This window comes from Pezoporus flaviventris, unplaced genomic scaffold, assembly GCF_033815535.1.
Source record: "Pezoporus flaviventris isolate CSIRO_AGI_PZ_B2104156 unplaced genomic scaffold, CSIRO_AGI_Pfla_v1 ptg000072l, whole genome shotgun sequence".
NCBI lineage: Eukaryota > Metazoa > Chordata > Aves > Psittaciformes > Psittacidae > Pezoporus > Pezoporus flaviventris.
Window position 1 is genome coordinate 144,040 of NW_026892620.1, and position 144,179 is coordinate 288,218.

The 144,179-nt window shown below is 41.3% G+C and overlaps 3 protein-coding genes and 1 long non-coding RNA gene across 8 annotated transcripts; 1 reads left to right on the top strand and 3 right to left on the bottom strand.

Annotated features, from left to right (window-relative positions):
- Window positions 1-9,454: 9,454 nt before the first annotated feature.
- TGFBRAP1 (transforming growth factor beta receptor associated protein 1) lies at window positions 9,455-41,820 on the bottom strand. Of its 2 annotated transcripts, none has more exons than XM_061472624.1 (12): window positions 41,673-41,820; window positions 38,162-38,863; window positions 30,367-30,561; window positions 29,226-29,380; window positions 24,357-24,439; window positions 19,898-20,239; window positions 18,488-18,545; window positions 17,054-17,197; window positions 15,302-15,448; window positions 13,595-13,754; window positions 11,561-11,994; window positions 9,455-10,409 (listed from the first exon to the last, which is right to left on the bottom strand). In XM_061472624.1, the coding sequence occupies exons 2-12, from the start codon at window positions 38,844-38,846 to the stop codon at window positions 10,221-10,223; spliced, it is 2,592 nt and encodes an 863-aa protein (XP_061328608.1). In that variant the 5' UTR covers window positions 38,847-38,863; window positions 41,673-41,820; the 3' UTR covers window positions 9,455-10,220. The 2 variants fall into 2 exon arrangements, with proteins under 2 accessions (XP_061328608.1, XP_061328609.1); XM_061472625.1 differs by lacking the exon at window positions 41,673-41,820 and adding an exon at window positions 41,559-41,636.
- A 1,574-nt stretch (window positions 41,821-43,394) lies between these two features.
- CUNH2orf49 (chromosome unknown C2orf49 homolog) lies at window positions 43,395-55,017 on the top strand. 2 transcript variants are annotated; one of them, XM_061472627.1, is made up of 4 exons: window positions 43,395-43,726; window positions 45,432-45,598; window positions 49,974-50,346; window positions 50,921-52,737. In XM_061472627.1, the coding sequence occupies exons 1-4, from the start codon at window positions 43,433-43,435 to the stop codon at window positions 50,933-50,935; spliced, it is 849 nt and encodes a 282-aa protein (XP_061328611.1). In that variant the 5' UTR covers window positions 43,395-43,432; the 3' UTR covers window positions 50,936-52,737. The 2 variants fall into 2 exon arrangements, with proteins under 2 accessions (XP_061328611.1, XP_061328610.1); XM_061472626.1 differs by lacking the exon at window positions 50,921-52,737 and adding an exon at window positions 53,786-55,017 and having other exon boundaries at window positions 43,400-43,726.
- Window positions 55,018-57,014: 1,997 nt separating this feature from the next.
- On the bottom strand, window positions 57,015-97,938 carry FHL2 (four and a half LIM domains 2). 2 transcript variants are annotated; one of them, XM_061472628.1, is made up of 6 exons: window positions 97,778-97,938; window positions 71,603-71,782; window positions 64,484-64,658; window positions 61,127-61,296; window positions 59,328-59,514; window positions 57,015-57,882 (listed from the first exon to the last, which is right to left on the bottom strand). In XM_061472628.1, exons 2-6 carry the CDS (start codon window positions 71,756-71,758, stop codon window positions 57,731-57,733), a joined length of 840 nt encoding a protein of 279 aa, XP_061328612.1. In that variant the 5' UTR covers window positions 71,759-71,782; window positions 97,778-97,938; the 3' UTR covers window positions 57,015-57,730. The 2 variants fall into 2 exon arrangements, with proteins under 2 accessions (XP_061328612.1, XP_061328613.1); XM_061472629.1 differs by lacking the exon at window positions 97,778-97,938 and adding an exon at window positions 82,427-82,588.
- Window positions 97,939-125,749: 27,811 nt separating this feature from the next.
- On the bottom strand, window positions 125,750-134,979 carry LOC133279205 (uncharacterized). Of its 2 annotated transcripts, none has more exons than XR_009746806.1 (3): window positions 134,877-134,979; window positions 129,850-129,983; window positions 125,750-125,929 (listed from the first exon to the last, which is right to left on the bottom strand). It is a non-coding gene; the product is annotated as an uncharacterized LOC133279205 (long non-coding RNA). The 2 variants fall into 2 exon arrangements; XR_009746807.1 differs by lacking the exon at window positions 125,750-125,929 and adding an exon at window positions 127,248-127,323.
- Window positions 134,980-144,179: the final 9,200 nt, after the last annotated feature.

Below are 144,179 nucleotides of genomic sequence, written 5' to 3' on the forward strand. Positions count from 1 at the left end.
CCAGGTCCACTTATGTTTTCTTTCTCAGCTTCAGTGACTGCAGAGATGCAATAGCCATTACATGTGGCGGATGCCATGCATTTTCAAGGTGTTAAAACTGTCCTATAATGACTTTCCCACCCCAGTTTTGTTTTGCTGGGGCATGTGTTGGGTTCATAAGGTATTGTGAATACAGATAGCCTTATCCTTGCCTGTGTAGAAGCTCATAAGAACTGCCAGAATCTCCACCCCATTCTCCAGAACAAATACAGCACTAGCTGCCTAACAGCCTCTCACAAAGCCCAGGGGCTTGTGAGTGATGACCCTCATCATCTCTCAGAGAGTTGGGGTGGTACCCTGGCTGGCTAACACTGCACCCCACATCAGGTCAAGTCTCAGTCACATTCTGAAAAACTAGAAGCATTTTGGTCAGTAATTGGCTGTACAGGCCTAAATCCCAAACTTATCCAAAGTAAATGCAGCAAGCTGCCTTAAACCGCTAACCTCAGCGTAAAGACAACATAGATTGGTTTGGGTTGGAAGAGACACACAAAGCTCGTCTAGTTCCAATGCCCCTGCCATGGGCAGGGACACCTTCTATTACCAGGTTATTCAAAGCCCCATCCCATATCCTTATTTTCACGCTCATCATGACCCTGCCAATTTTGCAAGAAGGAAACAAAAAGGTCAGTGACGAAGTGAAGCTGTCATGTCAGTGCTCACAAGGCTGGCTAGCACTCCTTTGCCTACCATTTTCAACACTGCAGTCATGTGTAGTTTTCCACAGACACATGTCTAGCTGTAATCGACTGAGTTTTGTCTCTTATCATATGCTTCTCCCTTTTAAGCACAGCATTTCCTATAGGAACTGTGCCTAGTGCCTGTTTCCAATCACTGTTTCAGTGGTCTTTCCTGGTAGCAGGCGATGCACTGAGCTACTGTAGGCAATGGTGCTACCTGGTGCCCACAGGGGAGGGCTACTGGGGCTGGCAGGTACCAGGTATTGCCTTTGCTGCTGTGCTGCCAGACTAGCACCCTGCTTCCTCCCTAGCCTCAGCAGATGTGCATGATTAATGGATTATTTACCTTTTGCTGCCTGATTATTATCTTTTCTGCATCTAACCTTTTCACTTTTACAAATTTATTTTGACTTTGAAATTCTGGGGATTCCACATATAACCTTTATGTTTATTGGTGAAGCAGCTATTACGAGCCTGTTTTTCTCCCTTTCTAATTCTAGAGTTTAATTATATTTTTCCTTCTGCCTTTTGGTACAGGTGCAGTAATTAAATGGCATTAAGTCTGCTTCACGATCATTAAGTAGGCTCGTTATTGTCCTTTTTGTATATATTTGAAGTTGTGAATAAGTCAGCTCTCTAATGAATCTGCCGACTAAAACTTCGACATGCCACTGAGAGTGATGCTATGGTTGCACAAAGAAATGTCTTGAGCTGGGTTTAGTCCCTGATCCTTTCCAGCAACCATCCGAGAGAGGCTGGATGGAAAAGAGATCCACTGCATTTGACACTGCAGAATAAGATTTGCAGGTGGAATAAGCTGAGGAGGAGAGCAGCAGGACAGATTTCGTTTGACTCTTAAGGGGACCTTACCAAATCCCCAGGGCACATGAGGGCGCCTTCAGCCATAAAGGTTTTAAGAGCTTGGTGGCCACTGGAGGATACTTGCATCACCTCCCCCCCCCCCCCCGTCTTTCCTCTTCTTTCACCTTGGCCTTTGTTCCTTTCCCCATTCTGCCAGCCCCCTCCAGAATTGTCTCTGATTTTTTAATGCCATTTCTGTAATATGCCTGCTAAAGCACATTGTACTGATTCCTTCCTTAAGTTTTCTAGTGGATACTGACCTGGTTTTGGCTGGGACAGAGTTATTTTTCTTCCTAGTAGCTGACAGTGATTTAGAGTGTGAACAATGTGGATTTAGTGTAGGAACAGTGCTGATAACACACCCATGTTTTAGTTGTTGTTAAGTAGTGCTTAACTCGATCAAGGACTTTTCAATCTCATGCTTTGCCAGTGAGGAGGGGCACAGGAAGCTGAGAGGAAGCAGAGACAGGACACCTGACCTGAACTAGACAAAAGGGTATTCCATACCACAGCACGTTATGCTCAGCATATAAATTGGGCAGAATCACCGGGAAGGGCAGATCACTGCTCAGGTCGGGCTGGATATTGGTCAGTGGGTACTGAGCGATTGTATTGTGCAGCACTTGAGGTTCTTGGGTTTTATTTCTTTTTGTTGTCTCAGTTTTCATTAGAATCATTATTATATTATGTTTTATTTAGGTTATTAAACTGTTCTTATCTCAACTCATGTTTTTTTTACCTTTCTTTTCCCATCCTCCTCCCCATTCCACCTGGGGCTTGGGGGCAGTGAGCAAGCAGCTGAGTGGTACTGAGTAGTCAGCAAGAGCACCTCCACCATTGTTTCACTGGTAAATAATTACAGTATTTGAGGAGAAATAAGGTCCTGTTCTACCTCGGGTACAGTCATCTTCCCTCAGATATTACAAGGAACAGGAAAAAAAGCATTCCCAGTGCTCCCACAGCAGGTGCACAGTTGTGCAAAGCAACAGCAGGTAATGATGCATAAAATGAGCGTATCAAAGTTGCTAGGTGCTTTTTTGTTATGGTTTCCATTGCTGGGACTACCTGGAAAAGACATTTTATAAGTTTTCTGTGATGGGTCTGACCCTACACTGCAGGTAGCACACAATGCTTAGGTACCGTGTTATACCAGACTTAAAGTATCTAGGTAAGACATGAAAAAACATAGACAATGCTTATCTTTTCCTCCAGCTCCCACACCTTACCTCCACCACAGATGAAGGTCAGTCTGATGAAACTGAGCAACTCACAGCCTGCAAAATTTGTTGCCCAAAACTGGCCTGCACTTCACCTGCAAAATATTAGGTTAAAAAAACATAAAACAAAATAAAGGTTTTCTTCTCCAGGACAATGCCATGAAATGAACAGAACTGCCCAAACAGGTTGGGCAGCTTTAGCGTTTTGATGTTAGGCTGGTGATATGAAAGGAATGAGAAAGTTCAGCTCTAGTTGTCACCTCTATTACTGAACATTACTGGCTATTCTGTCTGCCAGAATCTGCAGGGTTTTAGACTAGATCCAGAGGGCCTTGGACATAAGAAATGAGGATCGGCCCAGCTCTCAACACAGTTGCCAAATATCTATTGTGCTCTGGTTTGGGGTATTGTAGATGAGGAAGAATGACAATGAAGTTAAAGATATCTCCCAAATATTCCTGCAAAAACAGTTCAGCAAGTAAGCACTGTCAGTCCTCAACTGCTTGCAAACCTTTAAAGCATTCTCCCTGCTCAACTCCTGAGCTTTTTCCATTTTAAAATTGTTCTAGCCCATTATTTCCTGAAGCCCGATTTTTGCATTCAGAGCCCTCTTGATGCTTTTCAGAGTATTTGCTTTGAAAAAGGCCTTGGCAGATCTTTTTTGGCTGCCTTTGAATTCTGTCATTGCATTGCTTCAATCAAGAAAGTCTTTCCACTGGGAGGAAGGTTATCAGCACAAGTGATTATATGTACAAAACACTACACACACTTGTAAGTGACTTGATATCAGGCTGATGGGAAAACCCAAAGTGTAGGGTATGGAGGTATCATTCATGAATAGCAGCTTAACAAGAGACTTCTTCATTCCTCTGGGATTGAGATTTCTTTAGTCTGTAGTTTTTAGTGTTGACCATCACATTTCTGTGGCCATTCAGTATTACAGAATGAGCAACTGCTGACAGAAACACTCCTGGCATGCCAACTGGAGTATCTAGCGGGGAGGTACTGAGAAGCTGCTATTCAGAACAAGAGGCTTTTGGGAAGGTTCTGAAGGAGGAACACTAAACCTGCTTGACAAATCAGTGTGTCACAACAGGCCACAGAGACACTTTGAAGTAAGACATGACAAGTTAAAACCTAAAGATGAATGAAATGAACACAGAAATGAAAACCTTTCTGCTTTGCAAATATAAATCCCCAGTGCATAACATTATCTAAAAAAGCAGATTCAAATCCACCCTGTGCTCCTCCCTCCCCAACTGCTTGTGGTTAAAGCAGAAAACCCCATACTTCTATCAAACTCTGTCAGCTTTCTGGCATGAACCTGCAGAGTAACCTTGTATATTACAGGGACTAAAAGGACTGAGTCATCTTTGCATGCAGTGTGAGACTTTCAGACAGATATAAAGAACTTGCATTTATTTGAATATACTTTACCAAGTCAGAGAAGCACCAAACAGACACTCTTGAAACTGTCATCAGTAAGTTGTTACTTTACAGAAATTCCCTGTTTATTCAGTCCTTCTGTAATAGCTGAGAAAAAACCAAACAATTTTTCCAAGACAGATGCATGTTTTTGCCCAGTCTTGTGGATGCTTAAGCAATACATTCCTGTGGCAAAGAGCTGACCTGAAGACACTGGGACCCTTCCCAATCTGATTTCAAGCTTGTCAGCACTGTCCAAAACAAGACAACTAACCTGACACAGGCTGACCCTGCTTCAAGTTGGGCTTGGACAATGCTGCCTCTGGAGAACCCAGCCAGCCTAAGTTCTTCTAAGGAAGGATTTCTAACACACATTGGGATGGTCATGTCCTACTCAATGCAAGTACCACATTGACAAAGGCAGTATCTTCAGGGGGTTATTGGCAATTACAGGCAATGGTAATGTTGCTCGTGACAGCTACTGGATTTTTAGGCACTATTAGTATCAGCCTTGTTACCTACTGAAAACCCACTGTGCTCAGCTATCGGCTTTCTGTTGGCAACCCTGGCCTCTTTGACCCTATGCTGTGCTGCAGCTATGGCTGCTGTAATGAAATGGACCTTCAGGGCTCATTCCTGCCAAAACTCAGCTATGCCTTATTATTTGTCTTGGAAGGGGCTGCCATCTGGATGATTAGCATAGACCATTTTCTAACCACTGTTTAGAGGCAAAAATAACTGAAATCCCACAGTGCCAAAGCCACAACTGTTGAGTTGGTTTTTTTTTTCTTCCTTCTCTTTTTAATAGTTTGTGTTGCCTTTCCTCCACCGACTGCATGGATGGCTGGAGAAATGCAAACCAGGGCTCTCCAAGGCTGTATGTCCTGCTGGCTGAGCAAAGGAAGTGATGCTTGTTACAGTAATGTTTTTCATTCTTAGCATCATGCTGCACTACAAGCTTTGCATCCCTAACACCCTTTGTAAGTGTCCTGAGCACCCCCAAATATGCCCACAGCCTTTTCTTCAGCCAAAGAAACAAACTTGACCTGGTAGGGCTGCAGAAACCTTGCCAAGTGAACATAGACCCGAAATTCAAACAAGAGCTCTTCACTATAGCTCCCACTCTGTTGGATTTTTATCCTGCCAGCTCCTCAGGTACGCAGTGCACAACCTACCTTTGGCATCCAGGAGATGACCACAGCATTGGTAATGCTTATGATGCTTTTACTTCTTTCAGGTACCAGCCCATGCTCCCAGATCAACACCAGCCCCGTTTCGCAGTTTTCCCCTCAAAATGTTTTAGTACTTCTGTTTGCATTGCTCCAGGATGTCCACGCACCCATCACTAATTAGACCTCTCATGTAACGGTCTGCTTTAATCAAGAGCGGATTGCTTCAGCTGCAACAGAGGCAGATCAAGACCTTTCACATTTGTAACACAGCTGCTGTAAATCTGTAAAACCCCAGATTTGGTCAAGGAAGAGGTAAAACAAAGCAAGACTTCTTCCCCTAAGTAAAATTCCTTAGTTCTTAAGCACACCTGTTTATCTGCATTAACATCCTGCACTTGCTTAATTCAGCCTTTCCATCTCACCACCTCTGTCAGTTACCCAAAGGAATCCTCTAATTACCACTGAAGAATCTTTCTCATTCACTTGGCCATGCACATCCCAGGGTTTATACACCTAGGAATGAATGACAGAAAAATAATTAAAAGATTTTTTTATTAAAAATCAGCATATTTATACATCTGTACATTCCACATACTGCTGCATATGTTCACCAACATAACCACCAAGTCAGAAAGCATTAACGGTAAAAATTTCCATCTGAACAAATTTACTGCAGGGGAACTTCAGTTTTGCAATCAATCAGACATTACAGAATGTCATTAACTTCTTTTCCCTTTAAAAGTAGCAGCACATTTAATTATCAGTGTTCACAAGGCATAAGCCCGAAGTGTTTTACAGCAAGAGAAAAATTAATTAGTAAATACAGGCAAGAGAAGAGCTCACAATGGAAATGCATTCACTGCTGCCTATTATAAACAGCAGGATGGTAATAAAACACTTAGAGCTGAACGGAGACTGTAGCAAATGGGGAAGAACAATAGAATAAAAGGTTACTTCTTGACACAATAGTATAAAATAAAGTATTTTTTTAATGTCATTCAGGATAAGAGTCCTGCAAAGTACAGGCATTGTTATAAAAGATTCAGCAGTCAGAATAATGCTTGTGTGTTCAAACACATAATGAAGGTCTGGAAGAACATATGTATACTCCATCCTACCATCACCTTTCCACAGTTGACATCAGTAGGGTTTCATGTAGTTTATGTAATAAAGCAACATTTTATTGAAGACAGATGCACTCAGGGGTCCATCCAGAAGATTTAAACCCATGCCACTTACATGCTCAAAGAGTGACATTTATTAGGTAACAAAGGTTGGGAAGTTTTTGGAAACTGGTGAGCCACCATGGTAAGGGCTGCCTGAAGAAGTCGGTTCAGAGGCTGCTGTGGTGCTCTCTGTATAACAAAACCCAATTGCTTATTTTCTCCGCATTTTGAGTATTCTGGGCAACTTTTTCTCATTAATAATTTTTTTTTTTTTGATTTAGAGAGTGGGAAAACTGCAAACAATGACATATACACAGCACAGGTAATTTTTATGTAAGGAAGTGTGGAAATATGAAAAGGATTTAACAAGTGCTTTTTGTATGTAGCAGCAACTGTAATGGAGAATGCTAAAAAAGTCAGAGCTGCAGTAGTTCTGTAATTAGAGGTTACATGTTAAGCAAACATTCCTTAATATCTGCAAAAGCATCTGTGTGAGACTAACCTCATTTATCATGTCCTGAATCACAGACACTGTCACATTAAAACAAAAAACAATCTGCACTACTGTTTTGTTTTTCACACTTTTGAAGTTGGAGGAGCCTCTTACGGGGAGCAAAAAAATTTAAATGTGAGAGATGAATTACAAACACAAATAATTTAGCAAGAGCTAAATTAAGAAGAAATTGTCAGAATTCTCCTCTCTCTAAAGGCAGGTTTAAGACACCACATTGCCAAAATGGAAAGAAAAAGATTGCATCATGTTGGAACTCCCAGAACCCATTTAATTTCCAAACTAGAAGGGCGGTGAAAGAAAGATTCCTCTTTCCTGACGCCTCCTCTATGTATACAGTCAGCAATTAATAACTGAACTCATTCCCTCCTTGCTGCTGCAGCCATACAAAGAACTTAACCACAGTAGCAATGCTGTCCCAGGACTTCAGGTACATACAAAGAGAAAAGAGCAAACTGACCGCGCCTAAATGAAAGGAGGAATGAACTCAGGTTCCCCAATATGAGGTTCTCCTACCCAAAAGGCATGTTGTAATTGTTCTACCTAAGGAAATTTGAATGCAGACCTTTCATGAATGTCCTGGTGATAAAGTACAGCATACCATGTGCCACTCTGATGAAGGCCGATTATCTCTTCTGGTCAAGTATCATCCCAATTCCTCAAGTGCTGTATGCACGCTTGGAAGAGCATCTTCCATCTGCCACCATCCTGCTGAGCTCTTTGCTCTACCTCAGGCTCACATGTGGGCTTTATCTTTTTGTTACCATAGGACTTCCGTATTAATTCATCCAAATGAGTTCTAGTATGAAATGTAACAAAGAAATGGGTAACAATGCATGTATCAAATGTCAATGTTTTTCCAGTCCATATTTCTGGTGGGCTAAAAGAATTAAATCCTCCAACTTTATCACCCTTTTGGTCATCTATGATTGCAAGTATGCTACCTTGCATTACTGTGATTTCTGTATGTTTTGTACGTACAATTATTGTTACTGCAGGATTTTAGCCAAAGTACAAATCTGAAAAGTGTTGAATATTAATAAAAAACTGTCTAATCTTTTACAGACATACCTTTTCATGCAACAACAATTACAATGTTATGATGTGGCCTGGAATAGTATGATCTCTATTCCTATTCTATATTCTCTATTCTATCTCCAGTTGACAAGACTAAGTTCATCACTACCTAGTGGCTAGAATTAGTCTTACTCATGAAGAGCAGTCTTTGGCTTAGTACCTCCTTATTAGACAGGAGAAGAGCAGACTGAGGATGCATGCAGCAAAAGAAAGCATTTCTACTGTATGCTATTGCACACAAAAGGCTTATCATATCTTTGTAAAAACACTTCCTATCAGGATTTTGAGGACAGGGGACTACAAATTTGTCATCATTGCCCACTGTACACACAATGTTTGAAAGCCATGAATACAAGATACAGAAGAATTTGCTCATACAAGTGCCACAGAAGAATTTGTCTTTTTTGAAGGTGCATTTCACCAAACATTTCTTACACATCTTAGCAGAAAGCACTAATACTCCTTACTTGGATTTTATGTAATTTTTTAAAACCCAACACAACAAGTACACTTTTCTAATTTCAAACTCAGTAAAGAGAACGATCCAAAGGTCTTTTGCTTCAACAGAGAAGTGGATATTTTTTTTCCCTTAGATGCAGTCTGGTTGCCTCTTCCTGGAGGCAGCATTATGTTTACACAGCTGTTTCATAAGCCAACCTTTCTGTAACAGGAGACCTCTTCCAAAACTGCATCTAGAAGTTCTCATTTTGCTGAAAGTCTCCACTCTGATTTGGAAAGCTGAAACAGGGAGCAACTGTACTAACTCAACTGCATGCTAGTCAGTAACCTTGGTATTTATTAGAGCCTTGCATGATTAAAATAAATGCTTTGACTTTGAAATACTTTTATTTAAAGTCACCATTTTTTAACCTCTCTTGTGGGAAGCTGCTTCTTTTAAACTGATTGCTTTAAAATGGTTATATAGCAAAGTCAATACTTATCAGGGAAGTTAAAGTGGTTTTGTTGTTATTTGAAAAACTTCTGTTTACAGGATGTTTTGCAGAATATAAGATATCCAGTACCTCTGTAATAAACCTTTGTAGATTTCTTCCCAATTATACTTTCTTTCCATTATTCTGATTGCAAAAAGTCATCCGCAAGTTATAAAAACCTGTTCTTGTGGAGTTCCCGTCTGCCTAAGTTATGTTATAGCCAACATTTAACACGTAACCTGTACACTTAACGATCAGGCACATCTTTAGCCTCAAAAGAAACTCTAGAATGATATAAGATCAATTTATTCAACTGTATGTACAGTATATTTGCATATTAATAAATAAATCAATATTAAAGTTAAGGTCTCTTCCCCCATATAAAAGTGACTACAATCTGACCAGATCATCTGAACTCTTTTTATCTTCCAAGCACAGCTGTGTGACTGAGGCTATTAGTTTCCATGTCAGTTTTTTTTTTTTTTTTTACAGTAACTGTAGGAGTAGAAACCTAATGGACCGGTGCTTACATTTAAATCCTATATAGCAGAGGAGAGAGGGGAAGTACTGAAAAGTGCATCAAAAGTCAACGATTTGTAGAGCAAAAATCAAGTTCATAATGTGATCCTGGGGAAGAGAATTCAGCCCAAAAGAGGACATGCTGCAGCAAATGTTATAACCAATGCACATTTTTGTCTTGATAGTAAGCTGCATGATGCCAGTCTTGTCACATAATGTTCCACGAATCCCAACTCCAATAGATGCCATCTCCACCTCTACAAACTTATTAACACCACATTCAGTGCAAAGTGACATTTCTTAAAATAACTGCCTTGTCTCCATAACATTCACCATTATTGTGAAGAGAAGGCTCATTTTCTTTAACTGTTTATTACTATATACAGAAGAGCCTACATATGCACCTCTCCATTTCTGGTAGTGAATTTACTTCTATCTACATTCATTAGAAATTAAAAAAGATAAGTGGTGATATTTCATATTTACTGCAAATTTTCCCATTAACCCAAAGACCCGGTGTTCGTCTTGATTTACACTTAAAAGTAGCTGCACTTTGCTCTTTTTTCCAACCCACTTTCAATGGGGCATAAGTCCTGGGAACCACTGGGACCAGAACATATTTCAAGTCTGATTGCTGGAGCTGGAAGAGTGATGAGTCATGTTTGAATTCAGATGTCTGTTTGCAGCACAGTGTGTGTGCACCATACTCCCATTTGGGTATCTTACAAAGACAGGCTCGCAGAAAGTATTTTGGCACACCTGACAGACGTTTTTGTCCGAAAGAAGAATTGGAGTTCCTCTTTGTTTAACCTAAGAAGAGGGAAAAAACATCCAAACATGAGTCTAACAAGAAAGAAAGGGAAATTATAAAGGTATGTAGTTTCATCTGTACCAAATGGTCAAACAGGTCAATGATAAAGGTCATATGAAAAAACAGCTTGAACTATTTAACTTGAATTCAGTTTCCACATTCATATTAATTCATTTACATGCTTCCTCTTATGTACTTTTTTTTTTTTTTACTTTCCCCTTGTTTTTCTTCTCTGTTTAATAAAGAAAAGCACTCACACATTTAATGCAACTGCAAACCTGAGGCAGCTTCCTAAACAAAGTCACAGGACAGCTCCACACAAACTCAGCACTGATGCACTTTTATTTGAGACAGATTCTGCTGGATATACCATTGTTAAAACTAAATGGATTTAAGAATCTGCTGGGAGCTTTAAACAACGCAGTTCTAGCTAGGAATAGAAGAACGTTTCATAAGTGAATTCCTCACTAACAAAAGCTACCAACAAGTAGCTGAGTAAATTTTGTTGCAAGTTCTTACATGTCTCAATCCTAGTGAAAAAATACTAACTCACATTTGTTAAAGTTTCTGCAAGAACTTTGTTAATCTATAAATCCCAGATTCACTTTCATTCAGCCCAGAAGTTCACCAAAGCTCTTCCTATTTCAAGGCGCCACCTTCCATTTTGTTTTACAGAGAAAGCATAAAATTAAATCTGAATGTAGTAGTCATGGTAAAAAAAGTTAATAAATGCAATAAGCATATTTGCCAAGGACACAAAGACAGCTTTGGCCTAATTCATAGAATCGCAGAATCAACTAGGTTGGAAAAGACCTTTAAGTTCAAGTCCAACCATTACCCCAGGCGTGCCAAGTCCTCTACTAAACCATGTCACTGAGGACCACATCTTCATGTTTTCTGAATGCTAACAGGGCTAGCGATTTCACCATTTCCCTAGGCAGCCTGCTCCAACACCTGATCACCATCTCGATGAAGACTTTTTTCCTAATATCCAGTCTAAACCTCCCCTGGTGCAGCTTGAGGCCATTACCTCTTGTACTGCCACTTCTTATGTGGGAGAAGAGACCAACCACCACCTCAAATTCTTCAAACTCCTTTTGTCATTATCACATATCAAAGGACTTAACTATAAAGCTTCTAAGCAACCTACCTTCTCATATTTGTATATTAAGTTTTCAGCTTGTGCTAATCCAAGTGCAGCCTGAGTCATTCTTTTTGTATGAATGCTTTGCCTCACTGCTCCAGCCAAGAATGGGGAGAGGAGCTGCACTGACCAGCTGTCAGGCACCACCTGCAAAACTAGACTCGCATCAAATTCAGCAGCGTGGTTATTCAGGAGGTCCACAGCAGCCATGACTAGTGCACAATCCGAAGTGCCTAGATTTAGATACACTGACAGCAACATATGGAAAAGCCTCCGTCTATACTGCATGTCTCTGTTCTCAGAGTTCCATATACAGTATTCTTCAGCAGCATGGTAGTCCTTTAACTCGTGGACAAGGATATGCAAAGCCTTCTCGTGTTCTTCTAGTTTTCCATATAAAATTGCACTTTCCATATGAAGGTCTGTGCCTTGGATTTTGTCTGTTAAATGAGAAACAAGGCAATATTTACTCAGTGGAGTAGACAACTACTCCCTCTCACAGTCAGTGCAACCAAGCTCACAGACAAAACTCCTGCTATTTTTGCAGGGGTGCTGGCAGCTATATAGGGAATAGATTTTTATAAGCACAAAAATGCCTAGATGTATGGAAACATCCCACACAAAAGAGCAACACAAAAATATAGGAAAAAGAGATTACTAAGTAACAGTTGTAAAACCAATGCCACTCATATCTTTTGAAGTCTAGCATGCACATTTCTGCACATACTGCTACCAAGTATGATAAACTAAGATGAAGCCCCAAACTTTTTAATCCCTGCTTTGTGCATTATAGAAAACAACAAAAAAGTTTGAAGTCCACAGAAGACAAAGGTCAAATAGTACCTTGCTTTAAGAAAAGCACACAACAAACCCTTAATCCAGTCTGACAGTTCAAAGGTGAACTGTCAGCAACAGGCAGGGGGAATGGCAAGTTCATCTCGCATTTCAAGAGAAATTAGAAAATTCTCTACTTACAGTAAAGGTGATAAAGATTTGGCATAGGCATCTATAAAAAGTATGGAAATAAAATGTTTCTCTCCCAAAAATATTTTGGTTATCAAGAAGGAACAAAGTAGTGTGCACTGATCTCACCTTCGTGTAAGATAAGAATTGTCATGTAAGAAATCCTGTGTTTTGGAGTACATGTATTTCAAGAGTATAATCCATGTTGTAACTCTTGCCCTTAAAAATCTGGTTAACAATTAAAAGTTGAAAAAGAGCAAAAGTTTCAATGATGCTGTTATATTGGTACATTATCTGTCACTGGACTGGATGCTGACTGGAAAGGCAAGGGGACATTACACATTGGTAAATTATTTCAGTTGTTACTCAGCTATTTTTATTTCCACATCCACTGGATTTTTCCATGACATTTTGGAGAAACATTTCAGATCTTTCAGTACAATAACAAGTCATTTCTCTTTCATCCACTGTTGCAGTAGATGAAACCTTAAAAATTAGGCATTATAAGCACTGGCCAAGGAAAAAAAATAGCCCAATTGTTTCTGGCCTTATACCAACAGTAAAGCATATGTTGCATTTTTGACTCAAGAAGATGCTCATGTTTTTGTTTGGCATGAACCCCACCTTCTGGGGTGAGAGTGGGTTATGGACAATAAACAAATCCTTGGTAATCAGATTTATCAAAGCTTTGTTTCAGTTCACCGAGACAGGCTGCTTGACTACATTTTTAAGTCCTCCATTTGCAAAAGACTGTCACAAGTTACATGCTTGTCATGGAAAAGAAACTGACTATAAATTAAGAAAATTGTATGAAGATATTTTTTCTAGCTAGTCATGGCATTCTGTCTTTGGTGCAGTGACAAACTTATCATTATACCTCATGAATTGTGGGAGACCAAACACAACACTAACAGATACAGTTTCTGAATTAGCTTGTGTCTGTTAGAGCTGGTAGGCCTATCAACCCAGTACACCTAGATATCCCAGATCTTTTAGCTTTCTATCCTTATGAGGACTTAATTTTGTTTCCTGCTAGAACTGCCACAGAGCATTTACAATAGACAACATGCATCTTACCCAAAATAAAGTGAATTCTATAAAGATCAGATTTCTGAAGAAGACTGCGTAGTTTAAGCAGCAGTTCAGTTGCTTCTGTACAATTATCTGTGGTCACAGATTTTAGCTGAAGTATTGCCTCCAAGTACAAGACAGCTAGATGAGTATGGTACTTTTCCTTCTACAGATGAAAAGAACTTGTTAGCTTAGTTTAAAAAGACAATCCCTTCTCTCCACCAGTAACAGTGATGAATATTTACATAATTATATAGAAAAAATATTTTAAATTATTTAGAGTTACTCAAAGTCTTTTGTTCATGCAGATAGACAACTTACTCAGCCCAGCTTCACAAGATACATTATACCTATAGTATGGGATTCTCTATTTCACTAATACAGCTATTTTCAAAATGTAGGTATAGAGTATCTTATTCCTAACCCCTCTCTTCACCTTCAAGAAACAAGCTCTATAAGTAGCTTTTCTTGTCCCAAAATTATTTCCTTTCAAAAGTTCACCTAATGAAAGTAAATACAGTAAAGCAGATCTCTCTCCTATAAATACAAGTATGACCTCCGCTGTGGCTCCTCCTTTTGTTTCCCTTGTAAAATGAATAACTTTGATGTAATTAATTCTTCCTCATATTCAGGTATGCTCTTTGCCCTTTTCAATTTCTAGTATAATAACTGAGAAAGCCAGCAGAAGCATACAAGCACTTTGAAGGTACAACGCTTTTTGTGTTATTCACTCCCCAATATTCATCAAAACAAGTTATGATTTGACTGTTTGAAACATTCTCACTAAAGCATTCATAATAAAACTAGGACTTTCTAAAGACCAAATCAATTTATAACTCAGCCTTTACCAGCAGGCAAATTTAATTATAAAACATTTTTATGAAAAATATTCTACAAAGAACTGTGTATGTTTGACTCAAAAAGTTTGATTAAAAAAATTCATGACATGGCAAACTAGTACATTCATCCACCATGTCACAAACCTTGACGTATTCGCATTAGCAACAGAAGGGAACCATTGATCTAGCATGGGTATTTAAAAAATGTAAATTAGTGAACTGGTCATCAGTTCTGCTGAGTTCTTTAAATGTTAATTTCCTTGCTTTATTTGCAGTAACTTCCCCAGTGTTTAAAATGTTCCACAGGCAAGCACCAAAGTGTTTGGCTGCATCTGTATGGTAGAATACACTGTCATTTATGACTTGTTAACACATCTTTTGACATTCAAAATCTAGAGCGGTTTGGAATTCTACAATGAGAGGCGCATGGTTTAATTCTATCACTAATTGCTCAAACTTCTCCAGAAGGACAGAATAAAACATACCTAGTAGTAAATGACTTAATTAGCAAGTTTAGTGTATTGCTGCCATAGTGCAATAGGATCATTTTTCCATGGTCTTACCAGATGGAGGTTTGAGCCTCATTGGTGAAAAAGTATGCAGTAATCAGATATTAAAAAATAAAACCCAAATCCAAACCTCTGAGGGGAAGAAAGCAACTATATTGCCATCACAAGAGATGAAAAGTTAAAAATAATGCAGATATCTGCTTCTCATCTACTTTAATCTTAAAGCCAATCCTACCCTACTCTGAGTGCATCCCAAAGCCTTCAAATTATGCTTATTGCTTCTAGACTATGGCTTTTTATCAGAATTGTTCATCAGTCTGCATTCTGAATCTTATGCCTACTTTAAGTATTCTTGTAGGACTCACCTCTATTTTCCTTTCCAATACCAGATACTCTAGATATTTAACACGTGCTTTAGGATATTTGTTAAGGCAACTGATGATATCATCTGGATTAATGCTGTTTTTCTCCTGTTCTTCCAAAGGCCTTTTAGTGAAAATCTGTACACCAACCTAGAAAGAATCGCATTTAGTAGCAACCACTTTATTACATTTTTAAAAAAAATACTTACTTAATCACACTAAAAAATACTTATTTAATCACACTAACAGATTGTTTAGCACATTATTCAGGAAGATAAACACCACAACACCCTACCCAACACAATACCACCAAGATTACATTAATAGGACCGTAACATGATCTTACTCCTATCTCCACTACCCCAATTCATAGTCTATACATTATCCAGCTATAAACCCTGTGTTGGGTACAAAAAGTACTGAACAGATCTGCATAACAGCAGAACGAGAGACTTCGGCCTTTGCAACAAGAAAGTGCAAGTCAGACACCAGAATGCTTACAGCCTTATTAAATGTGATGATATACACAGAGCAAGAGACTTCTATTATGACCATAACAAAAGTTCAGAAACTCGTCATTGCATGTAATAACCGAGCTTTAAATTAAAACAAATCAGGTTGTGACAAGTTCCAGCTGCACAGGTTGTTTGATACAGCAACAGACATCCCATTTAACAGCATACCATACTAATGGATGCGACAAAGCAACTTTTGTAATTCTGGTGGATTAAATTAACTCTTGTAGCAATGAGGTCTCATTCATGTTGAATGAAGGCTATTTATTCCACATCCCAGCGTACAGACACATGACCTGTCCCTGGAATCCTTTAAAAAAAAAAAAGCCAGCAGCAACAGTTAACCTATTAAGCAATTTTCTTTCCCCACCCCCCCCAATCTTTTTTTAAGATCTGAAAATTATTTTGCCTAATATGAAAAAAAAAAAGAAAACATAGACTCATAAAATAGTTAGGGTTGGAAAGGACCTTAACATCATCTAGTTCCAACCCCCCTGCCATGGGCAGGGACACCTCACACTAAACCATATTACCCAAGGCTCTGTCCAATCTGGCCTTGAACACTGCCAGGGATAGTGCATTCGCAACTTCCCCGGGCAACCCATTCCAGTGCCTCACCACCCTTACAGTAAAGGACTTCCTCATATCGAGTGTAAACTTCCCCTGTTTAAGTTTTAACCCGTTACCCCTTTGTCCTGTCACTACAGTCCCTAATGAAGAGTCCCTAGCCAGCAACCTTGTAGGCCCCTTTCAGACACTGGAAGGCTGCTATGAAGTCTCCATGCAGCCTTCTCTTCTCCAGCCTGAACAACCCCAACTTTCTCAGCCTGTCTTCATACGGGAGGTGCTCCAGTCCCCTGATCATCCTCGTGGCCCTCCTCTGGACTTGTTCCAACAGTTCCAAGTCCTTTTTATGGTGAGGACACCAGAACTGTACACAATACTCCAGGTGAGGTCTCACAAGAGCATAGTAGAGGCATGCTGTAGCTGTCTTTGTACAGAATCACCTAAACTTTGTTTTCAAGAAAAAAAAGGCAATTATCACTAGCAATTGTTAAGAGAGAGACTTAAAAGAATTGAAAAACCTGTAAGTTTTCTTCTGTTGATCACTAGCTAACTGGCATTAAATAGTCCACAAAAATGGTCCAAATAGCTATCAAGATGGAACGATGTTACTGGACACCCAAACAGCACTGCAGAGAAATACTGATATTCTGTGAGAAGTACGCTAATTACAAACCTCTTCATTTTTCTGTAAAACCCATTCAAAGTATTTCCACACTAGATCTTGGTCTGAGCAGAACGTAAGGAAGTCTACTATATATTCATAGAGATCTGAACGTGTAGAGTCTTCAATGTCTCCATCAACTATTTTCACCCATAACTGCAACAAAAACACACACAGATTAAAGTGATTAAAACATGTACAAGTTCTTCCAACTCAAAATTTAAGTAAGCTACTACAAAATTTAGTATTATCTACTGGTACCTGTGGAATTAGAGCTCCTAGGAACACCAATTGTAAAGGTCCTTGCTGGTCATGAAATTTATGCCATTACAGGCTTCTTTTGCACCTGCCATATTCAACTAATTTGGACCCTGTATCATGTAGGTTCTCATTCTAAATGACTGACCAAATACTTTGTGGAGGTACGCTAACCACAAAGAAATCTTTTGGTAAAAGTTATTTTCTCCAGTGGTATACTTCTCGTGCATTCTATGCATGCAAGATTAAAAGCAAATGACACAAACAATTGAGAAGAAAACCTGATATTGTGCTCTCCTTTCATTTTGACTCAAGAGCTTTAACTACCCTGTGAGACTGTTTTTATATACATTGTAATTGGAATTAAAAGATGCCACATCTAGTGGACCAGTTCAGCAATAAACCTTGTTCCTTGAAACAAAGGAAAATATCTTGCACATCATGAAGATCCTCACTAGTTTTCTGCTCAGGAAATTACTACTTACAGAACTGACTTGAATGCATTTGACAGTGTTACTGTGATTAATGTACTCAAAAAGCCACACAGTAAGGCAAACTACTTAAGGTATTGGATATGGTCTGAGACATTCATGCTATTTATTGATCAATAATACATACATTTTTCTGGATAAAGTTTTCCATACAGGAAAAACAAAAATGTTTCGTTTGTAGCTTACAGACCACTGCGAGTCTCAGTGACACCAGAAGGGGGTGTCCTGAAAAGGATTAATAACCCTCCTGAAACCCACAGATCTTTCAGAATGTGCTCACTGTCCATCATCAAATAAGGAAACTCTGCTGCCAGTGAGATTACAATACTGCTTTGCTGTGTGCATACAGACTAATCAGCACAGGATATGTTGCACAAGTCGCTCAAACACCTTTTTACATGATCTTTTGATTATTTTAGCGCTTCCGTCAGTCTTTTAAGAGTACAGACATATGTTGTGGTATGCACAATTTAACAAAAGCATACAAGCATCTAAATAGCTGTCATCTTCATTAAGATCTTCAGGTTTTTCACATCTAGCATACTAAATTATTCAAGGAAGTCTTAGCATAAATTTCTCATATATACACATCACTACCTTTCAACCAGATAAATTAGCACCTCAGATTTTTATCATCTCGGAGGTAAACTGGCATTTTGGAATGTTTTACAGATGACACTAAAAGCTTTATTCTAACCTGAAGTGCTGTAGCATCCTGACCATTGTAGTGATACAGGAGACCAAGTGCAAAATACCTGCATATAAAGAAAAAAAAAATATTAAAAGCACTAGATCTTTCCTACCAACTTCATTATGGCTTGAGTAGGACAGAACACAACACATAATTGCTTGCAGTGACATACACACAGCCATGTCTATACTGCAGCAAGTGTCTGTAGGCTCTTTGTCAGAATCAAAGGAGAGAAGTTCTGTCCTGGAAATGTAGCAGTGTCTTCTCCTGTCTCTAAGGCACTTTCTAGTTAATAGTTCTAACTTAAAAAAATGTATCAAATTAGAGCTGGCTTCCATGCCATTCTTTGAATTTTATATACAGATTTAACACAGTTCCAAATAATAAATATTCCTCCAATAATTAATAAGGTGTCATTAAATCAATTTTTTATGATGCTTTTACTTAAAAAAATTTTACTAACAGAAGCATTGTTTCTTTACTGCAGCATGAAATCAAGTAAGGCAAGGAAGAGCTTTGTACAGTGCCATTACAGAGAGGTTTTGTGTACTGTAATAAAAAAAATACCCGAACATCTGTAACAGCTGTTTTCATGGAACAATGTTCTACCCTTTACATTTCCAGAAGTTTGCCATGCAAGCCAAAGGTACTAACAGAATTTAACAAAACATCTGAAATAAATGAAACTACCTTAAATCTAACAACAATTAAAGACTCTGCCTCACCACTGTAGTTGCTACTCTTGTACCACAGTTCAAAAAGATTAAAGAAACTTTAATTTAAAGACAGAGAAACTGCCTATGACTGGAGTTTGTATTTCACACATTTACTATCTAGTCTTTCCTGCTTAATGACAGTCAATTCTCCACCTGCTGGCATTTCCAATTTGAAGTCATGTGTAGTCATCTTAAACAACTTCCTTGTGGCGAAGCAGTGGGAGCAGAGAAAGTATGCAATTCAAAAGATCTCCTTCTCTGAATAAGCAACTACAATTTTAAAGCTGCTAGCTGGTTAACAGCTTCCACCTAAGGTAATGCATGCTTTAAGGCATCACTTCATTCTGTCCGAGTACCACTACCACATCAATTCAACTCTTATATCACCACAAGGGCAAACAAATATTCCCCCCCCCCCCAAATTTCTAACAGTCCTTTATGTTTGTGTTGGACACAGAAACTTTCAGGGTGAACTTTATATTTAGCAGCATAAGACAGAACGCATTTCCTTTACCTCACACTGTCAATTCATACCTTTTCACCAGCATTTCAAATGCTGGTAAGTCAGACCAAGTTGATCTTTTGAACCTGAAAGCACAGAAATTACAAGGATCTGAACACACTGCTCTAGAAGCCAACTGCATTTAAGACAATATTCCCTCTGGTGTCAAAGGTGCAATACTCAAAAAAATCCACTCACTTTTTGTGTTTTTCCAGCCAGGCAGCACTATCTGTTAAAAGACAAAAGTTCTCCGAAACTAGCAGATCCAGCAGGCTTTCATGATTTGCCTCCGCATATAGCTTGAGTAGAGCTGTGTCAATATCTTCCTTGTAGCCATTTGCCACCTCAGTACTGCGGACTTCATTCAAATAACTCATGAGGAACCGTTTGCATTTTGTCATCTTCTCCTGGTCCCCTTGTGTCAGCTGGTTTAGGTCCGCATACTCATGCAGAGGGGGATGAGACCGTATAAATGAAGAGGAAGTAGGCAACAGGAAGGGGTAGAGAGAGATCAGCTCCCGGACATCAAGCTGGCCGCTTCTGCAATTACAGTGTCAAACTAGATGAAGCAAAAAGAAAGAAAAAGTATACATAGGCACAAAAAAATAACATACTGGGAATATGTGCTCACATATGCTTAGAGTCAGGACACTAACAGGCTGTCAGTTTCTAAAGTTAGTGCCTTCTATGCTGGAGAAAATATATTCAGAATAAATCTGGATTTCTTTTTTCTATTTCTATACAAACTTGTTTATTATTGTTTCTCCTCCACTAGACATTGAAAGCTCTGAGAATTAGGAGATGGGCCAGTGATTTGCTTTTGGCATCCCACAGCTGTTCTGTGACATATACAAAAATCAGCTGAACAGCCTTAGTGCAGTTCCTAGGACTGTCCTAGACTTCATCCATACACTATGGGAGCTAGTCTTCTGATGGAGGGAAGAAAAAAAATGCAGAGTGAACCCTTTCAGGGAAGCCACAAAGACTGTGCAAGTGTAATTCCGTAGAGAACATCAGCTTCCTGTAGAAAACTAAAGCTTTCAGAACACCTTTTTGCATGATGAAAACCTTTTCCCCAACCCTGAAATGTACCAAATTCTTCTGTCTCATTTCTTAAGGAGTTTCTGAAAATGAACCATGGATGCTTATTATGCATCCACCTAACCAGTAAGTAGTAGCCTACTGTACAGGCATTGGTCTTGGGCATCCATCTATGTCAAATACTATGGATTGGCTTTTCCACTTCAGATGTGAAGGGGATCTATAATTCATTCAGGAGAAAACTGTAACAGATATGTTACATGAAACATTTTTCTTTCAGCCTAGATAAATTTCTCAAGCATTTTTCTGTCATGTGACAGAAGAGTAAAATAGGAAGATTTTCCACACATGGCAAAACTGCCCAATTTTCTCAGCTAGAATGACTCTTCTTCCCAGGCCTTGCTTTAGAAGAACAGCAGGAAATCAGGATTTGTATTTTATTTCACTGTCACAGTCAGTATTCAGAATTCATCTTTAAAGATGAGCATTCCTGAAATGCAGGAGATATTGTTGTGAAAAAAATCAAAATGAACTAACAGTTTTCTGGTTGGTTACTATCTTGTTGCAAATATCACTTCTAAAAAATAGTTCGAATCTATCCCGTGATCAACAACCTCAACATGATTTTCCCTTCACAACCTTAATTGGAAAGAATTAAAAAAAAAAACCAAACAAATTATAACCATGGAAGCAGATGAAGCAGCAGATTTCTGCAGGCAATAAAGTGTGAATGACCTTCACATGCAGACTCACCCCTTCCCTGCTGTTATAAACTAATTAAAGCAGTGGGACATGCCCAGAGTTGTTCACTTTCTGCCAAAGAGAGAGTTCCAAAACCACCCAGGAAATATCGACTAGTAGGAAGCACTACAATGGCAACACTTACTTACAACTTTTTAAAAAGTAAATAAATACTGTTTTTTGGCTACAAAAATCTGTAACAAGAGAATTAAATTCTGGGAGACAGCAACAGCAGGTTTTAAAGCAGCAAGTAACCTGTTCCAGCACCTAGGGACTGCAAAGCATGGGGGACAGCAACACAGGCAACAGAGGACCACAACAGAGAAGTTATGAACATAGGAAGCCTTCCTGTGAGAAGAGGTTTAAATAGTAAGCTTTTCTGATTCCTACACAGAGCTCCTACTGCCTAAAAACCACCTCTACACTAGAAAGGCCACCCTCTAACCAAGAGTAAAGTGTTCATGTCTAATTATGATGGAACTCAAAAGTAGATGAGGACTTTTTTTTTTGGTTTTAGGGGGAAGAAGAACCAAGAAGTAGCAAGTTCTGTTAATGGCATGACCTGATGGTTCAAAGACCATTTGGGCTTTCGATACGAACTTGTTACAGTAATCTAACTACACCTTTGGCTAGTTCAACTGCTTATGAAAGTTTAAGGCCTGAGGACCACCAGATAAAATATATTAATAAGAGATATTACAGTAGAAAAACAACCCTAAAGAAAGATTATTTTTTACCTCCCTCCAAGATTCTTCACTGAACATCAACAGGCTACTCAAAATTAATGCAGAAGCAAGGAATCTTGGTAAATCCACAGAAATTCAAGTATAAACAATAATTCCCTTACTGCCTATGATGTCTAGTATTTGGAGATGGCCTAAGCTTGTGATAGAGAATCTGACCATGGAGACAGATGAAGAAATACACCAGCAGACAAGCAGAGGCGTTTGCATAGATTGCCATTATCTTTCCCGTTTTTTGTCTGAGCATCAGTAAGTCTAGAACAAACAAGATCGTTTGAGTGTGTATCAGGGCATAACCAGATATTACTTGAACTGGGTGCATTCACCAGGGCTGAATATCTGGAAACTTTGAATCCATAAGGAGTTTTTCAAAGTCACCAAAATACTTTGAATAGTTTATGTACAGCTGACCAGAAGAAAAGCACAGAAAACTTGTATTTGCTTCCTCCCCCCTAGAAGACTTCAGCAATTCACGAACAGTTGCTCTGTTTTGGAGTTGCAGCCATTAGAGGAAAGGAACATTCTGGAATGCTGACTCTGCTTCAAAATTCATGCCTGGACAGAACATTTTCTTGTGAAGCATGCTTCTTTCTATAGAGAACCTCTCACAGTTCTGTTCCTTGAAGGTCATTTGTCAGATGGACTGCTAGCTGGATGGAGGCTGCATAACTGATCTTGGCTCCTTCTACAAGGAGCTGGAGCTCTATACAGGATACATTTCCCCCTTTCGCTGCTTTTAAAAGATCCTCAGCTGCTACCAGCAGATGGGGCCCCCAGATTAGACCCCACAGGGAATTATTGCCAATCAGGGTGGAATAAAGTGATAGGAAAAACCGTTTGCTAGCCATAGTCAAGACAGCTGCAGAGCAAAACGAGTTTGGCCACCTATGATGGAAGATACATTATAGCCAGTACAACCTTGACAAGTTATTTTACCAAAGCTGGCCACATTGAGAAAAATGAACAAAAGTGCACTGGAAATCCCTATGGAAAGGCTTTATGGCAATGCTGTAAAGGATTCCTAACTATGTTCAGCTTGTAGTTCAGATACACAACACAGCAGCGATTCAGTCTAGTGTCTGGAAGATTACAAAAAGGAAGAAGACGGCAAGTTGCTCACTACTGCCAAAAATTACAAGGTGATGCAGAAAGTGGTTGTGGCCAAAACAGATTGCCAATAAATGCTGCTCATGCCTGTCCTGTCATTCCCTAATCTTCACTCAGTGTACACTGCCCATTCAGGCCCAGCGTCTCCCATTATCCTGGTGAGCAGGAGGCAAAATGGCAAAGTGCCTCATCAATAGTAACATTTCTCAAACCTTTAATTTCCCCGATACATTTCCGTAAACTCAAGGACACCTTTTTCCTACACTGTACAAACTTAAAATGTACAGCAAATAGTCTAGCCTTAATCCTATTCCATAGACTAAACTGATTTAAAATGAATTTCAGCAGATAACAAGGAGAGTTATTTCATGTGGTCGGCATGGATTACACTAACTCTGCACAGCACCCTATCACAGAATGGGGCGCAGCTAGCAAAAATGAAATTATCAGGTAAAATAAAGATAACTGAGTACCATTTTTTGAATGAAAGCGGAGAACCAAGGTCAATTTGTAAATAAAGTGACTGCTGAAACAGCTAAATCAAGAGGGTTAGTACACACTTCAAGAGCAAATGGAAAGGGCCTAGCAGAACAAGTATTAAATTCAGTATCAGCATCCTCAAAAAAAAAAAAAAGTAACTCTGTCAATAATATTTAAATTGCAGCCAATATTTAATATTTAGATTTCTTTTCCTAAAGGGGAAAAAAAAAAAAAGAACCAATCAATGTTCATGCTGTAAATCACAGCAGAGGCTCAATAATAAAGCCTTGAACTTCATGGGCATAAAGTAAAAAAAACTTTGCTACTGTATGTAGTATACCCCCCCCCAAAAAAAAAAAAGTTGCATCAACTCTTCAGTTATAAAACTAACTCAATGTTACTCTGTTCTTACGCCTAAAAAAAAACATTTTATCATAGTGAACTCATAACTGCATCATAAAACATTCAAGCAACTAAATTTTTAAATCTAAGAACATTAACTCCTTATTTAAAGAAGATAAATAAATTTCTTGTCAAACAATTACCTGAAGAGTTCTTTTGCTTCAAGGAACTGAAGCTGTGCAAACTGTATAAAACCTGCTTGCTGCAGGATTCGTTTGTACATTACCTATGAAAAAGAAGGGAGAGGGAAAAGGTTTATTATTTTTGTAATGAGTTATTTATGTAGTGCTAGTCACTACTTCAAAAACTACCTGCCAAAACCACTGAACATACAATCTTCAAACACACCTGTCAAGTTACATGCAAAATAAAACCTTGATCCTCTACATTTTAAATTGTATGTACCTGAATATGCTGAATCTGCTGCCCAGACTCAATTTCATACACAACTGTGAACACAACACTGATACCAAGCTCTTACTAAAAGCAAAGTCAACAAATTACAAGTTCAAGTTTTCTTATTCAAATAATCACTTATTTGACACCAGATTGACTTGCCTCAAGTTTTGGCTTGTTGCATTTGCAAACACTGAAGCCTATAGTCATCCTTAAGGTCCCCATGATTCAGCAGGCACAAAAAATAAAATTAACTGAAAGATGGTCCCTCTTGACAACAGAGAGCCAACTTCCTTCCCATCTCATTTCAGCAGCAACTGAATCACAGCCTTGCTAGTGATTCTCATAGTCTCATCCCCAGCTGATTACCATATTTCTGACTTTCTTACTTTTGATTTTTCCTCTTTTTTTAAGTAAAAATATTTCCAGGTAAGTTCAACTTCTCCAATGTGCAGTACGTTATGCACTGTACATAAAAATAAGGTTAAAAAGAGGAGCTCAAGTAAAACATACAAAAAAACTCTCTTATGAAGTTTTACTGTTAAGGTCATGCCTAGACGGAAAAAAGTTTACAAGAAGTTCACAAAACTACTTTAAACGCTAGGTATTTATTTAGTCTGAATGGTCCATTAGTTAAATGAAACCCTCATACCCAGAATATTTCCAGTGGCAAAGTAGAACTACTAAAAGCAAGGAACCCGAAGTGTGCTCTGCAAAGTATCCACTATTTGTGACAACACTGATACTTTGCAAATACACCTAGCTCCCTTCACATGCTTCAGTTTTCCCCTTCAACTTTCTCATGAATATACAGCTTTCTAATGTTTAACAGCATACATGAATTCTGTTACTAAAAACAGACCCCCTTTTCAAACACCCAGAGAACTGCAATAAATTAGCAATGCATTCCAGGCAGGCATTGCTGAACAGTCTCAGGCAGGGTAAACTGATACTCTAATTGGCAATTTTTCACCTTGATTAAAGATTATGGATTTACCAAAAGAAAAAGCTTGCCTTAAACCCACTTAGTTTGTGCATGTTTTACTATCCTTTACCAGCAGTTTGTCTTAAGGAAATACTTAATATTGACCATTAGCAAGCCATTAAAACCTACTGATTTGTAAGGCTTTGGGACTTTTCTTGTCCCCCAGTGTGGGGGAGTGAAGGCGAAACTGGGAAAAGTTACCTGGCACACCCTTTCAGACAAACATAATATAAAAATAAATGAATAACACTAAAGACATCTTTATATTAATGTTACTATCCCTTACATCCAAGTATACTAAAGCTAAAAGGGAATTTAATTCCAGTTATAAAGTAAAACTACCTCAGGTGATTAATTAACAAAGTATCCAAAATACTTTGGCTATACGACTGTGTTATTACATCAGTAAACAGTAATCTGTGAATGGATGAACACCTGTCTGGTCACATTCTTAAGGATGATGGTAAAGGATTTCAGTCTGCAACTATCTGTATCTTATGGCACCAAAAGAACTTCAAAACCTGGCATTAGATTTTCCCTTTCAACACAGGGAGGGTTGAAGTACAAATATTTCTCACCTTGCTAACCACTACCAAAGTAGAAATTTTATTTTATTTTTTAACTCTGCAATTAGGACCACTAATATTTACATATTTAGTAAATTACGACATTGGAATGAAGTTTGAATTGATCTAACACACTGTAAATAATGCTTTAATTGTAGAGCTTAGTTTGTACAGCAGCTAGAAGATAAAAAGAGCTTGTTGATACTATAAGCCCAATGAATCTGTTTCAAATTTGAACTGATTAAGTGGCATTCATCTGCATTTAAATGTTGCCATATCTTCATGAATCCCTTAAAGCCACACAACAACAACAACAAACCCACTATAATGTTCATAGACACTTTCTCAACATTTTAAAGATGCACTGATGGGATAAGGAGTAAACAGGTTCATTTTTAGCCAACAAGATAAACACTAGACATTAAGATGTCCTATGGTAAAGACTGTGGAAGTAACAGACCAGACTGCCTGTGAAAAAGTCAATATTCTCTCTCTCAGAGGTTTTTAAAAATGGGCTAAACCTATATGCCAACCACACACAGTTAACTGTTGTACACGAAAGAAAAAACATCCTGAGTTATTCCACACTTGTTTGCCAGAATAGCTCAATAGGCTTATTTTTTAAAACTACTAAGTTACACCCAGTGAAAATTCAACACATTGTTTATTCACCTAATATTTTTGAAGAACCACCATAGGACTTGAAGTGCTTTATGAAAAATCTATATTGTTGACTGAATTCACATTAAAAAAAATAGCTACAAAACCATTAAATAAGATTTATATTAATTTGTATCTGAAAAAACACTAGAGAACAGGAAGATGACTACTGAAGCTATAATAGCTATAGTGAAGCCTTTCTAGCCTTTCAACTGCTAGAAAAAAAAAAACAAACTAAAATGGTCAGAATTGCCAATTAGATTGCCAAAAAATTTTTCTAGAAAGACACTTTGTCTTCTGGTCACTTTTGGGTGCTGTTAATGTTTTTTGAAACTAAAAAGAAATAAGGGAAAAAAAAAAGATACCTATGCAAGATGTGTGTCAATCTAACCAAGGTCTTCACTACCATCAACCATGATTTCTGCAAACTTCAGCTGTCCTGAAAAATTAATAAGCAGTATTCAGTCAGTTCATGGTAGCATGGTAGAAAAGCCTTTGTATTCTTCTACCAAAAATGATATCCAGCAAAGCCATCTCCTTGCAACACTTTTGGTTAGCCTTTTTTTACCTAGCAGTAATTCCCAATGCTCAAAGTAATTTTCATTTAACATTGCAGAGATAAATTTGCAGTCTGCAGGTACCACTGGTTAAATAACATATTGGAGGTCCTACTGCATGATCTGCTTCTTTCCAGTAACTAAATGTTGGCTGTACAAACAATTCTGAGAGTACAATACTTCACTGTTTCAGTCCCACTATCATTCTGCATTACCACCAAATATATCTATATATTTATGCTGATATAAAGAGAAGGAGCAAGCCCCATGTGCATGTATGCAATGATAATGCAGTATTGAACTGCAAAAAAAAGAAAACCCAGGTTGTTCCAGAGTCTCTCTTAGGAGTTAGAAAGAAGTGACTATGTGATCAGTGAAAGCATACTAAAGAAATGTTGCAAAAGACACATGTATGGCATGTAATTGGGTTGAACTCCATCAGATTTATATTATGTGAGACTACAGTAAATAAAAGTCTGATGTGCTTGTAACTAACCTGTAATGACAGCATTGAGTATCAGAGGCCAGCTCAACGTGTCACTTTCAACTAGATAAGCTCTGAAAAATTGGACTAATATCTCAACAATTAAGCCAAGCTGAGTCAATTTAATATGAGTCAGTGGGAGACTCAATTTAAGCTGGTTAATCTCAGTTTACAAATACAGACTAGAACAGGCTACTATTTTGCTTGCAAGTACTATGTTTTCTGTTTTTCAGCTGTTGCACTGACTCAAAGCAATTGAACACCCTTAAAAGTATATTAAGTTAGCAAGAACATTTAATATTCTTGGAAACAGTAATTTAAGGTAGACGGACGTTGTGCCCGTAAGACACATATGAACATAAAGTAAATTATCAGACAGAAAAACCCTAAACGCAAGCAAATTGAAGAGGAATGAGATTTTACGTCACATATTTTAGATAATGAACTGCAGTTCAACCTGTGGTAAAACACAAAAAGACATCTCCTACACTAAATCTACATAAACTGGAAAAAAATAATGGGAGAATTACAGGTCATCATACATAGAAGACATTGATTAGAACATGCATTCTGTCCTCACAGCAAGATTTATTTCTTTAAACAGATGTATATGAAAAGTTGGAAGTGAAGATGCAAACCAAAACATGCTGGAAACTGAATTCTGCATTTGCCTAAATACTTTTAAGCTTCCAGTACTTCCGGGTAGCTGGGTACTTCTTTGCAAAAGGATGGGAACATCTTTCTCACCAAACTTTTTACTTCCAGCAGCCTACCCAGCTGTTCATTCACCAAACAAGTTAAGGATAAAAATGAAAGCTGACACAAATTTAATGTAATGACTACCTTTCAAGGGCTTGACCAAAATTTAAATGACAAGGAATGAGAATCTTCTTGACATTAAAAATAAAAAAAATCCTTACAGACTGAATAATTTTGAACCACTACAGTTCTACAATCACCGCAGTTACGTTCCTAACTTTACATCTTCCTAAACAAACTGAAAACAGATACTATTTCAATGGTAACAAAATGCTCCAACAACTGAACTTAGTATGAGAGAAGCACCACATGGGATTTTCTATTACTAGTTTTTCAGTTTTGTTCTAAACTGTTTTCAAGTTACACACATAAAAAAAAAAAACAAACAACACCAGCAGAACTGCACCGAACTCTGCCAATGTCATAGCCTTTACAAGCACTACCCAATTCAGCAGCATGTCTATTTCATCAGGCTGAAACCATAAAAGGTATTAGATTTCTCTTCTATGTAAATTCCTCCTCCACCTTCTCTGGTCACTTGACCATCATATACATGGTCCCTCTATGAGAATTATGTTTTCATGAAAATTAAAGGAAGGACAGACCTGAAATTTCTCTTTTGGAATATTCCTTCGAGCTCCTTTTGCTAGAACAAGGGCTTCTTCCACTCTGTGGCTGGCTAGAAGATCCTGAATCTGTTTTTCCAAAGGTAGCGGCACCAAGATATACACTCCCTTATTAGTACCAACAATCACCTTTCCTGGGCAGAGAAAATGGACATATTCAGTTTACATTCTTGACAGAAGCCCTCTTCCCCACCCCTGCTTTCAGAAATAACCTTTAAGATTTACTAAGATACAAAAACCAGAATGGTGCTAAAGTTCCAAAAGCTCATCTCTTGCTATCGTATTTACCAGATAGTATAGTTTACCTGTAAACTGCACCTCAGAAATACAGAGATAATGGTAAATTTATTTATTTACAGATGATATTCCACTCTGAGTAAATGAAAGTGGCTATAATCTCTCATGATGAACTAAGCTGTAAAAACTACCGCTGAAGCTACTGCCCAGATTCCACAGCACAGAGACTTTTCACTGCCAGATATTCCACAGGCTTACATTATAAAATTGTAAGCTGTATGTCAAAGGTAGCAAGTAACATACATTTCATAGTGCTAGAGCTTGTAGCTCTCCTAGAAAAAAAAACAGAAACGGAATGTATTAAGAGTCCTTAATTGAAGAACAGATCAAAAGAAATGTTTGTGTTTTTTCTTTAACAATTCTTTATGAAATGACCCATTTTAAGCCTCTTACACAGGTATTTTAGAAAGGAGTACAGAACTCTTTTAGGAGTTAGGTTAGACCTTTGTCAGGACAGCCAATGGACAGATACCTGTAGCTCACAGTTGTTGATTCATAAATTAACATTGCTCCTTGGAAAGAGATAATCAAGCTATATGAAGAAGCTCTAACCCCCCAGACTCCTACCCAACAATTAACTTGACAATCAGAGCACATTTAATGAGCATACGTTTTGTTAGAAGCATGAAATTTTGGATGACTAAAGTTTTCCTATCATAATCTGCAGGAATCTAATCAGGAAAGCATTTGCAACAGAAGTTTTAACAACTAATTTTTAACAGGTGCTTACTAGATACTGTGTTTAAAACACAAACTAAGTGACTATGCCCACAGCAGTGGTTGTTCCAGAATTACTGATTCAAAGACCAGTCATTTTTAATACCTTCAAAGTCCTGTAGAATGTGACCTTCTTTAAAAGGGAGGGTTTGCTTTTGCTGCTGGTCCAGCATGCTGTGCACTGTAATGAACTCATCATCGAGAGCAACTACGTAAGGAAAGCACAAAGCTGCTCCAATCACATTCTCGGACCAGTGCACAGGGGCACGCTGTGAAATGCCATCTACAGTTGCAAACATGCCTAGAAAAAGGGAAAAACAAAGCCTGAGTATTGTGCTGATTGAAGACTGTTGCCTTTCCAATATGAAGCATGGGTACCGAGGTACAGAAATAAAGTCTCAGAAGAACAAATGCAGTGTCAGGTGGCATGATGACAGCACATCACACCTGCTTGGACCACACAGACCTGTTGGTTAGTTCAGTTCAATTTTTTCTTCACCACAGAAACAGACAACACCAAGAACTGAAGAGAGGATTACTGAAAGAACTAGCAAGAATTTTCAAGTTAATTAGGTTCCAAGATTTTTTTTTTAATAAGAGTTATGCCATGTAGCTTGAATTCATTTCAAAACACTGGTATTTAGTCAGACCCAGCATTCAAACAATACTGCCTTAGTGAGAGCTTCAGAACTGCACTGCCTGACCTATCTGGCAATACAGGCATATTTGTTCCTTGTAGAGTCAAATATCTAGAGAGCATTTTAGTTGACAGCCAACCATTTACTTGTCAATTCTGAGTCACTTCCTGCGAGGCATCTGTGTTTTCAATCATTTGAAAAGAATACAGAGGCTGCATGTAAAGGTCTGTCCCAAAAGCCAAGTGCAAAGTAAAGACTTAATTAATATCCCAATGATACCTCCTATGCGGCCTTCAAAATAACCACATTAAATCTTCAGTTAATTTGTGGGTTTTTTTTGCCACTATCTTTCCTCCTGTCTATTCTGTCCTCCTTCCTTCTCCTGGCTTAATAAGAGTTTGACTTGCCTTTGGACAATGGGCCACTGGTCCTATTCTCCAGTTCTTTCCAAGACATTAATAAAAGAAAAACTCCAGTCAAAGTTTTTGGGCCTAGTTCAGTAACCCTTTGCCAGCTGAGCCACACTGAGGCATGATGTAAACTTCTGTTCTAAACATGAACACATATTCCTTAAAAAGACATGCCATGAAAACTCTTTGGCATGAATGAGCCACTTGACAGCTGGTAGAATAAGCCTGAGCTCTAAAGGACAGAGGAGATTAAAAGATTATGTTACTGAATTTGCAAAATCTCTTCCAAACAGAGGATAATGAGGCATGGGTAGTTGGGCAGAAGGACCGTCTTGGAATTAAAAACAACAAAAAAAGAAAACATAAGGCTGTAGATTTTTACAGAACTACAGTATAGAGACTAAGCTTCTGGATCCTTTATAGCAGCATTGAAATCATCAGCCCCTTCCCTTGACTAAGGGTGCAACAGACAAATAGAATTTCACATCTAGCTATTAGCAAATAATGCTATTTGTGTTCTCACTGTAATGATCAGCTTTTCACTCAGAGCACCTTAGAGAAAATACTTTTGTTTGGCTGTAACATATAATTCCCAATTTACTCGACAGATTTCAATATTCTTATGGATTAGAGATGGCATTTTATGCCAGACAGACTGCACTATCCATTTTTAATGCTTTCCAGTTGTTACTCTGTGCTATAATCCCATTTCAAAAAGTGGAAGAAAATTTGAGTTAAACACAAACTAACCAGCAGTAAACTCAAGGTTAATTATATTTATTATTTCTTAGAATTTTCTATTTCTCTGACATTCTCAAAAAATTTATAAAATCCTGATTTTAACACCACCTTTTTCTCTTTTTTTTTTTTTAAATGACAGAGCTTTTTTTCAGGTAATATGAAAAAATCCATTACAGAAGTGAAAGGGTATGCAAAGCAATGCACAGTATTTTTCCAAGTTAACATCGCTCTACATTCCTCTGCCTTCAATAGCTGGTGTTTCTGTGGCAGAATGATGCACTTTCTCTCTTCACCCAGTTCTCACCTAAGGATAACAATACACTTGACAAATACAGTCAGAAGCAACGGCCTTTTTACAGCACAAGAATGCATTTGATTAAATAGATCAAGCCAGTAATCATTTCTGTATTAAAAATGCATATACTATCCAAAGGTTACAAGAGTTATCCAAAAGACAGCTACATTATTTTCAGCATCAAGACATCTAGAAATTTACAGAATCATAGAAGAATTTAAGTCAGAAGAGGTTTCTGAAGGACATTCAGTCCAGTCCTATCCCCTCCCTTAAAGCAGGGCCAACTTTTATCAGGTTTCTCTGGAATTTGTACAATAGACTGTAGATTTTATTTATTTGCTTGCTTTAAAACAGAAAGATTCTTCATGTAAATATCTGTAAAAAATGAAATAACACATCTTTATTACTACTTGGTTAAAAAGGAATATGAAAGCTTTCACTTATCATAAAAGTTGACAGCATAAGGAACACTACCAGTGGCTGAAAACAAGAAGGGAACATGCTGCTTATTGTTGACTACCCTATTGTTGCTTTATGCAGTGTCATCAGCTACAAGAAAGGCACTGCATAACCATCTATGAATCGCCCTCCTTAGTATCTGTGTGCTTGTCCTAAGTTATAAAGCTCAGTTCTCCAACTCCATTTGTATTCTACTCAATCACTATACAACTGCTCAAACCATGCACCACTAAGGAGTTTATTCTGGAAAAGCAGAAGGAATAAACTAAAATTAGGCATTTAAAATTTTATTTTTTACTTATTAAAGTTAAGGAATATTTGAAGCAGGAAGGGACCTGTGGAGATGGTCTAAGCCAACTTCCCTAAAAGCAGGGTTAACTAGGACAGTTTGCTGAAGAACTCACCCAGTCAGCTTTTGAGTATCTCCAAGTACAGAGACCACACATCCTCTCCGAGACCCATTTCCTGGTTTGACCATCATCACAATGAGAAATTTGTTTTCTTGTGTTTATGTAGAATTTCCTGTATTTCAATTTGTACAGACTGCTTCACATCCTTTCACTGATGAGATACCACAATACCACTAACCAGAGTCTAGATCTGTCTTCTTTACACCCCCGCTCTCCTCCATCCATGGATCCTTTCTTTTGCTCATTTAAGACAGGACTGAGTACATTTGTTTTCTTCCAGTCCTAAAGAATGTTCCCTGATCATCATGATCTTTCAAAGATAGAGAGTGGCCTCACAGTGACACTGACCACAAACTCTGAGCATTCATGGGTGCATCCCATCAGGTCCTATGGATTTGTCCGTCCAGTTTATTTAAATGATCTATAACCCAATCCTTCTCTACTGGGGGCAGGTTTCTGTTGCTTCATGTTTTCCCCCTGGTCCTAGGGGCTAGCTGAGGATTCCTGAAGGAAGGCCATAAAAATAATCACTGAGGTAAAGGTGGCACTAAGCACCTCAGCCGTTTCCATGTCTTTTGGCACCAGGTCTCCCACCCCATTCAGCAGTGGGTATCAGTGGCCTTCCTTTGCTGCTGATATGTTTCTGGAAGCTTTTTGTTGCACTTCAAGGTGCTGAAAGTCAATGCCAGATGGACACTGGTCTCCCTAACCCTATCCTCACATGCTTGGACAGCGTTTGTATTTCTCCCAGATCACCTAGGCCCTGCTTTCACTTGCTTCTTTTGTTATATTTGAATTTGGGCAAGAGCTGCTTGTTCATTAATGCAGACTTCCTGCCACTTTTGCTTGTTTTCCTGCTGATTAGGATGGACCACTCTTGAACTTGGAGGAGGTAGTCCTTCTCTCCAGGACCATATCACAAGGAATTCTTTAAAGCAGGTCCCTGAACAAACCAGTCTGCTTTTCTGCAGTCCAGGCTTGTAGTCTTTTTCCCTTCTGTCAGGACCCTGAATTTCACCATCTCATGGACACTGTACCAAGGCTGCTCACCTGACCTTCACATTTCTAGCTAGGTTCAACAGAGCACATCCCCTCATCAACTCCTCAATCACCATTAATATACTCCAGAAATCTCCTGGACTGCTTGTGGCCTGCTGTGCTGTCCCTTTATCAGGTACTGGAACAGTTAAAGTGCTCCCTAAGAACTAAGGCCTACAAACGTGGGTTTCTTCCTGCTATCTGAAGGACTTACCTACATCTTCCTGACAAGGTGGTCTGTAGCAGACACTCACCACAACACCACCATGTCTGCGTTCTAGCTGTCCTGCATGAACTCTCAGGAGTTGCCTCCTCCTTTGACCCAAGGCATGCCACCACACTCTCCCGCTGCTTTCATGTGAAGAGTAACCCCTCAGCTCAGCTGTTAACATACAGATGTGATGATTTCCCAGAAAATATAAGAGAGCTTTCACCATTACGCTGTTTTGTAGACTTAATGTGCATATGCCTGAAGCAGGGCCTCTTCAGCCCTCCCTCTTGATTACAAAGACTCTCATCCACATCATCCTGCTCTCTGCCAACTTGGCCTACCACCACTGTTTCCTAGTTTAACTCCTTCTCACCAGGTTGATCAGCCTGTTGGCAAAAATGCTTCTGCCTCACTTGGTCTGGTAGATACCACCTCTTCCTTAAATCTACAGCCATAAAAGCCAAATCCCTCATCACCACTGATTGTGCAATCATACAATGACCTGCACGGTCCGCACACTCCTCCTCAAGCTGTTCTTCCTCTCCAGCAGGCCTGATGAGAAAAACCTCATCTCCAGTATCAGGGAGTCTCCCACTATTACTTGCTAATTCCTCCTACTGCATTGTACAGGCTCAGAGGATTTGTTGGACAGAGCTTCCTGCTTCCCATCTGCTTCTAAGCACTGAACATATTTTATAGATGCAGATCTGCAGGCAGAGAAGGAGAGTTCTTCCCTTTATGGGAATTCACAAGTTTCTAAGCTTTGCCACCATGGAACACACAGAAACAAAAGCCTGTCCTTTCCTCAGTACAGCTGGGGTTCAGGCTCATGCCTGGGTCTCGGAGAAGACTGTTTCCTTTTTGTCATCCCTGGTGTCATGTACTCTGCTGACGTCCTCCTGCATCTCTTTTACTTGGAAACAGAAATCCTTAACCAAGCACACACCTCCTGCAGGCAAGGACAAAAAAATTTCCTGTGTCAGAGTCTCAGCAAGAGGCACCAAGTGCTCCCTTCAGTTCAAGCTCTGAAGAGCTGCACCCTCCTGTGGGAGATTGGTCTGAGTTGAGGCCTCTGACATTTTAGGACAGTTACTCCAGCTGGTGCTAGGAAGCATGCCCTGTGCAAACATGCAAGAACTGCTTGAAATTTTAAAACGGCTCACCTGCTGAAATTTTAAAAACTTGAAGCCTCCACATGGCAAGAAATCTGATCAGAAACATGCAACAAAAGCTTCATAAAATGAAAAACTGAATTTTGGTAAGCACAGTTTCATACATCAGAAATAACTCATTTTCAAATCTCAATGAATTACAGGACTGAAGATGCATCAAAAATTAAGTTCCTCGTCCCTTGGAAAGACTGAACTATATACTATCTCCAAGTCGAGAAAACCAAGTACCAAATGGCTAAGTCTATGGATCAGCTATGAACAATTCTAACCATCAGTTTTAAATGCAGTCCAGGCAAGCAAAAAGGCTACATACCCAAGAAACTCAAGAGATATTTTATTTTATGATTACCTTTTTAAGCAATTGCTTTCTGCATTCTAAATTTCAGTCTTAACTCAAAAGCAGATTAATGTAAATAAATGCCACTTCAAACACTGTAAAAGCAAATATATTAATGCAGAATACACCCACCTCAGTAAAAGAGGTTGAATTTAGCATAGGTGTTCTACCAAGTGCCAAATAAACACGCCTTAAGCAACAAAATGTACAAAAGCAAACCAAAATTAGAATCAAAGATTTATATCAAACGTTTTCAAGCAAATTCACTTTACAGCAGAGCCCTACCTCAAATGCCAAGACACACAATGCTTATATACTATAAAGATGCTCAACCATCTTCACAACTTCAAAGAGGGAAGTGTTAAAGACACTAAGAATTTTACTGAGGAAAAACTGAAAGATGGGGAGGGAATAAAGAACAGCTGATTGAACCCCCCCCCCCACAAACCCACAAGCCAAATTAGGCAAGGAAAAAAACATACAATCCATAGCAAGAAGTCTTTGTAAGGTTTCTGAGCTAGAAAAAAGGGGAAATTTATAGCCTGTTTATAGCTGCAGAAGTGCATTTGTTTAAGATATCACACACCTGACATTCTAACCCCAGGACAATCTACTTACACAGGCATGTTGGATTTTGAGACTAGAGGTCTTACTGTATAGCCCTCTTCCAGGACATCAGATTAAAGTAAAAGTCAGACTAAATAAAATTCTGCTTTCTGACTAAACACATTTACATTTTTGAAAGTATACCTATTCTTCTTAAATCAAAAAAGAAACTAATCACTTGACCAGAACCTGGTTTGACATTCCTGAAAAGATAAATACAAATGGAAGTAGGAATAGGATCTCCTTAGAAACATGTCAAAAAAGAGTACTTTTAGACAGTCAATTCAGATTATAAATTTCACAGCACTACTAAAATAGTTAATTTCCACAAATATATGTCCACATTTAAAGCAACTAACAGTTTTAATATGAGGAGGGCAGCCAAGATGACTTGGAAAAGCCCCACATCTGAAAAAAATCCTCAAGTTAATCTTGGAATATCTTTAATTTGCATAAACTGATGTTCTAATAAGTCTCCGATTCTTCAGAGAAAAACACACTGGTGAGTTGATGTACATCTCATATTCTAGTCACAAGGCAAAACTCCAATCACTTATTTATATTACACTCTTACTTTTCTTTAGAATTTATATCAAAAAGCCTAAACCCATGCAGATCCCCGAATTAAGGGCTTAAATAGTTGTGATCTTTGTGCCACATACTATTCCTAATGTATCAGGGCAGATACATAAACTGCATCTCCTACCTGGAGAGTCATATGGCAAACAGCATGAAAGCATTCTGCCTGTGGTCTGTCAGCTCTGGGGTATTACAGCTTTTCCCAAGAGAAGCTCAAGAATACTGAGCTCACAGCATATTGTTTATTTAGACAGATCACAGCAGCAGTAGTCTATCATCTATGTATTAGAGAAGAGCATTATTCTGCATTTTGCAATATTAAACTATCACCTTCTGTAATACATAGCTGACAAGTACTATAAAAAAATTAAGCAGATGGGAGCATAAAACCTGGGTAGTATCTGCCAAAATCTACAGTTGGGACAGAGTTTAGCTCTACAGGAGTTAGGATACAGTCTACTTCCACTGACATTTCTACTAGCACTGTAGCATGACATATCTATTTGTGAAACTGTTACAATCTATTAAATGGACTTCCTATGAACTCCTCTGAACAGCAACTGAAGAAAAAATAAATTCATCTACACTAATTTAACGATTTTATAGCAACATGGGGCTCCTCAAACCCAGTGTAGCCAGTCATTGCAGAAAGGCTATCAGGCTCTGAAGTACCACTTGGTACCAACCAATTTTTTTTACATTGGGCTGCAAGATACTACTACTATTAGTCACCTATGTAGAAATGAAGCTTTCTACAGACACAATTAAAATACAAGTAACCAGATTTTTGTGCCTTAAAAAAGCAGGGGGGTAATAATAATACTTAGTATCCAAGATTTACTATCTACCTACTGATCTTAATGTTCCAGTACAGACCTGTGGGAAAAAAAAAAAAAATCATTATCATGCACAACAGAATTAGTTAAGCTTTGCTTTGCAAATTGAGAGAAACTAAGAGAGAAAAGACAAAAAATTGGGAAAAAAAGTGACAATCCTTAGTCTCACCTAGGCCTCCGGGGCCAGCCAACAGAAACTCTTGTCTGCCTATCCTTTTCACAATTGGCCGTTTCTCATCACTGCAATAAGGAAATAGATCCTGGGAGACTCCAGTATTATAATTCAAAATTATATACTGTGTAGTAAGCGCAAGACACAAGTAATAACCATCTACAGCCACAGCACAGGGTTGCTCTGGAGTAAACACTTCCTTCACTATCTGGACTCTGTCTTCAAACACCATGAACATTTGGATGGTCCGTCGCTTGACTGAGATAATGCAGACTTCGACACAGAAAGGATCCCCACTCACAGGGTTTTCATTTAATGTGAACGTCACAGCTCCTTTGATTCGAGCGCCAGTGGGGACAGGTTCCAGGTTCATCATGTTAACTAGTGTTATTGTATTGTCGCAAAGCACAAGAAGCCTGGTGAGGGCAGAGGCTGCTTTCAACTCACTCACAGGCTTCTTCAAGCCCAGGTATTTATGTAGTTGCTTGGTGGCAGCAAAAGTTATTTTTCCAGCTGTTGACATCTTTTCATCCAATAGAAAGTGATAGATAAAGCAGTCATTGGTTCCAATGTAGAGGTTCTTTCCGCAACACTCAATGCATTCGATGTTGATGTAATTTTTGTCTCCCATTAACATCTCCCGCTCGACAGCAGAAACGAGCTTGAAAGCTTTAACACTCATTGTGTCTTCTGGGTGATCTGATTAAAGAGAAAAAAAACCCACTATTTATCTCCACACACATCAAATATCAGAGGCAGCAATTTAAACACCAATACAAAAACTTCACTGTTGCAATTTTCAATAGTCTATACTCTATTTCCAACCTGATTACACAAGCCAGAATGAGCACATTAATAACAACGGAAATTAATCAAATTGTAATGTTTCACTTTGAGTCTATCCTGAGACAGATTCAGAACAGCACCCAGCTATTCTGAAGTGATGCTTTCTCCACATGTAACCAGTATATTATTGTCTCTCTTTGACACTCTGGCACTACAAGTGCTTCCTGGCAGTACTTAAACGATTTATAAACCTGTCATGCACAGTCTTCTATCACTTATACATGAAAACACACAAGCTTCAGCTCTCAGATTTCTAGAGAAGCCACAAGGTATTCAGCATGATGAGTTAACATCTCATGTTAGGCCTCAATTTAGGCCTATTAGGACCTAGTCTCTTAGCATATGAGTCAAATGATATATTTATCATAGACATTTTAGCACATACAGTTTACATTCCTTACTCTTCAGCAATCAGAAATATGTAACTTCCAAGCCACTAGAATAGTATTAGAATTTGTTGGCTCGTGGTTGTTTTTTTTTTTTATAATAGCTGCAAAGTGTCTGCCACTTACCTATTCTCTGTATCAGACTTTATAAATGTAAATGTGCTTTACAAGCAACAATTCTAAAGCACACTCATACAAAAAATTTGGAAGCATAGTCCATAAAACATTCATTAAGCTTGGGATTCAATGTCACAGAAATTAAGAGTTGTTCTGTTCTCTACCATCACAACCATTCCAGAAGTCTGCTTTTAAGTGCTAAGCAGCACTTCTAATATTCATTCTACAAACTATACCCACTCTTTTGCAATCAAGCCCTGCCAAGGGACAGATGCAATTTATGAAGCAATTAATAGTGTTTTAAAACCAGCCAGTGTAATTTTACTGTACTCCAGACTTGTGTTATTTTTATAAGAGATCAGCAGACAGCTGTGCTCAACACTCCAAAGAAGAGCAGATGAGAAACTGCTGGCCTTGTTTAATCACCTTCTAATTTGTCGTGACTGGTCTGAAACAACAACTTATCCAACCCTGGGGAAAACACAATACTAAACATCTTGAATGGATTTAAGAAATAACATGCACAATTACTTCCAGTCCACAAGGAAGATGGAGATTTAAAACATCAAGCAAAATTTCTGCAGACCAAAAGAGACACCAACATCAACAAAATGCTGTTATGAACATCCTGAAACTAAATATAGTTAAAATTAATTTCGTTTCAAATTATTATCTGAATTATTATCTGAAAACTCCCTCTGCCTTTGCAAAAGAACACTGGAAACCATGGCAAAATTTTCTAGGACTGAGTGAGAAAAGGTAAGGTACACAAATCACAAGAAAATACTAAATAAGATTAAATCAAGCTAAGAATACAGCCAGAAGCAAACCATGTTATCAAGAGGTAGTAGCAATCTTTTATGCCAAAAGCGTCACATTTTATTTTTCAGAAATTAAAAGACTTTATTTCAGTCTTCCACGACATTTTCAAACCACATCCTCATCTGCGGTGTATATCAGCGTTCTGACCTTCAACAGAAAAAAAACCAAACCCAAACCTAGGAAGTATTAGAGAAATAGCCTCAGGTAAAACGATAACGCAAGTCCCTGGGAACACAGTCCTGATATCCTCCAACATTATCAAAAGAAACACAGTGTATTAAGTTAAAAAGGGCTGCCCAATAGTTGATCAGCAAAAAAACCCCAACCATTTCTAAGACCTTGCGTGTAGCCTCAAGTGATAAACTAGAGAGGTTAGGCAGCTTTCATACCTAAAGCTGTCAACAACTTAACATTCCTGTAGCCCAAGGTAAAAATGTTAATGTATGCCATTGGGAGAACTACAGAATTCTGCTCTTGACCAAAATGCAGTAAAAACCTCCCAAAAACATAACAAAGAAAGACGAAAACTAAGAGTATAAAAGAAATCAAAATAGACATGCAATCCATGAGCAGAAAGAACAAAAAAACCCATAGTACTACATAAATCTGTAGCAAAGAAACTAAAACATTCATGCTAGAAAAAAGCCGTGAAAAAGGCTTTTAAAAGTCACCAACGTCAATATACATAACCTGTACGTGATTTTTTTATTGGTTTTGTTGTCATTTATAAGAGTTCAGGGCCTGCACACATGCAAAGAAACAGGTTCTGCAGAACATGCTGTTTTTTGAAAGTGCAAAAGCCTACTCCACAGTTACAAATGGAAGTCACTATGCTATTCTTGAGCTCCAGGAAACAAGATCATGGGTTGCTTGTTATAAAAAGCTAATCAACAGCCAAGCAGATTACTAGTCTACTAGATATTGTTTTCTTAAGTGCACCAGTAATCCTGCACACTCTTTTCTGATAAAAAGCAGAAAGCAACTCTCCCCCACTTGCATTAGGTAAAGTCTTGCTTTGCAGTCACGTTCTGTTTGTTGCTGCCCTGCAAACCAGCACACCGCCTTCTTTACCTCTGCATCGCTCCCTTACGCACACGTACTCCTACACGCTGTGTAGTTAGCAAGCGCTAATTAACCCGTGAACATGGCTCCGCAGACCCGAGATACTGGGCCACGCTATTCCCGGGAGGACGTGCTGCGCTTCACCCCGTCCCCTCACACACCCGCAGCCTGACCTGGGGGCGCAAGCCAGGCCCGGCGTCCCGCGGCCCCCAGTACGCCTGCCTCCACCCCAGCAGACGACAGAGTCGCTCCTCCCGCTCTCCCTCCCGCAGCACCTGCCAGCGCCAGGCGCCGCCACAACACCGGGAGCCGGGCCCGCCGTTTCGAGGCGGTGCGGTCCAGAGCCAGCGGCCAGGCGGGCGGCGCACCAAGCCGCGATATCGGCGCGCGGGGATCCGCCGGCGAGAGCGCCGCTTCCGGTGTCGCACAAACCCCGCCCTGCGCCAGCGGCGCCGCTTCCCGGAGGGAGAGAAGCAGCCGCACCAGGCAGGGCCCTTCCGGTCACGTGTGTGTATGGGAGCGCCACCGGGAGTCAACTACTGGGCTGGAGGCTCAACGAAACCCCGCCCATGGGAGGTGTGACAGGCGTAGGGCGATGACGTTACGCAGCCGGCAGGATGGGGCTCGGTTCTGATGTCCTCCCCTCGGGCACCGGTTTCATGGCATGGCATGGCAGGGCGACGGCGGGGAACCGCGGCCTTGCGCTGCCCCTGTGACGGGGAACCCCTTCTCTGAGCCGTCGGGCTGCAGCCGGCCTAGGGCTCGCAGCCGGCCTAGGGCTCGCAGCCGGGTGGCGCATCCGCACCGTGGAAGGACGGCTGGAGGGAGCCCCTGTGGTGCGCACAACGTTCGGACTGGGGACGGCCAGGGGTGGCTGTTTGTTGTTTCCCATCGCTGTAGGACCGCTACGGGTTGTGGCCACAGGGCAGGTCCTTCCTGACACAGGCGGAAAAGCAGCTCTTCCAAAAGAAATCAGAATGTAACAGTGGTTGTGAGTGGTTTGGGAGGGGGAGAGTGCAAGGAGGCGGGCGGTACACACTGCCAGAGCGCAGCCTGAGGGGCACCACGTGACATAACGTGTTATTACGCTGTTTGTTTGTACGCTTAAATGAGTTTTAGGTATTCAGAACTTGTATTCATATTCTCGGAAGTGCTGTGTATAGCAATGATGTTACACATAGGGTCATATGTATGCAATGTGTTCTGTGTGTATGTTTTTGTTACGTTACTCAGAATTGCTCCTCCTTCTTACTGCTGTGAAGTGCATCAAGTACTTTGAGTTACGTTGCAATTTCATATTGTAACGACAGCGTGGTTAATTTACTAATGTAATCGTTTCTTAATTCCCCCTTCCGCTTTGAGTACATAGGCAGGTTGCCAACTCAAACGTGCCGGCAGCTACTTTACTTTGGAACTGCAAAGCAGCTTTAGTCATTGCAGCTCAGGAAGTGTTATTAGTTGCTGTTGTCCAAAAAGTGCATTTGAAAGCAGGTTTGTGCCTGGCATGCAGTAAACCAGCTCCACAGGCTCAGGAGAGATACTGTGTTTATTCACGCCTGGTTGCTGGGTGGACTGTTCCACAGATCAAACGCACCAATGCTGGCTTTCTTGTTACGTTTATACACAACAGTTACAAGATGGTACACTCCCAGTGTTGGTTGTAATCTGTATGTAACGTTTGCTGTGTCACTCATTCTAGTTACTCTTCATGCTCAGATGAGAGGCCTTCACCTGGGCTAGGGTCTTTCTGACCTGGGGGTGTGATTTTTAGTATAATAATGAAAGCAGTTCACTTCAGGACACCTTAAAAGTTGGTTTCATTGCCAAGTTAGGTAACCGAATGGTCACTTTGCCAAGCTGTCAAGTAACTCATCCTTTAGTACTACCAGTCCTGAATGTTCTCCTTTGATCCTTCAAACACGACCAGGATGTAGTTGTGCCAATGAGATCCTTGTTGTTTTGAGAAGGTCACTTCATCCCAGGCCCGAGCTGTGTAACCATGGCTACCAACGACAGGTACACAGCATAGCAAGCAATGTATCACACTGCTGCAGCTGTCACGGACACTTTTAACCCAGCGGCGAATCCTGACGTAACCTCTCCGCGCCACTTCCTGCGCCAGCCCCCGCCCCTCGCGGCATTGTGGGAAGCCGGAAAGGGGTCGCGGGGGAAGAAGATGGCTGCGCGGGGAAGGGACAGGGTCGGAGGTGGGGGCCGCGATGGCATTGACGGAAAGGTGGAGCGGGAGTCGGGGCGTCCGGAGTCGGAGCTGCTGCTGCTGCACCCGGAGCTGCTCTCGGAGGAGTTCCTGCTGCTCACGCTGGAGCAGGTGCGCCAGGGCTCCGTCGGGGAGGAAGTCAGGCCCTTAGCAGCGCGTCCTGAGGCGGGGAGGGGAGGCCTCGCTGCCCTGCGGTCATGCTTGTTGTCCTGACCCCCATTCCGCCGCGTCACACCTGCTCTGTGTGTTTCTCCTCTTTCCTTCACAAATAGGCGCGCAAGAAGAGTTCAGGGAATAAACAAGCAAAATCCAAGTTGGTTGTGTAGTCTGGGTACTCGATTAGGGGAGGCCCGTGGTGTGAGGTGTCTCCGGGGCTGTGTTTGAACATTGCAGCTGATAAAGAACAACTTTCTCTAATCTCTGAATGTGAGACAGTGTTTGCATACAGTAAAATTTTCTGTGGAAGGGTGATCATTGTTATAATTGCCACGTTCATACCCAGTGAATTAAGGAAAGGTGTCTTACAAAGTCAGTCAAGCTACTGCTTAAGTATGCATAACTGAAAAAAAAACGGAGTTTGGAAGTGAGTTATAAACAGTTTTGAACCATATGAAGCTTCAGTTGATGTGATTTGGAATAGTTGTTAGATCCTTGCCTGAAAAGTTTAGGTGCACGAAACAGTAGTAATCAAAGTCTTAATTTTTTGTATGAGCTCGCTGAATTTTTGTCATGTAATTTATGTAGACAAAAATGTACAGGTTTTAGGTTGACATCAGAAGTCACAAAGTGGTGTCAAAACCAATAGTGGCAGACATCACCTGCTTTCAGTGACCTCTAGTTTGTAGAAAGTTACTGGGATTTTTCCTCTTTTAATAAATTTGAAAGGAGGTAGCAAGAAATTTTGTTTTCACAACCCTATACATGGTTAGAAAGAAAATTGGTTCTCTGTTGTGCCTGACAGTTGCTAGAAATCCCCCTTCTTTGGGATCTAGGGGAGGAAGCATCTCTACACTTTTAATGCATTTTTTGAAATGCAGTATGTTTTACTAGTTTGGTTTTTAGAAGACTGAAGAGCAGTACTGTAGTTGGATTTAGGGAAATTGGATTCAGGGAAGTGTGCTAAAGAGTGTGTGAAAACATCAGTCATCAACAGAATGTCCAACGTAACTTCCCCCCCCCCCCCCCCCCCCCCTTTTTTTTTTCCCCTTCTATTTTTATTGGAAATATTGCAGGGTTTTGGTTAGGAAGGGGCTGGAGAGTTCACTTGTGTGGGCAAAGGCAGTGTACTGCCCAGTACTGATTGTAGGTGGATCTAGCTGTCTCTGACACTGAGAGAAACAGCCCATCACACATTAAAATTTCAAGCCAAGTTGGTCATGGCAGCTGTGCTCAAATGCACTTAAAAAAGAGCTGCAGCTACCAGAGGCAGGAGACACAAAAGGACATGCAGGAAGAGGCACGTGGGGAAATATGTGAAGAGATGTGCTTGCAGGTGGTGGAAAAAGAAACCACTATGTACTGACCCAAATATCTTTCATTTCCCATTGACTCAATGAAGGAAGGACCGAGTGTAATCCACATGGAAAACGAAGCTGACAGTAGGAAGGAAGGCAGCAGATCAGGCTGTTATTGGCACAGGGCTGTTCATGGCCTCTCCACACTGGTCACCTCTGTAGTCCTGTCACTTCTGAAACCCTGGCATTTGTACCTGGTACACTAAAGTGGCTTTTCAAAACAGAAATGATGCCACTAAGATGTTTATGCTTTGAATTTGTCATAATAATGACAACTTTGTTGTTGTTGTTGTTCCCCACAGAAAAATATACTAGTTGAAAATGATGTAAAGATGGATAAAGATGGTCTCACTGATCTCTATATTCAACATGCCATTCCTCTGCCTCAGCGTGACTTGCCAAAAAGTAGATGGGGAAAAATGATGGAGAAGAAAAGACAGCAAAATGAGTTTAAAAGTGAGAATAAAAGGTAATTTAGCTTTTATTGGGCTACACTTGCAGAATTTAGGACAACGCAATTAGTCTAATCTTTGTTTGCCTGATTAATGAAATTTGTACAGCTTTTGGACGTTGTTACAGTTTGTAGAGATTGCTGTCTCAGGTCTTCTGGGTCAGAACTTTTAGATTCTACTACTGCCCTAACAGGAAAAAAGGGAAGGTGATCTTTTTTGTCATCTAAATGTTATTAATGGTAGCTGGATTATAGTGCTTTTCATATAATCATAGACTAGTTTGGGTTGGAAGGGACCTTTAAAGTTCATCTGGTCCAACCCCTCTGCCATGAACAGGGACATCTTCAACTAGATCAGGTTGCTCAGAGACCTGTCTAGCCTGACTGTAAACACTTCCAGGTATGGGGCATGTACCACCTCTCTGGGCAACCTGTTCCAGTGTTTCAGCACCCTCATTGTAAAACATTTCTTCCTTATATCCACTTTGAATCTACGTTTTCATTTAAAATCTTTACCCTTTGTCCTGTTGCAGCAGGCCCCACTAAAAAGTCTGTCCCCATGTTTCTTATAAGCCCCCTTTAAGTACTGAAAAAGCTGCTGTGAGGTCTTCCCAGAGCCTGCACTTCTCGAGGCTGAACAAGCCCAGCTCTCTCAGCCTGTCTTCATAGCAGAGGTGCTCCAAGACCCTGATCAGCCCTCCTTCTGGACTCACTCCAATAGGTCCACGTTCCTCTCGTGTTGGGGGCCGCAGAGCTGGACACACAACTCCAGGGGGAATCTCAAAAAAATGGAATCAAGGGGCAGAATCTCCTCCCTTGACCTGCTGGTTACACTCCTTTTGATGCAGCCCAGCATGTGATTGGTTTCTGGGCAGGGAGCAGACCTTGCTGGGTCATGTTGGGCTTTTCATCACCCATCAGCCCCAGGTCCTTCTCCACAGCCCTGCTCTCAAATCCCTTCATCCCCCAGCTTGTATTGATACAGGGTTATTGGTACATTTCAAGGTACTTTATAGTGAAGAAAAAAAGAAGTTATTTTGTTGTTTCACTATATAATTGTTAAATAATAATATTTTTACAGTGCTTAAGTAAAGGGTCAAAATCATGTTTAATTATGCTTGTTCCTTGGACAGGGATGGTCTAGAGTCTGGGCTGTATGCTGCAGCAGTTTTGTGTCCAATTCAAAACTAACATCTGCCTTCTGAAGAACATTCTGCTTTATTTTTTAAATCTTTGTGTTTGTATTTGATCAGAAAGCAAAATCTTCCTTAGAAGTTTATTTTACTAAAACGTCTCTTCCCAGTCTTCCCCCAGCCCAGGACTTTGATGTGTGATGCACATGGGTGGAGTTCTGGTTTAGCTTCAGTAGTACATCCGAAGTAAAGGTGGATAGAAATTCTCATAGTTTTGCAGTATTACAGCTTGTTGATTTCGTGGGTGTGTCTTAGCTTTACTGAGGTTTCTAACTGTGAAGAGCTAAGCAAATTCTGTCAAGTGGTTGATTTGCTTGTTGTTGTTGGTTTTTTGTTGGTTTTTTTTTAATGTTAGCAGTGACTAGTGCACTGAGTTGTCTTGTTATGCTGTTTTGTTTTTTTTTTCTTTTTCACGTGCATGAATGTTTATAGTACCTCAGTTTGTTTACAACTTGCAACATGAGGATAAAAGCACAAGGTTAGTGTTTGAATAATGAAAAGAGCTGTTGGTGTGCCAAAATAGGTGCAAAAGAAATTTTTTTATCACAAAAGGAAGATAGTAGGCTGGATGCTTTTGAGAGGATGAAGCAATCTTAATGTTCAGGTGAGAGAATGGCTTCATCCAGTGTTTATATGTAAAATAAGTTTAGGGTCTCTTATTTTAGTGCAGTAAAATTCAGTAATGGTTACCTATGCAGCATTTTCTGGGAAAGTAGTAAGTAAAAGGAGGTATGTTTACCAGTCTGCTTTTCTGTACCACTTGCTCTTACCATTTAATATCTAGCATACTAGGCTTAGTCTTTTGCTCTGTTGTTAGGTAGTTTTGAGATTTTCCAGCAGTCAATATTCCTGCTATGGTTGTATCTTTTATACTTAACATGTTGGCAAAATACTGTCTAGAAAAGTTAAGCTTTTATTGCTAATATTACTAACTTGAGAGAAATGGGAGAAATAGACTTTCAGCAAGTAAAAGTTGCACTAAGAAAACTTCAGTTTTAGTATATTGACAAAGAATTAAGTTCAATCATCTTTTTGGATATTAAAGTATTAGTTTTCCTCACAGTTATGTGTACTATTTAAGCAGAACTGCCGTTTGTGCAGAGGAGGAAGTAGAACTTGACATTCATGTTTTTAAAAGGAAAATAAAATTCCTAGGTATTCTGATGCTCTAAGTTATGTACAATTCAGAGGTAGGAGCTAAGCGTGCTGTTAATTCAATTTAGAAGTAAGGTAAACTGATTGCATGAACAGTGGAAGCTTTCTGATGAGTTCCTCTGTGGAAACCGCAGCTTTACAACATGCACTGAAATTAATATGAGGCATGGTGGCTTGATCAGCACAGTTCAGTGTGTGTTTGCATGCTTCTAGGAGTCGCAGATAAGAGGTAAAAACAGATTGAAAATTGAAAGTCAGTGTTGCATATTGTTTAATTTTACTGCTGGTAATTGATGGCACATCCTAAAAGATTTGCTGTATATCAGCTGAGCTGCAGTTATATACCTCAATAATGCTATCAAATATCTGAGGTCACAGATGGTGGTTTATACATCTTATTACTGAATATTAGAGCTTGCAGACAATCATACCAAATAAAACCAAATGCAGTCTCTCCAACTTCAAACATTTCACAAAGTATTCATGTTCAGGGACAGTTAATTTGGAAAATCTATAATATCATCTTCTCTGCTGGAAGAAAGAGGATGGTCTGAATCTCAGAATGTGTTCTATGTCCAGGCCAGCTCAAAGTGTGGCTACAACATTTCTCTTGGATGTAGAAGATGTGTGTTGAAATCTAGGTTTCACAGGGAGTGTCCTGCCACAGGAAATAGGATCCCAGAATGTTCTTTTCAGCTGTTGGCCAGCAGCAGTGTCCTCTCTCAGACAAGTGCTGGCTAACATGAGTCCTGCTCTGAAGCTTTTAAGCTGCCTGTACTTTATATAGAGAAAGGGAATGTCACAACCAAGGTTCTATGTTCTGTGAACCATGTAGCTAAAAATGAGATGTGACAGTTTTTGATGGTACAGCGTCCAGAGTTCTTTTGGAACTTTCCCAAAGTATTTCTCTGGGAATATTATCAGTATTGTAGCATGTGGTCATTTATACAAGTGCTACGATTCTAAAATTCAGTTCGGAATAGATAGTGATCCTCCCAGAACTGCAGTTAGTTCCTGGCTTGCCAGTCTTCACCATGCTGAATTAAAAACCAAACAAAAAAATGCACCATCACCAACAAACAGAAACAAAATCACAAAAAACCTCCATAGGAAAAGCAGACTTTTATTAGACTTTTGTTAAGGAGGATAACTGAAAAAATGCATTAAATCTCTTCTTTCACATGAAAAGCTAGTTCCAAAAGGCTGCTGGGGAAATGTGTCCTTGTCAGGAGTGTTGAGTAAATTCTTAGACAAACCCAAATGAGCAAAATGTATCATGTTTTACTTTTGAAGTGTGTGTCACTTTTTAGACTTTTCAAGTGAAAATATGCATCATATCTGTTAAATAGGGCTGTTTCGGTAATACTTAATCAACGCAACTTGCCTGGCTGAACACTCCTGGTCCTGACAAGGGCACATTTCCCCAGCAGCCTTTTGAAACTGCATTTGCTGTAAATATAAGCCAAAAAGTTGTGTCTGATCTTTTGACAAACAAATTCCAAATGAATTGAAGGTCTGTCTTTGTCTCTGTCAGTTCCCAGAAGTGGATGAATAGAAAAAGAGGAGGATTATGTGACATATAATGTTGTGAACAGATAGTAATGTAGAAGCAAATTTGAATAAGAGCTGAACTTTCTCTTGCTCTGTGAGCCGTTCTTGTAGGTAAGGTGGCATATACTTTCTCAAATACCTTTTAAAATACTTAACAGCTATTGTCTCTTTAGTTATTCTCAAATAGCTACAGTAGGATAAGCACAGTCTTTGGTCATACAACTATAATTGCCTCCCTAGAAAGTTCCTACAGAGCCCTCTTTGCTAAGGAGCACTTCCTCACACAATCCGCTGCTTCCCTCCCTTCCCCCTTTATATTTTGAAAGCAATCTCCGTTGCCTAAGTTTAGAGTAGCTAAGAGTTTAAGGTTAGAATTTTGGGATATTTTTACTTTAGGCAAGATTAAATTCATATTTCACTAGCTGTGTCTTTAGTATACTGTTTTTGGATCATGTAGCTTGTGTTTCTGAGAACTTTACAATTTGTATTTTCAGTGTTACAATGGCAGAAGGTTTAAGGAAACGGCCATTAATTGTGTTTGATGGCAGTTCAACAAGTACAAGCATAAAAGTGAAAAAGACAGAAAATGGAGCTGCTGATCGCCTAAAACCTCCTCCAGCTGGAAGCACCACCAACACTGTTAGAAGATTATCTGTTCCTCCGAATGCCGCAACGTACATTTCAGCCTCCAGTTTATCAGAGGACGCTAAGCTGGGAATGAGGAATAATGAGACTAAGCAGAACAATATTTCAAAGACTAACAGCAGTATGTTGGCTAGTCTGAAGGTGTACCCCTTGTCTCCAGTAGCAGGAACTACTGTTGTGAAGTTAAAGAGAGCTGTTCCAAAAGAAGAATCTGATTTGCCGGTATGTACATTGCTTTGCAGCTTTTTATTCAATAGCAACTTGCAGGAGCCAAATGTAGACCCTTGTAAGAGTCTTCAGGATTATTTTATTTTGGAGTAATAGCAGAGTTTTGTTTAGAGACGGGCAAAAGAGTAGCTGGTCTGGGAAAGATTAAAAGGAAAGAAATTAAGTATTTTGTACTTGTACATAGGAAACTTCTGAGTGAGAGGAGCAGTTTTGTAGAAAACATATATGTATGTAACTTTAAAATGAGTTGGTAGGTAATACTTAAGGTGGTGCTGGTAGCAGTCAAATAAAACACAAAATAATCCTACTGGCAGGTCTGAGAGAGAGAACAGATATTACAGAACAACATGAAGAGCCTTAGAGGGAGGACAAGTGGTCTGTTTTTTGTAGTAGGGAAGAAAAAAATGGAATGATAACATTTGCAACAATCACACTTGAATGGTTGAGTAGGACAAGCTTTCATTTGTCAGAGTGAAAGAAAAGATGTTACAGGATCTGAAGTGGAATGCTGAGAGCTGTAGAATATATCCTTAGAGGAAGAATGCCATCTGTTTTAAATCTCACATAGGAATTGGCAAGCTAGAGGAAGGAACTGGATATGAATATCTGGAGAGCTGCCTGGACTGTGGGTCTGAATGAGAAGCTGTAACAACAAGCCGTACTAACTGAAGTGAGAGGCTAAATGTTGAGTTCTCATTTTGAGCCATGGTGGTCTTAATCAGGTATCTGGGCTTCTGTAAGATGATGAGAAAGACAAGCTGAGGTCTTGAACAGACTAGTGCTGTTCTCAAGTAGATGGCTGATGACTGAGCTGTTAACCATGAAGGTAAATAGTTACCTTTCTTTCTGCAAGTTAGATTCAGCTGCAAACAAATTTCCTGTAGAGAACTACACTACAGCTGGGCGCAGAAGGAGGCCAGTGAGTTGAAGTGATGAGAGAAGAGCTAAGGCCAGATATATGAATTCAGCAGGGCATATCTTTGAAAGTGTAGGTAATTGTGTTCTAGCTGTCAGCTGCAGCGAAAGATAGAACAGTGGTTGTTTCTGACAAAGGTGTAATTAGTCTTTTAAGAGCTTGTCAGTGAGCAAGGAGCAATGAGCTATGTCCTCTTTAAAACATGCCATGAGGTAGGGATAAGCCTTGCATTTGTCTTCTGTTTCTTCGTGATGCAAATGAAGGCACTTTCACATTTCCACTGGAGTATGGGACTGTCTGGAGTAAGTCTGGGCTTCAAAGGAGGAGGTATTTCTGTCCTCAGTTGAGCTGCAGGGGGAGCTTTAGATACGCAGTGTGAATTACATTGATTAAAATTTTCTCAGGTCATCAGACTTCTGTTTTCTCAGTATTGGGTCATGAAATGCTTTCTATTAATTTCTCTCTCTAAAAAAAAAGCTTTCATGAAAGAATGCAGGTAATATCCTTGCTGTGTGGATTGGTAGTTTCCCTCAGACTTCTGTTAAACGTGAGCACCTAAACATATGGCTGTTCTGAAGAACTTTTACAAGGATCATGGCTGCGGCCCTGTGGCAGATTTATGCTGAAGAGGTGTGTTTCCTACTTACCAGTATCACTAGCTTATTTTAATACTTAGGACTCTTTCAATTATTGGTCAGATCTGAGCCCATAGAGCTTTTGAAACTTCTTTAGTATGCACCTCCCTGCTGCTTTACATTGTATTTAAATGTTTTGTAGACATAGTGATGAGCACTTTTAAGTGATTATACATCTGACACTTAAAAGCTATGATCCCTGACACTTTACTTTCTACCTTATCCACAGTTCTTGTTGTTCAGGTTAATACCGGTAAGTTCTTTGGTTAGTGTTGGTTAGATATGTTTGAAGTTAGGCAAGTGTATTGTATGGATATTACTTTACTGTCTGAAATTAACATAATACTGAATAATAAGTCATGGAGCCAGGAAGAGTCAATGTACTTGGCTGAAAAGTGTAAAGCCTGATATATTTTTTAATATGACCGTAAGGACAGTTGCCTTTTCAAGCAAGTGACTGTTCTTTGACTGTCAAGATAAACTGAAGTTCTTGTACTGACTAGCACAGAACTGTCTCTCCTTAAGGTCTAATTCCCTTAAACCTTTCAGTGGTTGCAATCTACAGCATTGCTGTAAATAAACATTGAAACTCTTACAGAGAAGAGAGATCTCTTGATTGTGCTCCCCAAACCACTCCTCTGCAGAATCATAGATGTTAGGATTGGAAGGGACCTTAAGATCATCTAGTTCCAACCCCCTTGCCATGTCTAGACCATGTCACCCAAGGCTCTATGCAGCCTAGCCTTGAACACTGCCAGGGATGTGACATTCACTGCTTTTTTGGGCAACCCGTTCCAGTGCCTCACCACCTTCACAGTAAAGAACTTCTTCCTTGTATCTAACCTAAACTTCTCCTGTTTAAATTTGAACCCATTACCTTTTGTCTTATCACTACAGTCCCTGATGAAGAGTCCCTCTCCAGCATCCTTATAGGCCCCCTTCAGATACTGGAAGGCTGCTATTAGGTCTCCACGCAGCCTTCTCTTTTCCAGCTGAACAGCCCCAGCTTTCTTAGCTTGTCTTCATATGGGAGGTGCTCCAGCCCCCTGATCATCCTCATGGCCCTCCTCTGGACTTGCTGCAACAGCTTCATGTCCTTTTTATGTTGACACCAGAACTGCACACAGTACTCCAAGTGAGGTCTCACGAGAGCAGAGTAGAGGAGTAGAATGTTCTTGAGAACTCATATACCTCTCTTTACTCTGCTTGTGTGAACTGTTAAAGCTGCAATTTCTCAGGATTTTTTTCTTATGTTATATGGTGAAAGCTAATTATTTCACCACCTCAGTCTCCCATTGTTTTACTTTGGGCTTGCTTGATTTTTTTTTTTTTTTTTTTCTGGTTTCTTGGGGTGGGTCTTGAAAGATGAGTTGATCTGAGACTTTGGCAATTATTTCACTTTTTATACTGATTATTACAAAGGAAAAAGCACCTTCCCCTTTTTCTAACGTTTTTACTATTTGGCAGAAGTAAATTGGGTTTCCTAGTTGTGTATGTGTTGTTTTTTTTTCTTAGACCATCCCATTTCAACAAGTATTTTAAGAAGGCAATCTGATGTAAACATAGAAGTATGTTTAGAAACTCCAATATGTGCCTGTCTTTAGGATGCATAATTGAAAGATACTTTTGGATAACTAATTGTGGGATTAAGAAAAAACAAATGATGTATGTGATTTGCAGATAATTGAATTGATGTGCTTTATTTCTCTTTAAAGTTGTGTGATATTTAGCGTTCTCCACAAGATGGCAGTAGAAAGCTGTTGTAGTAGCATAGAGGTGCCTCCAGCCATAGTCAGTGTAAAATTTAAATACAGCAGGTTAATTTCTAACTTATACTTGCACAGTATATCTAAGAATACTTATATATTTTCTTATATTCCAGAGTGACCTAAAGCCTACGGAAGCAAAGAAGAAAATCCAGCATGTTACATGGCCATGAAGTAGCTAATGGTGCTTGAAATATAAGTATTACTTCCATATTTTCAAACAGATAAGTTGTATTTAAACAGTTGAAGTACAATTCTTTTTAAACCTTACAGGGATTCAGATTGCTGTGAAGTTTTAATGACTTTAAAAGTTCCCTGTTGTAATGCTGGGGTCATTATCACCAGTCACCTTAAAAGTGTCTACTTATGTACAGCAAGTAGCTCAGTATTTCTTTAAAAGGTGGTAATATTACAATGTTCTACTACCAGCCCCCCCCCCCCCTTTTTTTTTTTTTTTGTTTTGAAGATTATTATAGTTCATCTCTGGCATGTCATTCCAATTCACACCTAGAAATACATTATTTTTGTTTCAGTAAGATTCAGTTTTGTTCCACTTATGGTCAAATAGTTAAAATGGCTATTGAAATTCAGAATCATCCCAAGAGCCTTCTTGACAGTAAAAAGATAACTCATTTAGATGAGGAAACTGACCATTCTGCTGGTAAGATAATCGGAGACAAAGTGTTTTCCTTTATGTTGGACAGGAGTGTAGAATTTACAGTGCAAGTTAGATTGGTAATAAGAGATGAACTATTTTAACAGCATTACTTCAAATTGAAGTTTCTCTTATTGACATATGAAATAAGACATACACGGATGGGAGTATGCTACTAGGCTGTTTGATATGGATCTTTGAGAGGAAGTAGTGAATGGATTAGTGCCATTTTCTCTTGAATACACAGGCATATTTTATACATGCTTAAGTGCAAAAATGTGTCGATGTAGCAAATTTGCTGTTCTCCTGATTACAGTCATGCTTATAAAATGTGGGGAAAACATGTGGAATGCAGGCCAGTGCTTTCTCAACTTAATTGGAAAGGGACAGGAATAGGAAGACAAAGTAATAGTTTGAGAGTGTTAGCGTATGTAGGTGCATTCTTAAAAAATAAATAAATAAAAATTGGTAACCTCTTTTCCCTTCTTTTGATCATTTAAGATGGGTGTTGGTTTTCTGTGAAACTTGGTGTTTCATCTGCATTGTTGGTAGTGCCTTATAAGGCAGAAATCCCGTTAAGTTCATAGAAATATTATTACTAAAACTCAGTGGCACAGGGCGAAGCCAATTTAGATCCATTTTAGATATGTATGGTAAATAATAACAACAACACTCCTGGACTTAGAAAAAGAATCAACTTCTGAATTCGCTTAGTTAACCCACTAAGAGAAGCTCTCAGTAGTGATCTGAAAGATATTTACATTTGTAATATTGGTTAATGTTGAAACCAAAACCTGTAGCTTAATTCATTACTGACAGAAGTTCTCCATTCACTGTTACAACATAAAAGGCACTTCTCGAATGCTGTAAAATGGTAAGAATGTGTGTTTTGAAATAGTGTGCTGTTTTCCTTTTACTAAACTCTTGTCCAGGTTTTGTACTTGAGTATAGCAAACTTTAACGTAATGTACATTTTGTATGTAAAGAGTTGTCTTTTAAGTAACCTTATCCTATTTAAATAAATTCAATTAAAAGCAAACAAAGTAGTGCTGACTTGTTTTTGTGATGTAATTAAAGTTGTTCATTTTACACACATTTCAGTAGACTTTGAAGTGATTAGAACTTAAGAAAGAGCTTACAGGGTAAAAGACTTGTTTTTGTGATGTAATTAAGGTTGTTTATTTTACACACTTACATTTCAGTGGACTTTGAAGTGATTAGAAATTAAGAAAGAGCTTACAGGGTAAAAGACTGTAGCAGCTCTGGAGTTTAGCAGCAGTTAGTGTTGTGTGAAGTGCTGGTCCTTGCACTAGTGTAGTAGCCTGGTAGGAGTTCTGTTTTCTGTGTGGCTTCTTGGCAGTAGTTTAGAGTTTAGTCTATATTTTGTTGTAGTTCCAGTTGTAGGATCATGTGTATTGTTGCGTGTTAAGGAGTATGCAGAACTGTACTGGAATAATAGCATGATGTCTTGTTTTCAGGCTAGTTTGCTTTTCAGGCTTGTCGTGTTTCACCTCACTTTCCTCAAAGCTGGGACCATTTTGCCATCTATTGTAGTTATTGGAGGGCAAGATACAAGCCATACTGCTTTTGCTCCCTTCCACTATCCCCTTAGTAATCTTTCTTTTCTCAGTAAAGTATTAGAGCTGCAATGTGTTGGGGGATTGTCAGCTTCCAGAGGAGAAACTGAGCTGCTTGCCCTCCTCTGTAAGAGGGATTTTCATGGCCATTCTTTACCACAGCCTTCATCATAGAATAAAGTAATCAAACAACAGAATTTAGTAATTCAATGAGATCTGATTTACACAGTGTGCACTTCAAAAATGTCAGCCAGCAAAGTTCTTCAAATGGTTTCCCAACCAAATCTTACCTGACGCATCTATTTGTTGAATTAATGAGAGAGGAATGACCTGTGAGCACACTACACTTGGTACAAAAAGAGGCAAATTCAAGAGTGGTGACAGGAACTAGGAGCAAACTTTTCCTACCTAGTTACACACAAAGTGTATGCCTAATCCTTCTTTCCACATCTGAAGATTCCAATTGGAAGTGTGACATATTACTTTCCTCCTTTTGCTGGATGCAAATGAATTCCATCCAGAAGGTGTGCCAGGATCATACATTTGTGTAACATGGGCGGATTTCTTGAGGTTTGTTTTGGGAAGTGTTAATCTTCCTTTGGATTATTTCCTCTTGATTTTATTGACCTGCTAGCATTCTGTGGTTGAACTTTGCCTTTGCAGCAGACATGTAGCAGAAATGACGCTAGAGCAAATGGTATTTACATATTGCAATACATAACAAAATGAAAGCATGCCCTAGCATAGAAGTTAAACTTCTGACTTTTGCAAAGATGAATGTCTTCTGAGCTGTCTTGACCTTTCTTGCTGAGAAAAACAGTATTTTGTTTTTTAGTTTAGAGCCTACTAGCACATTTTTATCAGCTGCATTCCATTCAGTATTTTCACACAGTTGTTTAGTTTTGCCGATAATTTCACACTAATTTCAGTTAGTAGCAGACTATGTTGTATCAGCAGGGTCCATCTGAGGATTGCCTAAACCCCACAGGTTCCTAATGACGAAGTGCAAAAAAAGTTGTGTTTGTGTGGCTCTTGCATTATGTTCCTTCAGACTGTGAAAGCATTTCATTTGTAAATATCTAATATGTAAATGCAATTAAACCACAATCACTATTTTGTTTTAAATGATTTTATTTTGAAAAATACAATGTGCAGCGTAATGTCGACTAACTGTAATACTGACACTGTCAATCAGAACTTGTACTTCACACAATGATCAGCTAGTCATGCAATAAAATATGTACCTGTTACAAAGCACTCCCACTTCAACTGTTTTATCATTATATCTCTTCATTGCATGGCACACATCCTTGTACATTGAACACCCTCTACATTCACGGTCTTTCTACACACTTGACAGCGCACACTAGTCACATAGCTTTAGAACACTGAGGCGAGACCACATCCTTACTGAAATTGAATGGGGTTTGCCATTGATTTCAGTGGGCTGAGGGTTTCACCCTGAATATCCATCTATGAATGTATTGTATGTGGCCATTGTAATCCTTGAACTACATCACTTGCTTGTAACCAGAATATGGAGTGCAAAACCAAAAAGAGTATGTTAAGTCAGTAACCCCCAAATGATGTTACGTCTTGGGTTTTGCATTGGTTTTGGTTAGCTGTAGCAATCTTGAACACCACCACTGCTACTAGGGATTTTGAAGTTATTTTCCCTCCAGATTTGGAGAGTTTGGAGAAAAAGTTTAAGTAATGTTAATAGTACAGCGAAAGTCAGAGTGGCAAAGCTAGTTCTGAACATCTGTGTATTTCAGACTATATATTGCAAGCATGGCTTTCCTCCCTCTCCTCACCTCTTGTTTTGATCTTTAAATATCCTTCCCACACTCAGGGCAAAGGATGTCATCCCTTTCTGTGAGGAAGCCTCGACCCACTAATGAGAGAGAGCACTTCTTACAGTTAAAGCAGTCATTATGCCACTGCCGTTCTTCAAAGGAGATGTACTTGGTTCCTCCAAGTCCTGTTTGAAAACCAAAAGCATTCTGTTACAAGAAAAGAATAGCACATCAGCCATCAAGTGGTGCTGTTTCAGACAACACTCAGGTATCAAAGGGGAGACATAGAGCAGTGAAAAAATGCCATTGTGACTAATCTGTTTGTTGCTGTGCCTGTTTTGCTAGCCTTATTCTGTACCAGGTATAATTTTCAAGGTATGGCACTGTGATATACAGCAGAAAAGGAAAGCGACTGCCCCTGAACAGAAGTCTGATAGTTTTTTTCTGAATGTTTTATGGTGTCTTCAGTTAATTGTGTTTTCTAAATATGTACTTAGATCATTAAAAAAAGTCTTCACAGGTTGTGTCATGACTTGAGCCACAGCTTTGAGAGAAGAGTGCCTCAAGGAGAGAAGCAGGATAGCAAACTGCAAAAAGCACTGAAGAGTGTGAGGCTGTGGAGGTTGTCATGAGGGGTATTGAAACTGTACAGGAAAAAAAAAGGGATAAATGTCTCTTAGTAATTATCTTTTGCTTAACCTCAGAAAGGGCAAACAATTTTAATATGATGCTTTCGAAGGACTAGCTGGAAGTCAGTGAAAAGACTTAGTTGAGCATATCTCTTACCTGATGAGAGGGGGTTTGGTTTTGTTTTGCCTTTAGTAGCAACTTTTTGAAAGAAACAGCATGTGATAGAAATGCAGTACTGAAGAGGGATATGCCTCTTTTCACACAAACAGAAAACAGTACCTGTGGTGTTACACACTGACTTTTCTTGGAGCTATGCAATCAAACATATGTTGCTGAGGGACAGGCACAAGGGCAGAGTAATGTGAGGAGAAAATGGTCCACATATAAGTCAGATTTGCAGTCTTGGCCTGTATGCATCATACTGTTAAATGCTGATTACTTCTTACATGAGGTTATATTTTTATGCCAGGTGCTTTGCAGTAAAGCTCTAAGCAGTTGCTCCTTTAAGTACTTTTATACTGGAAAGCAGTATCTAAAAGTCTTGTGATGTCTCAGTTGCTGTCCTGAAAAGTCAGGGTAGAAATCCTCTAGAAATACAGCATGAGATATAAGCCAGTTGGACACTTTCTGCTGGCAAAGGGACTGTTGTTGCTGAGATCAGTGATCCCTTTCATGAACTCAAGTGGAATGATGTGCAGAACATGCGTATCCCACTGCGTGAACAGCTGTGTTGCTGTGGGTCCACCATGTTCCATGAAAATTGGGTGGTAAGTGGGAAACTTCAGTTTAAGGACCTCTTCTATTTCTTTTTGTTAGGCATTTGAAAGGCATCTTAAGTATTTAATTTCACACATTGTATTGTATGTGAATTGTACAGTGTCTTGAGTTTCCCAAGTTACTCACAATGAACTACTGAGCTGTTTTTAACATTAGAAGCAGTTCACTGGGAGAAAACAAACAAGCAAGCAAAGTTTAAAGGCACTGGCCATGGGAGACCTACCACTGATTGGGTTTGTGCATCCAGCACACTTTTTGGCATAGAGGTTGCAGAAGCAGCTCAGGCAATATGCAAACTCATCCCTGGAGGTAAAGCGTTGTCCAGACAACTGCTTCTTGCACGCAGTACAAACGAAGCATTCTTTGTGCCACGGCTGCTCTCGGTAAGTGACACCTCCTGTGGTGATAGCCTGTTTCATGGAACGTAAGACAAGAAGTGTTTTGTTGAGGGTGGCAGGTTTGATCTTTGCTTTGGGAGAGAGGAAAGGCAATGAGGTTTTTGTGGGTGGGAGGAGGGAAAGAAAGCTTAGCAGCAGCAAAATCATCATTTTGGCTGGAGCTGACTTTGAGAAAATCATGCAAGTGTTTTATGATAATTTCCTAATTTATATAAAGAAGTCCCATACTTTCTTCTCCCTATATTGGATAATCTCACTCTCATTTATTTCTTTGTTTTTAAAGCTAGTCTTTTGTATGTTGCTTTTCATATGCATGTGCTAGGATTCATCTCGCCTCTGTTCTTTTACCTGTCACATTCTTCATGGTGAAGGAACTACCTCATGTGTTTCGACTTCCCCATCACTTTCCTTGGCAAAGACTTTTATTTCAAATTTTAGCTGAACCCTGTGCTTTTCTAGACTTTTCTCTTAGAGCAAGTTATTTGCGAAACCAGCTGTCCTGATGTTAGGCAAATGGGACTTTTTTTGACCGTTTGAGTATTCCTCAGCAAGCTGTAAAATTGGGCAGTTTAAGTTTTCTTCCTTTCTTCCGTAAAGGGAGATTCCCTAGGAATCAGGCTTGTGTGTGATCACTCTACCTAGTATCTGTATTCACCTGTGTCTTTGCTCTTTCACAAGTATTTCTGAGGCTGTTCTCAAATGTGATTAAAATGGGATACTAGACAGGTTTTAACATATGAAACTCCAATTCAGAAAATTAATGAATGGATAGGAGGTAATTAGGTATACTTTAGGTCAAAGGCTGAAAGAAAAATTGCCTTTACTTGTTTGGTTTTGCCTCTGCAGCAGCAAAGATGCAGTTATTTTTGGCCAGCTGTTATATGACCAGTCTCCAGCTTTGCTTGACTGGGAGGTCAAATGAGCAGGTAGCATACGTGGAAGAAAGTCTGGGTAGGTTGGGCACGGGTGGTGTGCTGGAAGCACACAGGACAAGATGAAGGAAACACTGGCAATGGGAAAGGGAATTTAATGTGGGTATAGCCATAAGTTTGGTTGCCTATGCGTATATCCATACGAAACTGGGATTTGTTAGTTCCATAATTAATGATTCTTTTTAGGAAATGATTCTAAAATTCCTATCAGTGCCTGTGTATAGAACTTAGAAAACTCACAAATAAAAGGTCTTTAGCCTAGAAAGTCAATTTCCTGAGCATATTTAGCTTATAGTGTTCATTTCAGGAGCAGCATTTGCTCTGTGTAACACTTATCTCTGTCTTGAACTTCATTAGAATATTAACATGTTATCAGTGCTAGCTTATTTTCCTTCCAGTTGAAATGTTTAAGTGTATGATGGGTTATACTTTAATGAAGTTATTCCACTGCAGAATTATTTTCTTTTTAAATGTGTTCTCCTTATGGTTTCAACACAAAGGGTCTTTGAGTAAGAGAATTCTCATTGTAGTAAATGCTGTGCGTGGTGCAGAATGGGAACTGAAATGGTCTCTTAAAATCAGTTGATTCTGAGTGTTTTAACACATGGAAATAAGGCATTCTACCTGCTTGGAGGTAAAATTGGATGGACTTCAGTCACTTGGGTTTTAGGTAAGTAAAGTAAGAGCCTTACCTTCTTGCACTGGACGCACTGCATGGCAAACTGCTTTTCATAGCAGGGTACACAAAAGTTTTGATTGTCCTTAGGGATGAAACTCTTTGTCCCAATAGGCTGTTGGCAGCGATAGCAGATAAAGCAGGTCTCGTGCCAGCTGTTGCCCTTGTATTCCATCTTCCGAGTACCTGTAATGAGACCAGAGCATCAACTGAACCACTTCTGGCTGAGACAGATGCAATTTGTACCTCCTGTTTGCCTGGCAGCTGGTTGTCAGTTAGGAAGCAGCGCAGCTGTGACACAGGTGCCTATTTCATGTTCCTACCAGCTTTGCATGGTATTTGGTACCATTTCGGTTTTTGAAGAGTGAGTGGTTCTTCTCCTGTGAAGAAGAGAAACATTTACTGCTAATAATGAAGGCTTAGGACACCTTTTTGTGATATTATTTGAGTTAGTAATAAATTCTAATGCACAGGAAGGTTTTGAGGATTAGCAAGACAGCAATAAAAGCTCCTGTTAGTGTTGAGTGAAGGTAAGGCCATACCTCCTTAGAGTTTGACTTTGTTCATTCCAAGTCTCTCTTTATTTGTTTTTTTCAGACATCTGCAAGATAGCTGGTTAATTCCTTGCAACCTTCTTGCGTCCCTTTCCCAGTAAAGCATAGTCACTGTCTGAGACAAAGGATTATTTCATATATGCTGTGGGGCCTTGTTCCTGCCCTCATTGAGGTCCACTATAAATTTGCAATGGTTTCCAGCTGTGCAACACTTATCACAAATGTTCTTCTGTCTCTTGAAACTTTCAGGTGAGACATTGGCACAGGGTGCCCAGAGAAACTGTGGCTGCCCCATCCCTGGCAGTGTTCAAAGCCAGGCTGGATGGGGCTTTGAGCAACCTGGTCTAGTGGAAGGTGTGTCTGCCTGTAGCAGGGGGGTGGAACTGGATGAGTTTTAAGGTCCCTTCCAACTCAAACCATTCTGTGATCCTGTAAAAAGCAGAAAAGTGGTATGGTAGCTAGGAGCTGAATAAACTTGTCTAGAATGAAGTTTTAGGGTACAGATACTGTGCTTTGCAGATTCAGCCCACTGTATGACAGGTGGACTCACCCCTTCCAGGGGACTGGAGATACCCTATAATACGGACATATTTCTTTACACGCTATGTAATTTCTTATGTACCATTTAAGTCTGAATATATGATACAGGCCAGAAGGGAAAGGAAACAAATGATGCTGCTACGGTTCTGCATTACTGTTGAAGCCTGTAGCAGCAAGCATGATATCAAGTGCTTGGAAGACTGACAAGCTGATCATGTTGGCTAATGATGAAGAACCACACTAACTCCTTTGATGCCAACTCTCCACATCCCCGTTACTTCAGGGTAGAGTTTTACCATTTTCCCCTTCTGAAGCATTAAGTTCTCTTTGTTTACTAGTTGCATATTTTTCTTCTTTTAATTTACTTTTGTCCTATTAAATTCTGCCCAGAGGCATACTGCAGGATTTTTTAATTTATTCCATTTTTTGTAAAGAACTGACTTGCATAAGGGAGCTGTTAATTATCTTTCTGCATGATGCTTACATGCATGAATATTTCTGTGTCATTTTATTAATGCACACCTTTTAAAGAATTATGCCCTCTTTGTGCTGCTAGCTTTCCATATCATACAAAGGTGAAATTAATCAGTCCTTGAAGGAATAATGTTCTGGAAAAAGGAGATGTAGGGTTGCTTTTTTTTTAATAACCTAGAATTTTCACATTTTAGCTGTTCTCTCTTTGGGATTGTGTTGCCACTGAAACTCAAGGCAGGGGGAGCTCTGTTTGTTAGCTGCTGAAGTCAGTGGGAGTTTAGTTTGAAGAAGGACGGAAAGATCAGGCTTGTAATTACTTTAGTATTTAATGGGCATGTCATGATAATGCTTTATTAAATCTAAATTGTACATTTAGTGGAGCAAAGCAAAGGGCAAGTGTAGCATTAACCATCTCCATAAAGGGTATCCAACCACTTGCTGGTTCTTTCAAAATGAATTATGCTTCAGTTGGTGGACACAGTGCTCTGGTGCAGCTCCTGTACTAATAACATGGTATGCTGTGTAAGCAGAAAATACAAGTTGGGTGTATGGGTCTCTGAATGTGGTGACATCGTGGCTACCTTGAGTAAGCAGCTCAAGACCAGTTGGTGATTGCAAAGCTTCATAAAAATTGATATCTTTTGTTTCTGATTACAAGAGAAGAAGGGATTCTCTGGGTATATCAGTCCATTACTACATATCAATCTATAGCTTGCATAATAGGCAAAAGAGATCCATTTGGTAGATAAGTTCACTGATCATGAGGGTGAATTTGATGAACAATCTTAAAAATATATACAAATACGTAGTTCCAGCTTTAAAACTAGCACTGGCTACTTCCAAACATGTCAGGTGTTAGTGCTGCATCAGTAAAACCAGGTGCCCATGGAATAATAGAAGGATATGCTAAACTTGAATGGATAGAGCCATCTGCTTTTAAATATCATTGTTGTTTCATTTATATGTCCTGTTTGATCATCAAGCCCTTAGATGCACAATGTTGTGGGTTTTAGCTTTTGTCGAAGATGACCAATGTCAGAACCAGCCAAGGAAAAATTTTACTGGAAGAATTAACTAGTAATTGTTATGGAGCATGTACATGGATTTTTCAATTTGCTTTTTAATATTTTATTTCTGGACCAATATTCCTTCCACTTTAAGCCCTCAAATCATCACAGAATGCTATTGTACTGACATGAGCAGATGAGGTTTTAGCAATCTATCACCATAACCTCATGTTTTATATTGAAAAAGAAAATAGCTCTTTCCTGTTTCTTCATGTCTTTGTGCTCAAGAAAGACTTTGGAGGCACTTTGACCAATTTTTCATTTTTTATGGGAGAAGCTAAACTTGGAGTAATTACATAGAAAGCTAAATTTTGAATTAAGCAAGCTGTTAAATTTTCAAGCTGCTTTTGATCTTCAAGCAGTGGAAGCCATTCAGGACAGAACACAAAGTTGGGATTGGACAGAGAGATCAGTTTTAATTGTCTAGCTATCAAAAGCCTTGTAATGAATACTGCTATAGAAAATCATAAATCCTATTAATAAAAATGCTAAATGAAATAAATATTAATTGTCAAGAGTAATCTGCTTCATGTGAAGAACAATTCTATCTTGTTCCATTATGAAAATTACGTGTTCTGGTCAAGGAAATGACTTGGAATGCACCATTAACTGTATTTTACAAAGTTCACCATGACTTAGCAGATAGAGTCAAGGATAAATGTTTGTTATAAATGTTGCTGAATTTGGGCTTGTTATTTAGTCTAATCTTTTCTTAGTCCAAAAAGTGAGCATCCTAACCTGGCATAATAGTCTTCTTGCACTCATTACATTTGGAAGAGTATTCGTTGGAGTAGCAATCAGTACAAAGTAGATGTTCCTCTTTTGCAGCAAAAGGTTTGTCCACCAATGAATTCTTGCACTGGAAGCAGTGGAAGCAGGTTTCGTGCCAGTGGCGGTCCTTGTAAGACAGATCCTGTAGAAATCCAAAACCATGGAGTAAGTGGAGTGAATAGTTTGCACAACTGGAAGCTCAGGGAATACAAACACATTCAAACCTGAACCACAGCCAGGAGCTGAGGCTAATTCACACAGCTCAAGAAAACAGAATGTGCTCATGAAGGTGATCTTGTTTTGCTCTGATAACCAAGAACAGCTCATGACAACTATTAATCCTTTTTCAGTTCAAGGCAACCTTCATGTTTTTTGCATGGCAGAGGAACAGTTAGTTTCAGGTAGGTATTTACTTTGAAAATAAAGCTCCACTTTTGAGTCAGTTTTAAAGTTGTTAACCTTATAGGTATAATAGACTTCCACTGATCATCTTAACTGTTGTTGATTTGTATGTCATTTCCTTCTAGCTCTTCACTACTGGACATAAATCCTTTTCCCAGTTGCTTTCTGGTATTTATTCAGTTCAACAGATTCCACAAATGATGGAATTGGTTTGATCTCTGCTACTTTTTTTTTTTTCACTACAACTAATTTTTGGCTCTCGTGTTTTGGTTTACCTATATGTTTCAAGTATGAATCAAACTGAAAGATGAGAGGCTACATTGTACCTGCAGACAGTGATTCAGAACACTCTGGCCAAAGGATTAGCATGGGCATCTGAGTACTTATAAAACTCTCTGCAGTAGCACTTTTATTATTTAAAAAAAACCCAGTCCTTCTAAAAATTGTGACCTGAAGGGATGAATTGTGCCTTTTAAAATCTAAATGAATTTAATTTAAAATAATTAAAATTTAAATTAAATGCAATACTTCAACACTGTCTTTGGACTTCAAAGAAAATGGAGCTTAGATCATTATAAGAAAATATACAGGCTTTGGTTTGAGGTGGGAGTGCAGGGGGCTAGTATTGTAGTGAATGGGCAGTATAAAAACATAGCAGAAATAGCTTCTCAGGTTGTAGCTCAAGATCACTATATATTAATTTCAAGCGCTGAATTTGGTTACCTGAAGGAAAAGAATGAGTTGTGGATCAGCAGATTTTTTAATTGTGAAAATGGAAGCATCTCGTAGTGTTCAAACACGACTAGGCCTAAGCTGCTGTTAAGTCAGTACAGTCACAGGTAACTCCAAATGTTCAGTCTCGGCCCAAAGCAGAAGGAAGATACTGTGTATTAGGCTAACCTAAAATAGCAGCCTGCAGGAGCCTTGTTCTCATGAATAGCTAACAGGAAACAAAACTGAAATAGTTTTCCTAGCTCAGCTGGTATGTGGTAACTTGTTAAACTAGAGTAACTTCAGTCAGAACTTGACCATGCAATTAAGCTTTTTGTCTGGACATCTGTGCTACTCACCTAATCTCTTAAATCGCTGTGAGTAACAATTGGTACCCAACGTGTCTCATCTCTGAGCTTGCACTCAGAGACAAAGTATCAAAAGTTCCTCCTTTAAAGCTTTCAGACAGTTGTTTGTTCAGCTTGTCTATCCTTTTCAGCTAACTCATTTTGAAACAACACAAATTTCTACTGCCAAATTTTAATCTTTTCTAGGAGAAAAATGAAAAAATCTTCATTGGAATTTATTTACTTTTTTTTTTTTTCCCTTTTTAAATGAAGTTGAATAGCCTCAATCTGATCTCAAAGGGGAATAATATTTTCAACAAAAAAATACGACCTACAGCCAACAGTTTTCCAAAATGTGAAATTTGCCAACTAGAAAGTAGAATGACAACAGATCTGGTTTTCTTTCTCTTGCAACAGAGTGTATTCAGTTTATTCCCTCCTAACTTCCCCCCTACCTGCTCCTTTTCTCCTTTTTCTGCAATATTCTACAAGCTGGTTTTATATCCAAAACTCCTGTGCTGATATCTGCTTCAGTTCTTCTTTGTTTTATCAATAAAATTTTACCCTGGGGAAGGTGAGTGCCTTTTAGAAGAGGAGTAACGAAGACAAGGATTAGGTGTCAATGATGAAAGGCTTGATCCTGAGTCAGTTACCTTATGGTACAGGCAGTAGCTGGGTAGGTGAAAATAGCAGACATGTCACCTTGGTAAAGTGTCTGGGAAGCAGGTCTGTGGAAAGGGACCTGGGGGTCCTGGTAGACAGCAAGCTCAATATGAGTAAACAGTGTGCTGCTTTGGCAAAGTAAGCAAGGTGACATCAGCAAGGGCATCACCAGCAGAGATAAAGAAGTCATTATCCCACTTAGCATTTGCCAGGCCACACCTGGAATACCACATTAAGTTTTGATACCCGCAATACAAAAAGAGATGTGGGCAGGCTAGAGAGAGTCCAGAGAAAGGCCAAAAAGATGACCAAAGGACTGGGAAGCATGCCGTGAGGAAAGGCTGAGAGAAGTGGGTCTGTTCAGCCTTGAGAAAAGAAGGCTCAGGGGAGACCTTATCACCACGTTCCAGTATTTAAAAGGTGGTTACAAGAAATTGGAGACTATTTTTAGAAGGAGTCACATGGAAAAGATGAGGAGCAATGGCTGCAAGTTACTCCTGGAGAGATTGCAACTGGACACTAGAGGAAAATTTTCCACAATGAGAACAATCACTCATTGGAATGATCTCCCCAGGGAAGTGTTGGATTCCCCAATCTCTGACACTTTTAAGATTCACTGGACAGGGTGCTGGGACGTCTAGTCTAGGTCATGCTTTGCCTAGAAAAGTTGGACCAGATGATCCTTGAGGTCCCTTCCAACCTGGTATTCTGTGGCTCTTTGATATTGCTTTCTCTGAATCTGTCACATATCAAGCAAGGAAGTCTGATTTTGTCTAATGATTGTTCTCAGGTCAGTAACAAGGTGACTGAAAATATAGTTTGGTCTACTTCAGTGTATCTGTAAAATATTGATAAGCATGACTTCTCAGCTACTTTATGCAGCTCCAGGGAAATGAGTCCCTGGTGCTCCGTATAGGTGTCAGACTATACAGAGCACGCAGATGCTCATGGATGTGTTCTGTCCTCTACGAGTGTTTTGCAGTTGAAGTGCAGAGAGCACCAGACCAGTTCCAGCTGTGAAAAGAGAAGGGGGAGAGGGCAATGCCTGTCTCTGCAGAGCTGCAGTAAATCCTGCAGTAGAATTTGCAGGAAGAACAGTTACATTTCTTCTGAAAATGGAAGATAATGTTTCCCTTATCTGGTTTCATTTGAAGATGAAAAGTAAACAAATTAGCAATCCCTGAAGCTACTCAGATTTGAATGGGTGCTTTTCTCAGCCTGATCTGAGACTTAGCCTCAGCTGAGAATTTCAGCTCAGCATTCCCTGGGACAACCAACTTAATGATGGATGTTTCTGAAACAGACATCACGCAGTGGGCCAAGTGGAAGTCCTTTGTAGCCATTGTGCTGAACCCATCCCCTTAGGCATATGAGAACAGGTAAATGTATCTCCTTCTTTTAATATTCCACTTCATAATAAGTAGTCTGATATTCAGTAATATACTGCAAGGGTGTTGTAACTCAAGACAGGGTTTAAACATTAAGAATTAGGAAACCAAATATTTTCTGCCTTTCCTTACCCACATTATTAAAGGGCTTATTTTTTGTTTAGTTTATATGTAATACCAACCCTTTTGATTCAATTTTGGCCTCCTGCATGCTGAAACAGTAGCTTTATCTCACAATCCACTCTTAATTTCATTCTCACATATTGCAGAGGTTTTCACCCCCTCCTCCCTGCCAAGGCCAATTTATGGACTGCATTAAACACTGGATTACTGTAGTTATTGCTTGTATTTGTGATGGTTTCTGTACCATAAGGCCTGCAAGGAAGCAATTTAAAAAGGCAAAATCAACAAAAAGTCACACTTCAGCAGTTAAGCAAATGAGAACATAATGGATGGATTTCTAGAAAGAAGTATGAAGCTGTAGGTGTTGTCAGCATTCACCAGGGATGCGGGCATTGAGAGGCCAATTCCTTTCAGAAAGAGTAAATTTCTACTGGAACCTGTTTGCATATGGATAATGTGTAATAGCTGTGAGAGAAATGGCATCCTGTCTTCATACTGCCTGCCAGTGCCTCCTACCACTCAGTATATGAAGCTTTTAATCTGCCTGTGAAGGTTTCATAAACATCAGCTAGAATTGTTTACAGTTAATGAAATGGCTTTAGTCCAAAGGTGTCTGTCATTCAGACACATATTGCCATTTGGGAGGTTTTTGTGGCAGGAAAAAGAAAAGGATTTAAAATAAGGAACAAATTAGCTATTACTCAGTTACATTCAGAGTTACCCATAAATTACCATAGAAAGATAGTGAGGCAAATTCTCCCCTGATTTGAATTCAAAGAAAGCGTCTCCTCAGATAGGTGTCTCTGTGCTGTAGCTAAAACACAAGGTGAAAACCTAGCATCAGTTTGATCCTCTCAGAGCCCAGTGCTGTCAAAGTTGGAGTATTAGCAGTGTCTGAGGAAGCTTAAGTTCAGCCCAGGTGAACTGATGCTGCGCACCAGCGCTGATACACTACAGTAGTGTGAGAAGTGGCTATCCTCTTGTTTACACTGGTTTTACTTTCATGTAAACCCTTTCAGCTATAGGGTAGTTGGTTTTAACTGGGAGGGCTTGTAGGAGGGAAATTAAGAGCATCTCAACCATAGCTGGGTTTTCGGTTCACCTCTTAGTATAGAGAAACAGTGCTGCCCAAGAAGGGACTGAGGATCTGAGGTAAGGGTTACATATTACTTTTCAGGTTGTCATGTGGATGTGAGGGTGGGTGCCCCTGCCAGATACATAAATCTGAATGTGACCCTTTCTGACAATGCTGTCACTCCATTAGGTTTTTGTTTGAGATTTTACAGCTATATAAAGGCTATGTCAGAACATACAAATAAATATGAAGTCTATTCTGTACTTGCAGTAAACATACAGGTTTTATTCCCAAACACAGTGCAATTTATCTTCTTTGCTCGGGGGAAAACGCAATGTGTAAAAAGATATATAATAAGACACATGAATATATGTCTGTGAATGTTTCGCATGTATTTATATACCTATGTATAGATACAGTTTAATGATGAGCAGAAACATGATTTTTTTTGTGCCTTTCTGTTCATGGGTGAATTATGCTCTGTCATATAGTGTCATATAGAGGCACTTGTAATGGCTCTCTTAAACATATTCGCTAGAATCTATTACTTCCATTGAAAAACTACTCTAGTTTTCCTCTCAGTGGGAACTTTGATATGACCTCTTTTTCTACCAAACCACACTTTTTTTCAGAAAGCTTGCAGGAATTTAAGTTTGCATCTTTTATTCATCTGTCAGGATTTGGTTAAAATTGGTCAACAGGTTTGAAAGCTGCAGCATAAAGCATGAACAGCTACAAATTTCAGCAATCACAGAAACAAAAAAGATGCAGTTGTTTCTGGTGCACTTTATAGCTCTCTAAAGAAATCTTTATCCTAGGTGCTAAAGATTTCTTAGAATCTTTTTTAGTTGTGTTTTCTACATATTGGTCTGATTATTTACCAATATAAGATATTCTTATATTGCAGACAGTTAGAGGCTTTTTTTCCTATCTGCTGTTATAGTGTGTCTTGCTTAAAAATACAGAGGATCAGTATATCAGATAACACCTTCACTCCCTAAATCCATAAATCTGGGTTGAAAAGTTCAGCCTGATTAATTCCTGGACACTTTGTCCAAGATTTGTTGAAGCTGGTCCAAGTTTTTAAATTCTTGAATATCAACACATGGAAATATCTTCTCAGGGGATTAGAAAGAGACATTAAAACAAAAGCACATTCTGGAATGGGGCAGAAATATTTTGCTTTTTCGGGTCAAGCCAGCTGTATCTCTCCTCTAATCTGAATACTTATGAGCTGTAGGAAAGCTGGCAGTTTTATACCCTCTTGCAATTTACTGCCAGTTCCCTGTCATGATGGTGAACCTTTTTAAGGCTTCTGAAAGGGGCTTTCCTACTGATTTGCCAATAGGGTGGGATAGATCAGTTTGGAACATATGAGACATTTATTTTTCCCAGTCTGAGTAAGCATGTGCTTTTATACCTCTGAACTAGTGATAGAGTGGTAGTTTGAGTAATAGGAACTGATTGATGTTTCTAGAGATATGGATCAGCGATGTAGGAAATCAAAAGTCAGACCTCCTCATACCACTCAAGAATCACATCAATGGCCATGCACTGCAAATTGCTGTTCTAATGCAAACTCACTCTGTCAGTGAAACTCTCAGCCAATTCTGAGCAGGTCAGTTTTCTGCAAGGAGGATGTATACTGGATGAAGTCTGTCTGTAGCAGCCCAACACACACGTCACTGGATGGCTCAAATACCACCTGCTTCATTCAGTCAAACTGTCATGAATTCTGATAGCTTTGGTTAATTTTAAAGAAATACAGGTGGCAGCACCTTATTTGTGCCGGGTAGGTGTTTCCATGGGGTGCAGCAGCGCATAGCTCAGGCAAGTGAGGCCTTTTCTCTGTCCTTTCCAATCTTTAGTTATACTCCACTGTATTTACAAGAATAATTATTCTGTGTTCTGACTTACTGCTTGGGTCAACATTAGCCATATTTTGTGGTCCGTGAGTTGGCAAATAATCTTGAATGCATCTTGTCTGTTGGTGGCAACTGAGCTGAGGTCACTGCAAAGCCAGCAGTGAGCTGGCTCTGACTCAAAGTTTGGCAAAATCAGTTTCTGCCACCTTTCCAAATCCCAGCTGGCCCCAAAGACAACTGGACTCTGCTGATGAGTTAGAGATATATTCTAACATCAGATCATCCTATATCTTACAGGAAGAAAGAGGTGTTCTTCCTTAACATGCCTGCTAAAGAAAGGTTTGCCATGTGAAGTGGTGAAAAACAGATACAGGGGGTCAGAAAGCACGCTTTCCCATCACAAGAAACCCCAAGGTAGCTGTTAAGCTGGGTCTTTCCAGCACCATGATTCAGAGCTACGTATCCAGGTTACTCTGTCAGGGTTTCTGTAACAAGACACAAGTCTGGCATACCTTGCAGTCAGCACCAATAGGTTTTTTGCATTCCTCACAGGTGTTGGAATAAAGGTTTTCGTAGCATTTCACGCAGTAGGGGCTGTCCTCCTTCAGGATGTACTTCTTACCAAACAGTGACTCTTTGCAGTAGTGGCAGTCAAAGCGTTCAGTCATGTTGGTGTCTGGAGACCAGCTAACCTGTCATGAAGACAGAAATAGGCACAGGTCAGACTGAGATACCTTTGACCCAATCCCCCAGTAAAGGTATATCAATTCTAGTTAATCACATTTTACCTCTACTTGAAGTAAATCTTTCAGTCATATAAATGAACACAATAGGAAGAAACTGGACCCTAAATCTTGCAGTGCTGTGTAATGAAAATAGTCTATCTAACTTTAGCCCCCCCAGTGAACTTGTCTTTGACCAGAGCTAGTGTTAGAGGTGAGAGAGGAGTAAAGCCTGTGTTTGAAGAATTCACATAGGATTTGTGAATGGGATTTGACCAATAGGTCCAAAACTAGAAGTTATTTCTGTAGGGGATGGAGGGAGCCAAGTACATTAAGAGAATGAGCCAGCTAGTCTGCAGAAGGAGCAACATCTCCTCCATAGGGCAAGAAAAAGGTTTGCATTGCTGGTAGACTTTAGTCATGCACAAATTGTTGGACACCACTGTTAGGTGCTCCTGCCCCTCCCTTCTCTACATTCTCAATGAGCCAATGTCTGGCAATCATTGCCCTGCAGTGAGACACCAACCCTGCAGCTCTGCTCATGCATGGGACTATGGGCACTGTTAACAGCAGGAAACGTGGGGCAGTGATTGTACATCTGATTCTTCCCTGATGCAGTTGAATGAGTTATCCAACAAATGTGGCATACTGGGAGACAAATGGGAACTAGCTGCCCTTGTTCAGACAAATGTCAAACAATGACTGTTGACAAGCAGAAGAACCTGCAAATGGTTTGTCAGCTTGTCTGAATTAGGGACAACTGCTGTTTGCTCCTCAGGACTTGTTATATCTCCAGCATTTTTTGGACGTGCACACAAGCAATGATGACACAAATGCCTTTGATTACTTGCATGAATACTCATTGTTGCCTGGGACAAGTTATTTTGAGTTTCACTGGAGTCATCAACTTCTTTCTTAACCTGAGGCTTGCAGCATGTGTTGCACCTGAAATCTGTTAGGAGGTTACAGCTGGAGCTGTCCATTTAGGCAGGGAAATTTCCCAGGCGGAAAGTACATTCCACCTGGACTGCATGATCTTCACTGCCTGCCAGGACTCATCTCCTCTTTAAGCCCCATTTGATCTATAAAGCCTAAAATGTTTTGGGTACTAATGGCTTAAGAGTCTACCTCTGTCTTTCATGTGCAAGTGACATTTACAGCAGCTGCAGTCCTTTTGCCAACTTCAGCTCTTGGTTTTAAAGAGAAAGCTGTTACTTGCTTAGTGTTCTTGGCACAGGTTGCTCAGTTCTGGAGTTTGTCCTCTTTTTCTCCAGTAGAAATCACCCTTAGGGCATTCTGAAATCCTGAGTTCTCCTCCAGGATTTCAGTTTTTATTATTATATTTTATTCCTCATTTCTGGGGTTTGATTAAGGTTTTAGGGCAGTCTGAACCGGCAAAGTTTGTTTTAATGGCTAGAAAGCTTTTTTCTATGCTCAACTGCTGATTTGTGTAGCGACTAGCACAGACTAAGGGGTGGGTGTTCTTAGCACGTAGAAGTAGACAAGTGATGGCTCAGCTGCTGGGAAGTCTTTTGAACTCCAAGTAACTACTGATGAAGAAAGAGAAAGAAACTGCTAAGCTCCAAATTGTGCTTGGAAGAAAAATCCTGACAGCTGGTTATCTGTGTTACTGACAACCCAGGAGCAGCTTTGACCCTAGAAATGCTCTGGGAACTAATTAACTGTCTTACCCCAAAGGGGAACTAGGAGGCTGTTAGGTGCTCTTGGTCCTTAAAGAGTAGGGAGGATCACAGAGGGTGATAACAAAAAGACAGAAAGTAAGAAGACTTATGGTGGAGAGAAAAGTGCAATGACTACCCAAAGTTCCATTCTAGAATGTCTCCACAGCAGCAGCTAGCAACGAAAATATAAGGGAGGAGAACAGGGCCAGTACAGAGTGATCTTTCCTTAATAGCTGCTTCCAGGAAGTTATCCTCCTCTTGAAGCAGAGATGTCATCTTTGCCACAACATTTAAAAAGGTGATGGTGAATTTATTTTCCCCTCTGATATGTCAGTTTTACATGCCCGACCTACATAGCACATTTGCACTTTCCTAAGAAAGAACTAGAAAGGACCTAATTTCCTTCAAGGAGTAATTTAAGCAAAATTAATGGAGTTAGACCAATATAAACTGGGTCTGAGAGGAGTGATAGCTTTGTCCAAATAGTCTGTATTTAAGACAAATCAGTACTTTTTGCCAGACTTTATTAGATAATTTTTCCAAATGATAGGATTTGGTTATGCAATTAATGTACATTATTACTAAGTTAAAGTGTGAGCAGGAACCATTTATGAACTTGCATTTTTCACCTTTTTCAGGATTAGTTCTTTCTACCCCTGAATTAAAAGTAGATGTGTGATACCAAAGGGTGAAAAATTTCCCTGCAGTCACGATGTGCAAAAGCAAAATCATAGACTGTGATTCTTTTACAGGTTTATACCATTTCTGTCCTTCATCCAAAGCTGCTAAATCTGAAATATAGAAGTGCTTTGTGACTGGAAGAGGGACTATTCCTTTGGAGATGGACATTCCTGTCTCTTGGTCACATGAGGTTTCTTTGTGAGTGCTGTATGATTTTCTGAGAGCTTTTCAGGGGAGCAGAAAGCATTATTTAAGCATTATTTAATAGATCTATTTAATAATTTATTTAATTATTAAAAATTTTATGCAATAATCATTTAATAGTCTCTGCCTTTGTTCTAGAAAATACCTGTGGACTTGCCTCCCTATCCTGAAAGCGATCTCATTTTGTTAAATGTGCTCTAAGATTGTCACAGGGGATCGTACCCCTCACCCAAAGCAGGGATATGCAGGCCTGATTTCTATGTCCCAAACAGATTTAGGGGTGAACTCTTCTGTATGAGGACAGTGCAGGGGCATCACTGGACGGGGTTCAAAGCAAAACTCCAGAGATCTGGGAAATCAAAGGACAAGAAGGGAAAGTTTCCAAGATCTGCGTTTTGGTTTTAATTGCATGAATCCTTTACTGGATCTGACACCAGTCTCAGATCCAATATCTCTTCAAGTTAGGATTTCAGGTTCATGTGGTTTCATTCAGAAAATTGTAATTTGGGGTGATGCATCTCAAATTCCAGGCTGTTTAGATCTGGATCTTGGATTGGATTTCATGATCTACTATGTGGTAATTTGAGGGTATTTGACAATTTTTTCTTTTTCCTCTGGAAAGAATTCAATGTAAAGTAATTATGGGTCCTATCTATGAAAAAATCATCAGGAATGTCAAACAAATTGGTTCACTTTTGTCTTACAAACAAGAAATGTGAAATAATCCTAAGCAATGTTTTTGCCCGTCACTTTGTACAGGTCTGTTGGTTCCTGTCATACAAAAAAATCATGCTTAGTTTAGTGTGGGCTTTATGCTCTGCTTTGGGCTTTAAGAAAAAAACGCAGAAGACATGCACAGTTGTGGATGGACACAAATTGCAGTTCAGCTTCCTTGCCATTGATCTATTTCTTCCTCACGTATTTGATACCTGTTGACTGTAAAACTTTATTGGCCAGAGGCTCTTCTTTATAGCACCTCTTTGCAGTACAACAAGGTCTTTGGATTTGATCATAACAAAAGTAGTCATTCTATACTTGTGGGTTTTTTTCAGACTTCATGAAGGAGAAACTGATTTTTCTGCCATGCAGCCTCCCTCCTACAACATTAGACATAATAAGTACATCTTCAAAAGGAAAAGAGCTTTCCATTGCGTGCCTAGGAGAGAAGTTATAGCTTATGCCAAATGTTAGCGCTACCCACGTTGTGTCTCCCAGGAAGTAAGAATTGGCATGAAAATTACCAAGAAGTTAGTAGGCTGACTTAAAAATTATGCTTCTTTCCTCTTCTCCCCCTGTTTGCTCAGTTTCATTTTACTAGCAGTAATCGTTACAGTTAACATATCACCTCATAAAAATTAGGGATTGTAATGTCATTAAGAAATCATCTAGTGTTCTCCCATTGCATGAAACTATTGACTACTGGGAAAGGGGAGTAGCTGGACCTGACCTTGCCTGCTTTTTCAACTATATCTGCAAGCCTAATAAAAGGTGTTCTGCCCATCCCTTACCTGAACTCCCCTTAGGGGATGTTGAACACTGAGAGGTACAGACACACACGCACAAGAGAGAGAAGGAAGCCGAGAGAGAAAGAAGCCAAGAGAAACTGTCTAAATAATGTCAGAGTTGTTTGATTTATATCTGATCTCTTGTTGTAACAGTATCTGGAGACATGGAATTAAGCCCCAGTAGATGCCAAAGGAGGACTTGCTATTGACTTCGGTTAGGTTAATAGGGATGGGGATCTACCTGTGCCCCTGGAGCAGGATGTTCTGTTAGCCATGTGTGCAGGAAATAGAAGGTCTTTGGAGACACCCCTCTTCTTCCAAGATGAACACACATTTCTCTCATCCAACTTCTTTCCCAGAAGAACTGTGAACATTGGGAATTTTCTATCTGTTTATTTTCCTTCCCCTGAGAAAGGAAGATTTGTCTCTGGCAACTCCAGTGACATAACCCATGCAGGTCTAGAGCATTTGGAAAAAAATTATGTTAATGTTCCAAAGGCTAAAATGCAAAGATTTATTTGCAGCTCTGAACTAGAAGTTCAAACTATGCTGGTCTTTCTGGCAAGAGGTGATTGTTTCCCTGTAACTCTTGCAGCTACTGCCACATTCCTTATCTAGTATCTCATTGCAGCAACTGCAAGCCACTCTTAGAACAGCTAATAATTTTTCCAAACCAGGCTATAATGCCATGCAAGAGGATGCAGAGGAAAGCTAATCTTGTCTAGTTTTCATTTACTGTAGGAAAAGAAGGAATCACCATTTGCCACCAGCACTGGCTAAAAAGAGCTGTATACAGTCAGAATCCATTCAAACTTCAGCGTGTGGAAGTTAGCTGGTGTAGGTGCACACCATGGACACTAAAACAGTCCTGTGTGTTTAAATCTAGATTTAGACATTAAGGGGTGGCATCTCTCTTTCTTTGGCTGGCTAGGTGTAGCTTATGCCCTTCTTCATGGGTTGAGCACCCACAGATACTGTTATGACAGAGCAGAGGGAGAGGGAACCTGAATCCTTGGAGGTCTTGCTGGCTGTAGGGCAGGTGTTGCCTCTTCGACTTCCTTGGATCCTCGACCCTTCAGCAGCAGGCTCCTGGCCATGGGGAGCCAAGGGGGCTGATGCACGACAGCCAAGTCTCCCTCCCTGGGCCAGAGGAGGACATTAACTTCCTTACGCTAAAGACGGCCAATGCAAAAGCTAATCAGGTGCTGAGTGTCAAGTGATGCACAGCCCATGCTGCAGGAACCCCAGCCAGCCATTCTTCCCTTCCATAGCCCCTGTGTCCCTGCCAGTGGCTACTGGGGTACTGCTGCATTCCTTGAGTAAAGAGAGGAAAATGAGAATACATTTGCAAGGTTACTGGGACACTGAAGCTTGTTACTATCACTATTGCTCCTACCAGCATCTTTGTGCAGGTCCTTAAAAAGGTCTGCTTTCTGAGCAGATGGACTGCATTGACATGTGCAGGTAACCAAAGCATACCTGGTTCCTGTCTGGCTTGTAAAGTCAGCCTATCATAAATTGGAAAGTGGACAGTCTGCTATTTAAGATTGTTTTCCTTAACATACTATTAATAAAGAAAAACAGAAAATATTTCTTGTGTGGTGAAGCTCCTCATGTACCTGTCTAAAGTAGTCCCAGTCATAGTAGTGAAGAAGGAGCACTCTAGTTGTGGTTTCTGTGTGGTTTGTTGTGTTTGGCTGTCAATAGAGATCTGTTTCAGTATGGATCCACTCCAGCAGTGGTGGACCAAGCACCGGTGGTAGTAACTACAGATGCCACAGAAGAACTGAGCGCTGACACTTTGAAAGTGTACCACACACAGTTTACACTATGATTATCTGAGGTTGATACTAAAATGAATGGAGGATGTATGGTCTTAACAACATTCCTGCATGCATTTCATTACAAAGGACCCTATTGAAATAACATGGAACATGACTTTTTACCACAGCAAGAAAGAGCACAGTTCAAGTGGAAAGGCTGCTCTTATTTTCTATTTTAAAGCCTTTGAAAGTGCTCTCTACCTTCTTTCCCTTGAAAAATAAGAAAGGACGTACTCAAAGAGAAAGATCAAATACTTGATAGTACTTAAGAATAGAAGATGCTAATAAAAGCATCTAAGCAGGTAACAGAAAATGATAGAGGAGAAAAATAGTATAAGATTAATAAAATATTACTTCTGGCCCTACCCTACAGAAGTCATGCATAAGCTAAATGACTGTAGACACTAAACCCCATTGGAGGTTTGTTTTTCCAAGAAAGGGATTGCTTTCTCTTATTGACAGGGATTTTCTCTGTTAATTAGGGTATAATTTCTCCGATAATCTCAGAGGCCACGTATTGCCATGCAGTGACATTTCTGTCTTCTCCTATATTTTTGAAAGCTTGCGTACTACTATCCAGGGCACAGAACCAGAACAGTGTCACAAATATTCTGTTTCCTTCTTTCTAGAAATAATAGAAGCAAAACTGGGAGGACCTTACTGAGGAAGAATATTTTGTTATTTGTCCTGGCCTCTAGCCGAACAGCTAGGGGTCTGTCTGGTTCTGTTTACAGAGGCAAGACCAAAAAGCCTGCTTCTGTCTAAGATAATTGACATGTGTGGTGACTTGGGGGATCAGTTAATGTATGTCTTTCAGCTATTGTATAAAACTATTGTAGCAGTGAACTCTTCAGGGCTGTGAGGTATCCATACTTCTTTGCTCAGCTTCTGTGCCACTGGCTTTCCAAAGCACAGCAAAAGAGTCTGGGTAAACTTAGAGGTACCTGTTTAGTGTGCACATCTTAGCAAAATGGAATGACTACAGATGGGTGAAACTAATTTGATCCAATTTGTTTGCTGGAGTTTGGGGCTGGAGGGTGGACACAAAAAGCAAAGAGATCAGCTGTTAACATTGAGTCAAATACCTGTGGTACGTGAGAGATGCAGGAGCAAGTGCAGAAAGACACAGAGAGCCTGGGGACACGGACATTGACAAGCCTCTTGTGGGTGAGATCCTTTCTAACCAAAGAACAAAGATGCTGGGTCCACCATGGAGAGATGCATAGCATAGTATGGGCAGAGGAGCAAATTCATCACCAGTGGGATCCTGATCTCTGAAGATACTTCTGGACTAAACCTTGAGAATGCTTCAGAGTGATGACAAAATAGAGCTAGCTAAAGGCTTACAGGTATTTTGTGGGTTTATGCAACTTGCTACTTCTATTATACAAGATGAATTAAAGAGTGGTGGGTATTGAGCCTTTGCGCCTGCCAAGGGTCTAAAACTACCTTCCACCACCAAAAGTGCAACCTGAGGCCTTGCTCTGCTGCAGTTGATATATTTGCAACTTTAAAGATGAAAATTTGCTGTGAAAGGGAGAGGTGAATATTCTTATGTCAGTGTCATGCTCACCTACATTCCTCTTACAGTATATTATTATATGTACAGTAGCCATTTAGCATCCTGGTTAATATTATCCAATATACTACAGAAGGTTGTGTGAAAAGTAACCTAATTAGGACTGTAACTTTTAACCTGGCATGAGCATTTTGATGTTCAGTCTTAAAAAAAAAGCCTCTAGTGTTTTTTAATCAAACACTCTTTCTATATATATAGCTAATTAGTATTGTTGGAATGTTAATGCTTCAGCGGCTGTCAATGTAACCAAGATTTATTTCCATGAAACCTGTCATTACCCTGTCATTCCACACCCTCACTTGGGGTGAATCTGCATCTCAAATAACTGTGCATATGTAAATGAAAAATTAAAATGACACAATTAGAATTAATCAGTCTAAAAATGCAAATTATGAGATCCCCAATCTCTGAAACAGAAATTCCCAAGTGGGGGAAGGTGACTGCCTACAATGCTGCACCATCCAGGGTTTCTCTGAAGATGCTCAGGACCAATTAATTCATTAGAGAAATATGAATAAGCCTCAGACCTGCATGTGAGTATTCTATGGGGACCACACAAGAGTGGCAGCATGCTGGTCATCCACAACAGGCATTACTTCAGTTTTCAGCCTGATTTTCATGGTGAAGCAGCCATTTCTTCTGGCTGATATTGTTAAAATTTATGTCATCCTCCCTTAATTCTGAATGACCTCTGTGAGGCAAGGCAAGGAGGTGAGGATGACAGTAGGTACAGCATTGCTTGGCCTGCAGGCTCAGGGCTCAGTGCCCTGGAGAACTTAGCCAGGAGTCACTTATGTGAATATAGGTCTTTTCAGCCCTCCTCATCCCTTTCTTTTGGAACAAAACCTTGAATTTGCAGTGCAATGCAGAAAAGACCATCACCAGCTCCCACAGTTGCAGGAGTTGTACCTTGTCACCAACATTTTTTTGTTTCTTTGGCTCCTGGTGTTTAAAGCAAGATGGGATCCTGGAGGACTGTGCTCTGTGTGATTGAAGGAGTTGTCTGATTCTTCTCTAATACAAAGTGTGGCAGCTGGAAGTACTGATGCTTCAACGGACAGGAAAGATGTGACTTCAGGGAAAGGGCTTCCCTAGACTTCCTTAAGAAACATATAATCATATTAATTAATGTATAATCATTGGTAGGAAACAGGGCCTTATCTGTACCCAAGTACTTCAGTTGGCAGTCACCATTACATGCTCTTCATGGCTGGAGCTTTGCATATACAAACAGTATCTGGCACAGTATTGCCACTGCTATGTGATAACAGTGATCTCACAAAGATTAGTAATATTTTACTATGAATCCCAACCGCCTGAAGTAACTACTCAGTGCTTGCATGTGTAGTGCTGCTGATTCCCATGGGAGCACATTTAACAGAATGGCAAGAACCAAAAATTGGTATATTCTACCCCACCACTACAGTCTTGGGATCTTCTAAGCTTTCTGAAACAGCTTGAGAATTGGTCCATCCCACAGCCTCTATTACTCAGACAGAGACATCAGGTGGGAACCCCAGGTAACTATCACAAATATGAATTCTCAGCAATAGTGGTTTGTGTCCTTCCAGCTGTGCCATTCACCTCAACCATGTATTGGTTTGGAAGCCAAAGCTAATCATCTGTGTTATGGCTAGGGTGAAAGATAGTTTTATTGGTGCTCTGCTCAGATTTTGGACGCAGAAGAGACCCCATGGTAGTGTTAGAAACTGAGTTTTCAATAATTATAGTATCTCATATCTTATTTTTTAATATTATCTCCTAATGCGGTCAAGAATATACAGGTGCTCTATTGAGGGAGCAGACTTCAGAGGGCATCCTTTCCCAGTTATATGTATAGGAGCAAAAAACAGATTGAAATTTTTATAAAATTAAAAAAAATAGACTTTTTTTTTGTCCTGCCTTCCAGATCCAGATGCCTGAAGCAATCATTTTCAGTTTACCATCTGGCTGATAAAAGGCACAGAAGATTTTAGCCAAAAACCAGGGAGTTCCATATGTTTATGAACTGATATAGCAGAAACTGAATTTTAGTTCTCAGTTATAGCGTTCCTTCACACTCAAATGCATGTGAGTAACTAATAACACACAACCTTCTGGTGGTCCCTTTTAGGACAATTCCTATGTAAGACAGCAAACAAATACGTATAGCCAACAATAAATTTTATAGCTACTGACCATGGCAATCTCAATGTCAATCAGCAATCTTAGTTAACGTATCTCTAAATAAGAGTCAGGGGCATAACAATAACAGACTGACTGCTGATTGTATACAGATTTTTAAAAGGTTCGTTTTCTTGTGACCATGTATGTGTCTCTGTACACAGGAAAGATGACACACGCAGGTGAACTAAATAGAAGCTGTATGCATTTAGGGAAGTAGAAAGTTTGGAACAGCCATTAATGCAGACAAAGAAAGTTAGAATTTCCTTTATTATATACACAGAGAAATCCACGTTAAACAGCATACATTAAGGACCTGGATTATTGTGGCTGCACACACACGCATGCAGAGAGAAGCCTGAAAAGAAGGAATTCAGAGCTATTAATTGGGAATTGCATTCTAATTTATTCTTTCCACTTAAAAAGAAGAAATAGGATGCTGATGCCTACCCATTTTTCAGTACACAATCTGTCCACAGCGTTTGTCTGCAAAGAGGAAAAGCTACCTTTGTTTCATGTGCATCTGCTCTTACTACAGTGCAAAACGCTCCTTTGTTGAGCTCGGCAGCAGGAGTGTGCACAGAGGTAGGTGTAAAGGATATAAGACCCTGGCTCCTACTTTTCATCACCTCCCCAGTAGATTACACATGCAGCACAATACAGTCATTAAAAATAGTTGCATATGAAATGACCCAGCGCCTCATCAGCTCGCTGATGTGTCACTTTATGGTTGGACATGCAGCAGTAATTGTGCCGTTAAGAAATCTGCCTTTTTCTCCTCTTCACACCCCGTGCTCAGGGTGTGCTCAGGAAGAAGGGGGTCCGGCACATCCTTACCCGACAACCCACTGGGGCATTCACTAAACAACCCTCTCCTCCTCTCTGCACCCTTTGTTTAAAGCGACACCTTCAGAGATATATTCCATGGGGAGCAGGGAGGGAGGGAAGGAGAGGAAAGAAAAGGGTTATTGACTTACAGAGCAGTAGCGGGCAGCTAATGTCACCTCCTGGCCCGGGGACAGGGGGTCACGTCCATGAACAGATGTGTGAAGAGCGCACCGGCTGCTCGCGGAGGAGAGCCGTGGAGCTCTCCGGGGCTCTGCGCTGCCTGCCAAGAGCGGTGCTCTTCCGATCCCAGCGCTCCGCAGCCGGCGTTGTGTGGAAGGAGGCTGCTGCCTTCCCCTGCCCGGCAAAACCCCTCTCTATCATTTTACCATATAAGGAGACAAAAGCCTCAGAGACACTCATTCTTTGAGGCGCTCTGCAGCTGGCGTTCGACACTTTCTCTATTCCAAAGGGTGTCGATGCTTCCCCCTCCTAAACATCTTGTCTGTCTTGGCCCCCATCCTAAAATAGGGCTCCCCCTCCCTCCTTTCCTCCAGCCTTTGTTTCTCTAAACCCCCGATGGTTATTAATCGCATAGCTTGGCTAAATCCAAGGGACCGCACTTTACAGAAGGGTTTACGGCGACTCACACCCAAACATTTGTAAGGCTCCTCACCTGGCTGAGAGGATAAAGTATTTGGTTGAAACTGGTATGAGGCTTTATTTGCTTTGGCTGTTTTGCCTGCTACGACTTAGCGCCTTGCCCAGAGAAGAGCAAAACAAGCTGTCTCTCCTCTCCTTTGTGGAGGGGTGCACATTTTGATGAGGTGCAAGTGTGCAGGTGGTTCTTTATGAGTGTTCGGAGACTGTTCTTGTCTCTCCCCACCCTTCTTTCTTTCCAAGCTCCTCCATAGTGAGGAGGAAAAAGAAGCAGGGGAAATTAATGAAACAAAAAAAACCCTTGTGTAAGAGAAAGCCAAAGGAACAGATTGTCTCAGCACATGCTCAGGACCCAGCGGAGAGCCCTGTCAGTGGGCACATGGAAAGGAAAGGGGCAACCATTAATTGTGCTATAACCAGGAACTAATTTTTCTGCTGCAAAATCCAATTTCATCTATCATCCACTCTAGCAGAAACACATTCTGTTAATCAAAACTGTGAGGGTCCTGGGAAACCTCCCAGAGGGAAGAATTTGGATCAGAAGCACATGGGAGATGGCTGTTGTCTGACATTTGAGGTGTAGTGGGGAAACATTTCAGTAGTTACTCATTCTTGCCAAAGGGAGGTGCTTTAATATGAATGCTTTCAACCTTAACAGAAACCTGTAGAATAAATATGCAAAACCCATTGGCCCCAGACAGTGATGCTGTTGTTTTGCATCCAGATGATGCAAGGCAGTCCAATGTCCTTTTGTGCTGGACACTGGGTGCTGCCACATGTCTGGGCAGTGGTACATGTGTCCATATGGGTTAGCTAAGGCTTTCTTCTGTAAAGCAAACTTATCCCAGAACCCTGTCCTGTACTTACTGTCCTCTTATGCTGCCAAGTGGTAATCAGATTTGATACAGGGATGAAATGTGTTAGTCAGTCAAAGAGCTACCCCAAATCTGCAAAAGTGCAGACAGAATGAAATGGCAGGGAAAGGCTAGTCCTAATTCTTCCATCATAAGTAAAACCTTTCATCTTGAAATGAGAGTTATTTTGATAAACAGCAATGCCCATGGGTCGGTCTGTCTGTTGCTGCAGCCTTTGCAGTTGTGTTTTCAAAACGCAGGCATTGTTCCCTGAAGGAATAGCCATGGATGTGTGGGCTTAAGAAGTATGATTCTATGGAAGTTAAAGCTTATTTAAATCAAAGCTGCTGCACTTGCTAGCCACACATCCCTGTCTCTTCCCTTGCCTTTTTACTGGCACTAAAAGATGAGTTAAACCAGCCAGTGAGCAATCTTCAGTGAGCCCTTGAGGTACATGGAATTGCACTTATGTCTTCGGAGAGCTGTTGCTTGGGTTTCCAGCCCTGTCACTGGTTTGCTGGATGCCCTTGGGCAAGACATTGCATCTTTCTGTTCTTTAGTTTCACTGTCTAAATATAGAGATCAGGACAAACCAACTTTTGTATGAGTTGTTAACAAATTGACGAAGGACTAGTTAGAGTGTGATAATAATAATGTTTCTTTCTTTTAAACTATTTCACAGTGACAACAATAATCATTAATTTCCATCTTAGTTACAGTTCTTAGCTCAAAGCTGATTTGGAAGTGTGTGCAAAGAAGTAAAATAGGCCCTGAATTTGATTAGATTTGGGCTAATTGAGTCAGTTTCTTCCCAAACATTTCTAAAAAAATTAAATATTCCAAACTTGTTTGATTTTTTTCAATTTGCATGATATTTTTATTTCCCTAGCTCTCCCTTGACAGCCACTGCAGCAACTCTACCTGAGATTTTTTGATGCGACCTGCTGGAATACGAGTGTTTTCCGCAGTTACAAGTTAAAATATGTATTGGCTCCAGCTGAAATGGTTTAGTTTAACTGTTGCAGGTCATGGGTTTACTTTGGGAAGATAATTTTTCTGATTTAATCTAACATCTCTGACTCCTTGAAGGCAGAACAGCCTCTGACAATTTAAAACCCCATGATCTGTGGGCTCACTCGGGGACTTGGTTCTCAGCCGCCACATCAAGGCTACATGGAGCTGTGAAAGGGATGAGGGAGTTACCAAGTTCATTCCCTCATCCCATGATGTGGTGAATGCATGCCACCAAACACTACTAAGGAGGACAGGAGAAACTTCTGACCTCTTATCCTCCTTTAGTAGATCCTGATTACTTCAGCTTTTTATCTGGCAAGTAAATATTCATCAGTGACTGGCAAATCCCCATATACTCTCTTTTCCACCAGCATCAAATCCACTGGAGGTGCGTGGGAGAAAACTGTATTTCCTTAATCATCAGGGAGACGGAGAGAAAGGGCAGGGGCTTTTTTTCACTGTTGACAAATTTAATGTTTAAGTGACTCACATTTCCCCCCACACCCTCCTACTTCATTGGCTCTCCTCTTCAAGGCTTCACAGGAGACAACACAAAGAAAACAGGACAATGTTTCCAACAGGGTGCCTAAATTTAAGGTTGAAAATACAAGAACCATTCAATGTCATCCTGTGACTTAGAAGCCTATCCTATGGTTTATGTATTCCTCATATATGTAGCATTTACATAGCACATATTCTTTGCTTTTCAGTGGCCTGTGTGCTTTAAAAGGTTTAATTCTACGTGGAGAAGGAGATACCTCACATATGGGAAACAAGATGGAAAGCGTATCATCTTCATAGCAGGGCTTCTCAATAATTTCACTAATCCTTCAGAAATCTCACTTCAGCTACTGGGTTGATGCTGGAATAACTACCTCTTTTTCTGGCTGAATAGAATGAACAAAGAAAAATAATGGAAAGAGCTGTTAAGTGGAATATTTCACTTTCCCCCAGTTTGAGTTGTAGAGAGATTTAATGTCTCTGAGAGGGTGCAGGGGAGATGGAAAACTGCACTCTTAGGTTTGAAAATGGCGAAGATACTGGCTGGTTCCTTCCACAGCTATTTTATCCTGGAAACTTAAGTTACTTTATCAGAATTCATCAAATCCTTTTCTGATGCTGGAACCTGTGTAACACAAGCTTCCACTGAATATGAGAAGATGCATTTAGAAGAACTACTATTTTCGGCACTACTGCTTCAGAAGTACTACAGACTCATGCAGATGTTGCATTTTAGTTCATTAAACCTAAAATAATAGACAGGCAATATTATATCTTCCTGAAATTTCATTCTTACAAAATGCTCTCAGATACATAGTTTTCTCCAAGCATATGAGGAATATGCAAAGGGTAAACAAATTTTTCTTAGTGTGCATTTTCTCTCCCCAGCCACTCTCCCAGTCACAAAGCTTTTTGCAATACTCTGATCTTCCTTTCTTCCCCTACGTAATTAGATCCTCTAGCACAAATACTCAGCAAGTAAGAAATAATAGAGCTTCTTAGATTCTGATGAAGGAATTACAGGTACCTTTGGACAACCCATTAAAACCTCCTCAGCCAAGGCAGATAGGGAACTTAACATGAAGTAAAAGTCTGTCAGCTCTGGGATGATGCAAGATTTATTTTGGGGAGGGTGCTTAGCCAAAATCAGTGTGAATGTTTGCTTTCTTAATGTGTTAGAATAGTTTTCACATACAGTCTTAAACAATCTTCTTCAGTGAATTTAGCAAAAGGTGCCATGGCTCAGTAGCACCAAAGAACTTCTGGTTTGCGTAGGAAAAGTTATCTGCAGAAGGATAATATATTGCTATGTAATAAGATATATGAAGCTGACTCACATTCAAGGGTGTTTCTGTAAGACTTGTTTGTTCTTCTGGGACAGAGAGCTTGGTGGCACATCTTTGGAAGTGCTTTGGGATCCAGAGACAATCTCTGACGAGAGGTGAGCGGTCTTTAGAAACAATGACTCTAAACTCTGATAGTGTGAAGGTGTATGAGGAGGAGCTGTTGCTTCTTTCCTTTCCTCTGCATTCAGCTTGTTTGCAGTGTGGGGCCCCAAGTACGACAGATAGGAAGAGGCTTTTGGGTTTCCTACCCCCGCATGTGGAACCTGGGATGGCAAATTACTACAGAGTTTGCAGTAATTGCCGGTCTTCTGAATTGGCAAATACTGCCCCTCAATTTAGGGTTTACTCATTTAGTATAATCATGATTTATTGTTCCCTGTTTCAGACACATGAAACAAGCACACTGTGATTGTTCCAAAAAGCTAATTGCTCCGTGTTTCTGATAGTACAAGAGACATTCAATTCCATACAAAATAGCTCACATTCCCCACAGCGTTCCCAGCACGCTCCAGTGTTTTTAGGCAAAGAGTCCTTTCCAGAATCCTCCTCCTCCCACTGCTCATGGCTTCTCCTCCAGAAATTTGTCTGTGAATAATTTCTTTCTACTTCCCTTAACTCTTTTTCTGCCTGCATCCCTGACATCTTTTATGACCCTCCAGAAACAGCCAACAGCAACATTTGTAACTGCCATTTCCCTTTATCAGGCAGCCAGACGCCTTGGGAGCTTCTGAGCAAAGAGAGGTTTGTAAAACTGAGCAGTTAGCAGACACTTCAAGAACTTACCTAACTCATTCCCGAGGCAGGACTGACAACATGGAACTCATTCCTGGTAGAAATTTGTCTGATTTGTCCTTAAGGGTTAATATTAAGACCCCACTGCCTCCAAAGTCTAATGAACATAAGTTTTGTCAGTCCAACATAGATGTAAAATGACAGAAAGAAGGAAAGAAGACATTCAGACTGGACTTTTCAGTCTACATTCATGCCTTTAAAGGGTGACTAATGTCATGTAGAACCTGTAATTTTGTATGTATTTGGACCAAACCATAGCAAGAGGAGAATCACTAAACAGAAGGGTTCTGGCAACTTGTTATCCTGTTCTTGGGGACTAAGATGTGTCCTGGGAAGAAAGTGAGAACAGTCTGTCACAATACTTTCCCAGCCTCCAACATCTTTTAGCTCAGCGACTTCTCAACCTGGAGGCAGTATCTGTACTGAATATCACTTCCATGAACTTGCACAGTTTCCTCCTACATTTTTCACTGTGTGCATCTCTTTACATTCAGTTTAAGATGTTCCAGTGCCCACTCATGCTGTTGCCTAAGATCCTTCTGTTTCTCAGTCTCAGTAGGATTTCCAAAGCTAACCTCCTATTAATCTTCCTTTGCTGTAAGAGCTGCCTGTTTATCTTTCAACTGATTTTATGCAGTACATACAAAGATCTTCCTTCTCACTCTGTGGCTGCTTATGTGTTTTAAGGGTGTTTGGTGAGGGCCTTTGTTGAATACATGGAAAAGTACAAATAAGCAGATGTTACCAACCAAAGACATCCTGTATCTTCATGCTTCCTACCATCTTACAGGAACCTGATGGATTAGTAAAGTATTATTTTGCTTTACAAAGCTGTATGGAATTTCTCCCAAAGTATCATATTTATCCTCCTTCCTACCCTGTATAGTAATTTCTAGTAATTTATCAAACTCACCAGGGTCTAATTTCCCCAGTTTCTCTTGGAACCCTATAAAAGGTCTGGCACCTTATCAACTACTTTTAGATGATCAGTTCTAAGCCTGTTTTAAACGAGAGGCCATGCACTATTATTATTTCAGCTAATTCATGTTTGAGTCCCTTTAGATCTGTTGGGTGAACATCATCGGGTTCTAACATTTTCTTCCTATTAATTTTGTTTATTTGTTCCATACCTCTTCTGCACACACTTCAGCTTGAAATAGATCCTCTGACGATCCCCATAATGAAGTGTTCTGCTGTGGGAAGCTCTCCAAGTTCCTCACAGTGAGCACAGGAGCAAAGAAAAAAATCATTTAGCTTTTCCTGTTACTACCATCTCTTCCCTGAGGACTCTTTCTGTACCCTGGTTATCTATTGGCCCTATAATTTCCCAAACCTTTCAACTTGCCCAGTATTCAAAAGAAGTATGCATTTGCAAATCACTTCCCAGATTACTTCAGACTCCTAATATTTTGATATAAGTAGAAACAGTCACCCTCTCCAATCTGAATATGATTAGGGACATCCTGTTTTGCAGAAAGGTCCTTCTGTATGGCAACAGTAGTTTTTCTGCTCAACTACTGTTTGTATATACTACAGATAAGATGAGAGGGTCTGAGACATAGGTTCAGACATATAATTGAAAATATGAGCTTAGGTTGTGCACTTTGAAGTAGGGTCCTGTTGATCCTGTGCTTAGTTTGAGCTCTATAACTGCTCAGGTTCTTTAAATAATAGGATTAAAATAATCATTTAGCTGCTGATGTGAATTTCATGTCTAGCACTTCACACAGAGCTGAAAAAACATACCATCCATTGTCAGCCTGATAGACATATGGATTGTGTTTGTCCCTGCCAAGTTTATATTCACAAGACTCTCTAGTGGAGGTGCTGTGTTAATGTGAATAAAATTCAAACAAAAATGAAATAAAGGTTTGTAACAATGGCTTGTCTTGAGGGTAATGAGTCTCATGCTGGAAGATAAGTAATTGTTTTGGGTCATTAGGGTGGAATCAGCAATCACATTATGAAGCAGCACTAGTCCTTTCTTTTATTCTTAATGGCACTGTCTGCCTGCTAGGCTGCTCCCTGAGGACCCAGTCCATAGTGATGCTGTCTCTTCTTTATATCCAGAAGGATTTCCAAGAATCCAGACTCTTTATTTGCAAGGAAGGGTTCCTAATACGTGGATGTTCAGAAAAAACTGTGGGGAAGACACTGGCTTGTCTGGCAGCAGACACAGAACTGGCAGGCAGCAGAAACTTCCTTTGCAGGAGAGGGCAGAGGAAGACCTGGGAGGAAGGCAGGCTTCCCTGCTGGGTGCCCCCAGCATTTCTACAGCCATGCTCACACTGCTCCTCCTGCTGGCTTTCTATGTGAGCATGCCTTGGACCCAGAGCTGTTTGCTGTTTCCTTTAGTAAGCTGCATACCCACCCTACATTTGCATTTGTAAGCACAAGGAGAAAAGGGAGAAAGGAGGCATGGCTGTAGGTGTCAGGGCCGAGAGTCTGGTCACAAATCGTCTCCCAGCAGCCGGCACAACTGCTTGAATAATCAAACCATAACCCATTCCAGGCATGATAAGCTGCATGTGCCCATGTTTTCACTTGATAGGTCTCAGCTAACTCAGCTGCTTTCATTCAACAAATGAGGAAAACATTAACAACTGGGAGAAGCGGCAGACTCCAGTCGGAAGCAATGATAGCATGGAGAAGAATGGCTAGGGCAAAGGGAAGACTGTGAATGGACCCAAATGATCCCCAGTGTGCAATCTGGTTGCTCCTGCTCATGATGGTGGGAGAGTGTGGCCTGGTCATGCCATGATATCTGTGCAGTTTGCCACTGGAAGTAAAGTGAGGGCTGCTAAGGAGAAAAGGATGGATGAACAAACTGCTCTCACATACTGCAACCTCCTTGCAACCTCCTTGTTTCAATGACAGAGAGATCTCAGGGTGACCGCACCACCCATTCCTCTGGCCCTTCTGCCTTCCCCTCCTGCATCTATACCTGTAGCTTGTGTTCGTCCAAACAGAGCAGAGGATGGTCCACACTGTCCAATTGTAAGTGCAGCCCTAGGTCTGGTTGAGCCCAAAGCCCCCATTGCTCTCCCAAGGAGTCTCTAGTAAGGCCCAAAAGCCGGCCTGCTCAAAGGAGGGTGGATGTGCCCATCTCGTTTTGCGTGGTAAAACAGTATGGACATCAGTTGTGCGAGCGCCAGGTGGCTTCAGGGCCAATAGTTCCTTTATAAACCAAAATGTTTCTAACTCAGACAGAAGTATTTTACAGAGAAACATGACTGTAAAACAGATCTAGCTATTTTCCATAAGGATGTCCTTAGAAAACCTGTTCCTGAGATTTCAGTAATTTGCTTGATGTAGTCTGTTCCTCTGTCTCATGCACTGTTTATTCCTCAGGGTCAGGATCAAGCCTTTTTGGCCCACTCTAGTCCCTCTTTCTCGAATACTTTGTAGCTTGTAATTCTGTGGTCCCTTGGTCTTTAGAGGTGGTGGAGCATGGATCCTTGAAACAGTTTTGCTGGTTGTTTTTCAAGTGTGTGCTGGGGTTACGACATCTGCAACCACTGTCTTCCTCACTTCTGTCTGCCTGAAGATATTCTTAAGCAGAACAACATGTCTTTTTGCTATGCACATCATATACTATGTTTGTGTAATTAAGTCCGTATAATTATATCCTCTGCTTAGCCACCAGTATTCCACAGCAACAAATAATTGTATCCTATGACACTAATTACACTAATAAATCTAAATCCTCCTTAGCTTATGAATCGACAAGTTATTGAACTGTGGGACTTAAGTAAGATGACACTACAAATAACACCACAGCTTTATTTAAGGTTGTGGTTTACAAAGAAATGTGAATATTATTATCAGGAAGCTCAGAAATGCTTCTGCAGCCAATCTTGGAGGCCTCAGAGTAAAACTCTTGCTGAATTAGATGAGATAGAGGGTTAGAGAGTTTACAAATGAATAGCAGTCTTGATAAGAAGTTCTAATTGTCTTTCATAATAGGTTGTTTATAGTGATTAAGTATTTTCCCATTGGTTGTCTAACCAACAAACTTACATAAGCACCTTCCATTAGTAGTGCAAGTTCTGTTCTTTCTGTTATTTTAAATGGTCAGTCTAAAATGAGAGACACCGGCATCCTCGCTGTCATTGGTACCACAGCCACCCTGAAGCAGTTCAGTGAAAATAATTTGGACTACAAGTCTAACTCAGAGCATCAGATCAGGAAACCAATCCCATGCAAAACCTCCTCTTTCCATTCAAGATTTCTGCAAAAGACTCTTAATGTTTCCATTGCAATCTCAAATTTGTCAGAGGCCTACAGTTTTGCACAAAAAGATGCACTGGATGGAAATGTTTTCAGGTCATGCTGTCTGAAAAGGCTGTTGCTGCTACAAGTTTCCAAATAGTTTTGTGCTCTTTTCTCCCTGCAGATGAGAATGGATAGTGTCCTGGGTTCAGCAGTAGCAGTCATTTTTTTCCTTCTTGGTAGCTGGTGCAGTGCTGTGTTTTGACTTTTGGCCTGGTAACAGAGCTGATAACAAGGATGTTTTGGTTTGGCCAAGGACTTTGTGAGCCTCATGCTCTGCCAGGGAGGAGGGGAAGCCAGGAGGAAGCAGAGACAGGACACCTGACCCAAACTGACCAAAGAGGTATTCCATACCACAGCACGTCATGCCCAGGATGTAACTGGGAGTGAGCCAGAAGGGCTGGGACTGTGGGGTTGGAGGAGGTATGGGTTGGTGCTTGGTTGGGTTGGGGGGGGGGAGTTATCAGTCAGGTGGTGCTGAGATGTTGTATTCTCTTCCCTTGTTATTTCCTTTATCATTGTTATTATTGGTGGTAGCAGTAGTGGTTTGTGTTATACCTTAGTTACTGAACTGTTCTTATCTCAACCCGTGGGAGTTGCATTCTTTTCGATTCTCCTCTCTGTCCCTCTAGGAGTAGAGGGAGGGCAAGAAGGGGGGGAAGTGAGTGAACAAGCTGTCTCACTGGTTTTAAACCACGACAGATGATCAAGAAAACCACCAGAGTTCAGTGTCTCATCCTAAATTTCTGTGCTCTTTCATAACCCTTCATTCCTGAGCAAACTCTTTCATAGCCTTTTGTTTTGAGAGGCAAAGCAATTTCTTTAGACTGTTGCTCTCTATTACAGCCCTACCAAGACAGGAAAAATTCCTGACAAAACACTTCCACATGGGTCTTGTTTCCACCAGAAGCACTTCCCATTCATCTATTCTTTCTGTGATCTTATCCCACTTTGCTCCTGGAAGCAGACTTTCAAGAGTTCCTACAGCACCCAGATGGTTCACCTCATGAATGTCCAGAGAATGCCCCAGAACGCAGTAATATATATAAAGACAAATACCAGAAGTAAAAATGACCAAGGAGAAAGATGAGAAATCACCACAACCTACTTCTTATTACAGAGAGTCTGCATTACTAAAGCACCCTGGTTCATAAAATTATAAAGGAGGGGAGAGTTTTCAGGTCGTAGTCAGGGACTTGTGATAACAAAGCCTGTTCCTTGATCAACAAAATGCTTTGTGTAATCTTTGCAAAAAACCTATAGTGACATCCATCTCACCTCATTTTAACTGACCAAATGTGAGCTGACCCAAACAACCCATCTGTGGTCCCACTGTAGCGGATAAGGAAAGAGAGGTGGCTGTGAGCAGTGGTTTGTTAGACACCTATTGAGGATGAAATGAATTGCCCTATAGATGTGCTTTTCATTCCACATTGAATCTAGAGGGAATCCAGATGTTTGATTCACACAGATACCTAACCTTGAATAGCTAAAGCACTGCAGATTATGTCCAGGCAGAATTCACACCTGAATTCAGGCACTATATTCCCCCCTGCTTAATTGAGCAGAACTGGACACAATGTCACTCATGCTGGCTAAAGGATTTTTAAAGGAGATGAAAGGAAGAGGCAGATGAGTCTGTCTCCAAGACATATTTCTTGGAGCCCTGGGTCACTGCAGCCTTGAGCTGGGTCTCACAGCCTGCCGATCCTCACCACACTTCAGCACTAGAGTGTGCCTTCAGATCTGGCCCTTACTTCTCCTTTCTGAATTAGGCAAAAGTGCTACTTTTCTTCCCTAAAAGGATATTGAGAGAAGAAATACTCTACACTATGAAATAAGAGCAATACGAGTATGTAACAGAATGTTTAACCTGTGCTCATGAGAATTCCTGAGCTGGGGGATTTACACCCAAAAGTTGAAAGCAATAACAAATAGAGTTTATTCTGACAGCTTCTTCTCTTGTGTTTTTCTGCACCAGGGATGCCATGCTATACAGCATTGGCATATATATCTCTCTCTGTATTATATTTGCTATCCTAACCCTTTGAGTGTCCTGCCGTCTTCTGCATCCAATGCTGGAGGCTGTGGGGTGTGTTGCTGTTGATGACTTCATGCATAGGAAATTAGGACACTCAGCATTCAAAAAAGGGAGTAAATAACAGAATAATGGGCTTCTGTGTGGTGGCATCTGCGGACTGCAGGTATTCCTGTTTTCATATGGTAATCTCTAGGCATGCTGGGCTTTGCTCTCCTAGCCGCAGACTACCAAAAAAGAGCACTAGTCAGTGTTACCTACTTCCCTCCACAGAAAGCATGCAAATTTCTAGTCAGACTTCGGTGAAAGCCGGTTAAGCTTGATAGAGAATCTGCTGATCTGAAACCCCCTGGCTTTGTTTTATGAAGTGTGTGAAATAGTTTTAGTCCCCACATCTGTGCCCCTTCTACTTCCATGGCAATGGGGTTTGATAGTGTACTTATTTTCCTTTTTTGAAGGAGAGTTTTCCTCTCATTTGTTGCAATAAGGAAGTTTCACAGAGGCAGCAGGAAATAATATTATAAAAGAGAAGCTGCACAACTGGCTTCACACAGAATGTTACTGACAATATAAAGTGGAATCGGGGGGAAATATTTTTCCTTGTAGCTCTTTCAGTTTCATTACTTCTTGGCGGTACATGTTAACTGTAGCTAATAAATCAACCTGCATCAGAAACATTTTGAGTTTTATGAAGCTGATGGATCCCTTTAAAATGTGTAGTGCTCCTTCCACGTTTATGTCAGAATGAGATGAGCAAAACCAGGCAGGATTGCTCCAACTGCTTTCAGAAAATCTAGGACTCTGTGTAATTCACCCTATGCTTCTCACAGCTTATCAGCATTAGATGATGAACATTGTTGAAACAGCCTCAGATTTATCAGCATGAAACTGTACTCACTGTGATATAAAGCCTAAGATAGAGTATTGTAGGCAGTAATAATTCATCTCACTGAAAAACAACTGTGTCAGAGTGCCTGTACCCTGGTTAGGCAACACACAGCTACAAAAAAGGAAAACTGGCAAGAAGAAATGTGAAAATACGCTTTGGTGGTACAAATTTATACAAGTTTGGCACTATCAAAATCATAAGGAAAAGGAGGAGATCTGAGCTTTGCTGAAATCTGTGGATGTTTCTGAGAAAACTTCCATTGACTTCAGTGGGGACAGGATTTCACCCCCAAGTCAGTATTCACATCCCCTTCCTCCTTTGGATTTCTTCCTTGTAAAATGGCCTTTTACATTTTCTGCGTTAAAGAAGCATTTGAATGAGTCTTCCCCCTCCCAGCCTCTTGCCAGCTGCAATCAAAGGTCTGCCTTGTTCTGAAGGCTTGCTGTTTGGAAGGGAAAAAGTAAAGTTATTCATCCATTAATCATAATTTCAAATGGTAGGTAAGAAAAAAGTATTATTGTTGGAAAGACTGTTTTTAAAATGGGTTCACTTTGGGAATGAGACTTTGGGTCTTTTTGTTATATTTCACTTTTAAATTCAAATCCAGTGAAAAAAACACTGTATTATTACGCATGTTCCTGCATTTTTTCAAGCTAAAGATGTTTGGCCAATGTAATTTTTTTTTAAAATACCCTCATGTTTTGCTGCACATGATTGGAATGCTGCATCTGCTTCTTGTTTTTCAGAGGGAATACTGTTAATACACCAGTGGCAATACTTTAAGTGCCCAACCAGAATGATTGTTATTTTTATTGTTTTAGCCTGAGGTTTGGATGACAGACAAAGAATTTGAGGACATGAGAAAAGTTCTAGTATGGAAGAAGTGACACTATTAAAAGATATTGGTTTTGTACATGATTTCTTTATTGCACAGTTTACTGTGCAGGCACATCAGTTTAGCTTAATAGCAAGATCTTGGAAGAAACAAACTGAGTGGAGCAGCAGGTCCAGCTAAGGTAGCTGCCAGCTCCCATTGGTGGCTCATTAATAGTCAATGCTGTGCTCTCTGGTGGAACACACTACCTTTGGGCTCCAGCCAATGTACAAAACTCATCTCACCAGTGCTGGGGGGCAGGAGATCGGAGCTCTGTGCAGATCTGAACAGAGCAGACCACAGTCTAGCGGTGAGACTGTTACTGCTGGAGAGCAGAGAGACATGCGGAGGCACTGGCTGCAGTGTCTGAAGACATTAAGCCTTCCAAGACATCTATGCAGGGACAGTAAGCCCCAAGATAGGATAGGCATGTGCAGATGATTTGGGTATTTTACATTCCTTTTTATTCCAGTTAAGTTTTGTGCTGTTCTTCACATGATAGGTGGAGCGAGCTTGTTCCTAAGTGTGCTTTCTCAGCACTATCTACACTGACTACCACAGCCCCCATCAGCATAAGTCTGGACAGCTCAGCCAGAAAGACATGTTATGAGGACATCCAGCATGGAACTGAGTCCCTGTTGTGGCTGAAGTTGGACATGTGAGGGCACCATCAGTGGCCATGTCTATGCTCATAAATCAAACATGGATGCTCCCAGGCACTGAGACTCAGTCAACCACGCTGGTCAGCTGCCCAGACCTGGCTGCAGCTTTCCCTCCAAAACATGGCTTGGGAGAAAATCCTGTCCCTACAAGATGTTCTGGATGTGGCCACTTGATTTCAGAGGCCAAGGGTGTTTAATGACCTGGACGCAGCCCCAGTGCTGCATCTGCCACGGGAACATTGCTGAGTGTATTGCATGCGTTGCCATGACAGAGCCCAAGATACAGCCCTGGGATCAGACACAATTGCTCCATGTCCATTGAACAGATCAGGAGCTGAAGCAGCTCTCAGCAGAAGATGGTGGCTCTCCGTCAGCTTCAGATCAACTAAGGACCTACCCTTTTGCCTTTGAAATCCTCACTTAGGGACTGAGCCCAATCCCAAACTCTTTTAAGTGGGCTGACATTTCTTACTACCTTTGACTTTGGGTCGGGAGTAAGGAATCCTGCTCCTTAGGGTGCCAGGGACCCACGATCCTGTCAAAGCCCACGCAGCAGTAGTTGTTCAGCATTTTGGAAAAAAGCCTTCTTTCACTTAATTTCCTAAATAATGGAATAGTAAACAAACTCTGGTGCAAACTGTGATAGCTTCAGTTCTCCGGCTAAAAGTAAATTTGTATTGCTTACCTTTGTGTCATACTTTGTGATCTTTGGATAAAAAAGCCTTTTGTTATAAGAATGTTTATATTGAAAATGCATGTGTAAATGCATCCAAACAAATGTACACACGTGCACAAACAATCTTATTTTTCCGAAGAGTTCTTCTTTTATTGGCTTCATTTGAAAATTAATGCTCTCATAAGATGAGTTTAAAAGTCATTTAATGTAACAATAGCCTGATAATTGGCATTCGGCAGTTGTTCCTAAAGCTATTTTAACAGGCTACTTCTGATAAATTTCTGCTTTGAGACACAGTTACATTTCAGTAACTTCTCTTTCTTTTCAATTTTCCCCCAGCTGCTGTAATCCATAACAAGGAATTGTTTGAAACATGAAATCAGCAAGCATCTCCTGTAATTTGCCTTTCTTTCATGGCCATTAGGAAGTAGACTGAAAGAGGGGAAAACACTAAAGTGTTCCTTCTGTCCTCTTTTTTTTTCCACTATCTATTCATTTTCCAAATAGTCATCATAAAAAAGAAAATGCTTATAAAGTGAAGAAAAAACACAAACAAACCTAATTAAAAGCTTTTTGCTTGGAGTCATTCAGTTTGCTATTCAAACCAGGAAAGTCTCTATAGCCAGACATAGCTGTGTTCCTTGAGAACATGAAAACCTGGCAGAGTATTATTAGTGCAGAAACTAAAGAGCAGCTGTTAGTTAACACCTGGTTCTCAACAGCAGACTGGAAATACAAAGAGAGGCGCCCTTTGTGTTACATCAACCAGGGAACAAACAGCTTAAAATCCACTCTTCCCCTGAGAAAACAGCGCTCCCCTCACGATGTCTACACCGAGCCCTGAGAAATCATTGCAAAGGGAAAGGCTAAAAGGAGGAAAGGGCCCAAAGGACAATGAAAACAAACAAAAAAAGCACTGCCTTACCTTGCTGCAGCTCTATGCTGCCTCTGCTTGTCAGCCTGTGACTGAGAGAGGACGGGTACAGACTTGCTGCTTTATTGGATTGCCCAAACTATGTGTTCAGCAATTAGACAGTTAGGCATTTGTGCCTCGAGTGAACTATAAATATAGTATCTCCAAAGTACCATCAGCAAGAGATAAGGACCACAGCATCTAAGTGCTACCAGCCTTTTAAGGCATCACAGTGAGAGCAACACAGGGCACACGATGGAAGGGACTGCCACACTCCTGAGCTGTGCCAACCCTTCACTCTGCTCCACTTGAGAGCCTGACCTTAAAATATACTCACCTGCTACATGGAGGTCCTGTGAGGGACCCTAAGGAGGTGGCAATATTTCAGGGCTTGATATTTTGGCTGAGCTGTGAGCAACTCTCATTTCCCAATCAGATTATCTGCCAGGGCTCTGGGATTGACTGAAAACACCCTAGGGAATGCTGACTGCTCTGTGGATGTAACATATTCCAGCTCTGCTTCATCCATCTGTCTGCCTGTCCATCCCAGGTGTACAGGCCTGTTGCAGGAGGGCCTGTGCCTTGTGCCCTGTCTTGTTTTAGCCTTTCACCACTTCATGTGGAGAGCAGTAGTGCCAGTGCTATCATGTCCCAGCAGAAAAGACAGCAACTTTAGAGACTAGCCTGAGGTCACAAAATTAATCTGCATGGGCAGTGGGGCTATAGCTCAGGAGAGAGCTCCTTGCTCAGGACTCCCTTCCTGCCTCAATGCTTCTGGGTGACGGGGACAGTCATACATGGAAGGAGAAAGAGGTGGAAAAAAGCTCTTCCAGCAGCTCGTGTAGACAGTGTTTTGCTGGTTCTGGAGGAAAATCTGTTCAGGCAAAGCTCAGTGCAGAGGTGGGATTACAACCTGCCTATACAATTTGCCAATATTGGGTCCATCTCTGCATTTCTATGTACTTCTGCAGAGAAAGCTGTGGCAGAGACACAGTCCTAGATATGATTTGAACTATTTTAAGGTACTTTATTAAGGGGAGAAAAAAGAAAACCTCTCTTTAAGACAGGGAGGTGAAGAAATAGCTTCTGGCAGTATCCATGTGCAGGCAAATGGCACCCCTTTACACAGCAGCATACTCCTCTGAAGAAGTACTTCATGTGCTGTTGCACTGAGATTGCATGTAGTTCATCCTCCTGGATGAAGCACGACTACTCACCCTGGGGCTTTAATTTCTTTGCTAGATTTACTTATTACTTCTACAGTCCTGAAGAACCCCTCCGTTCCCTTTATCTCCCTCTTCTCTCTCTTCTCTTCAGAGTGTTTGTTAAGCAGTAGTCTCTAGGAGATAGTGTCACCTCCCAGCTTGTCTCTGAACAGTTGACTTGGATAACAAGCACGGGTCAAACTGTGCAGATTGGAAACTAACACAGACCATGTGCCAGGCTTTCTGACATGACAAACTGATTTATGGCTTGACATGGGGCCCAGTCAGGTTTTATGGTTTTAACTCCAAACCAATGAGAAGCTGGCATCTGAAAGGTTCATCCCAAAGTAAAAAAGCTCACAACAGCATGTCCTCAGCCTCTGCCAAGCAACATGATTTGACAGCCTGAGTTAAGTCTCTTGGAACAAATGACTTTCACACATCTCCTTTTGTCTATGCAGAAGTGCCCAGCCTCCAAGCACTGTGGATGAGGAGCATGGCCTAGAGAGGTTTGGGAGATGAGATTCACACAGATGCTATGATTCCTGATGAAAACAGTGTTCATCCTAAATCTGGTGGCCTTTTGCCACATGTTCCTTTAGCTACTGTGTAAACAGCCCTTTCGCATTTCCCAGAACAATAAACAGTTACGAGGAGCTGTATAAGCAGCAAAAATGTGGTAGCTGGGACATATGTTTGGACAGCTCTGGAAAGCCTCAACTTTTTCATGTTAGCCAATTGTTTTGTTTGCATGATTCCGAGGTCTGGGTGATGTTGTAGAAACAACCTGGATAAAAGACTGTTGTCCCCTTCCCCAGTCCAGGATGTACTGAGCACTAATGACATGTTTAATCCTCAGGTGTCAACCCAATTACAGAGCACATTGGAACTAGTGTAAACACTGGGGTAGAATGTGGACTCCCAGCACACTTCATCTAACTACTAGAGAATGTGGTTTACAGATCTGTTATCATGAGCATTACTTCTTTTCTCTCTGAAAAAAAGAGAGAATGTCCTGTAAAGCTGGTTGCCCCCACTGTCCTGTCTTTCACAGAATCACAAAATTGTTTGGGTTGGAAGTGACCTCAAAGCTCATCTAGTTCAAGACCCCTGCCACAGGCAGGGACACCTTCCACTAGACCAGGTTGCTCAAAGCCCTATCCAGCACTGCCAGGGATGGGGCAGCCACATCTCTGAGCAACCTGTCCCAGTATCTTGCCACCCTCACAGTAAAGAACTTCTTCCTAATACCTAATATAAATCTTTCCTCTTTCAGTTCAAAGCTGTTTCCCCTTGGCCTATCCCTTCATGTCCTTTTTTTATGTGCAAATGTCTTATTTGAAAGGTACTGGTGTGAACTGGGACTGCAAAGGGCTAGAAGAAGCAGGCAAGCTGGTGGCTTGCTAGCACAGCCAAATCCCCGGTTCATAGCAGCAAATGCTAATCCTATCTTCCTCACTGCAAGGACCTGAGTGTAAAGTGTTTGCAAAATATTGATTACCAGCAAAATCTCCACAGGCTGTCTCTTCCCCTCTGGGTCTGCTGCTAAGTCTCTGGCAGTCAATATTGTGTGTACAGAACCCACCTCTAAATCCCCCAAATTAGATTAAAGGCTCAACAACATCATGGTTTTAATCACTGTGCTACCTACCGTGAGCACAAAATGTCAGGACAACGAGGTCAGATTCCCCTGAGTATCTGTTAGTAGAGCTCTTCCTTTAGAAAAGGCAGTATTGGTGTGAGCTGGTGAGATTTTTGTTCGTTAAAGCTATCCTGAAGATATACATCCTTCTTGGCTGCTTTGGCATCTTCTGTGACTTGCAAAGAATGGCAAGGCAAATCCCCACTGTGAGGGATCAATGGTAAAACCCATGGCAGGGGGTTAGAACTAGATAATATTTATGGTCCCTTCCAACTCAAACCATTCTACGATTCTATGATGATTCTATGAAAACCTCAAACCCAGCCATGCTGCACGTGGAGGAAGAGTGTGCACAGATGCTGACCCTTATGCAAACCTGCAGGCACAGAGCTTTTGCCAGGAGGCACATGAGGCACCAGGAGCATTGCATAACTTCAGTCCTTCCCATGCCTGTGAAAAATGCTTGTAGCAGTCAGCGTTTGGGCTACAGCAGGGCAGCCCCAGGGATGCCTGTGACCTCTAGATCCTGATGATGGAGGAGCTCCTGAAGGATCCCAACCCTAGCTACCTCCTGGTGCATGGCTGTCCTCACTGCCACCACCATGCCCAGGCTCTGCTCAGGCAATTTGGAGGTGCCTTCATATGAAGCAGCAACGTGCGTGTGTGATTCCCAAGGGCCCCATCTCTGCCTGGATTCCCCTCCTGCCCTGTGTTTTGAGCTGAAGCGCCAAGAAGATGTCATCACTGCAGATACATGCGGGCTTGAGAACAGGCTGAAACACTCAGAGCCCTGTGACCTTTGTGTTTTCCATGGGTGCTGTCATCAGCAGTTCACTTCACCTACTTTTTGCCATCAAGAGCTGGCATCTAGAGTAAGCTGGTTATCTGCAGGCTTTCTTTGGTGTGTGGAGGTGTCTGTCTCCCGCTGCTGACTACAGGGGGAGAGATGACTCACGCCAGGCAGCTAACTTCTTGGGACTGAAGTCGTGTGAAATGCGCCCCACTCAGCATGAGATGCCCTTGCTGTGTGTCATGTGCCACAAAAGTGCTGTGTAGACCAGATGTAGGTTAGCCTAGCCCATTTTCTTGCCTTCGGCAGTGGTCAGTAACTCATGCTTGGGAATATATACTTCCCAGAACAGTTTCCGGAATTCCCACAGGTTTTGGTTTGGGGACACTCTGAGACAGAGCAAACTAAATTTAATGACCTTGATAGACTTCCCCCCCCCCCCCCCCTTTTCTTTTTTTTTCCTTTTCTTTCCATTAATTTCTCATCTATTTCTGAACCCAAACGCTCAGGGTGCTTGGTCCATCCCATGACCAGTCTTGCACCCCCCAGGCCTGGAGGCTGTCAGATGCTCAGAGCACAGGGAGGAGCTCTTCCCCAGCACAAATACCATATTCAGGTAAGTGATGCAGATGAGCCTTAGTTTGAAGATTCAGATTCTCAATTCTCAAACCATGCTGAGGGAGATGAATCCAGTCTTCCCTCTGCACTGCTGTGTTTCTGCCCCTACTTAACAGCCCCATATCTTAGTGACACAGCACTGACAAATGCCCTGAGGACCGAGAGGACTGGATGGTGCCTCTTTATCCAGAGGGAGCTCTGGATGTATTTTCAGAGTGCAAACAAGTTTGGAAAAAAAGAAATAATTTCTTCACTCCTCCATTTATCTGCCCAGGAAATGTTCCAGCTCACAAAAGGCCACTGGTCTTAGCAGCTGTTTCATGGCCCCACCTCTGCCCTTTCCCATTTTGGCTGAAATACTCGCTCAGGCCACTGTAGCTGCTGTTTTTGGATCATGCTAAGACTTCTTCAATCCAAAACTAAATCTACCCTCATAATCCAGCATACTAAATCCTGATAAAGCTAAGCAGGCTTCACTTAACAACAGGCTGAAATACAACTATTTATGGGTTGCAGTGACAAAGGGATCCAAGTGATTGCCTGAATTCGAAGCAGATGAGAGAAGCAATCCCAGTAGCGCTGAATTTCGGTGTCCCATTTGCACACTTACCTGCCTGTTTGAATTGATGTCTTTACCTCACTGTACCTAACTCCACCAGTGAGTATGAGTACATGTGCAAAAGAAACTTTTAGGACTCCTTTTAGAAGAGAGGTGTTTTCTCAGGAGACAACTGTTATCTGAGAGAAATGCAGTACTGCAACCCCAGCAGCAAGAGTCAGGAATAGCCACAAGCAAAATTAGGCAAACAAAAGCCCAGCCTGCTTCCCCTGCCCCCAAGTACAAGGGTGGTTGTGTGGATAAGGAATTTCAGTCTAAACAGTTTTATTTTAGCATGCATAAGAGACTAAAGCAGACTTTTGTAATAGAAGCTGTAGATTGCCCTAAGCATAGGTGTAATTGCCAGCCCACCCATAATAAGTAATAATAATTCCAACTGTGGCATTAATTCATTGTGTGACCTTGGACATGACACTCACATCCACTTTATCAAACCTGGCAAGTGCGTGCAAGTCCTGCTGAAGGACAGAGGAGCTGTAAGTGCCAGCCACTTAAAAAAATCAAATTAAGCTCCTGGGGGCTCAGGTTTCCGACTTACAGGGGAAACTATGAGAGAGAGCACTGCTGAGAACAAGATCTGGAAAACACACCAAGATCGTAAAACCCACCAACTCTCAACAGACTTCTGAGACCTCCACGGCCATTAGAAGGATTCTTGTGGAAGCAGCACATTGCCCAGCAAGAAGCCCCAAGCCTGGCTGTGATAACCCTGTCCCTACATCTTTGGCCTCAAGGTTCATGCTGGATGGCGAGCACATGGTCTCAAGCAGAAGTGCTTAAGCACCCCAAAATCATCTGGTGGGACACACTATATCACAATCAATAGGCTGTTCTTAGGACATATGAAGTAGGACTTCAGTTGTAAGACTAGTATGACATTACACTACCTTCAAAGGCACTTCTCAAAACAGCTCAGGAATAGAAACTAGGCTAATGCAGCTGGCAGTGATGGTAAATCTAACATGGTGCACAAAAAGCTTAAGCCTTGTATCACGTCTGCACACTGTGGAATAGGGCTGTGTCCTCCCTTTTTGGCATTCCCCTGGTGTAAGCCTTGTGGCTCAGGTTAGCCTGCTGAAAGCCATTGTGTGTAAGTTGCAACAAGCCCAGCAATATTAAAAAGCTATGTTTATAAAGAACAGCTGTTGGCGTTATGGTGTATATCCTTCCCCTGGAGACATCATCAGTTTCGTAACTGGTAACTCAATCTTTGCTAGTGGTTTGTTGCATTGCTGACAGGAGTGCAGCACAGGGTTACCACGTTCCCTTCAGGCCATTTAGCACAAGGAGAAAAATTTCACTCTGAAGCCTAGATTAGCCACGACACAAGTGCCAAAATTAATGTCAAACCTGACACCTACTGTTTCCCTTTACCCAGATCCTGTACATGACTGTGATGAGCCTCAAATGCTTGTTTTCTGTCTTTGTTGAGTCACTGATTTGCCTCTTTTCTCATCCATAACATAAAATTCTTCAGCTGATTGTATGAATACTCTGTTTCAGTGATGTCTTTTGTGAAAGCACACAGTGATCTTGCTGGTGCCTGAAAAAGCTATATGGGTGATAACTGGCATCCTAATTTTATGGCCAAGTTTGGCAGAGAACAGGACATTTACCAGGAGGGCAGCTTTTATGGTACCTCAGCTAAACATCAGAGCTACTTCTGTCATCATCAGAGCTGCTCAGATTATTCCAAAAAGATTCTAAGACAGATAATAAGTTCTATAGCCATGCGTTAAAAGTCTTAACGGACATGTTTAGCCATTAAGTCATTGCAGAGCAGAAACCAAAATGAAAGCATGCTGAACCAGGAAGTGGCATGTCTTTGCCATGTGTCAGTTAACACACTGATCAAAATGCACAAAGAGCTCTCTGATTTTCAAATTTCTGTGAAAAAAAAACCCCAAACCGCAGTGACTTTTTCATGCTTTAAAAAGATACACCAAGCTAACTGATACTGTTCCTGTTTTATTTTTGTACCGAATTATAAAATAGAAGAAGTATGATTCTGTGCATTGGGAATGGTCATGGTAAACAGACCACAGTTTACCTAGGAACCTATGTATCTGTTTTTCACTGGAGGGAAAAATAGACAAAACCAAAATCGATCCCTGTTCTACACAAAATACTGAAGGATGGCAAGATTAGAGCCTTTATCATGCAAAATCTGCATTCTGCTTTTGCACATCTCCTGACCATGAATTTGCGTATGTACGCACACGCGTAAAACTATCATCCAATGTAATACTAGACCACCTTAGCATTGCCATCATTTTCTTTGCATTTTTTTCCATGTTCCACCACCTCTTTTCCTCTTGGCTGTTACAGCTGGCACACCACATCTCTCCCCTGCCTCCTTTCTGCCCCAAGCACCTGTGGTGTCAGCAGTGTGCTCTGCCAACCGCCCCTCCCCATTCAAGCTATGAAACCCACAAGCTAATCCTCTCCATCTCTGCCTCCTTTGCATCCTTGCAACCACTTCTTTCCCCTCTGGGATTAACAGGTGTTTCCTCCAAACATCTGCAGTTTCCCCCTTTCACCTCATTCCCCAGATCTCCCAGTTTATCTCCACATTATTCCTCTTTGTTTACAGTTGACAAATGTTCTCGTGTTATTCCTCATCCATCAAGCCGTGCACAAGCACTGGCTCTACTTTGGCAGGGGACACCAAATCAAGACAAGAGCTGAAGCCATCTGTTGCAGCTGTTGTTTTACAGCTCCTCCACCATGCTGGAGCACGCTCGTGCCTCGCAAGGGAGGGCCTTGTGGAAAGCAGTTCAAATGGATAAATCACCCAGACATGCAAGTTATGCCCAGCACCAGTGATACGGGCAGCTGCTGAGTGTAACCCAAGCCTCTCTTGGAAAACACTTCTGTAAACAAATCTGCCATTTGATTTTGGGGCACAAACATTAACTATTCCTGAAAGCACCCTGCCAAGATGGAGATGAGAAGTTCACACCTCTCTTTGATCTGTGATTGCACTAAACTTGGCTCCAGCTCAGCAGACAGCAGTGATTATTTCTATCTTTCAGGAAGAATGTGCTACTTTGCAAGAGCATATCAAGAAGAAGGTGTTTTTCTGAGTCCCTGCATGACCTGTGGGCATTGTCCATGGTTTGCAATTGAGCTTGGACCTGCAGATGCTCAATACTTGCTAAACCTAAAGGTTTATAAAAATAAAGGTCTCGTGGCATTGAAAAGACCAGAACAAAGGGAAGTGCAAATAGAAAAGCTATCTCTGCCTTGCATGCTGAAATGTTTTTAGGGTATTCAACTCTGTGCATCATCACAACAAACCCTAAAATGACACCAGATCCCAGAGGTGGGCTCTGTGGCTCTGATCCTGCTTTGGTCCTGATCTATCCTTCTGCACAGGAAAGGCTCTAGAGACAACTTTGCCTTCTACAGATCAAATTTTTAGGAAAGCAAATGCTGATGTATAGAAATGCAATAATTTCATTAATAAAATCTAATAGGTTGGGGGAGGTTATATCTTAAAAAAAGAAAAAAAGAGAAAAATCTGAATGCTGCAGAAGAGGTGTGAATCTCCATTTACTCTACAGCTGGGTACCTGCTCCTCTGCAAAGCTGCAGGACTTTTCCAGGCTGGCTTGTGCAGAGCCAAGAGGAACATCCGTAAAAGCTCACCTGAGCACTTAACCAGCTCAGCTGCTCTTTTTATTCCTCTGGTTTATGGCATTCAGGCCCATAAACCATCCATGGGATGTTTCAGGACACAAAACTGAGCTCTGTGATGGACCCTTCCCACAAGGCCTCTCACTGTCCCAGCAGGAGAAACACCTCACTCCCCAGCTTCTGCTGCAGCTTCACCCCAGGGTACCCAGCCCAGTAGGAGTTACTCTGCAGTCATAGCCATCTGACACCAAACATGATGTGAAGTTACGTCCCTGTCTATAGAAAAGTGTTACACCACTGATGTTACACATGCTGCAGGGCAGTGTGGCTTGGGGAAGAGGAGGAGGAAGGTGTGGTAAGGGAGGCCCAGGGAATCCCAGAAACACAGCTCTTAAAAGTCACCTTTCTGGCACAGTTGTGCTAAAGGACTGAATAAAGAAGCCTTTCAAACGTGTGACCTATTACTGCTATGATGAAAAATTATTTGCATCATCTCTCAGTGTGACTGTAACAGAGCATTTCTGCTCCTTTCAAAAAGTGCATCATGCTAGCAGCTTAAATTGCTCACCTTTTTCTTGCTAGCTTGGTATATTTGAATGCCAGGATCTGATCAAGAACAACCCTCCTGCATAATAATGACCAGCCAGCAGTGCTTGTGCAAAGCAAAATAACTCGTAGATCAAAATCATTCTTCACAGGGGTGAATTGGGTTATTGTCAAACAATTCAAGATCATTATTCCTAATGTTAAAGTGACAATGCCATGTGCATCTACAGTCTTAACAAAAGAAACAAAAACTTCTGCTATTGGTGGCCAGTTTGGAAACTTTGCAAATGAAGATGGGCACTAATGTCTCACGGGATCTAAACACAGAGATTGCTTGATGCAAAGCTTTGGCTGACATGGCTTGTGGATCTAGGAGAACAGATGGAAAATGAAACTGTGCTAATAGAATATGGAGTAAGATAAATGACTTTTGGTTTTAATGTTTTCCAAAAATCTCTCATCCAGTATATCCGTATACCTCCAATGGAAGAAAATACCCACACAGGATATTGCAGGGGCGTTGTTCATGCCAAGCTTGTTCATGTCATTGTCAGCCTGAAATAGTTTTGCTAACATTAATTCTTGTCTTGACACAGCCAAGATCTAACTAACTACACACATTATCACTGTTTATATGTTTGTATCTACTATAATTGTTAGCTTATGCATATATATGAGGTAGTGTTTTGAGTGTATAAAGAATTAATGCAGGGAAGCTTAAATCCTCCTCAGCCTTCAAGAAGAAGCTTTCCTTCACAGGCAGCATGCATTAAGGTAAGCACTAGGATAGTGATATTTTTTCCCTGTCTGAGGAAAAAATGGTTAAGTGCCCACCTGCCCAGTAGGCACCAATACTCAGGTCAGCTGATGGCATGAGTGGGAGGGATTTGAGTGGCACTCGAAACATCCTAAGGGAGAAAGTAGGTGTGCAAGGACACACATATCCCTGAAAAACATCCCTTCGTTGAAATCCATGCTCTGGACAAAGTCTTGCTTAAAGGTAAGTTTCCAGTATGTAAGCATGTTGAGAACGTTTTAAGTGGATAAAACAGAGAACAGCATTAGAATAATCTGTCTGCAGCTGTAAGTTTTCTTTTATTTCTGCACAGCTGCCTCTAAATAAGGGTATTTTACGCTGATCTTTGGATTCCTGAATAAATACATTCCTTACTTTATCTTCAAGTCTGTCTGGTGGTAGGAGTGATTTAAGGATAACTAGGAAACCATTGCCATTCCATTCCATACCAAAAGAAATGACAATTCAGTAAAGGGAGGTGTTGGACTGTTCTCCTAGAAAAGATGCAAAGCCAGAGGTATCCAAATGTTTCTTTCCAAGTTCCCTGGCTCACAAAGTTGCTCATTTGAAAAATCATAGCAGTCAGGTGAAGTTCCCGATGACTGGAAAAAGGGAAATGTAACCCCCATTTTCAAGAAGGGGAAAATGGATGATCCAGGGAATTACAGACCAGTCAGTCTCACCTCTGTGCCTGGCAAAATCTTGGAGCAGATTCTCCTGGAAGGCACATGAAAAACAACAAGGTGCTTGGTGACAGCCAGCATGGCTTCACTAAGGGGAAATCCTGCCTGATCAATTTGGTGGCCTTCTATGATGGGGCTACAGAACTGATGGACAGGGGTAGAGCAGTTGATGTCATCTACCTGGACTTGTGTAAAGCATTCGACACCCTCCCACATGACATCCTTGTCTCTAAACTGGAGAGACATCAATTTGATGGATGGACCACTCGGTGGATAAAGAACTGGCTGGATGGCCGCACACAAAGAGTTGTGGTCAATGGCTCAGTGTCTGGCTGGAGACCAGTAACAAGTGGTGTCCCTCAGGGATCAGTGTTGGGACCGGTCTTGTCCAACATCTTTGTCGCTGACATGGACAGTGGGATTGAGTGCGCCCTCGGCAAGTTTGCCGATGACACCAAGCTGTGTGGTTCGGTTGATACACTGGAGGGAAGGAATGCCATCCAGAGGGACCTTGACACGCTTGTGAGGTGGGCTGATGCCAACCTCATGAGGTTTAACCATGCCAAGTGCAAGGTCCTACACCTGGGTCGGAGCAATCCCAGGCACAGCTACAGGTTGGGCAGAGAAGAGATTCAGAGCAGCCCTGTGGAGAAGGACTTGGGGGTGTTGGTTGATGAGAAAATGAAAATTATCAGGCAGTGTGCTCTTGCAGCCCAGAAAGCCAACCACATCCTGGGCTGCATCAAAAGGAGCGTGACCAGCAGGTCGAAGGAGGTGATCCTGCCCCTCTACTCTGCTCTTGTGAGACCTCACCTGGAGTATTGTGTGCAGTTCTGGTGTCCTCAACATAAAAAGGATATGGAACTGTTGGAAAAAGTCCCAAGAAGGGCCACGAGGATGATCAGGGGACTGGAGCATCTCCCATATGAAGACAGGCTGAGAAAGTTGGGGCTGCTCAGCCTGGAGAAGAGAAGGCTGCGTGGAGACCTCATAGCAGCCTTCGAGTATCTGAAGGGGGGCCTACAAGGATGCTAGGGAGGGACTCTTCATTAGGGACTGTAGCAGTAGGGTTCAAACTTAAACAGGGGAAATTTAGATTGGATATAAGAAGGAAGTTCTTTGTGAGGCACTGGAATGGGTTGCCCAGGGAAGTTGTGAATGCTCCATCCCTGGCAGTGTTCAAGGCCAGGTTAGATGGAGTCTTGGGTAACATGGTTCTGTGTGTAGTGGTCCTGCTCATGGCAGGGGGATTGGAACTAGATGATCTTAAGATCCTTTCCAACCCTAACTATTCTATGATTCACAACTTCCTTTGGCAACCCATTCCAGATTGTGGTGACGAAGCACACGACTCAGTCAAGCAAATGTACACTCAGCTGGGACGTTTTATCTCCTTTTCACCTCTATTCATGCTTATTACCCCTCCAAGTCATATTGATGCCTCCACTACTGAATGCCTCCTCCTTCTCATAAGCATCCCTTACTGGGACCCACACAATCCACAGTCCCCTGAAAATCTTCCATACGAAATTTTATACAATCCTCAAATTCTCCTTCCTGTTAAGTCCTGCATCATATTAAGCAGTATCTGCCTTTACTGTGCACGGCTGTCTGACCCACTTGGCTGTCCTACCATGGGCTGTTTCACATCAGTAATGGTCTAATCCTTCTCCTTTGACGGATGATGTTGCTGATTTAGTGGGCCCTATTTTCATTGCTCAGGTCACCAGGGTGCCTCTGTCTGTTATTGATCCTTGCTGGTCTTACTGCCTGCTGTGGTTGCTATTTAGTCACATAACTTGAAACACAGAAATCTAATGTTGGTCTTTGGTGGCTAGTAAAAGTAAAGGCCAATCTGGCTGCATGGAGGATGTCTAAACCACATAAAAATACTTCTTAAGCACAGAGGAATAGCTGGATCTCCAGCTCTGCTTATGTGTGTAAAACAAGATTTCCACAAGTGATCTTGATGGTTTCCATCTTGAAGCATCCAACTTGAAATGTGTGAAAGGAGTGTGATTTATAGATGATTTGGATGCTAATGAAATTCAGCCTGCTGAAAGCCTCATCTTCACACAGAACAGAGTCTATCCCCTTCTCTGAACACAAGTGCCACGTTTATCTCTCTCTCAGATACTCCTGCAGCTGAAATAACTCCAATTGCCACAATTTAATTAAACTATCAGTTTGAAATGCCTGAGTGTTGTATTGAGATGGCATGGAAAATATGAGCACAGATAATTATGTTAGCTAGGAATAATGAGACAGCTTGCATAGAAAGGTCTATGTTCAGTGCAATCCAAGATGACAAATCTCAGCATTATGGCATTAGGCTGTCCCTGTTGTGGACTGCTGAAGAACTGAGACTATAAATGTTTATTCTAAAATGGGCATGAAAGGACGTGTTCCGGATCATTTATTATTCCTTAGCATGCTTGTGTATTCCCTTAATGCCCACTGTTGATATTAGCCCAGCCAGTACTTGATACTGCTTGAGCACAGCTATTTGTAAGAGGGAGAGTGCAAGAGCTGGATTTACTGTTGGCAACATCCGATCACAGAGATGCTCTGAGACTAACCACAGCTAAGGAGGCTTTGGCCCCTATTATCTGTACTCGGATGGCTTTTTTTCTTTACTGACATTATGTTTATTGGCAGATGTCTCAGAGCTCCCCTGTGAGAAAGAGGAGAGCTGTAAGGCAGCATCTCAGCAGCTGCACAGCATGCTCTGCCTCTGAAAAAGCAACAGGGTTTATTAATCCACTGTATCCTGGGTGCTGCATGGTTTCCTCTGGGCTTCGCACTTCGCTTTAGCTGCACAGAAACCTGTGACAGGGCCATAATACTAACCTTCTGCTCCATCCTCCTGGCCACTGCAGCCCTACTGAAGGGTCTCCCCATCTTCAGCCCCTCCTGCCAACTCCTGCCCAGGCAGGTGGGTGACACAGCACGGCTGATGTTTGGAGGTGGCCATTTGTAGGGAGAAATTAGTGCCATTATGTTTGCTTATCCCTTATCAATGCTCTTTGAATAAAAGACCATAATGCTTGGTGGGTTTATTGACATACACTAAAAAGAACTTCTGCCAAGAGACTGGGAAGTTATTGCTGCTAATTAGTAGAAAAGACATTAAAAGGCACTCTATCTTAAAGCTAGCAAGGTGTGAAAACTGTTTTTGTTTGTAAGGCTGATTGGTCGTGTGATGTTAGTTCCAAGGCCAGATCATAAAGCAGGGCTGCTTAAGGTAATCATTAAAAAGCAAAAATCTTGATTTTCCAGCTGTTTTGAAGATGCTATTTTTAGGATGTCTGTTCCTGTTAAATTGCATCTATCTGCTTCTAACCCAAAAGGATGTGAAAGGAAACAAACATGATGTTTTTGTTTCACTTCAGCAGCCTGGCTGATAGGGCTTTTACACCAGGAGCCTGCCCTCTGGTCTTTCTCAGAAATGGAAAAGCAAAGCTTAGTTCAGCCAGAACACAAAGCAGAGCATTAAGACTGACTTTGGACCAGGCCCAGGCTAAACAGAAGCATGGCTCATGTTAAAATCAAACCTTTATCTTTCCTGGGGCTTGTTCACTAACCCCTGGGATAGTCACAAGGACTGCAGTGGGTTTGTAAACCCTGCTGTTGAATCTATGGGCTCCGAATGTTATCTGGTGCTCCTGTACCAGCTGCTGGTCCCTTTCTGTCCCCCATGGCAGCCTCTGCCCAGCATGACACTGGTGAGAGGACATCTGAGCACAGCTCTGCAACCTCGTCCTGCTCTCCCTGGCCCTGTGGGAGTCCTGGCTGAATCATGGAATGCATTTTTCTGCAGGATATCCTACTGTTCCATTTCAGCTGTCTGCTGGGCCCTGTGGCCAAAGGTCATGTGGGCTGTTCTCCCTAACATTCTCAACAAGAAAAATGCAGCATTGAAAATAAGCCAGGCATTAGATTATAAGCTGCTGTGGGGAAGAAAAACTGAACCAAACAACAAAAAACAGAACCCCTAACAAACCCCAAAACATCACAATATCCCACCTCTCTCTGCCGGAACTGTTGCTCTGGATCTTTCCATGTGAAAAAATGCAGTTTATCTTTTCCCCCTTCCAGGCTGTTGGGTAGCTTTAGGCATGATCCAAAATCCAGTGAAGTCAATGGGAAGTTTTCAAGGTCTTTGAGTCAAACCCTAAATGCAGTGTGGTAGAAAGTGAGTATCCTGCCTTACACTCAAGGTGAAAACACACATGTCCTATAAACATTGCACATTAGCACCCTGTAAGTCGTCCTCTCCCTTTCCTTGTTTCTCCAGCACCCAAACAGGTCTCTGTCACAATATGGTAGTTGAACCTCTTCTCAGAAAGAAGGATGGGTCTGACTCTGTCCTAGCAATGAAGTTGCCTTTATCAGTGAAGCTGCACATCACAGGAATGGTCCTTATCCTGGTCCCTGACTGCATAATTTCACACACAGCCCTGTGAAAGTGGCTCTGTAACCCTATAATACTTTTTCTGGTAACACTGTAGGTTTCCGGTAGCGTACCATCTGCTTCAGTTTGGGCTGGAGAACTCTACATGATCTCTGCAAATAGCCACCACACTGTTCAAACGGCTGAGGCCATTGGTGCTGCATTTAGACAGGTAGCTTTTAATTCCATTCTCTGCTATGCAAAAAACCTTAGATAGCAAATTTTCAGCTGCAGCCTAATAGATGAGACAATGGCTTATGCAACAGACAGATAAACTTCTGCAGACCTGAGTCCCTGCTGATATGAACTTCTACACCAAGGCTGTTACAGAGGCAGACAAGAATCTGGCCATAAAAGTAGTCCTACATGCAGACATACAGAGTGGTAGAAGCTGAGGTGATGAGAACTGTTTTAAAGCCTCTGATTCATTCAAACTACTGTGAGTTAGACCAGCTCTGCTTCCAAGACCGTACGTTGCAAATAGCTGAGGTGAAGGCTAAGGATTTACCAGTGATTTTATAAGCTCTGTTTGGTACAATCTGTGCCAGGCACAGCTCAGAACAATGTTTGCCAAAGCCTCTCACTAGGCTCTTCCACAAAGGCACTAAATCTTATAGCAAACCCCACACACTTAGCACCGTTTTCTAGTGAAAATGAATGTTACATAGCTGTAAGGATAACCTTACATCAAGCCAATACTGTTTATTGCGGCTTGATTATTCCAGAAGTGGTGCCCCAGGCAAGTTTCAAAATTTGAATTTCTGATACTTCTCACATTTCCCCAAAGCTCTTTTTTCCATTAACTTTTTTCTCAAAGCTATTACATCTTCCTGAAAATTTGGTGCCCCTGTGGCTTCTTCCAGCTTTCCTCCTCCTGACTGTGGGACTCACTGCATACCACAGACTCATAGAAAAGCAGGGCTGAATCCTCTGCCCCTGGGCCGGATCAGCTGCAGACATACCATTTCCGACAGATGTTAGCTTGTTTTTATGCACCCATAGCATCCGTGCAATATTCATAGAATTCTTTCCAACCATCTAGCTTTGGAAAGAAATTTTCCCCAGTAACCAATTTAAACCTCCCTTGTGCAACTTGAGGCTTTTTCCACTTATCCCATTGCTTGTTACCTGGGAGAAGAAACTAATACACACCTTGCTACAACCTCCTCGTGGAAAACAGTAAGGTTTTCCCTGATCCTTCTCTTCTCCAGGCTAAACAGCCCCAGTTCCCTCAGCTGTTCCTCATAAGGATCTTCTCCCCTTCCCCATGGTATGGTAAAGACCAAAGGAATGAAGAACATGTGGCTAGCTGTGCCATAGGGGGTCAGAGAGGTTGACCAGTGGTGGCACCACAGGTGGAGATATGCCAAGATAAGCAAGAAGAGATTAGGGGTTTTCCATGAGAGTTTGTCAAAATTCCTCTTCTTGGCACCAGTTATTTCAAAAGCTGCCCATACAAGCACACCACAACACACAAGAAAATAGGTCTGATCTAGAGCTAGTCCTCAGTCACCTTGCATCCTCCCTTCCCTGCTATCAGTCTGGGCTGTCATGACCTCTGTATTGTACAACAGAAGAATCATTGTCCTTTTCTCACTGCAGCATTAATGCCAGCCATTTCAGACAAAGTAATCATGATTTTTTTGTGGATGGTTTAACTACACCTGCATTATTGTGGCAGAGGTGAAAAAAAAGCCTATTCCCTAAGAATCTGCACTGGGGTACTATAATTTCCCAACCAGCTGGCAGCATTGCAGAGGACCACACTGAACTAAGTATTTCATAATATCAAGCAATTTCAGGCGCCTTAACAATCGTCAGGATAAAAACATTTTATCAGCCTGTAGGTGTACCCAGATAAGTGAGATACCTGTGGTGTCAGTCCCTTGGGGAATGGCCTGGTTTTCCATAGTGCCATGGCATAAAAAGTCTCTGCCCTAAGCAGTCTCCCAGGTTTTCTTTAGGATCAAGTCTGCGTACACAAGGAAAGGCTCTTGGTTTGGATTGCCTGAGGGGGTTTATTATTTTCAGTTATTATTTCAGTACTTTGGCTGTACATGTTTTCATAGCCTACATAGACCTTGCAGTGGGTCTTAAAAATATGCAGAGATGGGTTTTGTTTGGTTTTTGTTTTAGTTTTCCTTTCATATGCAGTCACTTTTAGGGATATTGTACAGCACAGTAAACAAGCAGGAAAGACTGTGGGTCAGTGAGCCTGCTGTGGGCAGTCCAGCCTCCATTGTTTTATTATTGTTATCGTTGTTATTGATGTAATTGTTATTGCTATTAATATCAAAATGCCTAAAGATGGCAATAAATATAGCAGCTGTTTTAGGTTAGCTTCTATCAGCATCTCTCCTAATGAAGCAAGGTCCTTGCTGAAACTGTTTCCTACTGCAAAAGACTATTCTGAACCACTTCTTCCATCACGCTCACAACTGACATTTTCCAGATAGTCTAGCTCACCAGACACTCCTTAGAAATGTCAGATATGTCTTTTGCGAAAAGCTCCTGGTTTTAACAATATATTAATATTTCAAGCAAATACTTGGCGAGTCTTCAGATTTTGCCAGTGGGTCCTAGCATCTTTGGATAAAAGGGAGATTTATGGGCAGTGCTGGTGGGTGGAGGATGGACATCAGCCGTGCAAAAAGCATACCTTGTGGTTTTAGTGACGCATGAATTATAATCACAGATGGTAGCGGGGTGCATTCCAGTCACTGTGACAAAGATAAAAGGCAAGGCGAAGATTTGCCTTACTAATTATTTATGGGAGCCTGGTGTTCAACTATGAAATGCTGCCATAGGCAGATTGCCTTTCAGAAAAGTACCATAACATTAGCTGTCCCCCAAAACATCCCCTTTTTTGCATAGACGAATGGTGACATGGCAGACGTACTGCTTGCTGTGCAGGTGTGGCTGGAGTGCAGGGACCTGGGGATTGCTCCCTGTGCTGCCTGGTAAGTTATGTTTTATTGCAGAGCCTCTATGGAGCAGGGACATGTGTGGCTGCCCAAGAAAGAGGGTCTGAACTGTCCTGCTCCATCCAGGGCAAAGCTCCAACGGGTGTAAATTCTCTCCTTCCTGCCTTTTTGGCCTTTCTCTTCTCTCCCTTCACTCCAGATTACAGACTGGACAGTTTTAATGTGTCATCTGCCAGGCACTTTTCAGTTTACTATTGTCAGATGGCTTAGACGGCTATTGCCTTGCCCTGGTTTTGGCTGCTGATTCTTACCCACAAACTACCTCCCCGCTAGGCTGAAATAAAGAAGCTTTTTTCTTCAAAACTTGGTCTGTTTTTTGCTTTTTTCATCATCCAGATTGGTTGCTAGATCTGGCATGTCAGCAGCAGGAGCACTGTGAGAGCTCGACAGGGTGACTTCATAACCTAGGACCTGTAGCAGGGCTGCCACATGAGAGAGCATTGCCCCTGGCAGCAACTTGACAGGCTGAGGGGGGCCCTGGGCCCACCCCTCTCTGTTCAGTGAGTGTAAAAGCAGTGTTGTCCCTAGGTATTTTAAATACAGAGGGAGGCTCTGGCTTCAGCTTGGGGTTATTCCTGAGCTGCCAGTCACCAAAGTGGATTTTTCATGGTGTAAGTTTGCTTGTGCAATGCAAACATTTTATTTCCTGGGATGCAAAGTCAGATACACACATGTGCACAAGGTAGGGTACCAGCTGGGGGCTTGTAGATGCTATAGCTTAAACATCTGAGTGAGTTAACTCAGGCACCATGTACAGCCTGTGGAGCCCAGAGCATCATTCAGTTTACCAGAAAGTACAAGGACAACCTCATTTGTTTAAACAATGAGCACTGCTAAAACAAAACAAGACTAAAAACCGGCCATGGGCTGTAAAGACTAGTTCAGAAAAAGAGTTGCCCCCAGTCAGCCTTTAGCTGAAAATCAACCCCTCGGGTTCATCTGAGGTAGCAAAGATTGTCTTCAGAGCCGAATTCAGAGATGAAGTAGGGCAGGAGAGCCAGCCTGTGACCCATGGATACCTTTTCTACTTTTCCCTTCTGGCACGCAGTGCTTTCCACACAGCTGTAGCTGCACAGCACCAAAGAAACTACAGACTGCCTCCTAAAATGGAGCTAGTGTGTGCACATGCTGGGATGGGCTGACAAGGGCTCATAGAAGAGAGCTTTAAAGCAGAGCTGCTTAAAACTACCGGATGGCAGGTTATTTACATGTCAGAAAACACTCCTGATGGAAACAAGCAACAATAAACACCTACCCTTTACAAGCCAGCTTTCATGCTCAAAGAAACCTGATGCTCAGCCATGTGGAGGAGTCATTTCTTTCCTCTCTGTAACAGAAAGTTCACTGAAATGGAAAGCAGCAACTCTTACAGCTGAGTGCTCCAACTGGAATTATTAAGTATTTTCTAATAGCTGGCAAAATGAAGTATTCATTTTATCTGTTATCATGTAAATACTTTGTACTAAATGCAGTAAACCATCTTTTGCAAGATTAGACTGGATTAGACACTATAAAAATTGCTCTTAATGAAAATATTTAAGTCTGAAGAGGATTTAAATATTATTTTCTATCACTTTAGTGCCTTTGTATAAAGGAGAATCTGGTTCTTTACATTTAAATGGTTTAAAGCATCCAGCTTAAACTGTATTACTCAGGAATTTCTGTGCTGCCATTAATAGCCTGCTCTTAATTTGAAGTACAGAGGAAGAATAGTAATCAAAACCTGAATTTCCAGGCATTTTCTAATTCAAATTTATCTCTCTTTCCTATGTTAAAGGATGTGACTTATACGCTAAGTTAACAGGGTCTTAAAAAGAAGACACTAAAAGCAGAGGTTATAAAGCATATAGTTTACCTGAGCTGCCTCAAGGACTCCTTCCATATCAGACACTTGCCACGGCTGAGCCTTTAAGCCTGAGTTAATTGGGATTAAACAAGAAAACAGTGCCACAGGCTTACAAAACTGGCTCCCTGCAAGGATGCCCTCCTTCTGCATCTGTGTCATTGCTGTCTTCTTCTTCAGCTCGACTCCCTTGAGCTGGGGCTGGATTTTGTGTCATGCAGCCACATGCAGTGGGGGTTTTGCAGGTAGCAGTGTACTATGTATGGACAGACTGCACTAGGGACAGACATTTCCCCGTGGAGGTTATTGTTGTCACGGGTCTTCCTTTTTCACCCTCTCTCTGATGTCAAACCTGCACCTTTCCCCTGCCACAGTGGGGAAGAAGCGCTAGCAGGTGGTGTGAAGGATGAGGAGGTGGGCGTAAACGTCTTTGGTGTGCAGAACAAAGACCCCATGATGTTCATGGTACCCAGATCTCTGCCCACACTCTGGGACCAGCTCCCAGACTCTGGCTTTCAAGCCCATAGCCCCACAGTCCCAGGAAGAGAACTAAACTTGTGCTCACCTCCAAGAACTATACGTAGAATTATAGATTGGTTTGGGTTGGAAGGAACCTTAAAGACCATCTGGTTCCAATGCCCTGCCATGGGCAGGGACATGTTCCACTAGACCAGGTTGCTGCAAGCCCTGTCCAGCCTGGTCTGGAACACTGCCAGGGATGGGGTAGCCACAGCTTCTCTGCTCAACCTGTGCCAGGGACTCACCGCCCTCAGAGTGAAGAATCATTTCCTAGTATCTAATCTAAATCTCCTCTCTTTGAGCTTAAAGCCATTCCCCTTCATGTCTCAGACAGGGTGGACATTTACATACGTTTCAGTCTTTCCCTGACTGTCCCTAAGCACATGCTCAGAGTTTAGGGATCATTTCCAGTGAAATAGATTTTGTACTTTGGAAACCGCTTCCCAGTACGACTCAAACTTTTTGTCTCCTGATATGCAGCCTAAGGACTCAGGTGCAAGATTGGGGTGGTCTGAAAAATGCAATTGAGGGGAACCACCGTGAGATTCACATCTGGCCCCAGCCCTTTTCCTTTCAGAGCAGAGGGAGGTGGATCTCCATAGCCAGGTAATGCTCCTGGCATCCTGCAGGATACTTCTGCACCCTTCAGCCCAGTCCGGGGCAGAGAGCATGATCCTGCCTCCTTTGTCACAGCAGCATTGCCATGTCTACCCCTCACCTACAGGCATGAACCATGGTTAAAGGTGATTTAACAACCCAGGCCTCTGCTGAGGGTTTTAGCTTTTTTACTGGGGAACCCTGGCACCCTTCAGTACTTTTTATTTTGAAAGAAATTAAACCACTCCCACCTACATGCTTAGGTGATTTTAAAACGTGTTTTTACCTTATGTGAACAGTCAGTTCATACAATACAAGATGTCATACTTTGCATATAGAGTCTGCGTTTTCACCATCCATTAACCCTGCATTGACTAGCTCCCTGGAGCTGAGACCGCTTTATAAGCACGCAGAGAGGTGGCTAGCCTGGCTCTTGCAGAGAGAGCCACCTGCACCCGCCTCTTCTGTAACCCTCCTAAGGCATGGCAGCGTCCAGGCAGGGAACAAGCGTGATGCCTGGGGCTGTTCCTAGGCATCTCTGGGTGAAGTGACCATTCACAGGGATGATCACACTGTCCAGTCTGCCAGGCAGAGTGAGAGGAGGCAGCAGGATTTTTACCCACACACTTGGAGAAAGGTTGATCTTCGCCACTTGTTTGTTTGTTAGTGAAATGGGTTGGACTGGGGAATTGCAGCTGTGAGGCAGCCTGTATCTGGAGAATTATGTGGGCTGCTTCAGTGCTTTGTATTTTAGTTTTGCTTTTTTCTTCATTTCGCTGATCTTCATTGAAAATAATGGAATACCTGAGGGACGTTTGGAGCCGTTTTGGGACTGTTTTCCTTTTGATCTGGAGACATGGTCTCTGTACCATCAGTCCAAAACAGTGATCTATAAAACCCCCAAAGCCTCTTCTCAGGGCCTTACACACCTCTCCTTGATCTACTTATTTACTGTACACTGTACAGCTCTGCTCCTGTCTGCAAGGTCCCTCCTTTCCCAGGGCTAGATGTTATGGTCAGCCACCTACTGCTGATGGCTGAGTCCCTGCCCTAACAAATCTCTCTCCTGTAAAAGAGCTACCCTCTGCTCGTAGTTCTTCCCTGCTGGAGAAACATATTTTGGTTCCACCACTTTAGGTCTTCTGTTAAGGGGTGCACAAGAGAGAAGAAAACCTAAATTGCGTGAGCTGGCCTTGGGTCACATTGGTCACAAATGTGATGGGGAAGCGCCTGTTTCAGAAATAGGAGGTAAGTATGTCTAGTAGCCTATAAATAGCTTTGGGGCCCAGGCTTTCAGACACATGTATGTGTCACAGAAATGCCTGTTACAGCTCTTCAGCACTTTAAAATTGAAGTTATAGCTGCAGGCACATGACAAGGAGCCAGAGTGTGAGGAGACCTGAGATGTATAGCAGGTCACCTATGGCATCTGAAAATCATGATAGAATAACTTCACCACCACAGACAAAAGAAAGAGCTTGCAGGAGGCTACCTGTGACCCTGGTCTAACCTGTCAGGCTACATCTGTCTTATTTTGGGCCAACAGGCACTACTTAATCTGGCAACTGTAACCTAGTCTGTCTATAGTAATCTGTCATACTGTCTCACTGCCTCAGTTGCCCTACCTTCTGCATCCAGATACGCAGCTTTGAGTACTCCCAGTGACAATGTCTCTGAGGGATCAATCACTTTCCAAGCCTAACAAATGAAGAAGAAGGGATTGGTTAAATTGTCATTAAAAAAGAATGCAGTGGAGGTGTGATTGTTCCATTTGTTAGCTCAGTTTGTCTCACATGGAGATAAACAGTGTAGGTACAAGGTAGCTGGAAGGTTAGATTGACGGCTAATGCTTAATTTCTCCAAGGATGTGCTCTAGATGAAGCTGTTCTCTAAATCACAGTCTTCTCTGTTTCCGTAAGAAGCTGGCTGGATGAAGCAAGTACAGGTATGAAGGCTCATATAAGCATCACATCTTCCCCTTCCATGAAGACATACTTCTAGGGCTTGCTACCTGAAAGGCTTGTATATCTTATTTGTGCAAGCCTAAACACCCTTATTTAGTATATCTCCATTTCCCCAAGAGGAAAGCTTTGAGGAGGTTTTCCAGAGGTAACCAATTTGCCTTTTCCCAGTCTCTCAAATCAATTCCTCTGCTCAGCCACAGGTTCCTTTCACAAAGCAACATCCACAGGTGGTAAATCTAGCCGACCTTTTCAGTGTGGTGTGTGTTCCCATGGATAACTGTCCCTATGGCCACACCACATGTCAGCGATGCCTACTGTGTCCTGCGCAAGCCCCCAAAGAGCTCACCCCTGCTACTGCAATACAGAGCACGGCTGGCTCAGCTGGGCTGATAGAGCTCCACCTGAGTTTGTACTTGTCCTGGGTTCAGCAGGGAAACGAGCCACCTAAATATACTCTTAAAATAATAACGATATAACACAACCAGTTGCCTTGCTTGGTTCAGAGTGTGTTCCCACCAGTAAACGTAGCAGCACAAGTTACACGGGAGCATGGCATTGGAAAACACTGGTGAAGCTGTGGAGGCTGGCAGAGGATCTTCTACCTGAGTGGCCACAGAAAGAGAATCTATGGTACCACAATAAGCTGCCTGCACCATGGGAAGCTGCCATGGCCAGAAGGTTTCAGGCTAAGTCTCTGTGTTTGCAAACATCCACTCCCAAGACACCAGAAGAAAAACGGTATGGCAGGTTAATGGAGGTGTCCAGAGAATTTTGAGCGTGTCTCATGTTTGTGGGTTTTTTCTTGTCTGGCACACTTCTAACACCACATAAACCGCACCTTATCTGGTGTGGGAAGGTGGCCAATTAACTAAAATAAACAGGAGAGCTCAACAGAATACTTCAGCTGCATGTGGGTTGTAACAAGATCCTTATTTCACCTGAAATATATATGTCTATTTAGTGCTGAAGAGTAATTATGAGACCTATTAATGAACATCAAACCTTGCTTAAAAGTTTCCCTGTTACCCAGTTAAAGGATGTTAATGCTTGTTATTTACACCTTCAATATCTGATGCTTTCATACATCAGTAACATCAACAGCTACCATTAAACCGTGAAATGGCTTTGTGCACACCAGGGGCTACTATTCAGGACCTCTGGCATCAGGGGACTGCTCTCTCCTTCCACATCCTGACCAATTCAGTCCAGAGCAGGTTACCACTTTGGGCCTAGCCTATTCTTCTGGTCATCATGGTCTCTGAAGATGTTTTTGAATAAGTTTACTTATTCTAGTGAACCTCTGTTTGCTAAATATGAAACAAATAAAAAGTGAGTCCAGAATGGTGAACCTAGTCCTGAAATGTCTGCAGTCTTATGGAAAAGAGAGTGGAGTAAACCCATCCCTTTTCATTGAGCTCATCCTGGAGACAGAATCTGATGTGCTATTCCCTTTGTATCTTACAGTGATTCCCTCAATATGACAGCAGGGGACTTTGGCCCCAGAAATGCCTTCTTGACTACTGCTGCTGGCCTCAGGGCTGCTCATGCAGAGCCAAACTTTGCTGTCCTTCCCCAGGAGCTGAGCTTCTGAGAACCCTTTCTGCTGCCTATCAGCCCCTCTTCAGGGGTGATGAATTGCTGCTGATAGTCCTCTTCAAGTGAGCCAAACAAACCAGGAGGAACTGTGTAAGGGTTTCACATTGATTAAGGTGTGTGGTAGTTACCCACCATCATGAGTCTGTCATTAGCTATTAATTAAGCTAAGTAAAAGATAAACATCGGCTTTAGGAGCCATTCCCAGAAATCAAGAGTTTGCTGTCACTGATATCCATAGGCTAGCATCTGCAGAAAGCAAGTTAAGTAGCTCTTAATTTTTCTGGCTGTATGTATGAGACAGTGTTTGCCCTTAATTTTAGAGAATGTCATCTTGCTTCTGGCATAGCTGAAATTTTATGCCATGTTCAATTTTTAGCAACCTGCCTATTGTCAGCCTACACCAATGACGGCAACTAAAGCTGTCTGGGAGTCATCTGGGATTCTGAAAAGGATTTCCAGGAAAATCCTTGGTAAGATGATGCAGTGCATTATTTGAGCAGTGCTGACCAATCTTCTTGGCTCTTGAGCCAAATGTATATTTTGGCTGGCATGGGGCTTCCCCCATGGCTGCTGCTCTGCACCCCTCCTGCAGTGCCTGTGATGGCTCCCAGCAGTCCCGAGGCTGCAGGAACCCATTGGGAATGTCCCCAGGCTGGACACATACACATGTCCACATAAGCACCTTCCAGCCCAGCTGCCTGTTACTCTGATTGCTACCTATTGTCTCCAGTCCCCAAGTGCAGAGGTGCCCATGGCAGCAAGAGACTGAGCCAGGATATGTGGATGGTGGTGCTAGCACTGTGTGGACTTGCTGTGTCTTGCTCAGACCTCTACTGGTGTACCAACATCTCTGCTCAGCCATCCCAGCAGCCCGAGTGTGGCCGAGTCATTGTTTCATGTGAGCCATCACCACATGGTCCATCTGCTGGTGTCCAGCCATGGAGATGTGTCCTAGTCACTTCCTAGCAGAGGGCCTGGCTTTCTCTGTATTTCTCCTGCTGTGTTAGTGAGCTCCCTTCTGATACCACTGACCACTACTCTAATGTCTAAAAGCTAAGCATCGTTTTTTTGGCCGTGTTGTTCCTCTTCACTGAGACATCAGCATTGAAGGCAGGCAGGGAGAAGAGGGATTTTGGCCCCAGAAGCAGGAACATCTCTTGTCTGCAGTTCAGACAACAGTCTTGGCAAGCACTGGTTGAGTTTAGTGAGTATTTTTGATACAGGCATTCTTAGAAAATTCCAAATCTACAAAATTTGCAGAAAGCATTCTACAGGAAGGTACTAGCTGTTGACATTGTGAATTCAAATAAGAGCTGCATTTCTCAGGTGCCAACAGAGAAAAATGCCATTTCCTTAAAACTTGGGGAAAGTCAAAAAAGATGCAATAAAATCTACCTTTAGCTATCATCACACAACACATCCTCGTGATGACTCTCAGGAAAATTTCATCTGTGCCTTCCCTTTTTGCTACTTTCATGTCCTTCCCATCCTAATTACTAAATCCTCCGGAAAGTCTGAAAAGAGAATAATTTAATTCTTTAGACACACCACTCTCTTCTATTCCTTTGCAATCCCCATGCCTAATCAAAACATATGCAAACAGTCTGTTAACATGTTAAGCTAAAATAATATTTAAGGAAATAAAATGTTTTTAACACTGAACCTAACAGGCATCTTCATTTCATGGTAGATTCAAGATACCAGATTTTGTAAGATACTAGGTTTTGAAACCTCCGTGCTCTGAAGATCCTTGAGTCCAGGATATGAAACAAGTGAAGCTACAGCTTTCATCTCAAAGGGATTTAGAATAAATGGTGTTCAGAATTGTGTTTTCTCAGAGTGTGCCTTAGCACCTCAAAGGCAAAGAGGTTTTTTCTGTCTTTATCCACTACGAAAGAAACTCAATTTGCAACCTAAACTATCATTATGTCTTTGTGGATATCTCATCTAAGACTCGTCAGATGAAACAATGCTCGGTCAAGTTTAGCAAAGGCTCAGCCAGTAGCCATGAACCGTTTCACAGTGCTGGTTCTGCACCAGAAGTGAAGAAGTGAATTTTCAGCTTTGGGGGTACATCACTGCTAAGGCTCACACATCTCCTCTGCCGCTTTGCTAATAGTGCCTTGTAAAGCAATACAGCTGGAAGGATTCTGAAAATCAAAAGTAGGTTTTTCTGCTTTGCTTGATTTGTTACATCTGTGCCTGTCTCAGTGCATGGTATCTAACCACCACTCATCTTCCTAGCTTTGCCTAGACACTCCCTCTTAAACAATTCCTTTTTAGAGTGTCTTGCTTTGTGCCAGGCACTCTGTTTGCCATCCGCCTGAGCAGATGGAAATATGCATGCCTCTAACAAACTTGACCTTGTTAGGCTGCTCGTCCTTCATATCTGAGTGAGACAGAGATGTAAAACGTAACACCCACTACCTTGCAGAGGGCAAAGAGACTCAAACAGCGTGTGTCTGCCATGCTGTGAGGTGTCTCCCGCAATGCTGCAGTGATATGATCAGCATTGCAGCTCCTGCTTTTCAGCATCTCGGTGGTGTTGTAAAGTGTATGCTCGCCTGCTCACCAGCACGCCAACATTTTCTCTCTCTTCACCTCCTGGAAATCACACCTGGGGGCTAAACGTGGTGCATCAGGAAGCAGCCAAGGAAAGGCACATAGTATCAATAGCTGTCCTTTTGGCAGTGGTTAAAAGGGGAACTTGAGAGATAACCACAAAAATAGAAAGGTAATGTGTGAATGGAAAAAGAGGATAAACGGAGGTTTGTAAATTGTTTTGATTTGTGATTTGATCCCAAAAGGAAGTTTGAAAAAATGACTGCTGTCCACTCTGCCTGCGCCATGTGTTGCTGCAGCCTAAGTGGGATTCGTCCCACTTTATGCAAGATACAAGAAAATTGTAAATCTAAAGTCTGTGGGCATGACTAAAGAAGTGAAACATGAACCTCTATCAGACAATTCATCTGACATCCCTTAGATGCTTGATTATCCTCTGCAGCAGCCTGTTCTTTCCTAGAAAAAAAGACTACATTAGTCTCAGCCCCCGAGGACTCCAGGCAGTTGCCTACAGGGAGCTGTCTAATGCCACTGGATATACCCTGGGGTCTTGAGACACCTGTATGGGTCAGGAGGGAGGACACAGGAGCTGGAGGTGACCAGTGACGTTATGGCTGCCTGGAGCCATATCTGTGTGGGCAACTGAAGGAGCTCCCTAACTTGCAGGTCCTTGTATCAGGGCTGGTTAATCTTCCCACAAATAGCCTAAACAACCACGCTCAGCTTATTGCCTTAGTTAGAATAAAAGTGTTCTTGCTATAACTCCATGAACTTCACGCAGCCAAGCCCCACCCCTGCTGCTCAGCCAAAATGTGCTCTAGAATGCAAGGGCCACAGCTGAACCACAGCTGAGGGCAACATTTCAGTGTCTTACAAGTTCCCTTCCCACCTTATGCATCTCTTTAGTGGAAGAGTGTTGCAGAGTGTTGCAAAGTATTGCGGGGAACCAAGGGAAGGGCTGCAGAGACATGAGTGTGGGCAGTGCGGAAGGAGGAGGGTGCAGTTCCCTTTGGTCCACCTTAAACCTTCTCTTCCCTCCTCCACACCTCCGGAGAGCTTCCAAATCCTCTTCATCTACTGCTGGCATGTCTTTTTGAGTTCTGTAGCTGCTGTATAACAGGAAAGGAAGAATATGCAATTAGAATATAGTAAGTTATCATTAGAGATATATGAGAACTTTCATCTCTATATTCACATTAGATGTAGCTGGCACTACAATAATTTGAAATGAAAGAAATCTAGACCCTTTCAGCACGTTTAGATTCAGATTTCAACGTGTTTTAGACTGGTGAAATCTGAGAATGCACAGCAAAATGACGTGTCCTTAATTCTTTGTCCTTTGTCATTGGCGGCAAGATCCCACCAATGCAGTGGAATAAGGATTGAGCTACCAAAATTTCACATCTGTTTCCCAGGCTGGGCAGTGTGGGTGACTGGTAACAGCTCTTAAGAAGTATTAGCTCACTGCACAGTTAGCAATAGACAAGCAAGACTTAAAAGACAGCCTAAAATTCAGAAACAAGTTAGCACTCCAGATAACTTAAAAGCAGCTACTGATACCCTGTATCTCTCCTTTGTTTGGGGTGGTGAGGAAGCTGCCAGCTAAAAGAATGTTCTCTCCTTTTAGGGTGTAAGTCCCTGCTGTTGGCAAATTGTTCTCATGTTTGGTAAACCAGCCAACTTGTGACCTCTGAGTTGCTGACAAGTGAAGAGGGCACTCTTCTATCCTCGGGACAATAGTCAAAATATAATAGGCCAGATTCTCAAATCTGATCTGGCACTTCTGTGGTGTTCAGGAGGTGACAAGGAACTGGCAAACATCCTGCTGCTAATGGCCAGCCAGAAATGCCTCTCCTGGTCACCCCACCTCACCAGGAGAGCAAAAGTTGAGAAGAAGCAGGTGGAGATCTGCCCCACATAGAGATAAGCTTGACCCAGGTCACTGCGTCAGTATGAGGTGTCGTAACCCACAAACTGAGTACAGACTGCTGAGATAACCCAGCTGGCCTCATCCTGGTAGCCCTCATTGTCTGGATCAACCTAGAGTAGGCTGTAGGTCAATCAGATTACTCTGGTTGCAGTTTTCTGCCAAGCAGCATTGGAGTAATCCATGGAGGTGTGGCTCTATGCCTAAAGCAGAGAAAAGAAGGGTGAGCATCACCTTCTGAGTTACAGGAGTAACTGTTGCTCTGGAGAGGAAAGAAACATCTTTCCTGGCAAGGGAAACTTTGGCAGCATTAATTATTACCAATGCCAAGTGTTAAGAAAAGACAAATAATGAGGCACATTTCAGCGAACTAGAGATTAAAAAATCAGTGCCTCTAGCTTGTGTTAATGGCCTCCTGGTACTTGAGCTTGTAGTGTAAGGAAAGGCTGGATATGTGTGGGAAGTGAAGGATTAGATGGTACCTTTACAGGAGCTCTTTATCACAAGGCTTGAAGGTGTTTCAGAAAAATGAAATCTGAGATTCATACTCAGTCCTGCGTCTTCATGATCTGGAATCTTGAAGTAAAGGATCAAATATGATTTAACCACTGAAAAAAAAATGATAAATGCCCATCAAAGTTCAACATGTTCTGGCCTTCTCCTCTTAAAGACATCAGAGTTTCTGATGAAAACATCTTACAATAGTCCTCTACCACAGCTAAGACCTGGGAGAAACATTCAGTCTTGCAGCAGTAAATGTCTCAGTTTTGCATTTTGTGGCTCTCTGGATTCTTGCTTCCTTTGGCCAGATACTGGGAACTACAAACCATCCTTATGAGACTCGTATGTTCTACTTATTGATTAGTTTGGTCCAAAATTTTTCTTCAAAATAATTTTTGGTGAAAACCAATGTAACTTTCCCTTCTCCCCTCCCAATTACTTGCTTTCCAAAATGTTTCTTTTATTGAGAAAACTATGTAAATTAATTGAAACCTTGACCTTAGGACCTTATGAAATCTGGGTTTCAGTAGTTCTCTTCCCTTAGGTTGATTCCTGCCCTGCCCCACTGCCTCCCCAGGGAACAGGTTTTCTCAGCAGGAGTTGCAAATTCTGCTACAGGCAGTGCTTGCCTAACGAGTGTGTGGAAAGGATGGGATGTGAGAGCACTAATATACAGCTCTCACCAGCCGCTGCAGAGGCATTTTTAAAATGTATTTGTTCTTGGTGGCATTTGTTTGTTTGTTTTTTTCTAATAAACACTGCTAACCTAGGGTTTCTGTTCTTTTTTTTTTAGCAAATCGAGGGAGGGAAGCACCCATTTTCTACTCAGCTGGTACCAACTATTTTTGCACCTGCACCATTTGGCAGCAGATTTATTTATTACTTATCTGTATTGCCATAGTGCCTAGGAGCCCTGACAGAGACCAGAAACTCATAGAAACCAGAACAACAGCTATTTTGTGAAGCTGCGGTAACAGATTTTCAGCTGACAAATAGAAAATACTTATATTTGTTTGACAACACCTTTAGTACCTTTCAGACCATGATGAGAATTTAAAATACAGACAAACCAAAACAGGGACGTGTGGAGGTTTCTTATCTGTAAGATAATAAATCTGAACAAATGCAGGTATATATGCAACATGTACACCAGATACAGCTAGAAGCAGAGGCTTTTCAGCGATTAAAAGCACGATCAAGGTCCTACTGTCTATAAAAAAACAAAATGGAAAAGTAGTTCTTTATGACTTTGTGTTAAATTCAGCATTATCACGTAACGCATAAGCTCAAACCAAAACCTCTCCTGTGGCTGGGGCATTTGGTGTGGATTTTTTGATGTGTAATGAGACCACCTCAACCCTACGTGCTTCTAGTGTTTTGTTTCTCTAGTAGTTGCTAAAGCTATTTTTATGACTCTTGTAGAGATATATTTGAGAGCACTACCCTTCTAAAAATGTATATGGAATTTATCAAGGGGCTTCAATGGTTATTGGGTGATACACACACAGAGCATGACTGGACAGAAAGATGTCTGTGGCAACATACCTTACAAGCTGCTCTCCCTTAAAAGTCTTTCAGAGTTCTGCAGAGTGCAGTAGCCTAAAAACCCTTACCTGTCAGGCTCGTCGCGATCAAATTAAATAGGAAAAGCATTTGGAAGGCAAGTTCCTATTTTTGCCTTTGTGTTGGCATTTCAAAACTTTCCCCAGAACCAGCTCCAGTGTTTTAAAGAAAGTGCCATGTGGGAGGAGAGAAATAGTGCTGAGCAAGAGCAGGAACAGCACAGGAAGGCTCTCTGCCAGGGTTTGCCTCGTCATCCCGAAGTTCAGTTCTGAGGGAGCTGTGAGTCACTTTAATGTGTACAAGTAGAAAATTGGAAAGTAGAAAAGTAGGAAGTTTGTACAAACCCAAAGAGAGCTATGGGCTTTTATTTCCAGTTCCCTGCTGCCTGCTCAGCTTTAGCTTTTCTCACCTGCTTCTCCATCTCAATCTTGGATTTTCTCAACCCTCATCTGATCAGCAATTTTCAGTTTTGTGTCCACAGCCTTGTGGTTTTGTCACTCCAGTGCTGCAGGCAAAACAAGTACACCAATGTCCCAGAAGAAAAGGGAGAGTGGGTAGATCATACCACGCCTCTGCCAAGTTCATACCTGCGCCATCATTGACCTGCTAAATTGACTGTGGTGTCTTCCTGCTGGCTGCCCCAGACAGTCATAGCTGCCCCAGAATCTATTATGTGTCTGTCAGTGTTCAGGAGAGAGGTGAGGAGAAAAAAAGGGGAGTCTTCAGGGAGAAGAGAAAATGAGACGGAATATTTCCCTGACTCTGGAATTAATGTCCTTCACTGGCAAAGGTTAAGGCAAGTCCGGACAGGAATTCTAGCTCTCAGTCAAGTGTAGAAAGAGAGAAATAGAGAGAAACATAACTAATTTGATATGGTTGTTTCTGGTCCTTGTGTAAGGAAGAATCAATAGTTCCTGGAGCATATGCAGATGAGTTAAGCAGCAGTGTGGGCAGTGCCGGTGAAAACCTCACCAGCCATTAACAGATGCCAAATCACTTTCCTGATCAGACAGCAGCCAGTGTGAAAGACACACCTACCCCAAAATTCAGTGCTCTTCTACCAGTGCAGGAGACACCAGTTCCCAGCCTGCTTGACTTCAGGAAAACAAGGGCTTGCCCTTGCTCATTGCCCTTTCAGATGATAGTGTAAAAGCCTCCTCTGGTTTTGATGGCTGTTAAAAAGGAATAAATTAAAAGGTCACATGGGCTGAGATTTATGGTAAGACTTTGATCTTTGTGCAGAGGTTTGCTGCATCATGTGAGAGAATGAGGAAACTGCTGTTGGCCTTTTCTCTTTAAATTCAGAAGGGAGGATGTGTAGTTTTTTTCTCTATCTTTAGAAGTGATTAAAATTAGTACATTATAAAAAAAGCATTCTATATAAAGATGGTTTTACTGAACTACTGGATCATATGATTTACTTTCTCCCTCTTTTGTTGGGTTTTCTGTCAGATTACAAAGCATGGTAACTGAGCCTTTTTATTTCTTACAGTTCTACTGATCTATCTTTTCCTTCTTGCTTCTTCCACATAGTTTGCATAACGGTCAGTCATCTGCATCACCTCAGCTAATTATATGACAATGAGGGATAAAAAGCATGATTAGGGCTTTCTCTTTAGTTATTTCTGATGTTTATTTTTATAGCTTCGTTAACAAATTAGAGGCAATACACACAAAATTCAACATACAGTCCAAAAGTAAAGTGACCAGTGAACAATGCATTTCAGGTTTTCTAATAGTCCACAGGACTCAATTTCAGTCAGTAATTTCACTTAAGGAACTGTAGCTGATTACAGATTAAGCTAAGTGGAGGTCATAAAAATTTCTGTTATGCCATGGCTGCTCATTAGCCATTGTGAAATAAGAGTTTGATCCACCCACAGCACTACCTCAGGTTATCTGCCTAAGAAATGTACCCTGGGAATAAAGCTTCTCTACTACTAATGAAAATTGACAAAACAACAGCTGCTTTGGAGAAAAGCATTACAAAACTCCTCATAATCAGGGTCTGCACACATTTGCTGTTATTTAGAAAACAGCTTTCTTTTGGGGGGAGGAAGCAATCATGATGTGTGACCCTACTCCAGTCATCTCAGTTATCTGCTTCTGAAAGTGACTGAAAAGAGATACGTAGAGGTGAATAAGAGAACAGGAATTCTCCCCCATGGTATACTCTCAGCACACAAAAATGACTATCACATTGATCTTAAGAGAGAAAGGCATGGTATGTCAAAGCATGAAATTAAAAAAAGAAGTAAGAATCTACAGTGAGCCAAGTTTAAATGTGCTATGCTGTAGGAGTAGCAGCAAGAACGACAATTTAGCAGGAAATACCTCTCTGATCTGCAACTCTGTGTACTTGCGGCTACAAATCATGAGAAGCAAAAAAAGGAGAAGAGAAGGCTGCTTGGGATTAGACATTTACAACATTTCCATAGGCCCATCTCCCCTACCCTTTCCCCATCCTATAGCTCACTTCAACAACAGAAGGCCATACCCGTGTGCCTGCTGGCTGGTGAACAGTGAGCATCATCCCCATGTGCCTGCAGAGAGGCCATTCCAAGTCAGCAAGTACATCTCCAGAAAAACATCTTTATTTTTATTAGTGCAACCACTGTCCTGTGGCCTCTTCTGAAGTTTGTTGCTGAGTCTTTCAGCAGCTGTAGACATCCAGCTGTCGTCTGTTTCAACTGAGAGAGCTTTCTGAACAGTTTTCCTAGCCTGCGCTTCTGCGGTTCATAACTCTGACACGAGCCATCTTTGCATGGGATAGAAAGTCACTTCACGCAATTAGCAGGCCAATGTTTTATGGGTCATTAGGCAGCGCAACACAGGAGAATTGTTTGAAGGAGCACAGGGCAAATGGAGGGTACGGGGATGGACATTTTCACTCTCTCATACTCTAAACCCTGAACGCTCGAAAAATTTATGCTTATGCACAGATACTTTGCTAAGAGGATAAAACAAAATCTGATAATGTTTCTTTCAGGCAAGTCTCAACAAAATCATAGCTCTTTCTTGCCAAATAATGAGGCTGTTGTTTTTCCTTCTTTTTTTCTGAAGGCATTGTATGAATTTTTGGAGTCTTGGGTTATTGCCCTAGGGAATGGCCTATAATTTGAGTGACTGAACATACTGTCTTTGTTTTGACTTTGAACTGGGTTGGTTCTAAATAAATTATGAATAACAAGAAAAAAGCAGCAAACAAATATGGAAGCAACCATGTGACCAGCTCAGACAAGACTAGCCTTTAGTATCCAAACAAATTGTGTGATGGGAAGTGGATCTGCTCACATTGCAAACGACAATTAAAAATCCCGGTGATGACTGCAAACTTCATGTGATTATTATGCTGATAGCTTATGTGCTGCCTTACCCTTTGCACGGTGGGCTTGCTCAGGTAGCAGAGGAAGGTCCAGACAAGACACAAGAGGCCTTCACAGCGGGTAAGCCATCAGAGACACCTAGACAGAAGGATAGGGAGCCTATGAAGGGTAACAGGGCATTCAGGCCACCACAGGCATATTCCCCTATGGCAGGGATGAGATAAGGGTGGAGACCCAGGGCTGAGGGCAAACTTCTTCTGGAAGAGAATCAGGAGCAGGGTCTCTGGCAGTTGTGTGGGCACAGGGTTGCTCAAGCAGTGGGACAGATTCACTTTCCTCAGTTGGTGCATCCAGATGATCTAGTTTGCCATCACTTCAGGGCTCCCAGATTGTCTTGGTCCAGCTCCCTCCTCATCACTGCCCTTGGACAGTGCAGAGCACTCTTCTTGCCTTTACTGCGTGTGTACCCACCAAATATGGTATACAGGCTGTGTCTTCCAGGAAGGGACAAAGAGGTGTCTCCATATATATTGTGGCCACCTCAAGGAAGAGTTTCCTGGCTTCCCTCCTCTGGTTCTGTACCGAGCCTGGCAGCTGCAGACCAAGCAGCTCCATCAGTCCCCAAGCTGCAGATCCTTCTGGAACCAATAACTGGTATGAACAAATATTTAGGGGATTAAAAAACCCAAGTCTGTATAAAAAGAACTATTTCTTTATTAACTTTGGTCAAGGCCTACAAAATTCAAGTTAATAAGAACTTTATCCCTGTTTTTTGCTTTAGAACTGATCTAATTAGGGTTCAGTCCTTTTGTGGTTTGAACTGAAACTTATGCTGTAAATCCTACCATGTAGGCAATGTGCTGATGTGTGGGAATGAAGGGATGGGCTAGAAATATAAATACACTGAGGGGAATACAAAAAAGAAAAGGAAATACAAAGTAAAATGATAATTTAGATGACATAAAAAAAGTAAGCAATAGTTTGGTTCACAGAAAATAGGTAAGGAAAATACTTCAAACGTAATTTTTATCTTTGCTACATCTCTTTGAAAACTATGAAAATGTTTGTAGCTGGCTGAAGATCCTGTGGGAAAACATTTACATTTTAGCAGCGTTATCTTCTTAGTCTGTTCCTATGACTTCTGTGTACTGCTGTTGTGACAACAGACCAGTTACAGCTATTACAGTTTCCAATTGAATTTGGATTAATGGGTCTTTTTAAGGTCTTTTATAAATCAACTGAATGTTCCACATAAATTATATGTCAGTCAGGGTATTTTGGAAGTAAAGAAAATGTTTTCTAAAGCCCATATATTGCTATAGATATTTTTTAGCTTCATTGTGCCTTTGTCTTTTTTCCAGTGGAATATGAAGAAAAACACAGTCCAGGATACTGTGCAAACTTTGTTTAACTGTATGGTGTTAATATTTCATTCTAGTTCTTCACAGCATATAAACTTGACGCTCAGTGAAGTAAATGGGGTAGCTGGAATTCACAAACATAGCTGCAAATCCTATTAGCAGTTAAAGACAGCAGGTCCGAAATGCTCCCTAGTGCGCATAAAATCTTTTATTGCAAAAGAGTCAGTTTGGGATGAATGGCATTTACATCTTAGAGGTAAAAATACCTCGCAAAATAGTTCTGTTAAACAAGTCCACCTTTTCCTGAAAAAGCCTACTAAAATTTAACATTTGATAAAGGAGGGAGGAAAACGGCCAAGAATGGTTCCAAACAGCTGGGATATCTTGGTCAAGTGCAGGAGCTGAGTTGTGACAACAGACAAGGCTGTTACGTGGCAACTGAAGAAAAGCAGGAGTGTGTTTAGTTTCCAGCAGCACTAAAGTAAACAGGTAAGAGCGTGAGGCTGGATGGGGATGTATATCTGTTGTGCACTGGAAAGTGGCATCTGGGATACCTAAACACATTCCCGGCGCATGCTCTTCCAGCCAGCACTTCCCACATCCAGCCAGCACATCCCACATTCCCACATACAACTTCCCAATTGTATAAGCAACCTTTTTCTAGTGACTATAACACAGCCACCATGCAGGAAGAAATATAGCCAATTTTAAAAATGACCTGTCAGTCCCAGAGGCTCAGCAGTAGACACTGCACTGGCATGTAACAGGCTTGACTACCTGGCTGTGATCTCCACTGTCTTCATAGGACTGTATCCTATATTCCATCCTAATGTGTGTAGAGGTAATGTCTTAATAACGCACAGACTTTCAAATCTGACCACCTCTCTCATCTGCTTCTTACCAAAGGCCATAGTGGTCACCAAAGCTTACCAAAGGCCCAGTATCTCCGGGGGGGGGGGGGGGGGGGAAGAAATAAAAGAAAAGGAATTTCCCCTGAAAGATTTGCCTTTACTCAGAGATACCTAATGATGGCAAATGCAGCATTTTCCTTTGTAACTTGTTCCAGCAGCTAATAGCCTCACAGCTGAAAACGCCTGTCACTGTTTCTGATCTGAATACACTTGGATTTAGCTTGCAGTATTAAGAGTCTTTTTTCCCCCCTCACACAGGAAATTGCACACAGAAACTCAATCTCCCTTCAGTCTGTTTTGAAGAATTAACAGATTCTTCCTGTCTCCAAGTACACGACAGTTTTTCCAGCCTTCAACTCATTTTGGCGGCTCTTCGCTGCAGCCTCTGTAGCCCTTCAGGTCCCTTTGAAAATGAGGACACCAGAATTATGTGCTAGTATCTATGTTGACCACAGATCTAAATTTACTTCACTGCTCTCCTGATTGTATACCCAGGATCTCGGCTGCTGGCACTGCCCTAGGGTGACTGTGCTGGTCCTTGTACAACATCACCTCTTCAGCTGCTGTAGGGAGCTGTAGGGCTCCCCACTCTGCAGGGATGACCTGGCTCTTTTCCAGATGCGGTCCTCTGAGGCGTGATCCCCACTTGGCAGCAGTATCCAGGCACGTTTTAGTTGTGACACCACACCTGATGGCAGGTATACCCAGAAGGACTCATGGATGCCCTAGGGTGGACATAGATGTTGAAGCCCAACTTCCCTGAGCAATCACGGTCATTTTGGACCACCATCCTTTCCTCATCACTGTGCCTTTCTTCACCACCTATATCTATTACTGGAAATACATAAAATACGTGTGCTTCTCTGTTTGAAGTGTTGAGCAGAGTGCAACTCTAACACAGATCTCTATGGAACATGACTAGAAATGACCATTTATGAGTACCCACAAACAAATATTTTTTTGTCTCTGTCATACAGACAGTTTAGGGCATTTAGTCAGTTATACTGATAGCACTAGCCCATGTGCCATGTAGGATTTCCTTAAGAAGAATGTAAGTTTACTTATTCTGTTGTCAAGGTCCTTTATCACACAAGTTTATAATCTCCGCAAAAAAGGAAATCAGACTTTCTTTATGAACAGATTGGTTTTCCATAAGGCCATGTAAATCAGCATTAATTAAATTCTCCGCCTTTGCTCCCTCTTTCATTTTCAAGGCCGTTTATTATTTTCTGTTTGCTAATGTCTTGTATCAGGCTCAATAGCTAGAGCTATCCTGCTGCTGACACAGAATCAGCATGTTCACACACTACTGGGATTTGCATGATGCTCCAAGACCTCTATAAAATTAGTATCAGAATAAGCCATCTCACTTTTTCACTACCACTGAATTATCATCTTAAATAGTTTGCTGTCTCCCTCTAGCAATCAGCTGATATCACAGCAAGTATTTTGCTCCTGTTAGAATCAAAATTCCTCTAACAGTCTGTGACCCTGGCAGAAGATAGGCTGTACTACAAAGAGGCAGTAGCACAGCACCAGCAGTGTACAAAAGCAAACGTTGAGGAGAGCTGATAAGGACAGGTAAATTGCCATAGGCGCTCTTCCAGCAGCCAGTCAGTGTAATCGCATTTTCTCTTGGTTTTCTACACAGTGTATGTTCTAATTTGTGTTTATTGTCTTTACATTCCCTACATTCACTTTTATATATATACACGCAGGTGTACATACACTCTCACACCACCTATGCTCCCACTTTCACTATTAAAATGTTGCACTTTGGCCAAAGCTCTCTCCATTGCAGAAGAGGCACTTTTTAGCAAGGTCTAAGAAAACCTCTGGATATGCAGCTTCTGTACCTGTTCATGCATCTTTCCCATACTGACCTAGCCAAGATAATGCAAACCCCAGTTTAATACAACTGATTAGCTGTCTTCCATTACTGGTTTGTCCAGGGGACACATTCACACAGTCCTCCCTTCCCTATTCCCCACTGAGTGGGTTTGAGTCCTTCGAACCTTTTATCAGCAGCACTGTGGAGTATACAGATAAAGGAGATCCCATAATGGCTTGACTGTGCAGAGGTCTCTGCAAAAGAATAGAAAAGAAGACTAGTAGATGATAGGAATGCTACTTACTTTATATACTGCAATAATTAAATTAAAAGCATAAATTATTATATACTTGTAGGCTAAACAGGCATCCCATAGAGAGCAAGCGAGAGCATTTAAGATGGGCTTGCCATTTGGTGAGTGCACTGTAAAAGAGCATGTGTCACTCATTTAATTTAATGTATGATTAACAACTCCAGAACATGATTAGCACTTATCTAATTGTGATTGATGTGAGAAATAGGTCAGCAGCCTTTCCACAAGTGCAGATTCATTGATTGCCAAAATGGAAAAGCAAATACATTTGATCATCAGAGGCCCAAGGTTTTGGAAAGTTCCAGAAGCGCTTCCAGCAATGTCCCAGTAAATCTCTGATTACATCTGACAGGAGTGGCTTTAACCATACCCCTGTTTTTTTCAAAGCTGGCATTCAGCTCTCAGATGTTCTCCAACAGGTGGCCTTTAGCTAGACGGTTACCAGGTGGCATTGGTGACAGCAATATTCTGTCCATGTACATAAAATACAAGGGATGTGACAGAATCAGGAGACACCATAAAGTACAAGGGGAAAGCATCCAGATAAACTGTGGCCCATTCTCTTTTTTTCCAGGTTTCCACTTTCAAGGATGAGCTTTTCTGACCTTTGCTCTTCTCTTAAAAATCCTGGATTTGCTCATCCATTCGCTTCAGCCTTTCTCCAAGGGCATTTGTAAGGCAAACATCACATTTATTTCTGCCCTCCCCAAAAGGATTTGGGTGCTACAAGAAAAATGTTTGGTGCAGTGTCTTTTCTCCTTAAAAAAAACTAAGACTTTTGGTGCTCTTCAAAATTTATAATCTGGTTTGGTTTTGGGGGGACTGTTTGGAGGACACAGTGTAGGTGTGTGACTTCATATAGGCATAGAACCTTGATTTTTTTGTTTTGTTAAGTTAAATCGGGACTTTATGGGAGAAGGAGTATACTCCCTTCACCTCTGCTGGGTTACTTAGGTCCCTTGGTAGAGTTTGGCTCCTCTGCCAATGCTGCGACCAGAAAAGCTGGCAGTGTTTTATCAGCCAAAGGGAAGGGGCACAATCTTTCCCCAGGGAAGTAAGAGGCAGCAGCCAGCTCTCCTGTGAGGCACAGTGCTGGCCATGAATTAACTCTGGGAATTTCATAGAATCTTAGAATAGTTAGGGTTGGAACGGACCTTAAGATCATCTAGTTCCAAACCCCCCTGACATGGGCAGGGACACCTCACACTAAACCATGCCACCCAAGGCTCTGTCCAACCTGGCCTTGAACACTGCCAGGGATGGGGCATTCACAGCTTCATTGGGCAGCCCATTCCAGTGCCTAACCACCCTCACAGTCAGGAACTTCTTCCTTATATCCAATCTAAACTTCCCTTGTTGAAGTCTGAACCCGTTACCCCTTGTCCTATCGCTACAGTCCCTAATGAAGAGTCCCTCCCCAGCATCCCTATAGTCCCCCTTCAGATACTGGAAGGCTGCTATGAGGTCTCCACGCAGCCTTCTCTTCTCCAGGCTGAGCAGCCCCAACTTTCTCAGCCTGTCTTCATACGGGAGGGGCTCCAGTCCCCTGATCATCCTCGTGGCCCTTCTCGGGACTTGTTCCAACAGTTCCATGTCCTTTTTATGTTGAGGACACCAGAACTGCACACAATACTCCAGGTGAGGTCTCACGAGAGCAGAGTAGAGGGGCAGGATCACCTCCTTTGACCTGCTGGTCACGCTCCTTTTTGGAAGGAATTTGGGGAAGTCTCTCTTCTTCCAAGAGGTGGAAAGCTTTTTTGTGAATGAGACCCACACCTTGGGTCTCCTGGGTTGGCTGCACTGATTCAGTACCCAGAGTGAGCCTGAGAATGGGCAGTCAAATGCTCCGGATTTAGACATACTGTCTTTTGCTCTCAAGGAGGTTAAACCACAGCCAGGTTTGCCAGCACTAAGCAGGCATACCCCAGGGAAGCAGGGTTGAAGGGACAGCAAGTCACCCATGCCAGCGTTTTGCTTCCATGTTATACAACATGCTGGAGCTGCAGAGCCCCTAGCCTGCCCCCAGGTCAGGGATATTTCTCCTCCATCAAAAGGGTTTGAAATGAAATCTTCATGCTCAGTCAGCAGCAAGGGATGGAAATTGGTACCTGGTGTCTGAGCTTCCAACATTGTACTGGGGGGAAAGGGAAGAAAGAGTGTGGGGCACAGGACGAAAAAGCCATATGTGAACCTTGCCTCTTTCAAAGAAAAAAGTTAGGTTCAGTAACCACAGTGATAATAATATAAAAGAGCATTTATAACTGTGTGTTTATACTCCCATGGGTATTGCTTCAGCAGCATAAAAGGCCTTTAGACCACCCTTAGATGATACTGTCTACTCAGACTGAAACCCTGCCTTACAGCCGTGCTTTTCCTGCGACATCCAGCCCCAGATGCCTGGCTGAAAGCAGAAGTTATTGGTGAACAAAGTAGAATAGCGGACTGCTGATGACGAAGGGAGAAGCAGGTCTGCCCTCTCGTGTACAAAGCATCTACTGCATCTTTTTCTAAATCTGAAATTAATCTCTTCCTTGTGATAGTAAATGAAGAAAATACACGAATGTCTTGAGCATTTTAGCCTTACCATATAAAGAACAAGAAAAGAAAGGATGAAGGATGAGATGATTTACTCTCAGGAATTAGTTTGTAGACTCAAAAGTAACAGATCAATGTTGAGTAGCTTGGCCAGGAGGAGCTGCTTTGAAAACTTAGGCTATCAAACTAGAGACCATGAAAACATGAGTAGTACAAAAACATCTAATAAAATTAGTTAAATCTAATTGCCAGCAAAACTCAACCAGCTGCAAAATTATTGCCCATTAAAAGCAAGAAATTTATTTTATTTTTTTAATGAGGGAACAAAATAGCTTCAGTGTTTTCACTGCACTCATCACAGTGGTAGGACGAAGAGAGAAGATTTCAGTTGAGGCAAGCATATTTTGCCAGCCTTAATTAAACCAGAGAGGGGCAAAAGCCAGCTGACTTCACAGGTTTGGTAAGGTCAGGCTAAGCTTCTGTTTCCTCCTTCTTCCAGCTATTTTCTTCTGAAACATCACGGCCAGTTCCCTTAATCCCTCATCTTCCCAATTCCCACATATTAGATGTGACACTTGTAAGAAATTATAACCTGGACAGCTTCTCTGGACACCAAGATCAAAAGATCAGCCCCGCGATGAGTAGAAAATGCAGCACAGGGTATTTCCAGGGCAAAGCTCAGTCTTGTCCTGCCATGGCACTGGCAGACCAAGCTGCCAGTTTATAACCTGCTGTTCATTTTCTGCTTGCAAACAATTTAGTAACATCTGTTCAGACACAGAGAGAGCCCTGAGGCTGGGCTTGTTCTGCACTGGCCTTCTAGGAACAGATATTTGTCTTTTTTTCTTTTCTTTTTCTTTTTTTTTTTTGTTTTTTTTTCTACTTTTTTTTTTTTTTTTATCAGTAGAAATATCCAGTGCAATGCTACTGAGGAATGTGTCAGTAGACCATGGATTCACAGCTGACTAGTCCATTTTAGTGTGAAATCTGGATGCAGCTTTAGAACATGTGCCACAGCAAAAGATGTATTAACAATTTGTTGCCACTGCTCCAACAATACATTGGATCTGATGGCATCAGGTTTTCTCTCATTACAATGAAAAAGCAGCTATATTTTGGGTCTGAGGATACACTGATATACAACAAAATGAATAAACTCTGCAACATAGAATTCCATCTTCTGTAGAAGTGGTAGATGCTGTCCAGGTATATTTTTGCACTCCTGATCCTCTCCAGAGTATTTTTTGTAAGTGTCCCAACGAAATAAGCAATAGAGCTATCTCACATGGATTAGAGTGCTGTCATCTGAAGCAAGATTACACCAGCAACAAATGTCACTTGGTAGACTATATCTAATACAACTTTGCTATAAAAACCACCAACCTTATTCCCTCCTCACCATAGGACAAACAGGAATAAAAGGGTCAAAAAAAAAAAGCTAATTTTCTGCCGCTGAAATAAAAGCAGTTATTATTCTAGTTTCTTATTCTCTACTACCCTTTTAACCACTTCAGACTGGTGGTTGCAGATTTGGGTGTCTGTGGCTTTTTACACTTGTTTGTGCTATAGAACTGCATAGTTAGTCTCTGTCAACATCTGGGACTCTGGTTTGAAACAGTGGTGAGGACAAAGCTATTCAAAAGCATCGTGAAGCTCCATTTCATCTTTGCTCCGGCCATGATCTCTGTAACCAGCTGAGGGGTAGGTTATCAGGTTACCAAATCAAGAGACTGGGCAAATTAGGAGAAAGGTGTTTTCTGTTAGCCTGTTCTCATTAAAAGAAAGGTCTAAATAAATATCCCTTACAAATACTCTTTACCAAAAAATACTCAAATGCTTTGGGTTATTTTTGTGTGTCCTATGTCTTTTTTCCTAAGGGGCTGGTAAGGGCACAGGTAAAGGAAAACGTGCAGTGTTGCTCTTCTAGTTTCTTCTCAGAACACTTCATGCTGGGGGGTGTGCATAAAACAGACCCCAAAGACAGGACCTCCTTGAATCTAGGAGAACTGGAAGCACATGGAGATGCCTCCTCACCCTGTTGCCATCATCCATCAGGACTCAAACAGAAACCATGGCATCCTCAAGAGGTCTTTGGGCTGTCACAGCACTGACGCTGCTACTTGCTATTTCTGCACAGATGGCTGACTCACAATCATTACACCATGGATGCTTTTAGTGCAACTTTTAACATATACATTTTAAAAATTGGAGGAATCTGCAATAGAGTCAGCACATGGCAATATCTGAATGACTAATAGCCAGCAGAGGTTAATGTCCCTTAGCTTCCTCGCAGGCCATCAACCCCTAGAGCTGATCATTAATTGCCCGGAATAGCCTATGCCATGGTCATTACCGTTTAAGTATTCAGACAAAATGAATAATATAAATTCTAGGAATTCCATTTTCACAAATAGAGAGCACTCTTTTTTTTTTCCCCCCAGACATATTCCACATCCAATCTAATGTTATTTTCCTCCCTGCTTTAATAGATGATGCTCTGTTCCTGTTAAGCTTTCAAAAAGGTAAAGACATTTGTTACATATTAGACAGCATTTAGAACAGACATATAACCAGCTCATACTCACTTACTTTCACATGACTGAACAAATAACCACAGAAATCGATCATGGTAAGTAATAAATGAATGAACTGGAAATCACAGGAAAATCTGCATCCAAAGTGCAGAGCAGGTATGATCTGGTCTTACTTCCCATTTCCCAGTCTTGGGGACATGGGACACTCTGAGAAACCTTTGAGACTCCTGAGTATCCTTTCCTAGAAGCCAAAAAGCAGAGGGAAGCTTCGTTTCATTAAGGTAACTAACTTGTACCCAGCAACCCTCCAAACCCCTCATAGAATCGTAGAATAGTTAGGGTTGGAAACTACTTCAGGCTTCTTGATTACACTGCAACATACTACATAAGCCCAATTTCCTTTAGGTTTGTTTGGTAAGGAAGTCTTGTAGAGTGTCTCAAACCCATGTGCCCTAATTTGTGCCCAGGAATTCACTAACCCTACCTCTCCCACCACTATTTTTCACAGAAGGAAATGTGTGTATGTAAGACTGTGGTGAGCTCCAGCTCAGGATGTGGCTGGCACCTTACCACATATATATCATCACACATATACCTCTTTTCTTCCCAGGAGAAAGTTTAATGCACAGTCTTTGAGAATTTAAAGCTAAATGCATTTATACTTGCTTTTAGCACTGAGGAAAGGTATTTAACCTCAAAATTACAGAGGCACAAAGTGCCAAATTCTTCCCATACCAGCTGAAAGACTTTGCAAGAAATGGCACACCAGATCTTTCTTGCATGGATACCTACAAAAAGCAACACAGAATTACCTCCTGGGCATGTTTTATGTGGTGAAACTCTGTGGCCAGCAGAGTGGAAGAGTTCAAACTCGTCAGTCAAGCAGTTTCTTCTGCTTTGAAGATCAGTGGATTTGTCAGGTTTTAGAGTCAGGAGAAAAGAGGCCCCAGAAGCCAGCCCACATAAGGTCACAGAGATTCAGAGAGGTTTCGATCCAAGGTTTTGATGCACTTCACCAGGTGTTACTTCCCACCTGCTCATTTTCCTACCCCAATGCACGCCCAGATTCCTGAAGCTTGTCCTGACTGTGTTCAAGGTGTTGAAATTATTTGCAACCTGATTGTCCTTTATAAAGTACTGTTGTTGCCATGCTTATGTTCCCTCAACAGGCAGGGTGGCAGACCAGCACCCTGGCTTAGGAACGCATGTGAGGAAAAGGTTCAGAAACATGGCATTATATCTTCAGCCACTTCTATTATGAGCAACATTTTGAGAGTGTGCCTCTGTTTCTGTTGCTCTCTGTATGCATACAGGTCGTTGGTTGACAAATGATGTGTATCAAGGACAGTTTGTGGTCAAAGGATGCTGCTGTTGGGTCTTTTAGGGAGCTCAGCTTTGTGTGCATGAGGATGCCTTCTAAGTCATTTTGGAGAAGGTGCAAACAGTGTCCTGTAGGATTTCATGTTGCACAGGCCTGCTTCTCAGTATAGCACTTTCTACACGATCTGCTGGATAGAGCTGGATGAGAGCCTCTCACTTTCAATGCACAATTAAATGCTGTGTGAGCTTGTCAAGAAAAAGTAAATGTAAGAAAAAGCATTTTCTAGGGGATGGATGCAATATGGGCATGTTTGCACTGGTAAATTAAACAGGGCCTGGCCATGAGTTTGAGCACTATTCCTCCATATGTCTGTGCAGCTTATCACTAGCATTTTCCCTAAACAGGTTTTGTTAGCCAACCAGCAGTCCTTTACACAGTGCCTGGGTGCAGCTTGGAGGTTAGGATGTGAAGGGACCAGCCCAGCAAGTCTGAACATGGCCACACTTGGGATTTTTGAAAGGGAGAAGGAGAGGCTGTGGAGTTTAGCTGCCTGGATACAAATCATGCCCTGCCTTGGCTTCCAAGCTGTGCTCAGTCCCTTTGCCAGTTTTTGCATTAAGTACAGATAAAGATTATGGGCCTAAAAAAACATGTGAGGTTTGTATTCCAGCCGTTCAAGAGATTTGTTGTGTGACATCTGAAACACTGTTGGGTTTGTACTAATAGAGATCCTTGTTCGCAGAAAGTTGTCTTCTATAAGATCAGTGCTCCAGGAGAATCGTGTATTCATAGATGTGCTGAAAATTATGAGCATTTTATCTTACTGGATGATAAAAAATAACAGGAAGGGGGATACTATCAACCCACTGCTACAGACAAGACCTAGAAGAGGTTGCAGTGGAGATCTTTTCTGGGGAGGGTCCAAAACTGCAAGAGAGGGAGTTTAAGACCCAGGTGCTGTATTTCCCTGCTCCTTCACGGCAACCAGAGACACCACAGCTGTAGACAGGCCTTGTTTTTACTCCACATCCCAGTTTCTCACTCAATAACTTCTGCAGTAATACAAGGAAAGATCAAATCTTGAAACTCATTCCTTTTTGCTTTTTCATTTGGTATTGTTTTCATTCTAAGCACTCTCCTGTGACAGAGTCCCTGATTAAAAGAGTTCACTAACAAAATGGAGATGCAATGCAGAAAAATGGATGAAGAAAGAAAAGGAGGAAAAGGAGTGTCCTG

What these genes read in the sequence shown, in the direction of transcription:
- TGFBRAP1 (XM_061472624.1), bottom strand. Translation starts at nt 38,846, where the DNA reads ATGAGTGTTAAAGCTTTCAAGCTCGTTTCTGCTGTCGAGCGGGAGATG. An exon ending in TTTTACAGAAAAATGAAGAG is followed by an intron (nt 15,449 to 17,053) that starts GTTTGTAATTAG and finishes GATTCTTTCTAG; the next exon opens with GTTGGTGTACAGATTTTCAC. An exon ending in TATTGGAAAGGAAAATAGAG is followed by an intron (nt 13,755 to 15,301) that starts GTGAGTCCTACA and finishes TTTCATCTGTAG; the next exon opens with AAGGAAAAGTACCATACTCA.
- FHL2 (XM_061472628.1), bottom strand. Translation starts at nt 71,758, where the DNA reads ATGACTGAACGCTTTGACTGCCACTACTGCAAAGAGTCACTGTTTGGT. An exon ending in CTATTGGTGCTGACTGCAAG is followed by an intron (nt 64,659 to 71,602) that starts GTATGCCAGACT and finishes GGATTTCTACAG; the next exon opens with GATCTGTCTTACAAGGACCG. An exon ending in AGTGCGTCCAGTGCAAGAAG is followed by an intron (nt 59,515 to 61,126) that starts GTAAGGCTCTTA and finishes TCCATGAAACAG; the next exon opens with GCTATCACCACAGGAGGTGT.
- CUNH2orf49 (XM_061472626.1), top strand. Translation starts at nt 43,433, where the DNA reads ATGTATCACACTGCTGCAGCTGTCACGGACACTTTTAACCCAGCGGCG. An exon ending in TGCTGCTCACGCTGGAGCAG is followed by an intron (nt 43,727 to 45,431) that starts GTGCGCCAGGGC and finishes TGTTCCCCACAG; the next exon opens with AAAAATATACTAGTTGAAAA. An exon ending in TTTAAAAGTGAGAATAAAAG is followed by an intron (nt 45,599 to 49,973) that starts GTAATTTAGCTT and finishes TTGTATTTTCAG; the next exon opens with TGTTACAATGGCAGAAGGTT.